At 26.6% G+C, this 144,179-nt stretch overlaps 8 protein-coding genes and 1 pseudogene across 12 annotated transcripts; 6 read left to right on the top strand and 3 right to left on the bottom strand.

Annotated features, from left to right (window-relative positions):
- Nucleotides 1-4,723: 4,723 nt before the first annotated feature.
- Nucleotides 4,724-10,725, bottom strand: LOC145836722 (multicopper oxidase 3-like). Its single transcript, XM_082944502.1, has 12 exons — nt 10,645-10,725; nt 9,805-9,886; nt 9,299-9,440; nt 8,707-8,893; nt 8,387-8,500; nt 7,970-8,100; nt 7,594-7,701; nt 7,106-7,171; nt 6,806-6,954; nt 6,227-6,545; nt 5,548-5,996; nt 4,724-5,002 (listed from the first exon to the last, which is right to left on the bottom strand). The coding sequence occupies exons 1-11, from the start codon at nt 10,706-10,708 to the stop codon at nt 5,847-5,849; spliced, it is 1,512 nt and encodes a 503-aa protein (XP_082800628.1). The 5' UTR covers nt 10,709-10,725; the 3' UTR covers nt 4,724-5,002; nt 5,548-5,846.
- A 4,348-nt stretch (nt 10,726-15,073) lies between these two features.
- LOC145835397 (multicopper oxidase 3-like) lies at nt 15,074-27,207 on the bottom strand. Of its 3 annotated transcripts, none has more exons than XM_082942969.1 (14): nt 26,502-27,207; nt 23,044-23,125; nt 22,543-22,684; nt 21,985-22,171; nt 21,651-21,764; nt 21,258-21,385; nt 20,865-20,972; nt 20,378-20,443; nt 20,047-20,195; nt 19,354-19,672; nt 18,963-19,108; nt 17,366-18,856; nt 15,993-16,298; nt 15,074-15,591 (listed from the first exon to the last, which is right to left on the bottom strand). In XM_082942969.1, exons 2-12 carry the CDS (start codon nt 23,073-23,075, stop codon nt 18,529-18,531), a joined length of 1,719 nt encoding a protein of 572 aa, XP_082799095.1. In that variant the 5' UTR covers nt 23,076-23,125; nt 26,502-27,207; the 3' UTR covers nt 15,074-15,591; nt 15,993-16,298; nt 17,366-18,528. The 3 variants fall into 3 exon arrangements, with proteins under 3 accessions (XP_082799095.1, XP_082799093.1, XP_082799094.1); XM_082942967.1 differs by lacking the exon at nt 26,502-27,207 and adding an exon at nt 24,542-24,641; XM_082942968.1 differs by lacking the exon at nt 26,502-27,207 and adding an exon at nt 24,542-24,641 and having other exon boundaries at nt 16,124-16,298.
- A 23,452-nt stretch (nt 27,208-50,659) lies between these two features.
- Nucleotides 50,660-55,215, top strand: LOC145836721 (cytosolic phospholipase A2-like). The gene is made up of 8 exons (XM_082944500.1): nt 50,660-50,702; nt 52,042-52,196; nt 52,910-53,023; nt 53,228-53,265; nt 53,522-53,794; nt 54,189-54,320; nt 54,599-54,692; nt 55,093-55,215. Exons 1-8 carry the CDS (start codon nt 50,660-50,662, stop codon nt 55,213-55,215), a joined length of 972 nt encoding a protein of 323 aa, XP_082800626.1.
- Nucleotides 55,216-57,713: 2,498 nt separating this feature from the next.
- On the top strand, nt 57,714-59,224 carry LOC145836720 (cytosolic phospholipase A2-like). The gene is made up of 3 exons (XM_082944499.1): nt 57,714-57,856; nt 58,480-58,667; nt 59,021-59,224. Exons 1-3 carry the CDS (start codon nt 57,844-57,846, stop codon nt 59,222-59,224), a joined length of 405 nt encoding a protein of 134 aa, XP_082800625.1. The 5' UTR covers nt 57,714-57,843.
- A 1,373-nt stretch (nt 59,225-60,597) lies between these two features.
- Nucleotides 60,598-61,105, top strand: LOC145837273 (cytosolic phospholipase A2-like). Its single transcript, XM_082945075.1, has 2 exons — nt 60,598-60,736; nt 60,984-61,105. The coding sequence occupies exons 1-2, from the start codon at nt 60,608-60,610 to the stop codon at nt 61,029-61,031; spliced, it is 177 nt and encodes a 58-aa protein (XP_082801201.1). The 5' UTR covers nt 60,598-60,607; the 3' UTR covers nt 61,032-61,105.
- Nucleotides 61,106-69,845: 8,740 nt separating this feature from the next.
- On the bottom strand, nt 69,846-79,370 carry LOC145836719 (cytosolic phospholipase A2-like; annotated as a pseudogene).
- Nucleotides 79,371-97,202: 17,832 nt separating this feature from the next.
- LOC145836717 (neprilysin-3-like) lies at nt 97,203-102,139 on the top strand. The gene is made up of 11 exons (XM_082944498.1): nt 97,203-97,316; nt 97,541-97,657; nt 97,872-98,149; nt 98,418-98,604; nt 99,015-99,346; nt 99,546-99,696; nt 99,892-100,041; nt 100,519-100,584; nt 101,313-101,417; nt 101,729-101,808; nt 102,040-102,139. The coding sequence occupies exons 1-11, from the start codon at nt 97,203-97,205 to the stop codon at nt 102,137-102,139; spliced, it is 1,680 nt and encodes a 559-aa protein (XP_082800624.1).
- Nucleotides 102,140-104,787: 2,648 nt separating this feature from the next.
- Nucleotides 104,788-109,518, top strand: LOC145837090 (uncharacterized). Its single transcript, XM_082944862.1, has 6 exons — nt 104,788-104,919; nt 106,194-106,236; nt 106,462-106,559; nt 106,794-106,916; nt 108,864-109,017; nt 109,233-109,518. Exons 1-6 carry the CDS (start codon nt 104,910-104,912, stop codon nt 109,345-109,347), a joined length of 543 nt encoding a protein of 180 aa, XP_082800988.1. The 5' UTR covers nt 104,788-104,909; the 3' UTR covers nt 109,348-109,518.
- A 4,709-nt stretch (nt 109,519-114,227) lies between these two features.
- On the top strand, nt 114,228-125,823 carry LOC145837249 (transmembrane protease serine 9-like). 3 transcript variants are annotated; one of them, XM_082945042.1, is made up of 28 exons: nt 114,228-114,332; nt 114,516-114,544; nt 114,819-115,090; nt 115,155-115,309; nt 115,434-115,582; nt 115,661-115,805; nt 115,992-116,079; nt 116,122-116,135; nt 116,363-116,391; nt 117,325-117,596; nt 117,661-117,815; nt 117,942-118,090; nt 118,169-118,313; nt 118,500-118,685; nt 118,913-118,941; nt 119,873-120,144; nt 120,209-120,363; nt 120,490-120,638; nt 120,717-120,861; nt 121,046-121,252; nt 121,480-121,508; nt 122,439-122,710; nt 122,775-122,929; nt 123,057-123,205; nt 123,284-123,428; nt 123,608-123,673; nt 124,682-124,856; nt 125,364-125,823. In XM_082945042.1, the coding sequence occupies exons 1-28, from the start codon at nt 114,284-114,286 to the stop codon at nt 125,506-125,508; spliced, it is 3,930 nt and encodes a 1,309-aa protein (XP_082801168.1). In that variant the 5' UTR covers nt 114,228-114,283; the 3' UTR covers nt 125,509-125,823. The 3 variants fall into 3 exon arrangements, with proteins under 3 accessions (XP_082801168.1, XP_082801169.1, XP_082801167.1); XM_082945043.1 differs by having other exon boundaries at nt 115,992-116,135; nt 118,500-118,587; nt 118,672-118,685; XM_082945041.1 differs by having other exon boundaries at nt 115,992-116,135.
- Nucleotides 125,824-144,179: the final 18,356 nt, after the last annotated feature.

Raw genomic sequence — 144,179 nt, 5'->3', positions numbered from 1 at the left:
CTTAACTTTTAAAATACAAGAAAATTACAAAGCACAGCAATAAATAAAATGATTTTAAATTTAATAAAAGCAAAAAAGAAGTATTTTAAGTTTGAGCTTTTGTCAAAAAACTATTTAAGTAAAGTGTTAATTTTTAGTTTATCTAAATCTAAGAATGTAATAACCATAAAAAATATAAATAACTTAAACTTAGTTTTTTTAAGAAAACAAAAACTTTAAAACTAACAAAGATTTTGAAAAGTTTAACAAAAAAATTTTAGAGCACTTAGTTGCGTGCAGTTTTAATAATTCTCAATATCTTCAACGTTAATTACATTGAATCTTCTCATTTCAGTTGGTCCTTTTACATGTGACTCGTAAAATTTTATGACATCTTGTGAGAAAAGCTTGTTCATTCCTTCTACTTTAATAAACTCAGCAACTGAGGCTCCTACCCTGTTGCAAAAGTAAATATTTAATAAAAGAAAAACATTTTGTACAAAAAAAAGTTAAGATATAGACTGTATTGATAATATTTTTTGAAAAAGTGTGCTATAATATATTGTTCTGTATTGTGTAAAATTTATATTTAATATCAGTTTTAATAACTTAATTAAAAGTTTAACTTTTTTTGTGGACAAGAGAAATTTAAAAATTTAAGAAGTTGTTAAACAACCTTTTTATATTATTTTGCATATACTTATTTAATTTACTACCATTGAACTAGAAAGTGGTTATCATTTCTTCCAACTATTCTTTGTACTTGGTGCATTTTTGAGCCAAAGGATGTATAGTTGCTTTCCGAGTTTCCAGCTTCATTTGAGAAACTAACTGCTTCGGAATGAAAAGTTTTCAATTTGATGCAAAATTAGAATGTTTTTTATTAATGAAACATAAAGATTTTATAGATGATAAAAATTAAATCCAACAACACTAAGAATTCAGCTTAAAATAGAACTGTTTAGAACTAAAAAATTCGTACAAATTTAACATTACTTACAAGTTTTTCTGCGTTTAACCTGGGCAAACTTCATGTTTTCAGATAATTTCGGTTTAATGAAACTCCGGAAACTCTTCTTATTCACAAAGTACTCCTGATTAGTATTTTTAGTATCACTCAGATTTCGTGTAGGTTTCAAAACACGTTCATCACTAAAAATATTACTTAAAATTAAAATTTTACAGAGAAAATAACAAGATAAGACATTAACCATGTGCTTCATTATAATTTCAGAAACAAAATTTAACACAAAGTTCTCTTACTCACGGTAGAAATAGAAGGTTGATGTCATCTATTGTAGCAACTTTTTGTGTTTTGTGCGTTTTGGATTCAATTGGTGAACATTTTTTGTTCTTTTTCTCATTTTTAGTCTTATGTAATGAACTTGCTGTCATAAAAACTACTTTTTTATTTTTACTAATGAATAAGATTGCAACAAGAATTAAATGAGAGTACCAGTATAACAAAACTTTTAATCTAGTTTTACACTAATATAGGCTATGTTTAAATAGTACTTACTATAGTTTGGGAATTTTCTTTTCAAACTTTTGTTAGTGGACCTAGATAACTGATAATCTGATTTCTCACATACAAGCCATTTTTCAGCTGGTTTTCCAGAGTTTTTAGTTTCAGATGAATTTGTATGAGACCTTTCGGAGACCCTTCTATTAGCAAAGTACTCTTTAAGTTTTTCTTTGCATCTGTCTAGGTTCGACCTAGGCTCCCAAGTACATTCATCACTTTTTAAAAACATTGATTACTAAACTTATTGAGGTCACACAGTTTTGTTAAGTTTGAACAAATACTATGAGTAGTTATGTACAATAAAATAATTTCACATGTAAATAATTATTATTTGGTGGTTATAGTTCATGATAGATATAAGTGGATTTTAATCTTAATTATATGATACTTTATCTACTAATAATAACTTGAACATCATCTTAAAGTATAATTGTTTTTTTATTACTTTTTTAATGATTGTCATAAGTAATAATGCACATTTTAATGAAAATTTTGATTTTCTATCTAAATTAGTTAGTATACTCTGGATAGTAAATGAATTAGAAGTATTTAAGTCTTTAATCATATCAAACTTTTAAACAGTTTTAATAATATTTATTAATTATTTTAGTTAACAAAAGTAATAACAAAAATGAAGGTGCTTATATAAATGATTGTTGTATAAAAGCATTGTCATATTGGTCAAAAGTTAATAAGAAGTGTAAAACTAGTGAAGCACTTTAATATTGCTTCTTAAAAAAATTACAATCCATTTTTTGATAATTTTAACTCAAAGAACTCTTAAACAACAAAAGTTAAACTTACATTCCATAACCTTTCCATTTGACTTTGAACCACTTTTCGTTATCTACATAACTCATGTCCAGTATTTTTTCCACTGTATAATACTTAGAAGACATTTGTGTACTAGAATATGTAAGTGAAAAACAAAAAAAATAACATTTCTATTAAGTATATGTAATAAAATTTAACTAAGATATACAAATTCAAAATTTTACAGAACGTATTAAATAAGCAATATATTATTTAGAATACTAACTAAATAGTGTATACGTACTAAAAAATACTCAACTTAGTTTAGTCAAATATCAAAATTAAGCTAACTGTACTGAGAACAGCTTTGCATTTCTGTAAACTTGTTTGTATACAAACCTTAATTTAGTAAGTATGTTAGACTAATTTGGACGAAACTAAATCACAGCTTGAGAAAGCTGCATAAACAAAAGTCGTATACTGAAGATACAAGTAGTAGAAAAAAAAGTCTTGTAAAAAGCTAAGTTTAAAAGCTTATAACTTAATATATAACTTGCGTTATATACTATTTTCATAAAGTTTTAAATTAAAAAAACACTCCTCTTTTTTATAGTTTTAGTTGGTAAATCTTGCAGATCTCTTTAAACTTTTGAAACTGAAAGCTAATCGTTGCTTTTATTTTAACTTTGTGATATAAACTATTACTTTTAGTTATGATAAACTTGATTTTTAAAATACATAAAAAACAATATAATATTTTTTATGAGTTACATCCAAAAAGTTACACTTGGAAGTCGATCGCAGAAATGAACGAAGCAGGAAGGCACGCGACCTGAGCCATAATTGAAGAAACTATTGTCGTTTTGGGTGGATGAAAAGACAGTGGAACATTGAACACTGTTGAGGCATATAACCATGTGGCTGATGCGGGGAAACATGACGGTTCAAGTAAGGAGTCATCTCATCTCGGTCGCTATCGAGAAAACACGCTGTTTGCAATCGGAGTTTTGTTCAGGCCGAATTGTGAAATGTATGATTTTCGTTGCAACAAGTTTGTTAGAACTAAATCGTCTCCAGATTGCGTTATGCATTTGTTATACAGGCCATGCATCATAGTTTCAGTAGTTGGAAATGTTACTGTATTTGACAGTAATAATCGGACTTGTTTATTTTATGATATAGAAAATATCTTATGGTCAAAAGGACTATACGTAATTAACAATGACGTTTCATTAAAACAGCTTCCTTTTAAATAAAGAATATTTTGACTTGGGTGGATTTGTTTTGACGCCGAATGCGGTTTAACTTGATTTTTATACCAATAGTTAAAGATTTTATATGGTAAAACAAAAGTATAAATAATAAAGCCTAAATCACTATCTAACTAGACTATTTGTAAAAATCAGTTTTTTTATATAGTTATGTCGATTATATGTATTTAATGTCTATTTTTGAAACTATTGCAATAAGACTCTAGATTTTATTTAATTTTGAATAGTTGTTTATAAAAAAGTATGCTTTGTTTATGCTTGACTACCATATAGTAACTAAAAGAATTACTTTCAAAAGTTTTACCTTAAAGTATTGCATTATTTTATATCTGTTATAAGGCATAACAATAGCTTAAAATCAGTTTATTACTCAAAATTATATTTTGTTACATAGCATTTAGTTGTTGAAGTAGATATACCTAAAACCTTTAAAATAGCTAGTGAAGTACCGGACCCACAATTTCGGGTACGGCCGGACCCGGATCCGGACTTTTTTTCATATCAAGATCCGGCCGGATCCGGACCCGGATAGTGAGTCCGGTACATCACTAGTTTTCACATAAAAAGTAGAGCTTACATTTGTAGTTTCAAAATTTCATTTCTATAAAAGCTAAAAAAAAAACTATGAATAACTTTAAATTAAGTATAAGAAAAATTGATAAAAAGATAAACTACATCACAGAAACAATATCTGGTAGCTAAGATTAAAATCTAACAAATAAGATCAACTTGTAAAAATCAAGGAGGACCCCCCCCCCCTATAGCCTTACCAATCTAAAATCAGTTAAAATCAAGTTCTTGAACAAAATTAACTAGAAAATTACAAAATATTGAAAACTAGATCAGCTTAAACTCATTCGAAATCTAAAAAAAACTAGCCTGAGTGTTTAGGTAGGTATACGTTTTAAATTTAAAGTGTAACCACAAAGAATATAAAACATTTTGTTAAGAAATATCTAAAACATTTTTCTCGAAACTAATACTTTTTTAAAAACGAAAGTAGTATTTTATACTTTATTTAAGTAAACAAATTTTAAGTAATGTTTATTGAAAATGATAAGCCAAGCCTCTTAAGCATGTAAAACGAGAATAATAAACAGTATTCATAAGTTTATTTAAAGATTTCATATATTTCTTGTTTTTTATCATGTTTGTAGCAAAACACATTTTATTAACCCTTATGTTATTTGTTAGTATAAAAGTTGGACTTAGAAATTAACTTTTTTCATGAAAGTAGTCTAGAGAAACACAAAAAACAAGTAAAAAATAGACAATCAACGTTTTTAAATATTAAAAGATTACTTGATTATTGTAAGTACCGAAAAAGTGAATAAATACAGAAAAAAGTCAGCAGTGATCTCATGAGCACTGCTTTCACTGTCATCTGGTTCGTAGCTACCGCATCTTTCAAAATTTTTAGGAACATTTTTTGCCACAACACCAGGTTCTCCTACTTGAATCACAAGAAACATAGCTGAAAAGTTACTTGCGTTTTAAAGTCAGTTTTGTTGCAACTCGTTTTTGTTTTTTACGTTTAAGAACTTCTCATAACTTGATATGTATTTGAGAAACACAATATTGAATTAAATTTGTACTGTAGAACAGAGATCGGAAAAAACCTACGACTCGCGAAGCAACAATCTGCGACTTTCTTTAGAAACGTACTTTTTGAAAACAATGGAAAGAGGTTTATGTGGTTATAACTTACAGTTAGGCTTTTAGTTTAACAGTAAGTAACTTTAAATTTTTATTTTGTTGTTTAAATTATTAAATTTTTAGTTTAAAAAAGCTTTTCAAATGATAAAAATTTATTAAAATAAATGCTGCAAAAAAAACTATTTCTATACAATGCTTCCGCGTGAAGCTTTAAAATAATCATTTTTTAGTAAATATGATAATGTTTTCAATATCAGTGCGGTCAGTAGATTGAGATAAACAAAATTTTAGATTTTGACAAACAATAAATAAATGTGTATGTAAAGGTATACCTGATGTTAAAAAACATAACAACAATCTCACTTAAATCATGGAACAGTATGTGACAGTGAAGAGGCCAAAATCCGGGGTTGTCTGAAAAGAACCTGACAATAGTGTATCCTCTGTTCGGTATAATTACTGTGTCTTTCATTGGGGGATTCACCAGTTGTCTATCAATTTTAGTGTTGTAGTAGATATCCTTCATTTTCTTCATTGGCAGTGGTTCGCTCTCATTTATCCTTTTAACAAACATTTGCTAAACATGTTTATTTGCTAAAGAGTTCATTTTATTTCAAGTAAAAAGATAATAGCTTGAAACAATTTACTGGTAGAAGTGTAATTTACCTTTTCATGGCAACAACGGCATATGGTTGACCGTGTAAATGTATCGGATGACCCGAATCGTTATTAGTTCCGGCGCCCTTGTCGAATATCACCATTTCAATTAACTGGTTACTTTTCACTTTCACTACGTGCACACATTGCTTTGTCTGTAGTGAGTATCAAGGTTAAATTTTAGCCGAAAGTATAAAAATATAAACATTAGCAAATCATATGTGCCGAATTTCAAACGAGTTTTACAATTTAATGTATTTAACTAGTATTTGTGACTAAATATTTTTAAAATATAGTAGTTATTGCTTATAAAAATTTAATTAAGCTTATTAAGGTTTACACATTCTTCGCTTCCACATACCAAAATTTGGACAAATCAACTAACATCATTCGAAACAGTGAAGTTTGGAGCATTACAAATTGTACTCTTATCTATGGTATCGTACTGGTACAGCAAAGGTCGGTCAGCTGGCTCGTACACTATATTATTAATCACCGGTCCGGCATCAAAACTAAGTTCAAAAAACAAAGTTTCGTCAGGAGTGCCTCTGAGTTTCTCAGAAATGTTGCCAACAGATTTCAGCTGATTTACGTAAACTGGGTTTACCACATTCTTTTCTTTCAACATAGGATTTAAATTTCTAAACTCTTTAGTTTTGTTCGTTGAAGGTAGAGTTGTGTTACTAACTGACGGGTCATCGTATCTAAAGAAAAAACAAAGCTATATGTTACAAAGTTAAAAGTATACTAAGTTTATCATTTCTTAAATCAAATAGCTAAAGTAAAATTCAGTGTGTATAAAAAACTCAAGTTATAGATACTTAGCGTAAAATGAAACGTTAAAGTTTAAAAATATAAAAATAAAACTGTAATTTTAAGATTATACTTTTCAGTAGAGCCATAATTTAAAATATTATACAATAACATATATTTTAAGATTTAATACTTCTTTATTCATTTTTACCTAACAATAGCTTTTTGTGAGAGATTCGCACACTCAGTATAACCAATTCCTGTGACTGCTGTGACTCTCATCCAGTAGTTAGAGGGATTTTTATTTGCATTTACTATAAAATCATATCTTTCGCCTGGTTGGATTGTTATTGTCGAAACCTAGTAATGTATTAATCAGTTAAAGAAGCACAATAAAAAAATTGATTTTTTTTTTTTCAATGATTGTAGTTTAAATACTAGTTTGTAGTATTAAACCTAATTTTACAAGGATTTTGTTTTCAAACGTAAAAATACTTGAAAAAAAACATACAATCTCAGGCTGAATGTCGTTTCCATCAGTACTGATTACTGTGAGATCATGATCGTCTATGGTGATCTATAAATTTTAAAATAGTTTTCTTAATTTAAATAGTTTGTCTTTTACCTTTAAAAAGAAATATAAGCATTTATTTTGTGTACCATGTTCTGTTAATTATGAAAATATACAAGCTAACTCACTTAACTTTATGAAGATACAAATAATATAAAAAAATAAGTAGACAATTTCAGAACTCAGTTTATATTTATTAAAGTTGTAAAGAACTTCTAAAACTAGTAATTGATAAAGATATATTAGTTGTTTCATAAAATTTAATCACAAAGATTTGGTTTAGAAACAAATCATGTTGAATCGACTTCATTTAAACACATAAAAAATTAAAATAAAAGACTTTTTATAGTAATTTCATTACTGTGTTCTTTATCAGTTATTAACTAAATATAATAAATATATAAAAATAAGTTATTAATAAAGGTAACCTGTAAGGCGCAGTAAAGGGTTGCATGGCTGATAGCTCTGAATCGAGTTCGTTTATTTGGAGTTAACAAAAATAATTCGTATGGTATTGTTGTTGAGTAAGGCGTCCGCTGAAAAATAATTAGAAATGTTTTTTTTGTATTTTAATAAATTATTACATGAAGCTGAAAAACTTAATTTCAATATTTATGCTTTGAAAAGAGCTTTTATAAATAATTAATACAGTTACTGCGTACAAGAAATTAGTTTGTTAATATCTGTTTTATTGTTTAATAGTTTTGTTTGAGAGATTATATTTAAGAAAACTTTGCTGCAACGTATATGTACCATTTTTACTTAATACAAAACTTTTCCTTTAACTATAATACTTAATATTACCCCTCTTTCGTTGATAACAATGTTCTCTGCTTTTAGTCCGTTTAAGAAGTTTCCCGCTAAAAGAGAAGTATACTTGTCCAATACAGTAGTGTGAAACCAATCGCTTACCATGAAAACGTGCTTGTCGGTATCTGTAAAAGTTCTTACTTGTTTTCTCTTTATAAGTTCAAAGTTTAAGTTTGATTGTATTTTGCAGCTTAAAATAATATTTATTTTAACTTAAAAGGTTTTTGAGGAAAAAGATACATAAGTTTTAAACATTATTTAGATCATTTAACAAAATAACGTGCACATTTGTTTTGTTTTAAACTAAAATTAACTAAATAGTTTTAAATCAAAGCTGTTTTTATTTTAGTTTATATAAGATATTATTTTTGTTTCAGAGACTTAAATACATATTAAATTAGCTAAACTTACCAACATCGTACAAATCTGAATGAACGTTGTCTTGTTTTGGTTGCCTGATAATCAGAGGTCCTACAAGCCCGTCTCCCCTTTGCAATCCGTTGTGTGAATGCCACCAATGAGTACCTTTTAAAAATAAAGTAAAAAGGATAATGGTTATTTGCAGATGATTTGAATTGTTGAACTAAAACTCGTATGCGTCATGACTAAGCTAAAAACTTATATACTGTACAAGTATAAATTTCCTTACGATCTCTTATTTAGGAAACAATAAAGTATTTTAATTAAGCACGTAAAACTTCCATAATTTAAGACACTTTTTATCAACATACCGTGAGGATAAGCTGTGAATCTGTACAGCAAGCTTTCGCCTGATGCAATTGGACACTGGGACACCATTGGAACTCCGTCCATCCACTGAGAATCCCTCATGTCCAGTCCGTGCCAGTGGATTGTCATGACGTCCCAATTCTGAAGATTGTTGCGAACATTCACCACTATTGTGTCGTTTTCGCATACCTGAAAGAAAAACAAGTTTAAATCTTGGATGCAAAATATTAAAAAAAGTTTTTATCAACGGACACAATTGAAATAAATGCGTACAAAAGTAAAATAATTAAAAAAATATTTACAGTAACACCTTTGATTTATTTTTATTGTTATATACTAGCCAGTTTATGTATTCAAATAAAAACAAAATCAAAATGCTCTTTAATTTGTGTTGTTACGTTTTTTCATTATATATAAGTTTTTTCTATATGCACTTTATGCCTTAATAAAGACAAACTTTTGAAAACTTGAACGGTTATTTTACAAATACATATTGGTATTTAGACTCATACATAAGTAAGTATTGCTTTGACGATTTGTAAAAATACATTCATACCGTGCCAATTTTAATCAATTTATACAGCTTACACTGACTGAAATAACAGGCCAAGGTAAATGATCATTAATTTGAATGATTGGTTTGGAAAAACCGTCTGCAGGGAAGCAACCTTTGTTGTAGCAATCTGAAGCTTTAGTTGTGCAGTTACCACAAGGACCATATGCGAGTGTTCTCGTCCTGATAGTTGTACGTCACATGGTACAAAATTGTTGATTGAAACGTAAAATATATATAGAGTATAAGCAATAGTTTGCTTATATTGACTAACTTAATTAAATGTTAAAAAAAAGCTCTTTTGATCATATATAAAATAATTGAACAACAATTTGATAAAGTTGTTAGTAATGAGAACTTTGAGTTTACAAAATAATTTTTACTCATTACATACTTGTTTTTGTAAATGTACAAAGTTAGATTAAATTTAATTTTTCTTTCTAAAATTTCCCTAAAACTTTCTTTTTTTCAACATTTTAGTGTTTAACACGTTATGATATGCTTATACATCAAGGTTATTAGTAATGCAAGGAGTAATAAAACAAACCATTGAATATTCCAGTCGTAATTACAAATCATTGTCTCTCCTGCAACGCATGTTCTATCACATCGGTGTGGTGTTTCATTACCTGCATAAATTATAAGTGAAAGTTAACAAATTCGTTTTTCTACATAAAGATAAAAAAGAATTAATCAAAGTTGTGAAGTAACTAAAAATAATGTTGAGAATAAAAACTGAGAGAATGCTAACTTTTACAACTTAAATTTTAAAACAATTCACATTTGTTAGGAAAACATAGTTAACTCAAAGTTTATCATAAAATATAATCAACTAAATTTCAGTTTCAGTTAAATGTTAAGTAGTTTTTTACGGAATATCAAAGACAACCCATATAAACCCTTGAAACGGGATGGTATAAAATATGCCTTTCAGCTACAAATATACGTAGTATAATTTACTACTTCTACAAACTGCTTTCAAGTTTGAGTGAATCACGCTTTTTATAACGAACAACTTGTAAGTTAATTTCCGGACAATTCAGTGTTTGCATTTTAAACTGTTTTGTTATATTTACTATTTAGTAATAACTATCAGTAAGTAAGAAGTCTTTGTCAAACAAGCTGAATTTTTTTATAGAAAACTTATCTATACACATCTATTTTTAAATTATCACAGGTCAATATCAACTATTTCTACTATTTTAACATTGTTTAGTGAAGATGCGGTTTTAAATTCCAAACTTGATTACTTTTTGCTTTTTAAAATTAAATTTTAGCACATTAAAATATATACTGTAAACTAACCGTTTAATTTTAATCTGCATACAAAATAAAACAATTTTTTTTAAAGTAAGTTTTTTGGTTGTGAAACAAAAATCAAACTTACTTGAATAAAAAGCAAATCCGATCCCAAACAGTTGTATAAAAACAAAAAATGATGATGAAGTCATGATTTTTTTAAAAATAAAAAGCCTGTTATAAAAATATGTTATTTAAATTTAAAAAAGGTTTAAGCTCCGGTTAAAATAAAATAAAAGTTAAATGGTTTATGCAAACAGTTAGTTAAATAAGATTAGTTTTTTTAAAGTATTTTTGTATTTTTAAAGTTTATAATTTTGCACTCAAATATTTTATGAGTCATATTTAGTTTTATGTCTTTCATATATTTTCATGCTTTAAATTTTTAATGTAAGTTAACTAAAACTTAATTGTACAAAATTCATTTTTATTTTTGATTTGTTCAGCAAAGTACAAACGTTTTGATATTTATCATTAAATCAATAGTTACAATTCGGAAATGCTCTGGAGCTCAAAACTAAGCTGTCCAATAAAATATAAAACAAAACTATTATTAAAAGCTTTCATCGCTTACTGATATTTTCAATGAGTAAAACAGCTTCTTTTTAAACTAAGAATATTTTGACTTGGGCGGATTTGTTTTCACAAATGCGGTTTCATTGATTTTTACACCAATCGTTATAAATTTATGGAAAAAGAAAGTTATTAAAACAAAAGTCTAAATAACTATCCACCATACTGTTTTGTAAAATCTGAATTTTATATAGTAACGTCAATTATATCTATTTAATGTTTATAGATTTATCTTTGAAACTATTATAATAAGGCTCTTTTTTTGTTAAGGAGATGTTAATAAAAAGTATGCTTTATTTATGAATGACTAACGTATAACTACTAGAAAAAAAAAGTTTTTGTTTATATTTAAGTTTTATTATTTCGGTATAAAGTATAACAATACCTTTGTATCAGTTTATTAAACAAATTACTTTTTGTTACATAGCATTTGGTTAGTGAAGATATACGTAAAACCTTTAAAACAACAAACTTTTTTTCTTAATTTACAACATGTTTTGAAGCGCCATTTTAAAACAAAAATGCTGTACATACAGATCAGAAAAACATTTACAGCCTTAAATTGTTGTTTTATGGCTGAAATCCTAACAGTTTAGACTAAAAAATTGTAAAGAGTAGCTTGAAAAAACAAAACAGAAATTACCACGTGGTAAATGAAGCTGAAGGACCCAACTTACTGTAACATTTCTAAATTGTATTTTTATCCAGCTGTAGATTTTGTTCACAACATAATACACACTTTTTCACTAGTTAATATCTTATAGAAATTTTACGGTACGATTACAATTGTAAAAAAACTATAACAATTTAAATGCATAAAGTTTTATTAAGTATTATTCAGCCTGATAATTTGTTGAACGTTTTTATAGTAAAAGTTAAGTTTAACATTTTTTTCTTTAAATATATTCTGTCTTTTCATACTTGTTTAGCTTTCTGACAAACAATGAGATACTTAGTCTAACGTTTTTCAAGTCTAGGAACCGACTTCAAACATCTGCATTCAGTTGCTACCCTACTTGTTTGGTCACCCTACTATTTATAACACTTTAAACTTGTGATTTTTCCCCAATTTAGAAAATTTAACTTTATGAATCATACATTTGTACGTAAATTATGACTAAAATTACTAAAAATAGTTTGACAGCTTAATCTAACTATAATGAATCACACGTTTCTTTTTTAAGATTAATATATGTTAAAAATAAAATTTGAGCTTGTTATATCTAAGCTTTTGTGATTCGAAATCATTTTTAGCTGAATGTAAACTAGTGTTAATATTGTTGTATTTTTAATACTACTTTTATTCTTGGCTTATAAAAAGCTTACACACTTTTTTGTCCTTACTGTTTCTGTAATGAATGTTATAAAACAAAAAACTAGTTTATTTATAATTTCAAAAATAATTTATCAGCAATATTTTAAAATAAGTTTTGTCATTCATACAAAGGCATATATTGATGAAGTTTGGCGCATACATAAAACGATAAAAAATGTATAATAATTGAAATGACATAACATCTAAAATTATTTTAATAAAGTGATCTGAGCTTTTTAACTAAATACCAAAACATTGTTAGCATAAAAAATTTAAGAACTTAAACTTTTATCTACCAATTTCAAAATTTACTACTCTGTTTTAAAGTTAAAGTCTACCTACATCATAAAAAAATCTTTTTTTCAGAGCTAAATATTGTTTTTTTTTGTTGAAAAGTTTTATAAATCTTGAAGAGGTAAGTTCGCTAATATTGATTATATGATTTTAAGTTTGATGAATGAAAAATAAAAATTTATCAACATTAAAAAATCGTATAAAATTTAATTTACTAAACAGTTACAAGTCAACTCCTGAATAAATAACCTTAAGAATGAATTTTATTTTTGAGTTTATTTATTTTTTTATCCCGTATTGTACATTTTGGAGCCCAGAACATTTAACTACTTAATAATAACCAGCTAAAAGGGTACATCTAGTGCTCCTTAAAATAATGAAGTTTGAGTATCGTTGTAAAAAAAAATAATCTTCCTAGAGTTAACCAAGTTTGGACTAATGGCATTTGAATATTTATTTTAATTTTTATAAAAGTTAAACTATGCAGGGTCAAAATATTATTTTGTTCAAGTGTTTTTTTAATTTCTGCTTACAATAACTTTTTGATTTTGTTCTTACATTTCCACAAAACTCAACTTGATTGTTATTTAAACTTTTGTCTTCAATAAAAAAATACCTTGTACACAAACATTAATATATTTTTTATAAAAAACTAAAGTATAATAAGCTGACTTAATTGTTTACACACTATTTTATTTTCAAATCTTTGAATTTTTTATAAGTTTTGGCACTTCCTATCTTTTCAATATTTTGTAGATTGTCCTAAAAATGTCTTCATTTCTTGTAGAAGTTTTAAAAAATGCTGCAAAATTTAACGTCTCGTTCGACAACATCGTTGACAGCAATGTTGCCATTTAAAAGTTCTTTTACGACCAAGTAGTCTTTGTCGCTAACCCATTAATCTAGAGCAGGGGCAGTGAATCTGCAGCCCGAGTTATGTTTTGATGGAATGCGGCCCGCAAAAGATGCGACTCGTGAGTATGTATTGCGTACAGCTGAAAATAACTATTGTTTAAGTTGATTTTGTTTTGTAAAAAATAGTTTGATTAATACTTTTAAAGTGCCTGAACAAAATTTGAAACCATCAAAAAGTTTTACAGTATAGGCTTAAAAATGTGTAAAAAGGCAGATTTGTATTCTAGCAGTATTTGTTTAAGTTAGTCTATATTTCCGCCACACTTCAACAACTGGGATAGTGAACAAAATTATAAATTGTTTGGATTGGAATATTTTTGTATCTCAGATTCAGTAAGATGTTAATGTAATAAATAAACCTAATTCAAAAAAAGTGTTTTACCATGTGTACAATGGTTGTGCACACTGCACAGTAATTAACAAAATGTGTTGATTTTAACACTTTTATTTATTAACAATTAACTTTATTACAGTAATGTTATAGTAAAGTTCCAAAGATATTGTACTTAATAATTAAGTCAAAAAAAGTTATGATAATTTATGCAAATTTTTTATAAACTTTTTGAACGACTTTGTGTCGACTAAAACAGGACATCTGGAAGAGTTAGTGACGTAACAAGAATTTTCTAAAACTTATGATATTGTATGAAATATATATTCGATATAATTTTGGGATGGAATCATATGTTTTAATTTTAATAATGTACAGGACTCACTATCCGGGCCGGATCTTGATATAAAAAAAAGTCAGGTTCCGGCCGGATCCTAACAGAGATCCGGCCGATTCTGATCTAGTTAGTAAAAAAGAACATACAGAAAAATATTTTTTCAAAAACAAACCCTTTGTAAATTAAAAAGAGTCATTTTGGTCAGTTAAAATTAAACACCTAACGTGATTGGCTCATTTTGACCACGTGACTAATTTACAATTGTTTACATTTAAACTATGAAATAAACACTTTAGAAATGCAACTCTTTACCGATGTAGTAACATTAAAAACTTACTATCAAATTGTTAGACTAGTTTTAAGATTGTTTTAAATAACGGATTTGAATTTTGATATACAATTTGTAAGTTCACAACATTTTTCTGGTTGTTTTAGTTTTAATTTATCTAAATTTAATACAATACAATAAATAAATAAAAATAATGTTTTTTTATTTCTTGTTATATGTTTTGTACACCAGGTCCTTAGACTAAATTTTTTGAGCGCTTTCTTTTTATTGTTGAATAAACAATATCATTTTATATCAGTTTAAATTAACTCAGTAAATTTTATTTGAATTACTTGTATTATGAAAATTTATATTTAACTTAAAATGATATAAATTAGTATAAACTGGTTTTAAAACTTAGAAAAGCTATTTAAAAAAGTATTTTAGCATTAGAAAGAATTATTTGGGTTGTTACTGTTATTATTTGTGTTAAAAGGTTGTGATTTTTATTAAAGCGTACTTATTTACAGTAAACTGTACGTAAAATTATAATTACAAACAAGTACTTGAAGTAAAAAATAAAATTTATTCTCAATATACATGTTTCATGGTATATAAGTTAAACCAAAAACTTTAATTTCATCGAAAATTTCGCAATTAGTAAGGGTGGTACAGAAAGATAAAGACTAATATAAAAATGTTTATCCGTTTTGTTTGACTATATAAGCAAGTAAACATACTAGAACTATATTCAAAACTTGTAACTTTGAATTAAACACTTTAAACGAAGAAACTAACAACAAAATAAAAATAAAATGTAAAACTTTTTAAAAGGTTGAAACACTCAACTTTTGCCTTTAGTTTATGCAATTCTTTTTCTCGCATTTAACTCTAGTCACTTGTTTTGGACATTCACCGTTGTTGAGATAATGGAAGCATTTGTATAACTTATCGGTGTTGTGATTTTGCTTTCTAAATTCAATGCCTTGCATTTCTGGTGTCCTTGAGTTAAAATTTTCAGTTTTATAAACTAATCTTTTAACTAAGAGAAAGATTAATGTAGTCAGGTATTTTTTTGTTAAACTAGTTATATATTTTTTTATACTTTAAACTAAACGAAGCAGTCTAAATGGTTTAATTTATTTGTTTATTTTTTAGATGATACCTTGTCTAGGTAAAAAAAATTAAAGATCACCGATTGATAATGTTCATTTTTTTAGTATTTTATAAAATTTAAAACTCTTAGGAGGTAATTAAAAAAGTAAGCATAACTAGCTTTTGCTTATTATTTTATTTTAAAATTTTTATGGATTCCTAAAGTTCTTTTTTTTATATTCTTCCTGTTAATACGAGTAAAGTGTAGTACTTTTTACAGTGTAGTTAAAACTAAATAAAAACATTACCTCATAAGTATCTTGAACTGCTTTTTAAAAGGTAAGAACTAGCAGTAATGACGAGCAATTTTTATGAATATAAACTGCTAAGCACTTGATTGCCAACTGAAATAGACAATACAAAACAACATTAAATTCACAATTCTTGTGTCGCAGCATCCCTAACTTCTATTTCAATGCTTTCCCTTTTGCATTTTTTTCTAAAATTTGGGATGTTGATGTTTCCTTTGTTAAGAGCATAGCTGACTGTTACTAGATCGAACTTCTCATTTTTCGTGTACATTACGTCCATAAAATTAGAAACAAGTGTGCAGTCTGTCACAAAATAGTTATTTATAAGTGGCTACATTTTCTAACTAAAGTATCGTAAAAATTGAAGACTTATTCATTAGATGATAAACTTTAACTTTGTATAGTAAAAAAAGTTAAAAAATAACGCTGTGTTTACAAGTTGTGAAATAATGATCAACCGGATCCACTATCCGGATCCGGATTCGACCGGACATTGATTGTCTTCACTGCTATCCGCATCTAGTCGCACCCTAATTTTTGAAGCTGAACCCGGCAGACCACTGGTTTTGGAATATGTTATCCAAAAATAGATCGGTCAATTCAAACGGGTAACAGTGATTTTTTGTTGATAAAGAAACTTCCATTGTATAAAGAAACAACCAAACTAAAATTATAACACAACGTTCCCTAAAAAGACAAAAGGAAACTTTTGAGCGCAAACAAACTCACAGTTACAGTACATTTGAAACTGTAATTATTAGGTTATTTATAACAAAAATATATAAAAGTATAAAATATATATATGGTTATTATGTATATAAAAAGTTATTTGTAACTCTTTATATACATCAGCTACAATTTTAAATGTACTGATGAAAAGTTGATGATTGCTTTGTATTAATATCGGTTGTAATTTTTGAAAGAAATTGACTAAGAAGAAGAAATACGAAGATTTATATATAAGTTAAAAGTCGAAATGGGTTGAAATAAGGTGTAAAAGTTTATATTAAAGTGTTTTCTCACGATCTTTTTGTGTCAGAGGAAATGTTTAAAGATTAAACAGGAACTTTTACTTTGCAGCTTCATGGTAAATAGTCACGTTTTTTTCTCTACTAACTTGTGTTTAGTTATAAAACTACAACGTAATAAGAAAATTTCAAGAACTTTAGACAATATAATCATTAATTTCTTACTTAAAGCCAAAAAAAAAAGAATACTTTTTGTATGTGTTGTTTATAAAAAAAACAAAAGTAAGCATAAAATTTTAGCCATGTTTAAAACTTTATAGTATAGATGAAAATAACTAAATGACATTATTTTCGATATAACAACTGTTTGTTAGAAAATTATAAAAGTAACAGATTTCATACCATCTACTACATCGTCTGTATCTTCACCATATTCGTCAGTTGAACCATCGCTATTTTCTTCACTGATTTCTGAACAAGTTTTTAAATTTCAATACTACCATTTGTAGATAAAGTAATACTTGACTTATCATTTTAGAACAAACTGTTAACAAAAACTTAATTGAAGTAAATCTAGTAAAATTGTTTTAATAAATAATATCAAGAATATCAGTAAAAATAAAGTTCTTTTTTATGACATTATGATTTCATACCACTACTTTCAGCGTCAGTGTCATCAGGTTCGTAGCTTCTGCATCGATCAAAACTTTTAGGAACATTTTTGCCACAACACCAGGTTCTCCTACTTGAATCACAAGAAACATTGTTGGAAAATTACATGCACTTTAAACTCGTTTTTTTCAAATTTGTGTTTTATACATTTAAATACTTCTCAAACTTTAGATATAATTGAAAAACGTTATGTTGAACTTATATTTGTACTGTAAAATGCGGATCGGAAAAAATCTGCGGCTTGCAAAGCAAAAATCTGCCGCTTTAAATGGATTTTTAATTAAAAACGTAATTTACAAAAAAAAGAAAAAGCTTATGTTGTGAAAACTTACAGTTAGGCTCATAGTTGAACACTTATTAACTTTTAATGTTTTTTTGCTTAAATTATCACATTTTTAGTTGAGGATAGTTTTTTGATGGTTACAATTAACTAAAACAAATGCTGCATACGAAACACTATTTTTTCTATACAATGGAAATATGTAAACACATGCGTGAAAACTTTGTAGGAAAATAAGCAGTTACCTATGATAAACTGCCGATTTTTGCTCGAGATCACTTTTAAAAGATTAAATAAGTCAATTAATATGCACTAAAACTTTTTGAAGCACTTTTTAAAATGGACTTTTTTTTTTCTGAACTTCACAAGGTTTTTTCATGTATAGTGTGCATTAAACATTTTGTTTTCATTAATTTTACAACTTATCTGCATTTTTTAAATATATTTTTTAACAGTTTTTAGTGTGCACAGTAGTTATCAAAGTTATTTACTTTGTGCAACGTTTTAAAACTGGGCACACGGTGATCTTAAGTATACTGTATTTTTACACCAGTACGTAGTATTTTATGGAAACAAAAAGTTATGGCAGCTGTATAGTTATTTCGGTTTTAAGTTATTTTAAGTAAATATGATAATTTTTTAATATCAGTCCAGTATAGTACGATATTATAGATTTTGACAAACAATAGATAAATGTGTATGTAAACGTACACCTGATATTTTGAAATATGACAACAATCTCACATAAATCATGGAACAGTATGTGACAGTGGAGAGGCCAAAATCCGGGGTTGTCTGAAAAGAACCTGACAATAGTGTATCCTCTGTTCGGTATAATTACTGTGTCTTTCATTGGGGGATTCACCAGCTGTCTATCAATTTTAGTGTTGTAGTAGATATCCTTCATTTTCTTCATTGGCAGCGGTTCGCTCTCATTTACCCTTTTAACAAACATTTGCTAAACATGTTTATTTGCTAAAGAGTTCATTTTATTTCAAGTAAAAAGTTAATAGGTTGAAAAAATTTGCTGGTAGAAGTGTAATTTACCTTTTCATGGCAACAACGGCATATGGTTGACCGTGTAAATGTATCGGATGACCCGAATCGTTATTAGTTCCAGCTCCCTTGTCGAATATCACCATTTCAATTAACTGGTTGCTTTTAACCTTCACTACGTGCACACATTGCTTTGTCTGTAGTGAGTATCAAGGTTAAATTTTAGCCTAAAACACAAAAAGTTAAGCACTAATAAACCGTATGTGCGGAATTTCAAATTTAAATAAGTTTTACAATCTAATATACTTAGTAATTATTTCTAACTAAGTTATTTGAAAGTGCAGTAATTATTGTTTTTATCAAACTAACTAAGCTTAATAAGGTTTACAATTTCTTAGCAGAAAATTTTACAGTCAAAACTAATTTGTAGAAATCAACTAACATCTTTCGAAACAGTGAAGTTTGGAGCATTACAAATTGTACTCTTATCTATGGTATCGTACTGGTACAGCAAGGGTCGGTCGGCTGGCTCGTACACTATATTATTAATCACCGGTCCGGCATCAAAACTAAGTTCAAAAAACAAAGTTTCGTCAGGAGTGCCTCTGAGTTTCTCAGAAATGTTGCCAACAGATTTCAGCTGATTTACGTAAACTGGGTTTACCACATTCTTTTCTTTCAACATAGGATTTAAATTTCTAAACTCTTTAGTTTTGTTCGTTGAAGGTAGAGTTGTGTTACTAACTGACGGGTCATCGTATCTAAAGAAAAAACAAAGCTATATGTTACAAAACTAAAAGTATACTAAGTTTATCATCTAAGATAAATTAAAAAGCTAAAATAAAAGTCATCTTTTATAAAAAACTCAAGCTTCAGGTAGTTAGCGTAAAATGAAACGTTTAACTTTAAGAATATAAAAATAAAACTACTATTTAAAGATTACACTTTTCAGTAAAATACTTTAGTTTTAAGTTAAATTAAAGTTTTATTTTTAAAACGAAAGTACGACAAAGTAGCTTTGTAGTGTCATAAAGTTTTTTTAAACAAGGCTGTCTGGGAAGCAAAAAATTAGATCATATTTAAAAAAATATTATTATGTAAATTAAAACTTAAAAACTTATTTATTCATTATTACCTAACAATGGCTTTTTGTGAGAGATTCGCACACTCAGTAAAACCTATTCCTGTTACTCCTGTGACTCTCATCCAGTAATTAGAAGGATTTTTATTTCCATTTACTACAAAATCATATCTTTCGCCTGGTTGGATTGTTATTGTCGAAACCTAATAATGTATTAATCAGCTAATAAAAAAAGTTAAAAAACGCAATAAAAAAAGTTAGTTTGTTATTTCACATTAATGAGTTCAGTTTATTTAAGTAGTTTTTAGTATCTTGCGGGTCATAAAAACCTAGTTTTACAAGGATTTTAAGTTGCAAATGTAAAAGACTTAAAAAAAAAACTTACAATTTCAGGCTGAATGTCGTTTCCATCAGTACTAATTACTGTGAGATCATGATCGTCTATGGTGATCTATAAATAAAAAATAGTTTTCTTAATCTTAATAGTTTATCTTCCTACTTAAAAAATAAGTACAAGCATTTTTTAAAGTACCATGTTCTGTTAATTATGAAAGTATTCAAGCTGACTCACTTAACGTTATAAAGATACAAATAATATAAACAATTAACTAAACAGTTTCAGAACTCAGTTTATATTGATGAGAATTGTAATTAACTTCTAAAAATATTAATTAAAAAAAAATATTAAATGTTTCAAAAATTTTGGTCATAAAACTTATTATAGAAACAAATCATGTTGACTCGACTTCATTTAAACACATAAAAAGTTAAAATAAAAGACTTTTTATAGTAGTTTCATAACTTTGTTTTTTATCAGTTAATAACTTATTTAAAAATGTTTCCTTAAAATAAAGGTTATAAACAAAAGTAACCTGTAAGGCGCAGTAAAGGGTTGCATGGCTGATAGCTCTGAACCGAGTTCGTTTATTTGGAGTTAGCAAAAATAATTCGTATGGTATTGTTGTTGAGTAAGGCGTCCGCTAAAAAAAGACAGAGATGAAATATTTGTTTTTTTGTATTTCAATACAGTATTACATGGGTAAATGAGCTTTAAAAAACTTAATTTAAAGATTTGTGCTTTAAAATGAGCTTTTATAAATAATTCACAAAGTTAGTGCGTGCAAGAATTTGGTTAATTGATATCTATTTTATTATTTAATATTTTTGATTAAAAAATTATGTTTAACAACACTTTGCTGCTTAGTTTGTGGACCGTTTTTTACTTGATACAAAACACTCTCTTCTACTATATTAGTTAATGTTACCCCTCTTTCGTTGATAACAATGTTCTCTGCTTTTAGTCCGTTCGGGTTTCCCGCTAAAAGAGAAGTATACTTGTCCAATACAGTAGTGTGAAACCAATCGCTTACCATGAAAACGTGCTTGTCGGTATCTGTAAAAGTTCTTGCTTAATTTCTCCTTATAAAATCAAAATTTTAGTTTGATTGGAGCTTGACAGTTTAACATAATAAATATTTTAACTGTTCTGAGTAAGAAGAAACATGAATTAAGTTTTAAATATTTTTTGATCAGTTTACAAAATAACGTGCGCGTTTGTTCAAAAAACAGTTTTAAATAAAATTGTTTTTTTTTTACTTTAGATAAGTTAATATTTTTGTTCCAGAGACTTAAATACACATTAAATTAGCTAAACTTACCAATATCGTACAAATCTGAATGAACGTTGTCTTGTTTTGGTTGCCTGACAATCAGAGGTCCTACAAGCCCGTCTCCCCTTTGCAATCCGTTGTGTGAATGCCACCAATGAGTACCTTTTAAAAATAACGTAAAAATGAGAATGGTTGTTTGAGGATGATTTCTACAAACTTCAAATTGTTGAATTAAAACTCGTATGCGTCATGTCTAAGCTAGAAGTTAATATAATGTACAAATATAAATTTCCTTACGATCCCTTGTTTAGAAAACAATAATATATTTTTATTAAGCAAGTAAAACTCATATTAATTAAGACATGCATATTTATCAACATACCTTGAGGATAAGCTGTGAATCTGTACAGCAAGCTTTCGCCAGATGCAATTGGACACTGGGACACCATTGGAACTCCGTCCATCCACTGAGAATCCCTCATGTCCAGTCCGTGCCAGTGGATTGTCATGACGTCCCAATTCTGAAGATTGTTGCGAACATTCACCACTATTGTGTCGTTTTCGCATACCTGAGAGAAAACCAAGTTTTAATTTTGCAAAGTATTAAAAAAGTTTTGTAAATGGACTCTATGGAGACTAATAGAAAACATTATTTAAAAAGGTAATTTACAGTAACATCTTTAGTTTTTTTTTATCGTTTTATATCAGCTGTTTTTATGTAATCAATAAAAATAAAACCAAAACGCTGTATATTGGTGTTGTTTCGGTTTTAATCTTTATATATATATTTAAAAATAAATCGTTTCTAAATTAACTAAAACCTCAACAAAAACAAACTTTTTCAAAATTAACTTTTAATATTTAGTATTTTTTTTATGCTGTTAATAACCATTACTGCCTATTGTGTTAACTCTAACTAGCTTGAAAAATTTATACTGACCGAAATAACAGGCCAAGGTAAATGATCATTAATTTGAATGATTGGTTTGGAAAAACCGTCTGCAGGGAAGCAACCTTTGTTGTAGCAGTCTGAGGCTTTAGTTGTGCAATTACCACAAGGTCCATATGCTAGTGTTCTGGTCCTGATGATTGTACGTCACATAATATAAACTTGTTGATTGAAACGTAAAATATATATAAAGTATAAGCAATAGTATGCTTATATTGACTAACTTAATTAAATGTTAAAAAAAGCTTTTTTAATCATTTATAAAATAATTGCACATAAATTAAGAAATCGTTAGTTATGAGAACTTTGAATTTAACAAAACAATTTTTACTCATTACTTGTTTTTGTAAATGTACAAAGTTAGATTAAATTTATTCTATTTGTTTAAAATTTCCCTACAACTAACTTTTTTGCAACTTATTAGTGTTTAACACGTTATTGTGTGGTTATACATACAAGGTTATTAGTAATGCAAGGAGTAAAAAGGCAAACCATTGGATATTCCAGTCGTAATTACAAATCATTGTCTCTCCTGCTATGCAGGTTCTATCACATCGGTGTGGTGTTTCATTACCTGCATAAGTTATCAGTGAAAGTTAACAAATTTTTATGTTTCTTAATAAAGATGAAAAATAATTAATCAAAGCTGTGCAGTAACTGTAAATAGTGTTTATCATAAAAACTGAGAGAATGCTAACTTTTACAATTTAAACTGTTTGATCAAACTTATTTTTTATTTAAACTTTTAGTTTGTAAGCATTAAAATAATCACTTTTAGTGAAACATAATTAGTTCAAAAGTATTCGTAAAATATTTTCAATACAATTTTGGTCTCAGTTAAATATTAAGTATTTGAAAAACAACCCATATAAACCCTTGAAACGGGATAATATAAAACATGGCTTTCAGCTACAAATATACGTAGTACAATTTACGAGTTCGACAAACTGCTTTCAAGTTTGAGTCAATCACGTTTTTTATAATGAACTAATTGTAAGTTAATTTCCGGTCATTTTAGTTTTTGCATTTTAAATTATATTATTGTAACTACATTAGTAAGTAAAACCAGCAGAGGTGTTTTATAGAAAAACTTAAAAATATTTGAACAGCTTTTTTCCGGTGCATAACTTATTAAAAATATATAACAGAATACATTTCATTTTCTTTAAATTAGTTTTAGTACTTTCGTAGTAAGGAAAAAATACTTTTAGGCGATTGAGCAACATTTGTTGGACAATCCTTAGTGTGTTAAAAATTATAAAAAGGACAATTTTTCAGTCTTAGTGAGAGCGGAGAACTCTTTTCAATTGCATATTCTGGAAGCCTTATGTATTTAATCTTTAAAGTCCAGTTTATGCAAGCAGAAAAAGTTCGTTTACCAAACTAGAAATTTTAAATTCTTATATTAGTAATTTTAAAGTAATTAGTTTCTTGTTAAATTTTATTTTTAAGTATAGTTTTAAATTTAAAATTTTTATCGCTTGTTTATTTAGATTGTTTTAATTCTAACGAGTTTTATTAGAATACCAAACTTGTTTAGCATTAGCGCTTATTTAATTTTCAACATTTGATTATTACGTCATTTTATATCTTAAAACTTTAAACTTCAGTATGAACTTCAATTTGTATTCATTCTAATTCAGTAAGAAACTATTTCTGATGAGCCTTACTACGAAAGTACTAAAACAAATTTGAAGAAAATGAAATGTATTCTGTTATATATATTTAATAAGAAAACTTATCTATATACATTTATTATTAAGATTACGGCATGTTAATATTAATGATTTCTACTATTTTAACATTATTTATTAAAGATGCGGTTTTAAATTCAAACCTTGGTTATTTTTTGCTTTTTTAAAATTAAACTTTAAGACTTAAAAATGTATATTGTAAACTATCTATGTTTTAACTCGCATATACTAAAAAATTTTAGAGAAATATTTTTAACAAATAACTTTGTTGGTTGTGTATAAAAAATAAAACTTACTCGAAACTAAAGCAAATCCGAGACCAAACAGTTGTATAAAAACTAAAAATGATGATGAAGTCATGATTATTTGAAAAATCAAAAGCCTGTTCTAAAAATCTGTTATTTAATTTGAAAAAAAAAATAAAGCTACGGTTTTTAAAAAGTTTTTTAAAATGCTTTTTACGAGCAACAAATTAAATAAGATCAGTTTTTTAAAAGTGTATTTTTACTTTTCTAGTATAAAAATATTGCTTTAAAATATTTTATGAGTTTTACTAGTTTTATATCTTTTATAAGTTTTCATTCTTTAAATTTATAACGGAAGTTAATTATAAGTAAAATGTACAAAATTCATGTTTGTTTTTGATTTATTTAACAAAATCCAAACGTTTTGATGTTCATCATAAAATCAATAGTTACAATTCGGAAATGCTCTGGAGCTCAAAACAAAGCTGACAAATTAAATATAAAACAAAACTGTTACTTAAAGCTTTCATCACTTACTGATATTTTCAAAGAGTAAAACAGCTTCTTTTTAAATTAAGAATATTTTGATTTGGGTGAATTTGTTTTGACGCCGGATGCGGTTTAACTTGATTTTTATACCAATTGATACAAATTTTATATGGAAAAAGAAAAGTATAAATACAAAAGCCTAAATCACTATCTAACTAGTTTATTTGTAAGTTCAGTTTTTTTGTATAGTTATGTCAATTATATGTATTTAATGTCTATAAATTAATTTTTGAAACTATTGCAATAAAGCTTTAGTTTTTATTTATTTTTGAATAGTTGTTTATAAAAAAAATATTTTTTTTATGCTTGACTACCATATAGCAACTAAAAAAAACTACTTTCAAAAGTTTTACTTTTTAGTGTTGCATTCTTTTATTTCTGTTATAAGGCATAACAATAGCTTAAAATCAGTTTACTACTCAAAATTATATTTTATTACATAGCATTTAGTTGTTGAATTAGACATACCTGAAACCTTTAAAATAACAAAAATAACAAAATGTTTTAAAGCGCCATTTTAAATTAAAAATATTATATAGTAGATAAATTTTATTATATTTAGACAGTTCATAAAATTATTTTTAGTAGAGGTGAGCAACGTACGGTCCGCAAGTGAAGTGACAGGCCCGTCAAGGTCAGGATTACAACATTTGTATAAAACGTTGTATCAAACTTTTACCAAAAATAAAACGTAAGAGTTAAACTTTAAAGAATTTTAATTCTTTTTTTATATGTAGTAATAAAAACACCAATTCTTCCTAATATTCTGTTTTGTTTATACTTAAATGGAATATTCTTCACTCAAATTACCCTAATCAAAATGTTTTTTAAATCTGATATTTTACATATTTACTTTTGTCAATCTACCATGTCAATGACATTCATAAACAACAAACGAGTCAAAAATTACATTTTACCAAAATAAATGATGAGTTATTAATACCAATACTAAGAATTTTTTATCTACTATGTAGATTTCTAACAAGGACTGGATCTCAGATTTTGCATTCATGGTAAATTTGTGTATACATATGAACAAACTGAATACTAAACAATGGAAAAGGGTACTTTTACTTATGAAATGTTCTATGTATTTAAGGCATACAGGCTAGAGTTTAAACTATCTTCTCTTAAAATCTGTAAGAATAACTTAACGCATTTTGCAACACTTGCAAATACAGAACAGTCAGTGATATCGACGAAAAAGTACATTAATATCATAGTTTCAGCTAACAATTAGTTTAGTGGGACGATGAAGTTAAGTAAAAAAATCCATCATAGAACAATTCAAAACTGAAACAATAAAAAAATAATTATGATACATTTAACAAGTTAAAGTTTGTCTCGATTAAATTTTAGTTATTAAATTGTTGAATTTATAAAACTATTGTTGATTCTACCCAGGGTTATAATAAAAATATAAATTTAAATACATAATAAGTATCAACTTAAAATTTCATACTTGAGTAAGTTTTTGTAAAATGAATGGATAGGTATTACTGATCAATCCGATCCATACAGTTATTATCCGGCCGGATCCAGAGTATAGTTTCTAAATAGAATCCGGTCTGATCCGGATCTAAAAAAAGGGATTATCCAATCAGACCCGTATGCTGGTTCCGGTAGATTATTATTCGAAATGCCTAGGCCCGCCAATGAGTAAATTTTTACTGATTTTGCCCGCAGATTAAAAACCTTGCCCACCTCTAACTTTTAGCCTTAAATTGTTGTTTAATGGCTGAAACTCTAAAAGATTAGCCTAAAAACTCCAAACAAATTGAAAAGAGTAGCTTGAAAAACGAGTCAGTAATCTTCAAATGGTTTATTAATCTGAAGAACACAGCCTTACTATTATATAATTTTATTATTTTCAGCTGTAAATTTTGTTCACAAAATGATACGCAATTTTTTAATAGTTAGAAACTTATAAAAATTTTACGGTTCGATTACATTTGTTTGGAAACTATTAAATTAAAAAAATATATATATAAATTTAATGCAAGAAGTTTTATAAGGTTTTTTTTTCAGATAGTATGTTGAACGTTTTTATAGTAAAAGTTAAGTTTAACATTTTTTTTTTAAATTTATTCTGTCTTTTCATACTTGTTTAGCTTTCTGACAAACAATGAGATACTTAGTCTAACATTTTTCAAATCTAGGAACCGACTTCAAACAACTGCATTCAATTGTTACCCTACTTGTTTAGTCACCCTGCTATTTATAACACTCTAACCTTGTGATGTTTTCACGATTTAGAAAGAACTAACTCGATGAATTATCACACCATTCGTACGTAGATTATGACTAAACTTGGCAGAAATTGTTTAAAAGTTCAACTTAACTATGATGGTTCGCACGTTAAGTTTCTTTCTTTAAGGTAAATCTTAGTTGAAAATAAAATTTAAGTTGTTACTAATAAAAGCGTCACATCACACTTGCGTGACGCGAAACTACTTTTTAGCTGAATTCGAACAAGTGTCAATACTTGTCGATTTTGTTTTATACTACTTAATTTTATAAGTTTTATGATTTATAAACTGTCTACAAGCTTTCTTATCATTATAGTTTCAATAGTGAATGGTAGACAAAATTAACTAACTTGTCTACTAATTACTAAACTCATTTTCAATATTACTTTGAGAAAAGTATTAAAAATCCATTTGAAAAAAATAGATTCAAGAAATATCGCGCATACATAAAACGATAAAAATGTATGGTATTAAAAATGACACAAAACTTGTAACAACTTTTATAAAGTAATAAAACCGGTTTGAATAAATGACTTAAAATAAAAATATAAACATTTTTAAAAAATTTTAAAAAGTGTTACTCTGTTTTAGAGTTGTAGTTTACAATTTTTTAAAGCTTGAAGATATTGGTATAATTACTAATCGTTATGTAACTGTACTGTAAATCACAATCTCATAGCTCCTAGTTCATAAAAACAACTTTTAACAAAACTCACATTGATTTTTCTTTTCTTTTGAAAACTTTTTAAATGTAAAAGAGGTAAATTTGGTAATAATTATCAAACGAATTACAACTAAGTGAACAGAACATATAAATAAACTCTACTTTTATTTTAAAATCAAATAAAGTATTAACTTTTAATTCAACTTTTAAATACGAACCCCTTAACTATGACTTTAGTTTCATAATTTTTACCTTTTTTTTAGAATTTTACTACTTATTATTAACAAGCTAATAAGGTGCATAAAGTCGTTTTTTCACTAGACAAAATCAGATTAGACAAATATAGCTGATAACTTTTCAAGTGATTTTCAGAGGGTCATGGAAGTTTTCGTATGTTATTTAAATAAAATAAAAAAACAAACGTATACTGATTGTACGTTTTATAAAAGATCAGAAAATTGTTAACTTATTTATATAGAATTGTTGGTGTTAGAGTCTTTTGGGTCATGGATTATATGCTTTGAGAATGCTAATATAAGTGTTTTTTTAAGGTGAAATTTAGTCGGTTTTGAGAATTTTAATACATTAGTTAAAACTATTAAAACCAAAAGTGTATTTGATTGTAAATTTAACAACAGGTATGCAAAATTTGAATAAAAAGTGTTTGTGTCAAAGCACTTCATACTTTTTGTCCAGTCTAACTTTTTTCAGTGCAAAAAAAAAACGATAGTAGGCACAAACTTTTATTTTATGCAACTTAATTTTTAGATTTGTGCACACAATACTTTTTAGTACTTATTAGTACATTTCTAAAAATTAAATTAAACAGTTGTAAAGAGTTTTGTCTCTTTTAAAAAAATATATTGGCCAAAGGTACATTGTAGATTTTATTAAAAACAAAAGTGTAACAAATTGATAAAACTGTTTAGTTTTGTTCTAACTCGCTTTTTCTTAAGTTTGGCATTTACTATAAATTCGATAATTTTAAGTTTATTTTCAAATACTTCGTCATTACTCGTAAAATGTAAAAAAGTTTAACACTTTGTTCGGCAACATCCTTAAGAAAAATCATGTCTGTTAACTACTTTTTTTACATCTAAGCAACCTTTGTCGTTAACCCATTGTTTTAAAGGTTTGGTAAAAAAAAAATGACTGCACCTACGATTAACACAGAACATCGAAAGGCTTCAAAGAAAATCTTCTAAAACTTTCTTCCCTCTTTTGTCAATGGCACAAATAGGTAGTTAAGGTAACTCATTTTCTTAAGTAAAAGCTTAAGTTTAAGTGAACAAAGTCATTATTTTTTCGTTATTAAGATTTACTTCTTGTAGTCGATATTTAGCTGAAAAAATTGTAAGCTTAAAATTTATGGTTTTGCAGTATAAGAAACTCGTCTAAAAATTGCTGTACTAAAAGTTATTTCATAAGACGTGTTAATCTTTTGATTCAAATAGTTCGTTAAAGCAAATCATTATTTCAAAAGTTGTTACATGGTTTATGTTATACTTCATTCTAATTAATTCTAATTACTGGGTTCACGACTATTCAAATTCGGACAATTCAAATTCTTAATAAAAATTTGAAACGACTAAAAATAAAAAAGTAATGTATATTTGTCTTAAATAGAAAATGCATATGTTAATTATATTAATATATACAGGCCATTTTTTTCTTTTTGCAATAAAATTAAATATTTTTTGAAATATGGCTTTATTAAAGTAAAAAATATAATCATTTTTAGTAATTTTGAAATATCTTGAAACAAATTATTGATTTTCAAAAAAAATAAAAATGGCTTATATATAACAATAAAATCTACATACACATTTTTTATTTTTTTCAAATTTATATTACTTTTTGAGATATAGTCTTTTAAATATTTAAAAAAAAAAATATCTGAATTGTCGGAATTTGAGTTGTCCGAATTTGAATTGTCATGTAACCCTAATTACTAGTTATAGACGCCCTTGTCGAATATAACCATTTCTATTAGCTTGTTGCGTTTCACTTACACTACGTGCACACAATGCTTTGACTGTAGTGAATACTGAGATTACATTTTAACCGAAAGCACAGTCAAAAAAAAAGGTAATATATATATATATATATAAATATAATGACATAAATCTAAATTTAGAATAAAAATAAGTGTTGTAAACTATCTATTATACTAAATTTGTTTTGTGACTTTTTATAACGGATTTTTTTAAGATATACAAATAATAACTTATCTGAAATTTGATAAAAATTATAGATTAAAAATAATATTAATTTGCAAAAATTTATTTTTGTTAAAATGAATTTGTGCAAAACAACTAACATCTTTCAAAACAATGAAGTTTGGAGCATTACAAATTGTACTCTTATTTTAAATAACTAGTGTAATAATCGCCATACTGTATATGAAAAGTATATATAAAGTATACAAATGTGACCGTTTGATCTAAATACTTTGTCTAAAATTCAAAAGGTTAATATTTTAGTTAAATAAAGTGTACAAGTGTTTAAAACTTTTAAATTCTACTTCTTTTATATCTATTTTTTTCCTCATAGTTTATAATTTACAATATATTTAAAGTTAATTATGTATTTAAATGCAGTGTTGTTTCTTTTCCTACTTATATCAATGTGGTCGAATCAAAGTTTTTTTTTACATAATAAAATAGTCAACAAAACCATTGGCGAAAGTCTACAAAGCTGAAGCCTGGACTTTCGTATGACGCGAAACAAGCTTTAAAAGTCATCATTAAGGATTCATCAATCAGTCACAAGCGAAATACTTGCAGATATTGATCTAGAAACGTGTTATTATGATAAACCATAAAGCGGCCGTTTTCTGTTATTAATCAGTGACGTCAACATTTTCTTTAGCCGTGCAATGTTTAATGTATTGCCCACTAGGCAAAACAGCTAGTACGTACGCTACTATTGATTTATCATGATAAGCCGTTTGTAATTTGATGACTACAAGTCTTTCGGTTGTGACTGATTGATGGATCTTGTTCAAATTATATAAAAGTTAAAAACTTTTTATACAATTACAAATCATCAATTGATTAGTGTACTTTTTTTTGTTATTATTTGTTTTCTCTACAAATCTCACATCACAACTGTCCGCAATATAACTGAGTTTAAAACGTATACATCTAAGCTTTCTGTAACATTATAATGTCTACAACCATCAAGTCAAGGAAGTTTTAAAATTTGAGAAATCGACCTTTAAAGTAATTCTATAAAACATTCACATCACAGTAGTTAAGAGTTTACAACTATCACATCACAGAAGTAAGAATTTACAATTATCACATCACAGTAGTGACGAGTTTACAACTATCACATCACAGTAGTGACGAGTTTACAACTATCATATCACAGTAGTTTGGAGCTACAACTATCACATCACAGTAGTGACGAGTTTACAACTACCACATCACAGTTGTGAGAAGTTTACAACTATCACATCACAGTAGTGAGGAGTTACAACTATCACATCACAGTTGTGAGAAGTTTACAACTATCACATCACAGTAGTGAGGAGCTACAACTATCACATCATAGTAGAGAGGAACTATGACTGCAACATTACAGTTGTTTCGAAATTTAAAAAATGTAAATTTGAAGTAACTCTATAAAAGATCCGTACCTTTTTGAGTTGTCTTACGTTTTCACATGTATCTCCTAAATATGGTCAGTCTCAACTAATTTGAGATTACCATTTGTTAGCTAAGATTCTGAATGAAATTTTTTAATAGTGACGGGAAAAAACAAACTTATATTTTTTTGAACAGTTATTTTTCTGAAAATTTATGAAACACTTAATAGTTCTCCGACAATCTAAAATTAAAATTTAGAAATATATATAGTGCAATAAAAAACAGAGTTTAATTATAATTTGACAAATCGTTTTTTTTTTTGATTTAACATAAAAACTATAATTTAAGTTCAAAATTGTGAAAATTTATTTACTTGTAAGTATCAAAAGTATAACTAATTCCTATATTATCAAAACCTATAATTTGAAAGTTTAAAATTTATGCATAGCCCTAGCATTAGAACAGATTTTAGGCGTAATATTTTGTGTAGTACGTCAATAATACAATCAAAAACGGTATCAAAAAAACAAGTATTAATACTGATAGTAGTTAAGTGAAAAAAAAAATTTTTTAGAACAAGTATCTAAGTTAAAACTACCAAAAAGTAATTCCTCTATTACGATTTCATCGATATCCATCAATTTCAAATTTTTCTGTACTGATTTATATTTTAAACTTAACAATCATAGTAGTTAAAGCATAGGAGCTTTAAACGAAACTAAAAAACTGTAAATGTTCATTTGATGAAATTTTTTAAGTTCAAAATTTAACCTTTGACTTAACTGTATAAAAGACTTAGAACTTTCGTGAGTTGTTTAACGTATACATACATATTTCTTGTGTTTTTTTTTTACTTTTTGCAAAAGTTTGTTAATAGCACAAAGTATATTTTTAAAATAAAAAAATACTTACCTTTAAAAAATGTATCGATTAAAGTGAAAGGGTTATACTATTAAACTATGTTTGTAACTGTCTGTTTTTTTTTTAATAATTACAGTTTTATCAAAAAACAAGATGTTGAACAATTGTAAATTAAATAAATAATTTTATAAATAAAAAAAAGTAAATCAAGTGTGTTAACACTAAACGTAAATTAATTAACTTCAAAGTTATAAACAATGACTTGCAGTAAAAAAATAACAACTGTTTCGTGTATTTTCGCTGCTTACAACTACTTAACTATGGGGCGAAAAGACTAAACTAAATGGTCAAATTTTGGATGCTTCCCCCAACCAAGAAGAAGTTGATGCTTTAAAGTAGATGATCGATCATTATTGTCCGCAACAGTACGGAGTCTACAACTGGTTCGTCATAGTAACTCCTCACTACTGTGGCGTGACAGTTGTAAACTCCTTACTACTGTGATGTGATAGCTGTAGCTCTTCACTACTGAGATATGCTAGTTGTAGCTTCTAACTACTGTGATGTGATAGTTGTAGCTCTTCACTACTGTGAAAAGCAAGTTGTAGCTTCTAACTACTGTGTTGTGATAGTTGAAGCTCCTCTCTACTCTGATGTGATAGTTGTAGCTACTCAATACTAAAATATGATACTTGTCATTCCTCACTACTGTGTTGTTAGAGTTGTAAACTCCTAACAACTGTGATGTAATAGTTGTAACTCCTCTTTACTGTGATGTGATAGTTGTAACGTAAGTAAAAGAGTTAAAAAAAAATATAAAACTGTTATTTCCTGTCACAAGGTGAAAACTGTTGGAAAATGTTACTGAAATTTTTGCTCTCAAACGTTACTCTTAAACTAGCCGTGATTGACCCCACTTAGAGGACATACATGTGAAAACGTAAGACAACTCAAAAAAGTGTTTAGTAATTTTTAAAGTTGCTTCAAAGATTGATATCTTAAATTACTGAAAAATGTGATGTAATAGCAGTTGCTTCATAATGATGCTGAAACTGTGATGTGTGAGTTGTAGACTTTGTAATTTTTGGGACAACTGAAATAAAGAATCTCTATTAAAGTTTTAACGTCATTTTGTTGTTGCCAGTAGCTAGGATATGATTTTTTTTTAATTATTTGTTGCTTAACAGTTCCTCATTAGGACGTTATTCGAAATAATAGTTCGCGAAGCAGTTATTTTTTTGATACAGCAAGTATTGGTTTTAAGTTTTCTGTTGATTTAAACAGGTTAATGAATTACACAATTTTGTGAGCTTTTTCTTGTTCACTAATCTTATTTTATTTATTTACTTTTGTTTTAGAACATACATATGTAAACATAAGACAACACAAAGAAGTACAAGTCTTTTATAAAGTTGCTTATAAATAAAGGTTTTTTTTTCTTAAATTTTAAAACAACTATAAAGTGATAGTTGTAAATTCTTCAATACTGTGATGTGATAGTTGTAAACTCCTCACTACTGTGATGTGACAATTGTAAACTTCTTACTACTGTGATGTGATGGTTGTAAACTTCTTACTACTGTGATGTGACAGTTGTAAACTCCTCACTACTGTGATGTGATAGTTGTAAACTCCTTACTACTGTGATGTGACAGTTGTAACTTCCTTACTACTGTGATGTGACAGTTGTAAACTTTACGCTACCTTGATGTAATAGTTGTACCCAGGGACGTAGCTAGCTCAAAATAGTTACGAATCTACGAAATTTAAACATATGAAATGACGCGTGATAACGCCCTAGCGGGAACACAGCTACCTCTAATGTTATTGAATTTAATATGAAAGTATGCAGTTATGTAAATACTTCAAGATGGAATGTTGAAGTATGAGTGATAACTGTATACAAGGTAATTTATTTTACTCCACATCCCATATGACTCTTTACGTGTTGCCACTTGTGTAAACCCAAAAAAACATTCATTAAAAAAAAGTATAAAAAATCACAATTTAACTTAATTATTAATTAAATCAAACATTTAACGTTGTCAATAGTAAAAACAAGTTATGCAAATTTTTGTAACATGAAATTGTATGATTTTGGTTTTTGAAGCTACAGCTTCCATTAGGATCAATTTTATATGCAGCCTTTTGACAAACTAAAAGCTTTAACGCGCTAAATGTTACAATTTTGATGTTTTTAATTCGTTTAATCTTTACGACACTAAAAACGCTAGAGAATATAAACATGTCGAAATTATCTCTCAAGAGTACATAACTAAATTTAAATGAATACTTAAAGCTAAGAAAGCAGAGTCTTTTTAAGCTGAAATAAAAGCAAGTTTTTTCGCATATAACTATACGTTTCTGTAAATTTACAGAAACGTACCAAGCCACGTACCTGGTTGTAGCTATTACCACTGTTGTTTTTTTCAATATGATTATCAGGTTTTATCATCATTCTTATTTTTATTATTTTAATTATTATAATTATTTTTGTTATAGTTATTATTACTATTGTTATTTTTTAATTATTCATAATGTTTAATTAAATAAACCACATTTATTTTATTTTTATTTCTTAATAATTTTTTTATCGTTAAAAGTATAACAATAGAGTTATTTTCAATGTTAATAGCATAAAAGATACAATATTTCAATTATTTTAATTTTAGTCCCTGGTACTTGTTTATCTCTAATTCTCAAACTGAATTTGAAATGTTTACACTGTTTTTAGTTACGTCTTTCAAAGCTAATGTTTACAAGCTAATGATGTATACAGTGTTACGAATGGAGAACAGCTAGAACAGGGGTCGGCAAACTGCGGCCCGCGAGCATGTAAATGTGGCCCACTGAACATAAATATATTTTAAGTTAAGTAAATTTAATTAATTTAGTTTTAAGTCCCTTAATAACATTTTGAAACAATTTAAAGACTTTACTGCTTCAGCTTAAAAACGTGAAAAGAAGGATTAGCATTCCACCAAGGGTTTTCTCAATTTCGTAATAACTTTCTTCTTACAATAGCAAGTTATTATCTGAAAAAAGAGTGTAATTTGGTAAGTTAATTATATAATACCTAATTAGTAAATAAAATAAATGCAAATATTTTCCGTTTTGTACAAAAGTAATGCAAAGTAATTAACTAAAGTGTCATTTCTTTACAGTTTAGTTTTTTTCTACATGTTTTTTATACCTAAGATTCTTTAACAGATGTTTTATTACTTTAAGTTATATTTTAGTAAGTAAAAAGACATTTAAAATATCATAATAATAAGAAATAATGTTAACGTTATTTTGTTTTTGACACATTTGATTTCTTAGAAGTTTTCTTTGGTTTTTAAATTTATTCCTAAGCACACCAATGTAAACAGATGGTTATATTTTAAACCACTTTTTATTTAAAACCTCAGTTAGATTAAGTTTAGTTTATGCATAGTTTTCTAACATAATTTTTTCTACATGTAATATCTAAGTGTGTGAAGACACATTTAAAACAATATAAATGACATAAGTTAAAATAGTTTTTGTAAGTTAGACTTTTACATTTTTCTAACAATATTTTTTGGCAAATTAAGTTAATTTTTATGCGTTGCATACTAATATACACAGTTGCTGTTTTTTGTGAATATTTATTTAATACAAACTAGATTAAGGGATCGTAAAAATATTAAGTTTGTACATTATTAATCAAAATAGTTCAAACTCAATCAAACAAGCTAACAAAAATTGCTACACACTCAGACTATGACTATTTGAAAACTTCAAATCTCAGGCCAATTTAGTAATTTTTCAATTTTTTGCTTGAATTGATTTTTGTATACTAAAATATCAGGTTAGTTTTTAGTCACTCAGGCAGGCTTATTTGCTTTAACATGAAGAAAATTAAATTAATGGTTTATGTTTTGTTCGGTGCCCAGTGTTGGTTTTAATTATAATATATTTTAAATTCCAATCATTTTTGCAGCTGATACAATTTAAAATATTATTTATAATAATTGTATACATTTAAGTGTGAAAAGATAGTGTTGCCAAAAAACTCGAATCCCAGAAAAGCTTGGAATTTGACAATATATGCTTAAAGAATCTATAAATTTAAACATTTTTTCATGTAAAAGTAATTAAATTTCGGTTTGACACAAAAATCTACCATATAAGTTTTTATTTTAAACACATTAAAATGGCTTACCAGCAATTTTTAATTTTGCTACATTATTTAAGACAGTTATTTAATTTAAAATTGATTTTGTATTAATAATAGAAGCAAAAAATTGAACTTTCAAAAACTTTACATGGGAGCAATTTATCTTGGCTTTTATAATGTCTTTACCTATTGTTATGCTTTGTATTGGAACTAACTCTAGAAATTCTTTTTAAATGTCGAAACTAGTAAAAACATCTCTAATAGAAATTCTTAGATGAGCAATATCTGTTGTATCAGTGCTCTCATCTTAACAGACTGATTAAAGTCCTAATTTGATTTATGCGGTTTTATAATCTTCAGACATTTCATATACAAGACTTCTTGTTACCATTGAAAAAATAAACAAAAATTTTTCTACTTTATGAATGACTTAACATTTTTTTTTACATTTGTTTTTTTTACGTTAATTGTCTTTTCAAGTTGACTTGTAATAATTTTTTTTTAACTATATAATTAAATTCCTGTTAATAAACTTCGATATTTATTTATTTTGTGAACTTTATATTAAACAGGGATACTAAACAAACAGGCTAGTTCAAAAATTTCAAAGAGTAGGTTAAAGCTAAAAAAAAACTCAGGTCTGTGTGAAACTTTTATTTCATAGACTTTAAATAAGTCTTTGATTTCTCAGAATAGTTTTTATGACTGTAGTGTAGTTTACTAATTGCAATTTTTTTTATCTTCCTACATATTGTATTTTTTACAATGATGATATTTTAGTAAGGTATTGAAGCTTTATTAGCAGAAAGTTTTTAACTTTTTTAACTTTTAATAGTTAGTTAGTTAGTTTGATAGAATTTAGACATTTTTGCTTTTAAAGTGGCAACCATGTAAAGACTAGTTAATTACTATTAAGGTATTTTATTAAAGTACTTGAGCATTTTATGCTAAAAAAACTTGATTTACGACTCGGTGTACGACTTGATAAACGAAAGGTTCCTTTGTACACCAGGTCCTTAAACCAAACTTTTCGAGCGCTTCTTTTTTATTGTTTAATAAACACTAATAATAATAATTTAGCTTATCTACAACATAAAGAGGTGTTAATTTTATTTAGTTAACTAATTACTTAATTTTCTAAAGAGTGCAAACTATTTAAGATGCAAAAATTGTTTTCAAAAATTAATGTTTTTGAAAATATAAAAAGGTGTTTCATAATATATGAAATTTATAAAATTGACCAATAAATGTTTTTTAAGCTTGGTTTCTATAGAGAGTTAGGTTATAAGAAAAATAATAAAATAGTAAGTTTAATTTATTAAGTGTTTAATAAAGTAAACACTGTATTGAGACTTAAGTATATTAACCTTTGTAAATTTTATTGCAATAAGTATTTTTACTTTAAAAAGGTATTCTAAGTGTAGCTAAAAGTCATTTAAAGTAATAAAGTGAATAAAAGTAAATTATCTCTGGTGTGACTAAAACTAAAACCAAATGATTATTCGAAAGTCACTAAAACTAAAACTGCGACCCGCGAAGATTTTGGAAAATTGAAATTTGGCCTGCGAGCACCAACTGCCTGCCGACCCCTGAGCTAGAAGAAGTTGATTTCTGTTGAAAAAATTTCTGTTTGAAAGTTTAAAAAAAGTAGTTCGCTCTAGAAAAAACTATCAACATGAACCAGAAGAGCAGTAAAATAAAGAATATGACCTAACACTTGCACACTGACTTTTCTGAAAACTGGAAGGATGGAAGTATGATTTTGTGTTGGTAAGACTAAAAAGAAATTCAATCTTCTTGACAGTTAAATTTTTTTTTAATATTGTTGTGTATAATGCAGTTAGTGTAATTTTGTTTGAAGTTAAATAAGTTTTATATATATTTTTTTTTGAAAAACAGGATTTTAACTTTTTTACCTTTTCTTTCATAAATGTAACATTTTTGAATATTAGGCTTTAGCAGGGATTGACAAACTGCGGCCTCGAAGGAAAAATTTGCGGCCCGCGACCATGTAAATGAGCCCGCCGAACAAAACTTTTCTTAAGTTGATTTTTTTTTCGGTTTTCAGATGTAACTCATTGTTTTTTTATTTAAGTCACTGGAAACATTTAAAACCCATTAGATAAGTTTACTGATTAGGCTTAAAAATGTAAAAAAGACAGATTGGCTTTCTTGCAGTATTTTTTCGAAGTTATGATAATAACTTCCTTTTTTCAATAGCAACTGGTGAACTAAAAAAAAGTTTTTAAATAACTTGGATTAAGTGAGTTATTTATAAAATAAATGTTGAATAAAATAAGTAAATACACTTCTTTTAATTTCATACAAAAGTGATACACAGTAATGAACTAAAATTTGAATTCACCAAAACTTAAGTATTTAGTTTAGCATGTAATTTATACCTAAGATTTTACTATATACATTTTTTTATGTATTATAATTAAATGAACACAGAAACTATTAATACATCATAATAAAAATACATAAGGCTTTTTTTTAAGGTTTTTTGTTTTTGATTTTGAATCGTTTTAATGTTTTTACATAACCTTTCTGTGCATTTTAAGTTAATTGTTATGCACACTAAGGTGTTTATAAATACACTGATTTTTGAGTTTTCAGCTAAATTTTAAGGGAAAATACCAAAATTCATGATGATTTAAAAAAAATTTCATCTTGGCGGAATTAAATTTTCTAAAATCACCCTAATGCAATTTGTATAGGACCCAAAAAATGTGACCTGAAAGTTCTTAGTTGTTTTTTTTCAATGTGGCAATTATAACATAAAAAACTTGTGCCTAATTTAAGATATTTTAAATAAAGTTTTATGGTGGCACTTCTTGATTTCTTGAAAAAAAGAATTTAGTTCTATTCTTTTTTTAATTCTAAAACCTCCGACTTGGTTTTAATCATTAGACTGATTTGTTTGCCTTGAAGATTGACAAAGAAAACTTATGATGTATGTCTTTTTCAGCTTACAATTTCGGTTTTAATTATATGTAAAACTTTGAGTCCTGAAAAGGCTATTAATTAAAATAATGTTTACATTATTTTTATACACATAAGTTTAAAAAACGTATACTGGCTTTAAAGGCAAATGTATTAAAGCCTGGAAACCTTTTATGAAGTATTTTAATAAACCCAGGCTGATTCAAGCTAGATTTTATTCACTAAGACAAATTTTTAAATGTCTTAAAAAGTGTAAGCCCTGATCTTGTATACTTGAAAATCAATTTAAAAGTGACAATGGGTGACAGAACAACGCTGTACTTAACATACCTTGCTTTTTAATAAAGTATACGAGATTATTTTTACTAAGAACAAAAATATATAATTACACAGTATTAATGGTCTGTTTTCAGACTTACATTCTTTCTTATGACTAAAAATAGCACAAAAAAAAAATTCATTATACGCAGTGGTTACCACACAGGAAATACGAACTTTCACAAAATAAACCAGTAAAAAATATGATAGAATATAAAATAAGCTATTTATTACTATGGATGTAACTAATACTAATTTTAAGAGTTATTTTGTTGTTTCTGTATTATTATGTAAAAATTATTTTTGTTTAGTTTAACTGTTCAATAGATTTAGTTTTAAATAATAGTTTTTAGTGTTTCTATACACTTAGAAAATTCCAGACTTGTGTTAAATTTTGTCGAAATCAGGCTAGCTTATACTATTTTAAAGTTTTTTTTAAAGATTAAGGCTGTTTTACTATTTTTAATTAAATCAAATAAAAAAATCAGTTTTCAGTTGATTTTGTTATTAGGAGTTGAAAATAATACATGCTTTTGTCTTTCTTTAGTTAATAAAGCATTAATATTTAGTCATAAGGTTGCCACGTAGTATTAAATACATAAAGTTTTCAAATAAGATTTTTAAGACTTAAGTATATTACTCAAAGTAAGTTTTAGTTCAATAAATATACAAAACTAAAAAAAGCCGTCTGTGTTAACTAAAATTTATTTAAATTGATAAAGGGAACAAAAGAAAGACCTTGAATAAAACTAAAACAATGTTATTTTTTGCGTGACTAAAACAAAAACCTAAAGATTATTTAAATGTTACCAAAACTAAAACTGTGGCCCGCAAAGATTTTAAAATTTAAAATTTAGCCCGCGAGCACCAATTGCCTGCCGACCCCTGTATTAGTATATCAAATATTTTTAAAGACTTAAAAACTGGTAGATGAGTTACACTTTTAAGTTGATGTTTAAGTTAACACTTTTAGGTTAATGTATTTTAAATTTAACTTACTTAAACCAATTACTTAAGGACTAGATAAAATTATTCAAATGTTCGTTTAGTTTTCAACCCAATTAAACTTTAAAATTCACTCATGTTTTAGCTTACGAATACTACCTTAATAAAAAAATAAAATAAAAATAAAATCCGACAAAGAGTAAGTGTTCGAGTAGCAGTGATTAAAATGTGAAAATAACACAAATACCAAATAAATAAATAAATACAAAATAAAACTTTGGAATGGAACCGATCGGGTGGAACTTGATTCGGGTTTGAATTGTGCGGATGGGAATTGATCGGGTGGTGTTTCTTTACCTTTGTAAAATTTCATTGATAGTTAACAAAGTTTTGTACTTTATAGTGAAAAGCAAAAAAAAAAGTAAATAACTTACAACAGTTTCGATCATAAATTTTAAGTTGTTTAATTTATTGTATATTTTTTTAAAACCATAACAGTTTTTAAGTGTTACCAACATTAAAAGTAATGAATACAAAATAATTTTTTAAAGTCAAATAACTTTTTTAGATACACTATAAGTTTTAGTTAATTGTTAAGTAACTTTTTTACTTTTTCTAACAGTATCCCTCTGAATCATTTAGCGGGGCTATATAAATATGCTTTAAGCTAAGAATATACGTAGTAAACAATACTCATTCTACAAACTACAATCAAAGCCAAGTTTATCACGTTTTTAAAATGATTAGTTTGTAATTTCCGGTTATTCAAAATTTTGTATTTTAAGCTCTATTGTTGTAATAATAATAGTATGTTAGGTTTTTTAAGTAGGACTAGGTAGACTGGTTTAAATAAAAACTAACTGTTTATAGTCTTTATCAGAAAACTGAAAGTTCTTGTAAGTAACTCAACTTTATTCACGAAAGATCCTGCTTTAAATATTACTTTTTCATTTGATTTTAGGACTTAAAAGTTTATGCTTTTATTAATCTAGTTTATTATTGTACGTATTCAAAAAAATCTATTAAATAATATCTATTTATTAGATGCAATAATAAACTTTAGAAAAAAAAATCTTTAAAAAAAGATTTCATGTTAAAAAAAAATCAAGCAAAACTAAGAAAACAGGTAAGCCGTAATCCGGGGTCAAAGCCGTAATCCGGGGACTCGTTTGTCATAGCTAATATTTCTTTACATTATATAATGACGAAAGCTTCTAAATTAAACAAATCACTATTTGTAAGACGTTACATTGACGATATACTATTGATATCAGAGAATATTTCAGTATCAAAAGAAATAATAAAAGATCTCAGGAAAACATTTAAAGAGTACGATCTAGATTTGACATCAACAATAATGTCGGGAGAAAATGAGGTAGATAAGTTACCTTTCCTAGATATTGAGCACATTCTTACTAGAGTAAACGAAAAAAGTTTTTTCTACACCAGAAATTTTACGAAAACTACCGCAGTAAATTCTACTTTTTTGAACGGAAAATCTTTCCACCCACTGAACATCTTTAAGGGTATAATTACAGGCGAAGAAAAAAGATTGAAAAGAATAAATGAAAGAAAAGAAGATTATTATGAGAGTCTGAAAAAACTTAAAACTAAATGTTTAGCATCCAATTTCAATCCCAAACTAGTAGAAGACCAATTTAAGAAAATTTATTGCAAAAATGAGAATAAGAACGTTCCAATTGAACAAAAAGACATAACTAAAAACGAAAATGTATATTGGTCTACTCAATTTAAGAAGCTTCTAAGTTTCACTAAAGAGGAATCTAAACTTTTTCCTTCAGGTAAAATATCCTTTACAAAACCAGCAAGCCTGAGAAAACTTTTAAATAGTTTTAGTCAAATTGCAAAACAAAAACAAACAAGTACTAAACTAAGCAAAAAATGTGAAAAATGCGAACTATGTGGTAATCATGGCAAACATAAAAACATGGTATTTGATAAAGAAACTTTAAACATTCAGGGTAAGACAATAAAATTGAAACCGAATCTGAACTGCAAGAGTTATGGAATTTACGCAGCTATATGCACAAAATGTAATAGCAACTATGTAGGACAAACTAAAAACAGCTTCAGTACAAGATGGACAGCACATAGATATAGTTGGAATAAATCAAAGTCAAATTTTAACCCAAACGATATAACAGATGAAAATGCCTTATATAGACACTACTATGTTAAACACAAGAACGATCTACGGAAAGAGTGTTGTTTTGATGACGCGTATGAAGTTGTTTTTTTGGAAGAACCAAATTTTAAGAACCTTGACTATAAAGAATATTTTTGGATAAATAAACTCAAATCAAATATTAATTTAGCTAAAACACAATACAGTGATTTATAGGGGTAGAGTAGTTAAAGTACATATTGTTAGATGCATCTGTTTTGTATATTTTTTTGTATTTCTTTGTGTTATTTAGTAGTTCTTAACATACATTTATATATTAATTGCATATGTAATTTTGTGGAGCAAAACTCTTTTTAATATTATGGGAATAAAGTAAATGTGTTTTTTTTTTAAAGTTTTTTTATATATAAAGTGTTTTGTTTGCTGTTAATAGATGTCATTTTATCAATTAAAAACATTTATATATATATATATATTTTATGTTTTAATTTTTGTTTTTACAGCCGTATTTTTGTATTGAAAATGTCTAATAAAGGACGAAAGCTTCGCAACTAAAGTGTTCTGGTTATTGTTTCATTAGACAGCTATTTAAGGGCTATTAGTTTAGCTTTTTTGTATTATCAAGCAAAACTATAACAGTAAATCACTTATCATATTTAAAACTTTAAGAAACATTATTAAGTTTTACAAATGAGTTTATTACTTGTATGTTTTTTTAAACACTTACCTATATAAAATGCTAACCCGAAACCAAACAATTAAAACTTCAAGCCAAAAGCAAAACAATAACTGGTGCAAACAGCTGCTGTACAAAGTTGATGTTATACACAATGGTTTTCTTGATGCCTTACGCAATATTTGCCTTGTTAGCTTGGTGGTTGACACAAAAAATAGCTTAGTCCTCGAAAATGTATCAAAAAAAAAATCAGACTAGAAAATTAAACAGCGATAAATTTTCTAAACTGCTGAGCTACTAAACAACAATATAAAAGGCGAAGGAGGCGGTGTTTTGTTATTTGTGTAATTTATGTCAACAACTTATGATATCCTTTGAAAGTCGCCACTGTTGATGACAAAAACCTTAAACACATGGGCAAGAGAAGGCAAACTTTCTATGAAAAACAACGGTTGTTTTTTAGATATTAAAACAAATGCTGTCAATAGCTTATCCAATAAATCTATGTGTATATACAACAAATAGATAAGTATAAAAGGGATTTTTTAAAGTTATTTGTTAGACATGTCAATTAAAAACAAACTTTTTGTTTTATAAAATATGTCTTAGTAAAAAAACACAAATCATGATACTATTTATGTAAGATATTTTTTCAATTAGCTTAAAAAAAACACATTGCATACCTAACAAATAAAACTTTTAGTAATTTAATTGTTTCAAATAACTACTGTTCTCTGTGGGAGCGGGTCAGAATGACACAGCGACAAAATGACACGGTCGTCAAATAGACACGGTGCGTCACTTTGGCACAGCGACAAAATGACACGGTGCGTCACCTTGGCACGGTGCGTCAGTTTGGCACGGAGGGTCACTTTGACACACCGACAAAACGACACGGTGCGTCACTTTGGCACAGCGACAAAATGACACGGTGGGTCACTCTGGCACGGTGCGTCACTTTGGCACAGAGGGTCACTTTGACACGGCGACAAAATGACACGGTGCGTCACCTTGGCACGGTGCGTCACTTTGGCACGGAGGGTCACTTTGGCACGGCGACAAAATGACACGGTGCGTCACTTTGGCACAGAGGGTCACTTTGGCACAGCGACAAAACGACACGGTGCGTCACTTTGACACGGAGGGTCACTTTGGCACAGCGACAAAACGACACGGTGCGTCACTTTGGCACGGAGGGTCACTTTAGCACAGCGACAAAACGACACGGTGCGTCACTTTGACACGGAGGGTCACTTTGGCACAGCGACAAAACGACACGGTGCGTCACTTTGGCACGGAGGGTCACTTTAGCACAGCGACAAAATGACACGGTGGTTAATAAGGGAGGGAACGATTTGTTGTGAAACTTCAATCTTCACTGGTATGGACAACGATCTTGTTTTTCTAGGAAACTTTTCGGTTTCCTGTCTTCTAACCGGTTTTGTAGAATCAGCAACAATCACATCGATTAACTTTAAAAACAAAGACCGCAGGAATTTTTGATTGTGACTTCATAAAATATAGTGAAACACGTAATGTCTATACCTTCTATTGTCCATCGTTGTACTTATAAACAACATACTCATTTTTAAGCAGTAGCAAGGTGTAAGGTGTGCTTAAAAGTTGTGCTTAATAAACGACAAATAATTATTTGTATCAAACAAAGTTCACAAAGATGCAAAAGCAGCAACTTTTTTAACAAAATACAACTGCCAAAGTTAAAGGGAATTTATTTCTGATTTTTTTCGAATGGAAAAACTTAAACACAGTTTTGTACTAGAACTTGATACGAGTAATAAAAGTTAAAAAATGACTTGCCATTTTACGACTAAAAAGATAAAAACTCATATAAACCTATTTTTTAAACTTCAGCAACATTCTGATTTAAAAAATACAATCTACATTTTAGATCAATCATTCAGCATATCAAAACAATAAACTAGTAGGTGTTAACACAGAGGATAATTTGTTTTATAAACTAAAACTCAGACGTTATCGAAAACAACTTTTCTGCTATTGTAATTTTCTAAACTCTAATGTGGTTCTTATTTTTCGATTTTATGCTTAAAAAAAGTGATACTTGCGCTATTTTGACGACTTAATAGCTGACAATTTTGAACTAAAATACTGCGTTTCCTGACGATTTACGTTAGTAGCAACGTCTTCAAAAAATCATTGTGCACTTGACTTAAAAGATCGAAATTTTACGCCTCTATGCAACATATATAGTGCACTTAGAAGTAGAAGTATAATGCTTTTTCGCAAATAAAATTGTGAACCTAACACTAGAACTGCATAGATAAAAGTAAAAGTACAAATAACTGCAAATAAATTAGTTTTTTTAGCAAAAAATTTCCCTACATCAAGCATCTCTTTAAATAAAACTCAATAAACCACTATTACACACTTGTAATAGACTATTGTAGACTTGCTTTAACAAAGTACAATTTTTCTTACTATTATAATACTAAAACTAATAGTATAAATGCTATTTAATTCCTTAAATGCAAAAAAAAACTATAATATCTATCATACTCTAAGTTTAATTTTTTATATTTTAGGCTACAACGTTTTGTAAAAATTAAAAAGACTTGAAGTATTAACTTTATTAGAATTAACTAAATTGACGATAAACTTAACATTTAATACACTATTTTTAAGAACAACTAATTTTGATTTATTAGGACTCAAGTTGTATAACCTCTAGTGCTTAATTTTCTTAAAAGTGATAAATTTATAAATGCGCATGAATGGTTGCATCAGACTCTTAATTTTCTCTCAACTGTTCATAATACTATTTTTAACTTTTTCAAAAATTTAGGCTCCAGGACCGTTTATTTTAATTATTTGCTTTTAGACAAGTTTATTATACATTTTCAATACAGAGTTTTAAGTAAACATCCTAAGTTATTAACTTTTGTTGAATATATTTTTTGTATGTTTTTGGAAATTTAGGACTTAACTTTAAAGAAATTATTTTTAATTGCACTAAATAGATTGTTAAAGCATGTGATTTACGACTCGATAACTGAAATGTTCTTTGGTATAACTTTTCGAGCGATAACCTTTTGTCGTTTAAAAACAGTAATAATAAAACTTTTATGTTTTAACAAACTACAAGGTTAAAATATTAAACATATTTAATATAACTGGCTAGATACTACAAAAGCAGCTAAACTCTGTATTTTCAAAAACTAGAGTTAAAACACGCATGACTTATTCTTACAACGAAGTAACACTGTATAAAATTAAATCTTAGTTATTTTTTATAACAATTCCTGATAATAATTAATTAAACGTTTAACAAAAAATACTGAATTTTATTCATTACATAAATATGAAAAGTTGTGAAACGTAAAAAATAAAACTTAAGAATATTTTTGTTTTTATACTTGGACTTAAATTTTAAAGCATTGTATCATATATAGTTTCAAATGTATCAAGCTACTATAGTTTGGAAAAAATATAATAAATCTTTTGTTTAACTAATTACTATCAAAGTTTTACAATTAAAAGTTATATTACTGAAAAAGTTTAGTTTTGCTTATAAGTTTGTTTATCCATGCTATAGTGACGCACCGTGTCATTTTGTCGCTGTGTCAAAGTGACGTATCGTGTCATTTTGTCGCTGTGCCAAAGTGACGCACCGTGTCATTTTGCCGCTGTGCCAAAGTGACCCTCCGTGCCAAAGTGACGCACCGTGTCGTTTTGTCGTTGTGCCAAAGTGACCCTCCGTGCCAAAGTGACGCACCGTGTCGTTTTGTCGGTGTGTCAAAGTGACCCTCTGTGCCAAAGTGACGCACCGTGTAATTTTGTCGCTGTGTCAAAGTGACGCACCGTGTCATTTTGTCGCCGTGCCAAAGTGACCCTCCGTGCCAAAGTGACGCACCGTGCCAAGGTGACGCACCGTGTCATTTTGTCGCTGTGCCAAAGTGACGCACCGTGTCATTTTGTCGCCGTGCCAAAGTGACCCTCCGTTCCAAAGTGACGCACCGTGCCAGAGTGACGCACCGTGTCATTTTGTCGCTGTGCCAAAGTGACGCACCGTGTCATTTTGTCGCCGTGTCAAAGTGACCCTTCGTGTCAAAGTGACGCACCGTGCCAAAGTGACGCACCGTGTCATTTTGTCGCTGTGTCATTCTGACACCCACCCGTTCTCTGTACAGTGAATTAAGTTACTTATCTTTGAGGTAAAACTGTTAAATTTGATAATATGTTTATAATAATTTTCGAATCGTTTTCAAAATAATTCTACATAGTTTTAAACTCTTTTGCATATCTTAATGACCCTGTACCAAAAATCTTGAAGTGTTTCAAAAAACTACATATCATAAAAACACTAACTATATTTATTTAAAGTTTAAACTATTTAAACCTTCTCTATAACTGGCTCTAGTTTGTGTTTACTAGAAATAAAATGAAACAGAGTTTTATTTTTACGTTTGTCTCGTAGTTTATAGGTTGACATAAAAAAATAGTTATGTACTACATAAAATAAACATTTAACAACTTTATATCATGTTTTATAAACCGTTTTTTTATTATGTTTCAAACTTCAATTTATTGTAGAAAAACACGGGAAGACCCTATTTAATTTTTTTTAAATGTTCTTGTTTTACATCAAAATGTTGTTTTTTAATTTAGTTTTTTATTCAATTTCTTAAACTACAAGGTAATGCAAAAATTAAATTTTGCAAAGTAGATTTTAAAATTATAAACTTATCTATAATATTCAATAAATGTTTTAAGTTTTAAATCTATAACTCCCTCTTAAACAAAGAAATAACATAACATCGGCATTACTTGAACTATTTTCTTTATTTATATAATTTAATACCTAAGAACATTCTTTTTTTTTTCAAAATGAAGTAAAAATGTTACAACTATTGTTTGTTTTTTAAGTGTTTCAAATTTATTTAAAGAAGTCGAAAACACTAACCGATAAAAAGTAAACATATAAGGAGTATAGATAATAACTTGACCTCAAGTATGCTCTAAAATTTTTACGCTTCTTTTAAAAGTAAACAACCGGAAATAATGACTAATAACATCTAACCATGCATAATTTTTGTTGTTGCAAGTTCTACTTTTAATATTGTTAAAATGGTGAGCTAAACTAGCATATATGCTTCAACAAAAAAGTTATAAATTTATTGTAGTTTTTCAGTTAGAACATAGAACAAAAGCAAACATGTTGTTTCAGGTAGAGTTTTTTTGACAATTTAAATAGTTTATCTTTTAATTAAGTTTATTTCAACATAAACAAATTGAATATACAACATTTTAACAACTTATTGAGTTTAGAAAAATAATGTAACAGTATAACTTTATTTGCAAAATTTAAGTCAGTCGTTTAACTGTTTATTTAATGAAAATAAGTGATTTAAACTAAAGTTGTTGAGTTAAAATCTAGAAACAAATAAAGTCATTTCTTACGTAAAATTTAGGTAAAGTAATAGCACTCGTATAAGATTAATTTATTTTAACTTTTCAGTGGCTTAGTTTAATAAAACTGGTTTACTAAAGGAAGATAAATGTACTCACGCTTTTTATGAGTCGTATAAAAGTTTTTTTTTTAATTTTTCTTATTAGAAACGTTTATTGATTTTTTTTTACAAAAACATTTACAAAAAGTTTTAGAATAAAAAGCAGCATTTTTTTAATGAAAATATTTTTGCTTCTATTATTTTAAAAACACATAAAAAATAAATTTGAAGTAAAATCAAATTTAGTTAAAAAAAATCAATTTAGCTATTTTGAACTATTTTAATTACAATGTAACAACTGACCACTAGTCAGCATTATGAAACTGATTTTAACAAATACTATTTTTTACTCGTTTTATTCTCCCAACGTGTTTTTTGCTCAAAGGATATGAATAATTAAATCTGGAATTGTTCAGCTATTGTGGCTCTTTCAGCGGTATTTTAGCTTTTGTCGCATTTAAGTTTGAAAGTTGTTTTCGAAGCAAACACGATGTTGACTGTAGATTGATTAATTGAGTTTATGATTCGTAGTGTTTATTGTTTTTTTTTTCGCTCTTTTTATTCATTTAAAATACATTTTTTTATGATCACAAATTCTGATTAAGTTTAACAGTAATACAAGTTAATTGTTAATCACTTAGTACATATTTAGTGCCTTTCAGTTTATTAACAAGCTTAGTATAGTTGAACTAGCTAGGTGATTAGTTCCAATACAAGATAAAGCGTGTTGTAGGCAAATATATTTATAAAAGTAAGCCTTCTTCGAGTGTAGCATAATAAATTATATAGTGTTACACATTATAAATTTTAGAAACATTGTGTAGCAAAAAGATTAGTAAAAATATTGAAAATACTTACCTACTCGAGCAATTTAGACAGTAAAGATATATCCAAGAATCATAAATCTGATTGAAATTTTGTCGAAAAGTACAAAAATCAAACTTGGAAAATTAAAAAATCTCATCAAGTTAAGAAAAGGCAATGAAAAAAAGTCAGTCTTAACTTAATTATATTTTTTATTATAGTAAAACTTTCATATAAATAGTTAATGTAGAAAATGTTTATTTTATGTACTTGATTTAAAATATAAGTTACTTTTTTATTTTTGTATAAATTAATAGTAAAGTGTCTTTTTAATAAGTGTTTTACAAAAATATTAAAGTTGACAAAACTAATATAACAGTTAGAATACTTTAGTTATTACTGATATTTTTAAGCTTTGCTTTGTATTAAGATAACGGTAACCATTTATTATTTGCAGACGATGGACCTTCGTCGATTAAGGTAATGTTTCCCACTAAAACTATGTTAAATATGCTTTTAAATAATTGCTATTGAAGATTTGTTTGCAAATTGTCTTATCGAGCATGAATAATTTTAGTACAAAGAAACAGTTTTTAGTTTAATCAAAAAAAAGTTTGGTATTTAGAGTATTTATAAATATAAACAAGATGTAAATGTTTTTGGGTAGCTTAAAAACACTTGTTATTCGAAAAAAAAATTCAAAGTTCTTTAGTTTCGGTTGATTAACTATTAGTAGAAAAATTTTTTTAAAGAAAACACTACACATTTGTGATCATTTAGAAATAACTATTATGGAAGGAAGAAATATTACCAAAGGAATTTTAGCCGACAAATGTAAGTTAATTTTTTTCGTTCAAAATTTTTTTTAGGTTTAAAGCTCTTTAAATGTTACAAAGAGAAAAAAAATATTTACTGTTTTAATTTAATTATGGTTAAATAGTTACAAAATAAATACTCCTTTTATACATGTTAAAATAAAACTAACTTCTTAAATTTTAATTATTCGAAACAACTTTATACTCTTTTTATAGTTGTATTTTATTTAAAAATATTAAAAAAATTAAAACGATTTTTACATCCATCTAACACAGGGATGGTAATTTTTATAATTACAGGTAAAATCTGATAGAAAAGCGGGTTGATTTAGTTAAGTTTTTGCGAGTTCGAATAAATATTATATACTCGGAATTATATAGAATCATCATTTAAATAATTTAAATATTATTTAAGTTGTGCTACTGTGTACTGAAAATAAAGTTAAAAGAACATTTTAAAATATTTGATATAAAAAACTGTTTGTAATTTATTCCACACTAATTGCTTTGGAGCCAATCAGAAGTCGCAGGTCAACCCTCACTTTAATATGTTACAGCCAGCGTAAGTTTAATGTTTTGTTGCTAGTAAAGATTTTTGTAAATAATTTTTAAACCAAACATTTCTAGAGGTATACAACTGTTAAATGTAATCAAGAAGAAAATAAGTTTTCTAAAGCTGTATAGAATTAAAGACATAAGTTATGTATTATTTGTTATGGTTATCTTAAATACCTTATTCTAGTAAAAAATACTACCGATAGCCGCTTAAAAGTAAATCAAGTTAAATTAAAGATAAATCAAGTAAGTTGCCCCGTTTTTTTTTTTTGATTAAGTAAGTTTAAAATATTTTTTTTATTAACGTAATCATTAATTAAAAAAACTTATACTTTATATTCATAGAGAATTTTGCTTACAAGTAATAAAAATTATTTTAAGTCCATTAACTGTATAAAATTTTTTAAGTGTTTTTAAGTAAAAATTTCTTATCTATTTTATTATTTAACGTATTAACATTTATATTAACAAATGTCCATAAACAGTGACTGATCATTAAACTATTTTGAAAATATTCATTGATTTCGAGAAATCAGTATGACAATTAGTTTAGTTAATATAAACACAGTTATTTATTTAAAATTTACCATCACAGTAATTTTTTCGACTAGTACACGTAAAATTAATGTTTAATACTAGGATTTACTTATTCAATCGTATTTTATAAGAGTTTACTTAAAAAAACACTTTATTTGTTGTTCTAAATAAAAAAATGTGAATAAACTTATCATTAGACGTATTGCTCTATAAAAGTTTATTAGAAATAACTAGTATATTTTATCAAAATATCGTTTTTTTCTCAGTCGATACACCTGATCCTTACGTTGAAATCAAAATACTTGACGTTGCTGATTCTGTAAACAGAACTAAAAGAATTAAGAACAACCCAAATCCTAAGTGGTTTGAAACTTTCAATTACTACATTCGTTCTAATCCTACGAAACCTACTTATTGTGAGGTTGTTAACCTTAAATATTATTATTAATAACTAACTATTCAATACAATTTTTTTAATTTTATTAACAAAACAATGCTTCACTTGCTTAAACTAAATCAAAAGAAGTTTTATTATAGTGTTTTAGTTGCATAATATTTATTGGTTTTTCAAAAACTTTACCAGCCTGCTAATTGTAAGTATGTTATCTGTTAAAGTTTTAACATTTATAAAATTATTAAGTAGCTTACATTTTTTTAACCTTAGCATGAACTAAGCTGGTTTTCATTATAATTTTCCTTAATTGATAGTTTTAAAGTATGAGTTTTATTTTGTTTGTTTTTTACACATAAATCCCAATTTTATTTTAAGTTTAGCCTGATATCTTCTTCCATGTTTGCAGAAAGTATAAACATTTTATTCAACTGATGATCTCGTTTGATTTAGTTCTAACGAGTGAAACATTGTTTTGTTAATAAAATTTAAAAGTCTGAATTGATTATTCTTCTCACATTAAGTTGAGAACTTTTATTGTGTTCTATAAAGTAATGAGTACACTTTAACTAAATATTAGCTAATTATACTCAAAATATAAAACAACCTGTACCTTTTACAGTTATTAAATAAAAAGTATCTTACTGTATGCTTTTTATTGTAGTATGTATTTTTTAACATCCAAACACAAACAAATAATTCAAAGATCTAAAAAAATTATAAAGAAACCAAATTCACTACAGATTGGAATTTTAGACTCGGATTTGTTCATTGACGATAAGTTAGGCAGAGTTAAATTTGACTTGAACAAAATAAAAAACGGCGATGGAATTGTAAAAACCCTAAAATTTCCAAAGGTATTTTTGTTCGGTTTTGAAAATATTTGTCATCTTTTATTTCTAAATAGGTTATTAAAAACCAAACTTTACTATCGAATTTTTGATTTGAGTATCTTTTTAAGTTGTTGTACAATAATATTAAACAAACCAAAACTCATTAAATCTACTTGATTTTTTCGAAAATTGCTGTTTGATTGGTTATTAATTTAATATAATTTTTAGGGATCAGAATTGGATGTTAAAATTAAACGTCAAGTTAAGTTTGTTTGTTTTTTATTATTGAGTTAGCTAAGTTATTTACATTTGTTAAAAATATCTATTTAGTCCTTTTTACAATAGATATTTATTTTTCTGTCGCTAATTGAAATAAAGTGTTATAGGTAAAATAAAAACAGTCAGTACAAATCAGCTAATAGTTTAAAAAATATATTAGTAGCACTTAAATCAAATAATTGTCAAAAGTATTAAACGTTTTAAGCTTAGAAAGAACAATATAACTACTTTTAAATAATGTAGAAAAGAAAATGATGTCAGGATTAGTTCGAGTTTGTGTGAGGAAGAAGATAAATTCAGAAAGCTGCGCTTAAAAATCGCCACTGACAATCTCAGGAAGTTGCTAGGCAGCGAAAAGGGTCCAAGAAATGAACACGAGACCCCGTGCATCGCTGTTTTGGGGTCCGGGGGCGGCTACCGGGCTCTTTGTGGTTTTACTGGTGGCCTGAAAGCTTTGGAAGAGCTGGGAATTTTGGATTCTGTAATGTATATGAATGGAGTGTCTGGAACTACTTGGTAAGTTTACTAAAAAAACTTATAAAGTAAGTTGTAATAATTATTTTTTTATTAATTTTTTTAGTTAAATGTATACTTATGCTAAATTATGTGTATTTGAACTCCATTTTTTAAGAAAAAACTGTTATATTTTGTACTGCAGGATAAAAAACTTATATTGTACAGCCAGCATAAAAATTTTAGTAGAACGTTTTGTAATACCTTACAACGTAAACTTTTAGATTATAAACTTATGAAAGTTTCTCACTACAAATTTGATTGCTTGTAAGAAAAAAAGTTAACTTAAATATACAATAATAAATATATAAAGTTCATTAAATTTAATTCTGTTTTTTTTTTATCGGAATTACAACCAAATATATGCATATACTCTAATTTGAACTATTTATTTAAGGTGTTTATCATCGTTGTATTCTCATTCATCTTTTCCTGAATCCGGTGTTGATTCTGCCATTAAAGAAATGAAAAATAATCTCAGCAAAAATTTCTTCTCTCTAGCGAAACCCTACAACTTGTACACCATAATGTTATTGTTTTTAATATTTTAAAAATACTTGGTGCAAGTAACTTTATACTAAAAATAAATTTTAAACATGTAGCAATTTCGATAAAAGCTACTGTTGTTGTTTTTCAGCCTCTTTGCTTGTAAAAAAATAATAAAATAATCTTAGAACGTTAGTATGTCTACTAATCTTAAATGAAAGGCTCGTAAATCACAAAAGTTGAATACGGTAGTAAAAAAGTTTTAACTTCAAAAACTATTGCTAAAAGGGGTTTGAAATGAAAATACTAACTAATCTATAGAAAAAGAACAATGAAAAAAGCCAAAAAGGGACAGCCGGCATCTTTTACAGATATTTTTGCTTACTTGCTTGGGGAACATTTGCTGGGAGAAAAAGTTAGTTTTGCAGACAATATCGAACTTATTTATGCAAATAAGTGTTCTACTTCTGAGTGATTTCGATTTACAATCTTTGTTCTTTTGTTAAACACTTTTTTTAAGTGTAGGCTGAATAAATACAAACAGTAGACTCAGTATTATATGTCTTGATTGCTTAAATAGGTATCTTAACATCTAAGATTGTTTATCTTCAAATAAAGTTACAAAAAGGGTTTTAAAACTTAAACCCTCTCATATATTTATAGTAAAACAACTTTCAATGCTTTAGACAAATTCTATTTGATAGATTAAGAAAATAGTTTTAAGCTTTATATAGTTTATAAAATAATTTTTGAATAAAACATAGTGAAAAATAAAATAAATGAATCTTGTTAAATTAAACATAACAAAACAAAAGTCAGAAACAGCAAAACTTTCTGACTTTCACAAAAAAGTAGACAAGGGGCAAGCTCCATTACCAATAATGTCTTCTATTTTATTCCGGTTAAATGAAATATCTTCTGTGTACAGCGGTGAGTAAACTAAAAGAAATTTTTGTAAATTAAACAGTATTTTTGGTAAGACAAATTTCAAGTCAACCATCTTGTATTAGAAATTAGGGCTCAATATTGTATCTAGTATGTGAGAAAAAATAGACAATGTTTTTATTTTACGTGTAAAACGTGTTGAATTGTAGATAGTTTAAGGACTTAAAACATAGTACAGTTTATCTGTTTTACTTAATGATTTAAATACATCAAACTTTTCAGACTGGTTTGAATTCACTCCATACGAAGTTGGAATATCAAAACACCAAACGTTTGCTCGCATCAACGATTTTAACAGCAAATTTTTTCTAGGAAATATTATGAAGAAGTATGAAGAAGCACCATTACAATACCTCATGGTTTGTTGTAGCATTTCAACCATAACGATGTCAAATAAATGCATTTTAACTGAAAGTAGTACCATATATTTCTTATCTTACAAAATTTAAACGACTTAAAAGTTAGTTTATGCATTGAAAAAATAAGTTAGAGCAATACTTGGCACGAATTTAAAATAAAAGTTAAATATGGTATTGTATGTAGAGAAAAAAATACTATTGTTTATGTCATGACGCGTTCTAACACAATAGGTAGTAGATGTATTACATACTCTTTTTTATAATGTATAGACAACTTTTTTTTTATTTAGTTTTGTAATAAAAAAAATAAATTGAAACAAATTTTTAGCACTTTAACAGTTAATTTAGAGTTGAAACAATTTTAGGCTGTGTGGGGTAGCGCTTACGCAGTTAATCTGTCCAGGCAACTGTCTACATATTGCCGGTATGAAAATAACGATATCAAAAATTCAGAAGATAAAAATCAAAGAACTGACGAGATAAAAGAAAGCATGAAAAAAGGTTGTATAAACTCAATAAAGCTAAATTCATGATTGATGTTTTTTTTTAATTTTTGTCACGCTTTATGCTTCAAATTTCTGTCGTTAATATAATTATATTCATTTAAGTTGTGGTTACAGCAAAACAGAACTTTATACTATCAAACTTCGTATGCTCTAAAACAAAATTTATATTTTTTGAATAATTGCAACTTTATTAAAGTTCTACACATAATAAATTTACACAGGTAGCGATAACCGAAACAGCTCAGTTAAGGATGTGGTAGGAGACCAGAATGAACTAGAACTAAAGTTATTTTGTAGTTAATTTCAACTATTAAGTTATACGCTAACTTTTTAATGTTTTTAATAAAAAGCTTAAGATATAACGATTTCATTAAACTTAAACTTAAACGGTTTATTTACAATCATCTACACGACATTTTTGTTTTTGTAACAATACATCTAAAGTACTAATCGTGTTTATTACATATATATGTAGTTATTTTAGTTTTTGTTATGTGAGAACATTAAGTAAATTAAAAAAAAATGTTTTATTACCAACAAATTTTTTTTAATTTTTAAATAGTTCAATGTTTTTTGGTTGATAAATATCATCACATATTTGTATAACTTTTCGTCTATAATAAAATTAACAAAAATAATAAAAAGTAAACTAACATCAAACTTTGTAAAAATACAATAAGGACAGTTAAATTCTCTCAATGCATAGTTTTGCTTGATGAAAATGACTTTTTACGAGATATAATTCAAATAAACTTGTTTATACTTTTAGAGAGTCATTTTTGGATTACATGAACCAAGCTGTTGAGCCCGAGCTTGAAAAAACAGAAAACGAAAAAAACCTGACAGTTGAAAATGGGAATGAAAATAAGAATATGAGTTTAACAGACGGAATTATAAATTTTCTGATGAAGATTGATTTTTTCAAAGTAAGTTTCAAAAATATTATTTTCAAAATAAAGTTTTTTGAAGGTTTGCAACAAATGCTTTGCAAATATTGCAACAATTGCTTAGCTTTTGATTTAAAACATATTCTATAAATTTATAAAAAAGATAAAAATAAGTTAAAGTTATTTTCATTTGTAAGACTAATTTCAATACGACTGTTAAAACCTTGGGTTTAGTTATTAAAAATAAATTAGACCAAAAATATCCCCAAGTTTAAAATTATAGGGTATATAAAACTAGTTAAAAGCAAATTATACTTCTTTTATCAAATGTAATTAAACTTTTTACTGGTTTAGCCAATTTATTTGTATTTTTGTTTATTGTGTATACAACACAGTACATTTTGCCATATAAACGTAATTAAATTTTAGAAAACCGTGAAAAACTATCTTAGTAGTCATTGAGAACTTCTGTAAATTTGTTTTAAGATTTTTAATATAAGATACATACAAAAAGTGTTGTTTTTATTTTAGTTTTTGTGTTTTTATTTTTAAAACATTGTTACTATGCCTTTTATGTAAGCAATCTGCTGTATAATTAAGATTCTGTTAGTACATCACTAAAACAAGCAATTTTTTTACTGAAATAAGTAGAAATTTAAGTAAGTTTGAGTAATGTTTTAAATTTACAAAATATCTACGTTTCAAGTTTTAGTAAAATAAAGATCTTAAAACAATATATGGGAACTAAAAAACATCTGAAAACAATTTATTTCCAGTCAAGAAGTCAGAAAAGAGGAGGACTAGTTTTTAATTTTTTCAGAGGTCTGAATTTTTTATGCCGGAAAACCGAAAATTCATTTGACAAAAGTATGAATCTTGAAGGTTAACAATTTACAAAATAAATTTGATTACTATTGGGGGTTGTTCAATTGAGTTACACTGTTTTTCAATAGTATTGTTTTTTTTAATAGCTCAAGTTAATAGAGTAATGGAATTTAGATCTGTAGTTTGTTTTATATTTTAATGTAATTGACAATCAGACAGACTTCATACAGCAAACCTAATGCTTGTGAAAGTTCGAAAAATAGCTTAAGTTACTAAATTTAAACATATTAAGTTTATTTATTAAAGAAATATATTAAATAAGTACTTGCTCACATTAGAATACTGCAACGTTTTAAATTTTAGTATCGATGTAAACTAAATACTTGTTTTTTAATCAAAAATGTAACTTTTTTTTTGAAATTGAAAGCAAATTCTTTCAATTTATTTTTTATTTAAGCCATGAACTTTGTTATATGTTTTATTTCGATTTTCGTTGTGCATCGTTGATAGCCGAAAAGGTTTTTTGTCCTAAGACCAAATTTCTGAGCGCTTTTTTTATTGTTCAATAAGTAGTGTTAATGTTTCTCTAAAATTATTATTTTTTCGATGATACTTAAAACAATCATAATAAAAAGATGTTTAAATCAAGTTTCATATATCAACAAATAATATTAAAGCAGACGTAGGAGTTGAAAAAGAAAAGTTCAACGAAAAAGATTTAAGTGAGAAAGCTGAAATTTATATAGGTGATGCTGCACTTTCAATCAATTCTCCTTACCCAACTATACTTAGACCGGAACGAAAATGTGACGTAATAATATCCTACGACTTTAGCAAGAGAGAAAAAGACGACATGATGCCATTTAGGGTAAGTAAAATGTTTTGAATAAATTAAAGATATATTTTAAGCTTTTGAAGTTGCTATGACAAATTTACTTCACTTTAATTTTTGATACGAATTATTTATGTAAAAACTTGTTTTATTCTTAGAATAAAGGTAAAGTTCTGTGAAACCTTTGTTTATAGATAGAATTTTATAACTTAAACTTTACAATATAGTTTTTTCTCCATAAAACCTTCATTTACTAATTTCTACTAACACTTCAAATAAAATTGACTAAAACCTATAAAATTTATTTAGTATTTTTTGATTACTAAGTTTTTTCTTATAGCTACTTAGATAAGTTGTTTGCTGATAAAGGTTTTAAGTAACAAATTTAGAACCTACTACTTGCGGAAAAGTGGGCACAGTTGAATGACATACCGTTCCCTCGAATTGATGCTTCTGTATACGACAGAGAAGGACTAAAAGAAATGTATGTGTTCAAAGACACTGACCCTAAATGCCCTATTGTTATTCATTTTTGCTTGTGCAATGTCATGTTCAGAAAGTTCAGTAAACCAGGTACATTGAACAAAGTTTAAAGTTTATTTTATACAAGCATTGTATATGCCAGGGCTAAACAAACTGCGGCCGCGAAGGGTAAAAGTGTGGCCTGTAAGCAATAGTTTAAAATAAATGAAATACGACCGACGATCATGCATATATGGCCCAGAAAATAAAAGTTACACTAGTTTTTTTGGGTTTCAAACTTATAGTAAAAAAGGTCTTAGTTATAATCACTTTAGATTAGAAACTTACATTAGATATTTTGTGGTCTATCATTAACGGTGCAAACTACAACTGCGGCCCACATGTATTTTTTTAAAGCTTGGTCCACGACCACAAAATGTTTGTCGATCCCTGGTGTATGCAATATAAGTAACTTACAGAGTTCGTTATTGTTATAAGTTTTTATAACATACTATACAAAATGCTCTAGTTAAATTTTTATGTGTTCTATCTAACAGTATTGTATCCTTAAAAAATAGTAACACTGCTGCTGTGACTTTTACTTGAAGTTCAATTTCGAAATAAATATCTATGTAGATTGCAGATACTTTTTTTGAGTAATTAATACAATTTATTTTTATGTATTTCAAAATTAAACAGTCTGCAATTTATGTTTATTAGTATCTTGGTCAATGCTGTAGTTTTTTGTAACGATGAAATAAAATAAACTAAAGTATAACTTTCATATAAATAATAAACATGATAAACCAGTGGCTGGATCCAGCCGAAATATAAATTGTTAGGTCCGAATCTGACTAATAATTTTAAGTCGAGATGCGGATCCGGTCGGATATTAATTTTGAAAAAAGTTTTGGATCAGGCCGGATTCTAATTTTATGAATACAGTTGATCCTTTTTTGAATTCTTCAAATTCACAAAACTTTCTCAAGTCTGACAACTTAAGATGAGGATTGAGACAAGTCAGATGTTTAAATAATGCCTACAAATTGATATTGACAAATATCGTACTTAAAGAAACACTTTGCATGGGGTAATTTGGCAAAAAGATATTCCAAATAAGTTAGAACAACGGAAAATATTATGACAAAATAGTGTATTTATTAGCACACATTAGTTCATAAAGTAATTTTTTAGCATTTTTTTAAAGACGAATTCTTACAGTTTTGTTTTGTAAAAGTATTATAAAAAGTTTTATGAAAAGTTTGTAATATTGACCCTGTGCGGGCCTGTCACTTTGCTCGCGGGCCGTACGTTGCCCACCCCTATTATATGTCATATCTAGCAGTTTATATTTGTATAAGTAATTGTATTACTGTTATAAAGTTTATTCTATAACATATTTCATATGCTTTATATAGCTTTATAAATGTTTGAACAACAAATAAATGTCACTACTTTTCAAGTTCGTGACTAATGTGTTTAAATTTTTAGGAATTATGAGGGATCCAGAAGACATGGAAGGAGATTTTGATATATTTGCAAAAGATACTCCATACAACAGCACGTTTGACTTGCACTACGAGAAAGAAGAGTTCGAAAGATTGCATGACCTCGTCAAGTTTAACACTGAAATTAACAAACAAGTTTGTTTTTTTATTCGCTTTTGTACTCATTTGTAGTAACGCTTTTTGACTAGTTCAAGTAATTTTTATTGTACTTAAGTTTTAAGGATTATTTCAAAGAAAAAATAAAAAGATTAACAGTTTAACTTTATATTGTTTTATTATATATATTTTACTTAAAACTAACAAAAGAAACTATTTAAATGCGATAAATAAAACCAATATTTCATGTTTTTGCAAAAGTATTAATTTATTAAACTTCACGCAGAAAATACTTCATATTGTTGCGGAATGCGTGGATTCAAAAAGAAGATAAATTTTAAAGAACACCATTTAAAGCTAAATGCAAAAAAATTAAACTTTTTATTTCTAATAATTTTATGTCTTTAAATTATTAACGAAAACATAGACGAAAGTCAACAAAACCTAACCTGGACTTCGTATGCCGTGAGAAACGCTCGACTTAAGATAAAGTTTGTTCATACCATTTCGACCATCAGACTACAAGCCTTCGATAGACTGAGGTCAGATTCGTCCGTAATAGGACTCATCAGGCAGTGATCAATACTAGCAAACGTTTTTATTATGTTCTTGTATGTAGAAACTGTTTGTAGATTGTTGACTTTGGTTGATGATGTTTTTCGGTTGTGGCTGACTGATGAGTCCTAATAAAGACGAAACCGGTCCCAGTCTACCGAAGGCTTGTGGTTTGATGACCGATTTGGTATGATCAAACCTTATACAAATTGCTAGATAATAATACTTGTAATCTTTAGTTTTCTTACAAAGCACTATCTTAATACTAATTTTTAAATGCATTTCAGAATTATTCAGATTTTTTTTGTTTTTCTGACTGTACTTTTTTGTTGATGTCTACCAAAATGATATTTTTTGATTAGTACTTATCGTGTTGATTCGTTTGTTTAATAAAAGCTATTTAAAAACTTTTTTTGTTACTATCTGAAATAATAAATTTTTACCAATGCAAATCCTTAACTAATAAAGTTTTAGTTTTTATTTATCAAGTTTACATTAATTGACAACTAAGCCAGAAAGTCTTAATTTTTAAGCTAAAGTTCGAAGCTGTCTATAACTACGCACTTTCCGTACTATCACGTATTTTCGACCTGAGTACAAAATACTACGCGGGAGACTATTTTATTTAGTTATAATTTTTCAAACAACTAACAAAAAATTTGATATATAACAATGTACAAATTTGTTATATCAATTAATATACTAATATTGAAAGTTATTTAAGTAGAAAGAACGATTTAGGCAATACGGCACAAAAGTCTATAAACTAACTTTAAGCTTTTTTAATAAAAGTTTTAAAACCTATAGTTTTGTATTTATTTATTAAACTTTATATAAAAATTGTAGATTATTATAAAAGTACTTGTCTCAATAGCTATTTGATTAGAAGCGTTTGACTTCATGAATTTGAATAAAGTTTAATTGTACAACACTTTAGGTAAGAGATGATTTACCAAATACATTTACTTCAGATTATTTTGAGGGTCTGTAAAAAAAAGTGACGTCATAACTATTAACTAAAAAGATTTCTAAAACTAAAAAGCCCGCAAAGATTTCTATTTCAATTTGGCGCCCGCGACCACCAAGTGCTTGCTCGCCGCTGGTTTAAGGGTCTAGTGAACCTTCTAAACTGTGCAGTAAAGTTGAAAAATGTCAAAAATTCCAAAGTTAACTTTAAGATTAAGAAGCCAAAAAATATTTCAGTTATGTAGGAGTTATTCGGGTTATATGAACTTACAAGCGGTAAAAATTGAATAACAACTGATTTTTAAATAACGATAAAGTTAGCAACAGTTGGTTCAAACAAAGTATTCGTAAACTTCTATTTTAATTTTCTAGTATATATCTATATAGTTTAAGACTTATTAGTATCAAGTAGTATTGGTGTTTTTCTAACGAGTTTATTCTTCAGAGTTAAAAATTTTAGTTTCAAGCAACTCCGCGACTTGCCTATAAGAGTTATATTACTTTGTAATATATAACGAAGTTTTGATTATTGGAATTTTTAAAATGCTGCATTCATTTGTAAAGTACTTTGTTTAGGTGTCAGTGTAAACGCTAGTCTTGTAATTTATTCATTCATCTACTTGATTCTAGTCTAAATATAGAATACTGTGTACTTTTTACTTTATACATAACAATAAAAGTCCTCCACTTAATTATGAAGAGAATGATCAGTTCAACATTTTAAGTTTTACTAACAAAACAATGTTTCAATCGCTTGAACCAAATCAAACGAGATCATCAGTTGAATGAAACATTATTCAAGTAGAATTTTATACTATTTGAATAAGTTTTTATTCAACTGACGATATCGTTTCATTTTATTCAAGCGAGTGAAACATTGTTTTAGTAAAAATAATAAAATTTGAACTGAATATAGGATACCACTGTTGTTGAGTACAAAAAATGCACTAATAATGAACCTTTTTGTTTAAGCTTTGTATTAACAGAATAAGACAAAACATTAAAAAATTAACTGATCTGATAATAAAACTAAAACTTAGTTTTATCATAAAACTACGACAAGTTAAACTGCTAAACTCTTTGTATTAAATAAGCTTCTTTACAATTTCTTTTTTAATTTGTTTACTTGAATTAGTTAAACCTGCATACAAAACTCACAAAGTAACTTATTTACATTTTTATTGCCTTTTTATTCGCATGCACATTCATAATATCTTCTTGTTTCCGTTCCTTACGCCTGCACCTTTGCGTCGATCCACCGAACGTGCGCGGGGATGCTGGTGAATATTTTCGGTCCCTGCTCGCCTCCGAACCGTTCCAGCGAAAGTTCGCCGAAGTTCGCCGCGAAACTGGCAATTCCCACCAAGTAAACTCTACCGTTGACGTAACAGGTCATGGGCGCTCCCTCCTCTATGCTGGGGTACTGGCCTTCCTCCCGTTCCTTCACACACAGGTGCTCGTCGAAGAACTTCTCCAGCACGTTCGGCTTCAGCATGGGCGAGTTGCACCTCTTCGACTCCAACACCGACACGTGTCGGTACCTGAAAAAAGGTTTGTCGGTTATGTGACTTTTAAACGGTAAACAAGTTATAGATCTACAAAATAGTTAAGTTAACTTAAGTGTGCCAATTAGAAGGATTTTTAATGCTAACTATTTTTATAACTATAACATATGTTATTAAGTCATACAAACTAAACAAAAGTAATTTTTGCCTTACGAGTGTTCAATATCGTGGTGAAAAACAGCTGTATTAAAACAAAGTCGCATTTGAATTAACTAACAATCAACTAAAAACAACTATAAACACAATAATACTCTAGTTTAAGTGAAAGTCCACTTATAACAGAACAAACTCTTACTCTTAGATAAAAGAGTTACCAAGATTATATTTGTCAGACTTTAGTTACAAAACACCTTTTTCGCCCTGTAGGTGGAAAATATTTAATACCAAAAACAAAACAAGAGGCTAAAAGTTCTTAACTTTACACATTAAAACAAACCAAAATTTATTTAAGTTCGTTTTTATGAAGTATTAAAATTTTTATTAAGTGTTGAATATAGTTTAAACTTAAATTAAACTAAATTGCAGTTATTGTTGTCGCATTATTAAGTACTTTAAAAAAGTATAAAACACAAAATTTAAATAAATTTTTATTAATTACAAACAGTAAAATAAAACTACTTTTAACTTTTTTTTAGTTTTATATTATGTTCCAACTATTTGCTTAATTTAGATTGACAGATTAAATCAATCTTAAACTGAAGATCCCTACAGGGCAAAAGTTGTTTTGCAGTTAGAATATGTTAGATAAAATATCTAAAGTTTTTTTTTTTTTGAAAACTATTGTATTTTATTAAAGAAGTAGAAAAAAATGTATCAAATAATAAAAAAACTGGTCTAGTAGATCATTTATAAACTTTAGTTTATCAATTTGACTTCTTAAAAACAAGTGCAATGTTAACAAAAATACATTAAACTTCTTTTATTTAATCTTTAAGCATGGAAAAAGAGTTTAAACAACTTGAAAATTCTCCTAAAAATTTACCAATTTACTAGTTATACAAAAATAATATATCGTACCTGATCATGGGGTAGTAGCTAAGACCTTTTTTTTCCCAACTCGATACGGTGCATCCCTCCAAACCTTCGGTTGTCCTGGCCAAGTTGACTGTTTTGACGTTGTCGTCAAAGGTGAGATCTTTACTCAACTCGATGATGCCGATGTTGTAAAAATCAAAGTCGTCATACTGGTCGTATTTTTCCTGCTGTTGTGGCCTTGATCCACCCTCCAAATCTGTTTCGTCATACTGCCACCAACTGCGAGCGATTATTTCGGTCCCCCCAATTCTTAAGTCCGTCACTCCCACTACGACCGTGACCTGAGTCACACTTTGGCCCTGAAGGTTGTTGTCGAAGCAGCTCGCCGCCGTCAGCACTTTGTTGTGGGAAACGATCGCTCCCTGGCACTGGTGCACATACTTTTGCTCGCTTCCTTGGTGCGTCACCTTCACTATTGCTTGGAAGGCAAACTTCGACGGCTGCCCTTCAACTCCTTGGTACAAATAGAGATCCGGAGTTGATGCCTGCATCTGTTGTCGCAACTCGTAAATATAGGTGGAAACCCTGACAAAGGCATGGTTTACGTCCGTCCACTGCCAGTTCGGATCCCAGTCTCCTACACCCATTAGTATCCAAGGCTTGTCATCTTGGCGCCTGCACATTAGGGGCATACCAACAATTTTCATCTCGGTGCATTCTCCAGCATGGCATCGGTTGTTTTGGAATGACTTCATAATTTTTCTCATGGTAGTTAACGAACGTTTAACTCCTATATACTGGTTCGAGTTCATAAATTCAAGTTCAGTTATCTTAACTTTACCGACATTCTGGACTTCTCCGATTGGTTCCATTGAACCTTTCTTCCATCCCCACACCTGGCACTTGTCAGATTTCGACGGAAAACCGTTCTCCAAAGTATGTGCTCCACTCACGTAGGTCTTTGGCAACTGGACTCTCTGGATGTTTTTACCGTCTATATGAAACTTGCCGTTGACTTTAAGCAACATGAATTTCTTAACTACTTTAATATCGCAAGCCAATAACGTCTGCCTGTATCTGCTCGAAGTATCTTCTACGTTTTCTAAAAAATTTGTATCACCGGCAATGACTGTGGTTTTAGTTAAATTTTTTGCATAATAGTCTCTTAATCTATTAAAGCCCATAGTAGTCAAAACCCATTGCTCGTTTAAAATAACTCCTGTTGCCGCAAAGTCCCATACAAGCTTTCCTTGCTCGTTTATTTTGTCGTTGGCCAACAAAATTACTTGGTAAGGTGCAGGTTCTTTGGTTTCCAAAAGCTGAAGCTCAGTGCTTTCAACCATCCATGTAAAAGACATAAATATGATTAAAAACATTACTATGCACCTCCTTGATAATGTAAACAGTCTCATTTTTTAGTTTTTAGTGTTGACACATTATCATTCAAGTCAAAATTGATTACAGTACTTTATAAAAGATTTAGTTTTACTGAAATATTTTTATTATGACGTAATTATTTATTCTAAATCTCTAAAAAAAACTTTATAACAAATTACAAATAAAACAGCCTAAGAGTGCAAAAATATTAATTGAATTGTACTTCGGTTGTTTCAAGCAAAAGACTTTTGCAACAAACTATAATTTTTACAACTGTAGTACATACAAAACAAAAGTCGTCTTTACAAATGAACTGTACTTTGTAACATGCAACTAAACTGGTAATTTGAAGTTTTAGAGACGTATAAGTTAAAAAAGTATGCAACTAACAATTTTTTTTTAACTGATGTATAAACTGTAAAATATACTTGCAAGATTTATAAGCTTCGTTTTTAAACCATTAACTGTTGATATTAAAAGCATACTAGGGTTGTTGTAAGTCAATTGAATAAATTGTAGCAGATTTAAAATACAATTTTAACATGTAGTATTATTATTTTTTAACTCTGCACTAAGTTATGATTGGTTAAAACTCAAAGATGCTAAATTTTAAACAGAACACGATGTTTTTTATTGCAAAGTACATTTTTATTCTTCCTTTTTTAATACATATGTTTTTAATATCAGAAATATAAATAAAAAACATCTTGCTTACAAAAAAAAAAGCGCGAGTGTATAAAGTACAAAAAAACAATTTTTGCTTAAATTAAACACTTTATAATTTCGATGGTAGATATAAAACTGTAAAATAGTAGTCATTAGTGATATTTTGTAGTTAAATTTCATAAAGAAATAATTAGATTGTATATAAAGTAGGAATTATTGCAAAATACGTTATAAGTAACATTAAAACTAACGGTGTTTCTCTGTTAAAACTAATTTGAATAAGTACGTTTTCTTCATAAAGCACAATAAATAAAATAAAATTTATAAATATGTTTATCTTTGTTATTTTTAAATAACCTTAGTTTAGTTTTACAATTACTATGTTTTCTACACGTTTGTTTTTATATTTATATGTAGTAAGGGGTACACCTATTGTAGTTTTTAGGGGACTGTAGTACCGTACAACAGTTACTTATTAGAGGGGTTTGCTCGTTACAATTGCTACCTATGGGTGTGGTGTTATCAGACCTTCCTGTTTTTCGCTTTGCAGCCGAACGTTAAAGGTAAGGCGTGAAAACCTGTTTAAAACCTGGAACTATCTTACTAGTATTACCTGAATTCCCCTTGCTCATTAGATTTCAATCTACTAAAGGTTACAAAATTGATAACCGTATTAAATAAATAAGTTAAGTATGGAGTTGCAACTCAGCTATACATTGCTAGCAGAACAAATACATAAAGTGATAAGCAAAATAAAATTGCACACATTGCTAATTGTTTTAGAAAGAGATAAGTAATAGTAATAATCTGAAAAATAAGCGTCATAAAACTAACGAGGGTATGTGCTTGGTTACTTATATGTATAACACGGGCCTTGTGGTTAACTGACAATAACGCTCTTATATATAATGCTAAGTTAGTCCTTGAGCTAACTTCGTTATTTAATCTAATAGGTTTGCTAAGGGTTTACTGGACTTAAACTATTATTTAAACTGAAATGAAGTGCGAATAACAATGACGATTAAAAACTGACAAGTATAATACAAAACTAATATCACAAACTTTAACTAAATAAAGTACCACAAATAACATCACGGCTCAAAGGTCTAATATAAAGCATACATCATTGTGCTCAAATAACGATTAGTACTGCAACAAACTGCTAAAACGTGCAGGGATGCTCGTGAACAAGAACAACCACACTTAAGCGAATTAAGTGATTATTAAGTGTTTATAAACATAAAAAAAATTTGAGAGAAGAGATCGAATGAAAAACGCCGACTGCCGTCGGCCATTACAGTCACATTGAATTGAGCCAGTTGTTCAAAATTTAATCACTCTAAATTAAAGAAAGTTTGTAATTTTCTTCTTAACTTAACTAGTTCAAAACATAACTGAACCTTTGTTACTTGTTAGTAGAGCATGTTTTATAAAGCATTTTATTGCTTATTATTGAATTATAACAATTTATGTTGTTTTTATAAACAGGTTGGTTGGTGCTAGAGCTCATAGAAAAAGTGGGACATTATGGCTTTTTTGAGTCTACGTTGCATTTATAAAATATACAATAAATGTTTTCTTATTAATATTCTCAATTTTTTTTTACGTTTAATACTTTATTGGTCAGTTAAATAACATTTTATAGAAACTAACTAATTTTAAGGGATATTGGCAGTTTTTGGATTTTTTAGTTTTTGTAGCATATCTCAAAAAATTAATATAAATTTGAAATAAATTTGTTTAAATATATTTAACAAATTAATATATGTTAGTAAGTAGATTTGGATTTCCTTGAAGCACAAGGATTTTCGAGATATACTTCCTACAAAATATCTTAACTTACTATACCTCTCACATACATTGAAAGTGTACTACTAAAAGACCTTTATTTATTCGTATTTTTGAAACAGTGGTAGTAGGTAGTTATGTTATACTTGTATATAAAATAAATAAAAAGCTTAAACGTTTGGTTATTTTCAAAGTATAGTACGTAAAACATTATAATATTACTAATCTAATTATTTTTTTACTTTTTACTTACTAGTAGCTCTCTAAATTAATATTCTTTAGAAGTATACTTGAAAATACTTTATCTCGTTAAGAATTAAATCATCAATAAAAATTTTACAAATTGTAAATCTGAAAACGTAAAGTAAAGTGACGCGCTTTTTTGCCTTTCGTATCATTATTTATCAAAAAAAATCATTATGTTAGTTTAAAAAGTAAACTTATTGTATAAAACATAATTATAAAATGAATTTTTTCTTGACCAACTAGATAACTTAGTTTTTTTTTTTACCTCTAATAAAATATTTTATATTTTAAAGCGTTTGTGTTTTAATTCCTTGTTATTACATTAATACAGTTGAATAAAATTTATACTAATCTGATGAATTTATATAAAGTTTGTTTTATATCAATCTAGATTGATAAACCGAATTTAGGCTAAATAAACTTGTTCAAAGACAAGATTAAATAAACTTGAAAAATACAAATTGTGACAAGAAACTTTGTATATTTTAATTTATTTTTATACAATACACATACATATTTACAGACTTATGTGTACTTTTATCAACTTTAAATTGATGTTAACTATTGTATTTTTATGATACCGTTATTAAATAAAAAAACTGTAAAAAAGTTTTGTTACAAAAATATATTACAATTGAAGTAGCGTTTTAGGTAAAAAAGTTTAAGCCTTTAGTTTTAAGCAAGAATTGTATAAACAGTTTACATAATTTAATTATATTTTTTTTCGAATTTTCAAAATTAATTTACTTGGAATTTTCCAAGTCTTAAATTAAAAAAAAGTCAACATTAAAACAACTAAAGCAAATTAATTTTCAGATTTCTTTTTTTTTTTTTTGAGGTGTCAATGTAAAAGTTACAAAATAACTATTTTAAGTATAATTTTTTCAAAATTACGACATATTTTAACTTTTCTGAATCTCAGGATAAAATTTCATTAAAGTAAAGCATAATTTTTAGAAAAAAAAATCTTGTTCTGATATATACTCATTTGAAGTGGTTTTTTGCAGAACTTAGCTTCTTCGCGATTTAACGCATTCCGCAAGAATATCAAGTATTTTCTGTATGATATTGAACAAATTATTATTCTTACTAAACATAAGATTTATTTTAAAATTATTTTATTACCTCTCACAAAGTTTTTTTATTGCTAGTTTTATGTTAAGCTTTTTATAAAACAACATAGAGTTAAACTAATAACTTTCATTATATACTTTTTATGCACTTTAAAAATACTTTCCTAGAAAATAAGAATATTTGTAACTATAAACATTGAAAACAATAGAAGTTTTGTTCTAGACTCAAAGTTTAAATTAATGGTTTTTGTGTTGTTAATCTAATTTAAAACTTGTCTTTACATATTAATTATAAGCGATATAAATGATTTAAGTCTAAAGTTATCTATTAAACTGAAAATAATAAAAATTGTCTACTAATAAAGATTTTCTTAATAAATGTGAACATCAAAACAAACAATAGTACATTTAAAATAAAAAGGTCTAACAAAAACTAACTTGTTTGTTAATTTCAGTGTTAAATTTAACAAGTTTATGCAATTTTTCAAATTCTTCTGTTTTATATTGCAAGTCGAATGTAGCGTATGGTGAATTTTTTGGAAATATATCAAAATTTCCTTCCTTATCTTCTGGATCCCTCATTACTCCTGAAAATTAGTACATATTTCTCTAAAAAATTTAAAACTAGTAAAAAACTAAAATACCTTTTAAACACTACATACGGTTTTTACTAGAAAGAACTTAAATCCTGACTTCGAAATACATGTAATATAAGTGGAGTTGTTTTTAAAATTTACCAACTGTTGTAATATACTAGAAAATCAAACTTTTCATAAAGCAAACGCATTAAAAAGTCATTGCAGTGACCAAGTTAGTGCTATAGTTTTTATTTTCTATCCTTAACACTTTTATTTTAGATCACTGTACCTGGTTTACTGAACTTTCTGAACATGACATTGCACAAGCAAAAATGAATGACAACAGGGCATTTGGGGTCAGTGTCTTTGAAAACATACATTTCTTTTAGTCCTTCTCTGTCGTATACAGAAGCATCAATTCGAGGGAACGGTATGCCATTCAACTGTGCCCACTTTTCCGCAAGTAGGAGGTTCTGAAATTTGATTTTTAATCAAAAACTTAATTTTGAATAAAATTTAGGTAGCTCTGAAAACCGAACAATTTCATAAAGAAAAAAAAAGTAAGTAAAAGCTTAATGTATGAGTGAAAAATAAAAACAAAAACTAAAAAACGTTAAGTGCAATTTAAATGAACAAATCTAAATGCATAGTTTTACAACATATTCTTTATTTATTTAACTTTTAACAAACATTCTGTAAACAACTGTATAGTGTAGTTATCCTAAATGCTTTTATAAAAACTACTATAAGACATAAATACACCAGTAAACCTTAAAAGGCATCGTGTCTTCTTCATCTCTCGCGCTAAAGTCGTAAGATATTATTACGTCACAATTTCGTTCCGGTCTCAAAATAACTGGATAAGGTGAGTTAAATGCAAGTGCAGCATCACATAGATAAATTTTTTCTTCATCCTTTAGTACACTTTCACAAAACTTTTCTTTCTCCACATCTACGTCTGTTTTAGTTTTAATTTTTAATCTATAAAGTTTAATTTCAATCTTTTTTTCGGAATATTTGTTTTATTTTTAATTACTTATTTTATTTTTGATTTACTTAATAAAATCAACGGTCAATAGAACGACCTATTTTAAGAATTAAAAAATATGTTTTTAATTTAAAATGATAATGTTTTTATTATTTAATAGTTCTTGTTACAATCAAAAGTGTTGAAGTATCAAGCTTTATATTTCTAACATAAAAAATATATCAAGATTTTGAAAATATATTTAATATACCACTTTTTTTCTTTTAATTTTCATAAGCATTTTAGTTTGCTCAATCTTTCTCATTATAATAACTTTTATTAAAAAACACAAAAACTTTGTATACTTGTACTAAGCCTTTATTTGTTCGAACTATTCTATCCAATAACTAATGCTTATTTTAGTAATATGCAATTAAAAAACCTTCCAAATTTTCTTTTTTATGAAAAGAGCTTTCGTTCATCAAAACATCCAGACCTCTGAAAAAATTAAATACAAATCCTCCAAGTTTTTGGCTCATGTTCTAAAAAAAACTATAGTTAGTTACTTAATTACATACATTTTCTACGGTTGCAACATCTTTTACATTAAAAAAAACTTCAAGTGTTTAATTTTTTTCAATTTACATAAAGTTTATTTTAATTCACAACTAATACATATTTTATTTTTCATTATAAATGTATTAGCAGAATCTTGTAAAATCAGTGGCTGAAGTTGAATTTAAGCGCTAGACGCAGAAAACTATAACACAAAAACAGTATTATAACATAGTTAAAACTTTTGAAACGCAACAGATTGTAATTTTGAAAACTTTTAACTTTTTCATTAATCTTAATTTAAACAGAATATACTTTAAAAACATTTGAAAGAAAATCGATATTTATTTTTTACTAACAAAAACAAACTAGTTAATAGTGTGTAAAAGTTCTCATGTTTTATACAAATGTCATTTAAACTTTGAACGTCGCTATAAACCAGCAAAAATGCTTTAAGAACAATCTTTATACATTACTTGTAAGAAAAATTAATACTAAAGATAAAATATCAGATTATAACTAGCTTTCTTATGTCTTGTAGGTTTTATCTGAGATAATAAATAAAAAGCTTTATAAGTATATATACTATTAATAATTTGTAACAGACTATAAGTAAAATTTGTATTTATTTATAATTAAAAAAATATTTTACTAAACACAGTCATTGTAATCATTTAAAAATATTATTTGGTAAAAGTTAGTAAAATGTTTAACAAACAAAAATAAAAAAATACTTTGAAAAAGTCAATTTTCAGCAGAAAGTTTATCAAATCATCTAATATAGTTGAGTCTTCTTTTCCTTCTTCGTTCTTTTCGTTATCTGTGTTACAGGCTTGGCATATGTACTTCGAAAAAGTTTCTCTGGAAATATTACATTTATTTTTTATTATATTACTTTGAAATCACTATTATCATGCAATAACGTATAAAGAAAGAAATTTACTGTTTTTTTTTTGTAATAAAACTTATGCAGTTTTGTCTTGATCTTCAGTAATCTAGTTTAAAAAGATGTAATTTTGGAAAAAAAAAAAACTAAATTATACTTAAAAAATAATAACAATTTTTTTTTTGTTGTTGGTCATTAAACAAAAAAAAAACTTTTTTGTTCAAATTTAGAGCATGTACAAGAAGTTTTATTGGAGGATAAGAATGAATCGTAATAATAGTTTCATTATGTAAATAAATACTTATTATAAGCTTTTGATTATCAACAAAAGTGCTTATTAATTATTTTATTTAAAACCAGGTTTTAGTAGGAAAAAATTTAGACCAAATCAAAAGTTTTACTTGATGTTAACACAAATAATTATAAAAGTTTGTAATAAAAAAATTGAATATAAAATAAAAAAACGTTATTAGTTAACTTGTGTAGAAATACTTCATGCATTTTAATAAAACTTAAAAAACAAATATACAAGTGTCAAGTATCTATTTTAAACTATAGTTAAAATAAACTATAAAATTACTTTTGTTCTAGCTCATTCTGACCTCCTAGTACATTTTTAGTAGAATCGTTTCGTTTATTGCTACCTGTGTAAATTACTAGTTAGCATAAAAAACATCTCAAGCAGAAACCTTTCTTTTAAACACTAAAACTTGATGGTTGTGAAATTGTGTTCTTAAAACGATAACAAAAATTAGAGTATGTTTATTGATTACAAAGCTTTGTATTTGAAATACTCCGTGACAAAAAATACAAGAAGATCAACTATGACTTTTGCTTTACAAATCAAATGCAAAGTTTTAGCACTTGTGTTATTCTCGCCAGTTGTTGGGTTTTTGACGTCTAAGCATTCGATATCGTTATTTTCATACCCGCAGTATAAGGACAGTTGTCTTTTCAGGTCTATTGCATAAGCGCTACCCCAAACAGCCTAAAATTATTTTATTTACTTCGAAAAACTATTTCTATTTCTAAGTTCTGGTTCAAAAATTTGTTTTTTTAAATGTAGTAAAAGTTAAAGAAACCTTAAGTGTGAATTTTTATATAAGTTTTCTTTTTTAAAGTTTCATCTATTAATAGTTATGGAACTTTGTTTTAACTTAAAAACAACTTATTGTAATTTAATTAAGTATTATAGTGTAAAATTAAAGATCGAAAACATAGTAAGTATATTTTTACGAAATGGGTCTTATTATTTAACAAATTTGCAATATTATTTATCATAGTAGATTGATAATATAACTCAAAGATAAAATAAGGAAAACCTTTATATCAAAAGTATAAGTACATAACTATTTGTTTTTTTATTCTCTACGTTTTAATTAAGCAAATGTAACGCTAAATATGGTTTTTTCATAAATTGTTAAGTATGTTTTTAGCTTACTATTACAAGTCAAAAATTACCATTAAAAATATACTATTTTTAAAACATATGTATACTTCATAGAAAAACTTACAAACGGATATTTACAACAAAAAATAGAAATCTTGTAACACAATTTTATCTTCCTAATATCTTTATAGAAATACAGAACACAGTTAAGTAGTTTTTTTGTCTAATGTTTACTACACATTTGTATAATACCACAAAAATTTCAAAACGGCAGATGACCAAAAACATTATATAATAAGCTTTGAAAATAAAAAAAATAATTGCAAGATATAAAAGTTAAGTAAGTAGATAAGGAGTTATTTTGTAGAACCGATTTAAGATTGTTATGGTTGAAATGTTACAACAAACCATGAGGTATTGTAGTGGTGCTTCTTCATATTTCTTTATAATATTTCCTAGAAAATATAGGCAGTTGAAATCTTTGGTGCGAGCAAACGTTTGGTGTTTTGATATTCCAACTTCGTATGGAGTGAATTCAAACCAGTCTAGATAATTTTATTCTTTTATAAAAGACTCGTAAATTTTAAAACGTTGTTTAAAGATTTTATAACTATTAGACGAACAAATGCAAAAACACATGTTAACCTACTAATAAAGTTTTAGTGGTAAAATGTGTTCCAGTAATTTTATTGATACTTTAGCTTCTACAAAATATATATTTTTTTTATTACCTACCGTTGTACACTGAAGATACTTCATTTAATCTGAGCAAAATAGAAGACATCATGGGTAATGGAGCTTGCCCCTTGTCTACCTTTTCATGAAAGTCGGAAAGTTTTGCTGTTTCTGACTTTTTTTTTGTTAGGTTTTATAAAACAAGATCGAGGCAACTAACTGTTTACAACTCATTTCAGTTTAAGAAATATTTAGTAAACTAATTTTTAGATTTAATATTTTGTTATACGTTTTAGTAAACTAAAACACGGAACAAAACCTTTAACGTTATACAAATATTTTTTAAGTTTTACAAAAATGCTATGTGCTTTAGGCAGAATATTATGTGGCATTAATTAGGTTGATACAGATTAAAAGACTAACTTTTTCTCCAAGCAAATGTTCCCCAAGCATTTAGGCAAAAATATCTGTATAAGAGACTGGTTGTCCCTTTTTGGCTTTTATCATTGTTCTTTTTCTATATAGATAGTATTTCTTTTTGTTTTACATGATATACTAAAGTATTTATACTTTTATTTATTACCGTACTCAAGTTTTTTTTTTTACAAAAAAAAATTAATAAGTATATTGGAGCAACTTTAAAACGATGCACAAAATTTCGGTGTTTTAATAAGAACTATGCTAATGTTTTGTTTATAATTTATCAAAATTATTTGTCAGTTATATCTTATAAGATCAGTTTTAGCGTTTTTTATTTAGAATAAGCTAATTTAACTAATATAAAATTACTAATTTAAAAAAACTGACTACAGTAATAGTGTTTTTTAATTATGAAACTGTTCTTTAATTTAAGTAAAAAATAACATTATTGTGTATAAGTTGTAGGGTGTCGCTAATGAGTAGAAACTTTTGCTGATTCTAGTTTTCATGTCTTCAATGGCAGAATCAACACCAAATTCAGGAAATGATGAATTTGTATACAACGATGATAAACACCTTAAATAAATAATTAAAATTAGAATGTATGTATATTTTAAACTTTCAGCAATTTAAAAAGTTTGCAGCTAAAGTATTTACACCATAAAGTTTGTACAAGATCTCATAAAAGTTTAAATAACTGCTCTTTTGGTGAATTTTTAATCAACTAATAATTTTTTTTTTGTTTTTAATCAAGCAACAAAAGTAATACATTGAGTTTTCTTTTAGAAAATTTAATCAAAATACAAAATTTATTTTGTTCATTTCGCTAAAAAAATGTTCTTAAAGAAAGTAGGGATACCAAGTAGATCCTGACAATCCAGCCAAGTACATGGAACAATCCAAAATTCCAAGCTCTTCCAAAGCTTTCAGGCCACCAGTAAAACCACAAAGAGCCCGGTAGCCGCCCCCGGAGCCCAAAACAGCGATGCACGGGGTCTCGTGTTCATTTCTTGGACCCTTTTCGCTGCCTAGCAACTTCCTGAGATTGTCAGTGGCGATTTTTAAGCGCAGCTTTCTGAATTTATTTTCTTCCTCACACAAACTCGAACCAACCCTGACATCATTTTCTTTTCTATTTGTATTTTAAAATATTAAGAAAAACACTTTTTGGTCTTTACGCATGATTTTTAATCAGCTTTTTTATTAATAGTTGATTGTTTTGCATAAAATATTTAAATGAGTGTTAATTCTTTTTAAGTTCATAAGTATAGTTTGCTTTTTTGTTGTTAAACCAGTGTAAATAAATAAAAGAAACATTGCAGTAAGTTATTAATTAAAAAGAATAATACTTTTTATATTTTCAAATTCATAAATCATTGACTAAACAGTTTTACCAAAAACTAATTAAAATAAACGTTACTAACTTAACTTGACGTTTAAATCTAACGTCCAGTTCTGTACCCTGAAAAAATAATTCAACTTTAAAACTATTAAAACACCATTTATTTTTATTTTTTAATTTATGATTAGGAATGACATTTTTTCAAAATGAATGTACGCACCTTTGGAAACTTAAAAGTTTTTACAGTTTCATCACCGTTTTTTATTTCGTTCAAGTCAAACTTAACTGTGCCTATTTCATCGTCGACAAACCAATCCGAGTCTAAAATCCTAATCTACATCGTTTTTGTCGTTTTAGGAATTTTATTTTAAGTATTTTTTGACAAATTGAAATGTGTATAGTAAATATATAAAAGAAATACATGCTGACAGAAAAAAAAAACTTACAATTGAACTTAATTTTAATAAAAAAATTAAATTGGTTGAAACTATTTTTATGTTTTGCATATAAATAGCTTAAAAAGAGTTTTTATTTGTATCAAGAACCTTGCATATGGTAGGCTTTGTAGGGTTAGGATGAATGTAGTAGTCAAATTTTTCAAACCACTTAGGATTTGGGTCGTTCTTAATTCTTTTAGTTCTTTTTTTAGAATCAGGAACGTCCAATACTTCGATTTTAACGTAAGGATCTGGTGTATCAACTGAAAAATAGTAAAAGTTATAGAAAAAGTTTATGTAAAGTTTTAATACAAAATATTTCTAATATTTATTTTTTAAGCTTTTTTCTCGCAGTTAAATAAAACTAACGTTTGTTCAAACCTTGAAAGCTTTATAAATTTAGTAGAGTAACAACAAACAAAAATGATAAATTAACATTTTTATAAACTTTGTAGTTAATTAAACGAATTAAGTTAAACGAATATGATAATTTTTAAAATTTTAAAATTAAATAGGAAAATTTTTAAAACAGTTTGTTGTAAACTATTGTTGAAGCGTATCACTAAAATACTATGGGTGAAATATATTTTTGACGATTTAAATGTACAGTTTTAAAACAGCACTATAAATAATTAAACTGTAAACTTTATAATTAATTTCAGTAGAGCTCGTACCTTAAATTCATATTTAATATGATATGCTAAAATGTGTAATTATGACAAGTATTTTACGTTTACTTTTTAAACTTCCTTAAAATTACTGTTATTAAGCATAACGTATTTTTCAAACTGAGTAAATGCTTTTTTGACTATATACTTTGAGTAATATTTTAGTGATAGTTATTCATATAAAAGCAATTATATTTACTTGGTTTTTGCTTAAAAATAAGACTTTTAAAAAACAGCTTTTGGTACATACTATTATTTTTTTAAATATAATTAAGTTAGAATAAAAATTTAAATAAACTTTAAGAATATTCTTGGTTCGATAAAGCTTAATAAATATTAAGTTAATCTGGATTTTGTTAAACAATTTTTTGCCCCTAAAATATTTTATTTAACGGGACTTAAGAATAAAACTAAGTACTATTTAAATATCAAATTAGTGCTTGTTTTATTACTTTAAAGTCTGAAACAATATTCCATTTTAATACCTTTAAAAAAAACAAAATCTCTAAAATATTTTTAAAAGATAAAAATGTTACAAAAATGAGTTTGAAAATATTTATAATACTCTACTTGTTAAACCAAATTATTATCAAAATCAACTAACTTTTGTCGCTAAAACATCCATTCGTAATATTTCTCCCCTCAACAACAGTTACTTCTAAATGATCACAAAGGTGTAATGTCTTCAAAATAAAAGGAATAATTAAACTTCCATCACTTAGTATGATAGAAAACACTCTAAATTTACTGAAACTTTTGTAAACTGTAAGTTACTTTTGTTACTCTCAATAAAATTAACACAAAAGTAATGATGACTAATTTAATTAGTTTTAAAAGACATAAATTGTTTAATTTTTATCAAAATATTTTAGTCGGTTTTTCATACAAACAAAACCGTTTTGTTTGTTTGCTAAAAACTTGAAAATTTAGGATAGTTGTTAAACAAACACTAATGATTTAAAAACAAAAAAATTAAGCAACCCGCGCAGATTTACCTTTTTTTAGTCATAGTTTTTAGAGTTGTTCTAAAACCAAGAAAATATCCCAATAAACTAAAATATATGTTATGTTAGTAAATGGTATAAAACTGTATAAATCAACTAAAAACAAAATAATATAACAAATAGTTAAAGCATACGTAACACATACTTTTTAAACAAAAAAAAAATTACCTTAAACGACGAAACTCCATCAGCTGTAAATAATAATAGTAATACGGGGTTATTGCCTCTTTTTACATATTTATTTAATATAAAATTACCGTATAATTACGTAAAAAAGTTAAAAAATTATACTTGTGTTAATATATTTCCTTTACCTTTAAAGCTTGAAAAACTGGTAGATACTTTTTACTTATTTTAATAAACAGTATATTTAACTTTGTTTGTGCAACTGTAACAAAACTTCTTTAATACCATTCTACCATTCTATATGTTATAAAAATATAACTTTATTTAGGTTAGACTTCCTTTTTTTTTTAAATCAATTTTTTTAAATTTATTTTCCTTACTTTTTGAAGAAAGTTGTTTTTCTACGAAATCCATGTTAGGTGATGGCAATTTTAGTTTAAAATACCTGTGGTAGGATATTTGAAAAAAATAAATTGTTTGTTGCATTTATACAGTTTTTTGAGTTTTCATGTGTACACATTATGTTTTAAACAGTGAAAAAAATATGCACTTCAAAGTTAACAAGTTTTATCTAGTACAAAGTTATGAACTATTAAAAGCTTTACAAACTTTATTTTGTTAAAAATGTTCTAATTTTATTATTTGTTCAAAGTTTGTGTAAAAAATAACTTAACAGTTTCTATGTACGAAAATAAATTTACATGAACATTGTTTTAAATATCAAGAGCGTTCAGATCAAAAATTTCACTTTTATATACTGATTTTAACCAAATAACCGAGACTCGAAATAATTTTGTACCGACCGAATTCGATTTTGCATAAAAACAATAGTTTAAAAAAGTTATAGTTCTAAACAACTGTCCTAAAGGTTTATTTAAAAACTTTGAAGTTTAAACAAGCTAATTAGTAGATTAGAAGTTATTTTAATAATAAACATGTCTACGTACAACACTATACTAATCTTTTTTTCTGAGTTTAACAAATTTAATAATCTTAATACTTTGATGTCAGAGCACATGGGCTAGCTTAGCTTACTAATATTCTAATATTGAAAGTAATACCTTTTAAATTACAAAATTACAACGCATGCTTTTATGTACTTTGTCACTATTTCCGGTTATTCATTTTTCTTTTCAAAGTAAGAGCATGCATTATTAAGGCAATCTATTATTTTGTATATGTTTTGATTACTTACTCTTATTCTATGGACATAGTATTAGGCGTATCTCTAAAAAAAAAAATAAAAAAAGCTTTTATAAAATTCATTCATAAAACAACCAGTATTTATTTAACCTAAGTCCTTTAATATTTGTCCCGGACAAGACATTAAAAGTAATCCGTTGTGTGCGACTCGATAACTAAAAGTTCTTTGTGCACCAGGTTCTAGGACTAAGCATATTGAACGTCGTTTTTTTGTCAATCATAAACTATAACGTTAATAAACTAAAGCTGTTTAAAAATAGTGTTATACATTTCACAAATATTTCTACTTAAATTAAGAGTACAATTTTTTATAAACATTTTCATTTCTAAAACATTATTACTGTGATAACATGCTTTTTATTCTATAAAACCTATTGTAATTTTTATTATATTTGGAACTAGTTTTTTGTTTGTGTACACTTGAAGTTTAAGAAGTGAGGTTTCCTGAAAACTTAATATTGACTTTGTACATAATGTTTAGTCGAAAACTATGTGATAATGAATAAACACTCAGTTTTTAAGTTTAATTTATATTGTTTTACCAAAAAATTACATAGAAATACTTTTTTTAGAAATAAGATTTTTTTAATAAAATCTTAACTTTTTCAGTACTTAAAGCCTATAAATCAGCATACTTTAAAGCAGGGGTCGGCAAACTGCGGCCCGCGGGCCAACTTCGGCCCTCGAAGTGTAAATCTACGGCCCACGAGCATGTTTTTTTCTTTTAATGGAATGCGGCCCGTGAAAGAAAAATCTGCGGCCCGCAAATAAAAAATTTGCATGTATATGTAGCCCTCGAACATATAAATTTGGCCTGCTAAACAAAACTATATTTCAAATTGAGTTTTTTGAACAAAAAACAGTATTTTTATTAGTTTTCTTTTTAAGTACCTAGATCTCACTAAAAAACCGTTTATTATCTTCACTGCTTAAGCTTAAGTATGTGAAAAAAGACAGAAGTAGTCCTAGTAGTTTTTATTTAAAGTTTAGACTTTGATTTTCCTTTCAAACAACAACATCTTGGAGTGTATACAAAATCTTACGTACTTGGATTGAAAAATTTATTAGATTCAGCAAGTTGACAATGCAATAAGTAATTTTATTTAGTATAAATGTTTTTACTTTTTATATGTACAAACACTGTGCAAACATTACAGTGTTTTACTAATATATTAATTCTTTATAATTTAGGTCTTTGCTTTGGCTTGTGATTATAAAAATGTCTGTTTTATAACTATTTTATCACTGTATTGAAAATTTCAGAAAAACATTTTGAAGAAATCAAAATCTATTTACTAAAACCAATTTTTTTTTGTAAATTATTTTGTTGAAATTGCAAAATCTTTCAAACTTGATTTTTCTACATTTTTTTAACTTTTAAAAAAACAGACTAGTTTAATGTAATTGATTGTTACTTTTTTGTTTCAAAAAGATTAGTAAAGTATTTAAGGGTTTCAAAAGAAAAACTAACGCTGTTTAAGTGAAACTAATAATATAAGTTTTGTTTGTATATTATTTACCTAAACAAAAATAACTAAAACTTTAAAATGTGATGTGCCATGTATTGAATATATAAAGATTATTTTCAACAACTTAAAATAAAATAATAACTAAATGGTAGAAGTAGATTATATAAAAAGTGTACGAAGTAATTCAGATCTGTTTTTTGAGTTTAGTTTTTTACAGATGTCAGTGAGAGTTGCTTGTAAATGACTTCTTGTAATGGTTATCTACCTACAACATGCAAAAGACTGGAAGAAAGAGAAAAAACACTAAATGAAAACAATACTATATGAAGCCGAACTAGAAGAGGAAATGGATATCAAACTTCATAAATTGTTTTACTGCATCACTGTGTTTGTAGTTGATGTTTTATGGTAGTGTATCGTGTATTTTTTTTCAAACACAAAACGTCTGATAGATTGCTTATTTCATTTCAAACAGTTAGGTGGTAATGAAAAGAACAAAATTGTTATTTTATTTAAATAAATATATAAGTCATGATAAAAATAATATTAGGACATAAGTATTATATTAAGTATTAATTTTATACTCAAAAACAAAAATACATTTTAAAAAGGCCAGGCCAGACCCTTATAAGTAGCTAAATGTGACTAAAACCGGTCAAAAATTTTGAAACTTGAAATTTGGCCCGTGAGAACCAATTGTCTACCGACTTCTAGTGTAGAATAAAGAGTAGTTGCCAATAAGACAAACTTCATATATTTTATTTGTATTTAGTTCTTAATATTATAAACAGGCTGCTTAAAGTTTTAACATTAGTTTTTATTTATATTTATCTTTTACGAATGATTTAATAAACTATTCTAAAACACTTGCCTTACGAGCTGCAAAACAAACAAATCCTGTAAACCTTCCTGTCTGAAAACACATTTTAAATCATTATTTTTAGCAATGAAATTTTGAACTATAAACACAAAAAAAAAGATTATCGTGCAGCTGATCTACAAAACTCAATATATCATTTATTCTTTACAGAATTTACAAACTGGTAAGGCTGCTCACAACACACAAGCGTAATAAATAAGTAGAAAGCTTGTTGTGACTAACTGTTGACTTCATAAAAACTTCCTGCTTATTTGCTGCTTGGTAATGAGCAAGTAGGTAGGCGTAAAGTTATTAAGCATTCTAAACAATAAGTGCGGCTTGATTACTTTGTTTGTTTTAAAAGTAAATAAACTTAGTTTTATGTTGATACTTTAAAAAGCAGCGGATCGCCTAATTTTTAAAAGATATGCACGTTAAAAATGAATTTCTGTACAGTGCAGACCAAAATGTTTACAATAAAAAGTTTAATTAATTTAAAAAATATAATTATACGTAGTATATAATAAAGTATTTAAAAAATTACTGTCTGCTTCTACACTAAACACTTTTTGGTTGTTCTATTTATTTTAACCGTGTTATACTTATTAATTGCTAAAGGAAAACTAAGCCTATAAGTTTTATTTTATTGAAAAATGTTTGTTCAAACAAGACTTGTAAAACTTTTGGTTAGAATAATGTTGCTTAGACAAATATTGAAAATGATTTTATTGATAAACCTTTGAATTGGCTTATTCTAAGTAAAAATAAGACTTTTTACACTTTTAAACACTTAAAAACTTAAAATTTTTAGAATAGTTATATAAGTTTGTTAAGTAAAATACAAATAAACTTTTAATTTTTTAGATAAATTCGCTTATTTCTGCTTACTTTTTTGATACCTCGAAACTTAATTTTTTGTATATAGATCTTAAATTTAAAACTATTCTGATTAATTTTAAACATAAAAACACGGGAGTCAAATCAATACTGCACGGTGCGTCACTTTAGCACGGTAGGTCACTTTAGCACGAAGCCTCATTTTAGGATGCTGCATTACTTATACATATCGTCGCTTTATCACAAAGTGTCCTTTTAGCACGGTGGGTCACCTTTGCACGTCGTCACTTTTGCAAGGAGGGTGACTTTTGCATGGCGTAAGTTTAGCACGGAGGGTCACTTTTGAAAAATTCAAAATTTCTAGTTAAAATACTTTGGATAAATCTTTGAGTATTCTGAATAGTTTTTATGACTTTATTGTAGTTTAATAGTTACAATTTTGTTCTAGTCTAGTTACATATTTTGTACTTTTTTATAATTTTGATGTTCTAGTTAGGTATTTAAGCTCGGTTTGCATTGATTAATTTTATGCATTGTCTTTCACTTGACGTTTTTCTTGATCATCTCTTTGTTGAACTAGACGGCCTGAATTATAAAGCTCAGTTTCGTCGATTCTCTCAGATTTTTATTTCTGAAGCTATGCATATGCTCGTTGTATCTTGTTTTAAAGTTTCTTGCGGTGGATCCAATATAATGGTGTTCTTTGTTATTGTGTGTGACTGTGGCTTTGTATATAACACTTCTGGAAAGGCATTTGCCTTCCACTGGACATAAGGTTTTAACTCTGCAATTGCAAGTTGTTTCATTTTTCTCCTGGGTTTTACTTTCTTCTATGATTTTAAGATTTTATTTATTAATTTTGGATTCTATGTTGGGCATACATGAGTAACTAATTTTGATTGTGTTTCTATTCAGGATTTTATTAAGGGGTCCGTTTTTAGGAAAGTGTTTGTCTACTAAGTTTAGAAATTCTTTTCCTAAGTTGCTTTTTAGAGTTGAGCTAAATGGAGGGTTGTAATATAGTACTTTCTTTTTTCTTCTTCTTTTTGTTTTTTTTACCGGCTATGCCATCTTTTTGGTTTGAGTATTCTAGAACTTTATTAAAGCCACTGGTTTTTAACGCTTCCTCGTACGGTTCTTTCTATTTGTTAAACATATATTTGTTTTTTGACAGAGCAAATAATCTATATATATTGTATCATATAAGGTAGTTCTCTTTTGACGCTTAGTGGATAATTAGAGTTATATTTATGTATTTTTCTTTCGAGTTGGATTTTCTGTGGGGATGGTATATATCATTTTTTAGATCAAGTGAAACATCCAGAAAGTCTATATTGCTGCTATCTAATTCAATCTTAATTCTTAAGTTTTGTTCCGAGAAAACTGCTCTAATATCCTTTCTTGTCTTTTCTATGATTCTTTTTGAACGTTGCTCATTTTAGCAAGCTAATTTAATTAACGAATTTTAATAAAAATATAGTTAGTATTGATTAGTGTTGATTAGTAGTATCTAATAGTAGTATATATTGTTTTGTTTGTCTTACTTTATAGAGTACTAAATAGAGTTTAAATCGTGATCATTGCGTTTGCACGAAACACCGTGTTGAATAAAGACTCTCAATCTGAAATTGTCCAATTAATCAAAAACTATATTACAATACTAGTTGTTTAAAAACATTATTAAAGTAAATACCATATATTTTGTTTAAAACTTTGAGTTTTAAGTATTGAAAAATTGTGTTTTTTTTTGGTTGAAAATAAAATTAGAATGTTTTATGCGGTTTTTAGAAAATTTTTAAACTAATAAATTATTTTCAATGTATCTTTAATTGCTTAGATGTTTTTTTATTTTGTGTGGCATAGTAACATAATAGTTTGTACTAAAGTTTCTTGAAAGAATATCTTAACTTTATTTTTTGAGCCGCGGGTAGAGTGTACAATGAGTTTTTTCAATTAATACTACAATGATGGACAATGAAAAGATGAATATTTTCTATATCAACAAGTGTACTGGATGAAATTTTAAATTTATAGTTTAGCGAAGAACAATAAATTTGAAACAATTTGTTACTGCCCGCACTTAACCACCGTAAATAAAGCAGCAGAAGAAAGAAGCCGGTAAGAAGCAGTCTGAGGACAAGAAGCCGGAAAATAAGAAGGCCGGAGAATGATTAAAGACAACTCAATAACTTGATCATTTATACTTAGTTTTTGTGTTACATTCTATCTTAATTTTCGTAAACGGTGTAATTTTTGATATAATAAGTAATACAGTTTATGTTTTTACTTTTTTTTATCCGGGCTTTTAATTTTAACTTTTGTGTAAAAGTTTAAAGTTAAGTAGGATTTAAAGAGTTTAAACCAGGCTTTATTCACTAATTTGAAAAGTTCAAGTGAATTAGCGTAATGAAATCAACATTTCATTTTATAATTTTAAAGTGTGTGAATAAATACGGAATTTTCAGTAACAATAAAAAAAATCGATAAGCTTTCTTAAAATCAATTTTCTCAATTCCCAAAACAAAATTGTTTATTCGAAGAAGTTAATTTCATTCCAATGCTAATATATCGGCATTGGTCTTTCAAATACGCGTTACTTCTATTTGTGCTGCAAGCGTTCGCATCAACAATCTAACTTCAAGCACATGAAACATAATCTACACTGAAGAAAGTATACGATTTTTAGTCATGAATAAATTACACTTTGTTAAGGTTGTAAGTATTTTGCATAAATTATATTATTGTGTATCATTTATTTATTAAGTATTATAGTTTCTTTCTTGATTGTTGATAACAACTATTTTATAATAAACATAAATTTAAAATGTGTTTTATTCATAACTTAGGAATAAGTGATTTTAAGTAAGACCAATATCTATTAACTTTAGTACTGTAAGCTACTCGTGTGTAAAGCAGTCAGTTCATAAGTACTTAAAGACCACGTATTTAAGAAAAAAATAGAACAAGTATATAAAAAAATCATTCTGGTTAAACTCAAACAAAATGAAAAAAAAAAAACATAAAGTTTTTATTGTTATTTTGTCAGTCGAGTTGGTTAAGAAACATATTTTCTTATTGCTTAGTTTAAAAGTATCCACAATTGTTCTTAAATTTCAACTATCATATTAAAAAAAAATACTCCGATTAATTTTTTGTTTTGATGAAAAAAAAAATAGTAGTTTTTGCTTAATGTAACCGTATGTTACACAAGACATCATATACAATTAAATTTGCTAAACTAGTATTTAATGCCTACTAAAACAAAACAAAACTGCTAGTTTTAAATAATAAGCATCCGTTACTTAATACAATTATTTACTTAAATTATTTTGGTTTTTACGCAACCATTTATTGCTGTTATTGTTTTAGGAATGCAAAGTTAATTTGCTTTAAGTAAATTTTTTTAATTAGTTTTGTCAAACATAAGCGTTCAAAATAAAACATATAATGAAATAATAAATTGCTTTTCAAAAATTTGTTAACCAGTCATTAAGTTTTGAAACTGACTTAATATAAAACAAGAAACCTTATAACGTTGTACTACTGTTATAACTGTGTTAAACAAACTTTTAATTTATAAAGTTTCATAAAAACTTCGAAAAATTTAGAATTTGTTATTATCAAGTATCAAATGAACTTTACTTTGAATTAAATTTTATTTATTAAAAATACACTTTTTAAAGTTTCAAACAGGAAAAAAAGTACGTCAATCGATTAAGCTTACGTCAAGTTAATTAAAAATTACAGGAAATTTAAACTTTCTTGTTGGAGAGAGTTTAGTAAAATAGTTTCTTTATTGACATAATAATTTGAAAACAAACTATTTTATCTGAACCTCACAAACAAATATGAAACAAAATTTAAAACATATTTTTTAAAACATGTTTTCGGTTACTACGTAGTAAAAAACAAACTTGTTTAGAGTTAAGTTTAAAAAGTTATAAGGTAATTACGTTTCAAATAAATATAATTTTATGTTTTTTGGTAAATGGTAATGAAAAATTTGAAAAAGAAAATAAAACTTGTTTTTTTTTTACTACTTTAATTAAATTTATATTTACTAAAGTTTTACTTTTACTGGTGACTTTATATTTTCAAAACAAAAAAATTCTACAAGCTAGAAAAACTTATACATGCATTTCAAATGTTAGTTAACTCTTTCTAACAACACCACATTTACTTATTATTGTTGTTGAAACTAGTTGTGGTAAATACAGCTCAGTTGTTGCTTACTGTTTAAAAGTTTTTAGTTAGCTAACAGCTTACACACCGCAGTAGTCAATCAACATTTAAAGTTTATTTACAAATATTGACAAATATTGTTGTTTTTAACAAAAAGCTATATAAACAATAAGGTTTATGTAAAAATTGTTTAACTCTTAGATTAATTTTGAAGTGTTTTCATTTCAAAATTGTAGTAGTATAAAAATAATTTCAACTTTACTAAAATACTCATAAACTTTAGACCAAGTCTGTTAAATTAAGTTAATTCTATTTGAATAAGATTTTAAACAACTGAAGATCTCGTTTAGTTTTAAACGAGTGAAACATTGTATTGTTAGTAAAATTAAAAATTGTTAATTGAAATTAAGATAATAATAGAAAAAAAATGTATTTTTTAAAAGACTTTTATCATGATAAAAAGTTTAATTAAACTTAAGGTTAAAAGTAAAATTGTTGTTAATATGTTCATTTATAGAAAATTGAAGTTGGAATTAAGTTAATTTAAAGTATATATACACTTTAACTAGAATTTTTCGAACACGCTTTAATTTTTTCTACCTATTTAGAAAATAAGTAACTTTAGTAACTTTAAGCTTTTTAGAAAAAAATTCTTATGGACTTTTTTAAAACTAAAAAGCCTTAAATGTTTAATAATAAAACACTATTTTTTATATGTTAAAAAGACAACATTATAAAAAATATTATTTCATTATTTTTTTTTTTTTAAATAAATCAGCATAAAAAACTTTTATGTTAAATAGGCACATAAGAAATACTTATAGCCGTTTTTGTATCAACTTCATTTATTAAGTGTAATCGGCTTTATATATCAATTTCAAACTCAAAGGTTTAAAGGTATTCAAGAAAAAAATACAGTATTTTGTTTATAGCTTTTGCAGTATTAAATTATTTACAAATTCCATCACGAACGTTTTAGAAACATATTACTAACCGAAGAAATGTTTCAAAAGTTAACACATACTTTATTAACACAAACAGCTTTACACAACTAAGTTATTTAATTTAAGAACAGCTTTAAAGCTGCCAAAATTTGTATATTATAATTCTATTGATAGTGAAATTAAACACCTTTAGGTATACACCGCCAGAAAACATTTGTCGTTGCAAGGGGTAGTGTTTGAGACTTATGTTTTTATATCAAAAAATAATATCAAACCAACTGCTTAAGTATTTAATGTACGTATCAACGTTTTTAATAGTTCATCTAAAGGTTTGTAATACACACGATTATTATTATATTACGAAGTTAGGCGTGAGAAATTTTTACTGAATCTCAAATAAAACGGTATAAATGCTGTGCAAACTTTTCCCTCGGCTATAAGATATTATTTTGTTTTTTGGCAGTGTGGCTTTATTTGTTTAAAAGCAAATAAGTTTGCGTAAAAAAATTGTCTGTATACTAGTCAAACATTTTATGAAGTATTTAATTACTCGACATAACAACTTAAAATATATTAAATATATTATATTAATTGCTTTATACTTAAACCTTACTTAAAATATTTTTTTTTGTGTTTAAGGTTAAGTAAACCTTTGTTACTTTGACTAATTTGTTTTATTTTTTAATTTTATTTATACTTATTTTTTGATCATATTTTGAATTGAAGATTTTTTATCAACAAAAACTCTGAGATTTTTCTGCCTTTAGTTTGTTTATTTTGTTTTTATGTAGCTGGTCTTTGTCGGCCAACTAATATTCTTAATTTTACTCATAATGTGTTAACAGTGTTTTAAGTTTTCTAAATGATTATGCTAGTTTACTTTAAATGATATAAGCTATGTCATTATGGTAAACTGTTGCTGAAATTCTACGCAATAAGTAATACTTTAACTCTAATAATTTTAATTAATTTTTTTCTTATCTAAATAGTATTTCTTTTTATTACTAATATTACATATCAAAGGTATAAAACATTATTAACTTGTTAAAGTATAAGTTTATACATTTTTAAAAAACTTTACAACTATTTGGTAAAGCATATAAGCATCTGTAACAATGAAAAAAAGTGTCTGAGTGTCTGATATAGTTAAAAAAGCTTAGATGTTTTTAGTATACGTAAATATTCTTTTAATTTAAACTTTTTCATTGAGCATTAAAAACCTTACTCATTTTGGATTATACTATAGAAACTTTGCAATTGATTGAAATTTTGAAGTACGAGTATAAAGAAAAAAAGTTTTAACTTTCAATTTATTTTTCAAAATGATCACATTGTTTGCAAACTTTTGTTTTATGAACATAACAAACCTTTTATTTTACAGTTTACATCACCAGCCTTTTCAAATAAAACTAGAGTATCATGATTCGCATTTATATTATTTTACTAACTAAATTAAAATAATTTCTAAAATCTAAACCGATTATTTTAAACTATAAAAGAACTATTCAGTAACATAATAGATATCGTTTATTTAAATAAGAAACTTTAAGTATTTTTGATTTATACTATTTATAATTTTTGAACAAAAAATCTAAGGTATTCTATAATAGAAATGCGATTATTTGAAGTCATTATAACAGAACTATTGTTTAACATTTATTTCAAGCTTTTAAACTTTTTTTTGAAACTAATCGAGCTCTAATTAATTTATATTGAATTAAAATAAATAAAGAATACTTATGATCAACTAACAAATAAGAAGTTAATTTTTTTGAACAAAGCTAGAAACGACAGTATTTAATCAAAATAATGGAGAAAGAAAAATGTAATTATATTTTCTTTTTTGGTTAAAATTTGCATGTAAAAAGTAAAATATCATTTTTTAAACTCGTTACTAGGTTTAGTTGAAACACGTAAGAGAACTAAGTATAAACGATTTTGTGCTGGTACTTTTGTTAGTCTTTAAAGTGCAAGCTTAAAAGAAAATTTTGTTTAAGTATTTTGTGAATTTTATTTATAGATACTTTAAAAAGTAGTAAATTTTCAATAATATTTGATTTTAAAGTCTAATTTTGTAAGTGTCTATAAAAGTATGTAGTTTTTTTCATCAGTTACTGTTAGATAGTAAGGTATTATAATTATTGGAGTTATATTAAAGATGCTTTGAAGATTATTTTAGTACGAACAACCGAAATACTGAGGTTTTTGCATAGAAAATATCTTAGATTCATTAACTGCCTTAAAAATATGTTTTGAGTACAGTAAAAAATTGTAGTATATATAGTTTCTGCAGATGTTTTTGTTTTAATTTTCTATAAGTTTTGTTTTAGTAAAGTGTTTTGTTCGTTTAAGTACTGTTCCGAACGGTTGTTGATTTTTATACAATTGTTTATACTTTGTTCTTACTAGACACTTGTGAAAAGTATTTTATATACCTAAGCGGAAAGCTTAAAGTTAAAAATGCCTAACATTTTTTAGCATACTTAAAATTAAAGAGAATAAAAGACTTATAATAGACAAAATGAATTATTTTAATGCATCATGATGTATTTAAACAACAATATTTAACTACTATAAAGTTACTTTACTTAGTTTTATTTAAATTGTATTAACAAAAATTATAAAAAGTATATACCATAAATGTGCGGTTATCTATATATTTATTAGAGTGTGTTATGTACTTATTTTGTGTTTAAAATATAGCTCTGCTTTAACTAGTCAATGGTCAATGAAGTAATTATCTATAACACCTGACTAGATCACTTCTTTTTTCAAACCATAACACATAATTTAAACCATTTTTAATGGCTTATTTTTAACTTTACTCATTTTTAGTTAACCTACATATAACACTTAAAATACATCTTGTAAAGATAACAATTTTCTCTATGTGTACTACTATTTTTTTTTTGTTATTTGTAAGTATCGTTTCAGTAATTTCATAAATATTTTTATTACTTCTGTAAGTGAATGAAATTTAGTCGTTTAGACGAATAAAATTGATGTGTTTTGATAAGTTTCCAAAAATATAACAAGTGCTAATATTCATAACCTACCAATAAAAATAGTAAGCAAAACTGAGTTATATACTATAAAGATAGTTTTATGAAAGTTTATTGTAATTTTTTGATAGAAAGGTCTATTTAAATGAACGTTAATTTAAATAAATCAATTCACTTTAATTATTTCGTTTTGTAAAAATAAGCTTTTTGCAACGAACATTTCGAGTTTGACTCAGATTCAAAATTTAAAAAAGTTTTTGATTAAATATCAAGACAGTCAAAACTTTTATACTACTCATAAAAGTTTGAATAAAAAAAAATGACTTATGTAATACAAAAAGAAGTGTTAAGTAGTAATACAAGGATAAATTTAATTAGCTTTAATAATGTAGAAATAGGATTAAAAATATTCCATTAAAGTTTAAGAAAAGTAGCAATAGAAAATAATATCTACTCAAATTTTTAACAATCAATAGAAAAAAACAACTTTTGTTAAGCAATTAAATCTTAGTTCTTTAAAGTAAAGATATTGGTTACTTTAGAACTATTTTGACTGTTAGGAGCAATATTAGTAAGGCAGCGATAAAACAAAGGGGCTACTTAGTAAAAAGGCTTTATATAAGATGAGTGGCGACTACGTTAAACTTCTGCCTAATTAGAGATTATGAAAGTTAGGTTAAATGACTTTAAACTAGATTTTAAACAGTAAAAAAATTTAAACTAACTTTCAAAAACAATGTTTTAGTTTTTATTGTATATAAAACCAAAACTTCAAAAGTTATAAACAATTTTTTGATAAAAAAGTACCACGTACATTTACACACGAGTTTAAAATAAAATTGTGTAAGAAAAGAAAAGAATTTAAGTCAGATCTTTTTATTTCTATATTTTTTTTTGTATAAAAATATAAAACTTTTAAAGTAAACTCTTAGTAAAAAGCCACCGATTTGTTTTAAGTACTTATGTTTGAATATTTCGTAACGTTTTGGCATCATAAGAGTCTTGAAAGATATATAGTTTCCAAATAGATAGTTTTTATTAAACCCTGCATAATTTAGTAGAAATTTGGTAAAAGTATAACTTGATAACTTTAAATAAGTTAGCATATTTTTAGTTTTTTCTAATAAATTCAATTTTAGAATTTTAGAATCAGAAGTTTAGATATATGCTTTAACTTTGTTAATATGTCTTTAAAAAAAATAGATAATAATTTATCTATTTTCTACTTAATTATCTCACATAGATAAACGCAAAACTTTATGAAATAAAACACATAAATATCTTAAATACTTTTTGTTTTATTAACTTTTATTTCTTTTGAAATCTTATCTCCAAGTAAACAATTGAAGTACGTTATAGGATGCGAAATATAAGTATTCCGTTTACAGTACATGGTATTATATTCAACACAACTTGAACTTAATAGGTCAGCAATAGTATGTTCTTATTTCAAATCAAACTGTAATTCGTCTTCGAGCAAACATTTCGTATCCGCATCGATACTTTGAAGTGTTATTCGATAAGCTTGTAGTTTCGCTTGAAAGTTTCGCCAATGTACGTGTGTAAAAATTTACTGCGTATAAAAGTGCTGTCACTACCTATTAATCTTAATTTGATAAGCGATGTTACGATTATAACTGTAGATATTAATCTAGTTATCGGAAAAAAAATGTTTTGAGTAATAAATTACAAACCTATTATGTAACTTAGTTTTTTAAAGACTCTGTATACACCTCTATGTTGTGAATACTTTATAATTATTTACGTTGCATAGGTATTATAAACGGTAGAAATCTTATTAAAAAATAGCAGTATTTTCATTTCAACTTTTATTTAGTTTAAGTAGGTCGGTAGTATATTTTATTTTATAAGCTAATGTAATAAAATAAGTATATCTTTGACAAACAAGCTTGCTTAACTGTTTAAAAAAATACGATCAATCTAGTTTTAAACATTACAACAATAGTCAAATGATTTTGTTTGAACATTACAAAATTCATTCAGTTAAATAGTTTATGTTTCAATTAATGTTGAAAAACTGGCACTTTTATCAGGATAAAATATTTAATTTTCATAACATTATAAGATTTAGTCTAGTTTTGAAAATTACAAAACTGTGAAATTTTTTGTCTAAAAGTTATTTACTTTATTAAATATATCATTTTCTTTTCAACTATAAAAACATGTAAACTTATGTTAATTCTTTCTATTTTTGCCATTTGTTTGATGTGAATGATTTCATTTAAGAAGTAAACTTAATAAATATGAAATTACCTTCAGGTATTATGGATTAGGAAAAAAGTATAAATATTTGTTTAATAATGATGCAATTAACTTGATGTGTTATTTTTACGTGTAAAAAACTGTTTTTACAAACAACCTTTAAACTAACTTTACAGTTGTTTATATAATTTAATTAATGCATATCATAAGACTTCGTTGTTTATATGACCGAATAAAACATTTTATTTCTTAAACTGACTAATAATACTTTTAATGACTTTTAAACATAACTATCAAGAGATAATTCAATATAGTAAAAGAATAATAAGACACGTTTCTCAAAAATTTACCGTTATATATAAACTTCTAAAAAAATATACCATTTAGCTAATAGTTTTATAACTATAAAAATTTTACCCTATTTTCAATTAGAAGTATCAAAAAGTGTTTTGAAAAAAAAAACGTTAATTTTGTAAAACTTTTACTTTTTTTCTTATTAGTTTAAATGTTTGTACTTAAGGCAACTGAGGTAAGTATATAAAAAAGTTTTAACTTTTTATTTTTCAGTTTGTTTTTACGTGGATGGTTTATTTACTTTTATATCTTTTTTATCATTTAGCTTAAAAATTATTTAAACTTACAATGTACTAGAAAATCACTTTTGTAATATCTATATCTATAGTTTCATCATTGTTATTTATATAATGTTTCATACGAAAAACTACAAACAGTGTACTTAATTTGCTCAAACTCCTTTCGTTGTTGGTATTTTTTTGTTAAGTCATAAGACTAAGTTCGTTTACTACTTAACAAATTTGTGTAAACCAATGTAAAACTTTTTACTTTTTTGAGTTTATGCTATTCCGTATAAATACTACGTAGTTCCAAATTAGCCTTCACAATATTTTTAGAACAGTTGCTTAACAAAACTTCTATTCTTAGTTTAGTAGTTGCTTTTAAGCTGTGTTTTTTAAATTATATCTTAAAAGTTTTGGTAAATAAAAAAAAAAATTGTCGTGTGTTGTTTAATTTTATTGATTCTGTATTGTTTTAAAATACTGTATTGATTTTATAAATCATATTTCCTTCTTTTAAGTTGTATTATAGCAGATCGAATATTATAAATATGAAAGAGCATTTATGCTTTACATTATTATATGCAATTATACTTATTTATGGTATAAACTACGCTAAAGGTAAGATTTTGTTCTGTATTAAACGTAGTTAACAATTTTGCAAAAAAAAAAATTCAAAGCAAAACACATTTAACTCCTAAGAATAGCATAACTAAGACTACAATATTTTTATTCTATGTAATGTATTAATAATCAAAGGTATATATTTAAACTTTTTCTAGTCTCGTCAAGGCACAAAACTTTACATAATGTTTTTACAGGTACGCACTTCAAGCAAAAAACTTATCATGAAGTTTGCAACTCTCCAGGACATAAGTGCCCAAGATGGGGTAAGTTTAGCTCTTATTATGTAATTTATTTTAATTATTTGTAAAAATAAAGCAACCACATTTCATAAATTTTTCGTATTTTTGTTAACTTTCAACTTTTATTACACTATGTAGTAAACTAAAGGTTTAGAACAAATGTTTTTTCTTACTGTAAAAAGTATCAACGCTTGTTTTATATAACTAAGACTTAATACTTTGATTAGTTTTAAAGCTTCAAACTTAATTAAGATAATAAGTGTTATTTTTTATTAAGTGTGTTGTAAAACTGTACTAATATTCAACACAGCTTACAATATTTTCTGTTTAAAAACATAAGTATTTTTATGTAAAATTTAAACAGTTTGATATACGTTGTTTTTAAAAGTTATAGGTACACTTCAAATACAGATTAGTGTTTTAAAATATAAAAATTAAAATTAATAAACCATATAATTTTTGTTGAGGAAAATTAATTAGCTAAATAATAGCGGTATTTGTTTTATGTAAATTACTATTGTAATATACCATATTACTTTAAAAAGTATTGTAAAAATCTCTGGCACAAAAAAAAATCTCTTTTCGACTGTTAGAGGGCTTTATTCACTTAAAATAAAAACTATAGAACTTTAAGTATGTTTTTAATTTTAAAATGTTTTGTAAAACTATGTATGCTATTAAGTTGTTGCAGCGTCGAAATAACTTACTAGTTTAGTGATATGCTTATAAACCGGAGATTTTCTCAATTTAGTTTTGTATCTGATAAAACTTGGTCAAAACTTTCACACGCTAGTTCAACGTTTTAGACTTCATAATCAATAGAACTTGTTTTAAAGTATAAAGCTCCTACAGGAAAGTTTGAATTGTGTTTCAAGTTTTAAATGAATTATCATTTATTGACAAAACTTCAAACGATAGTAAAAATTTGTAGATATTAAAATAAACACCAGAGGACTGTTTATAACTAGCAAAGACAAAAGCAAAACTTTATAAGTAGAAAATTGTAATATCATAATCTTTCACTTTGCAAACTTACTTGTATTTTCAGTTTCCGCCTCATTGTCAATGCTAGATGAAAGTACAAATCCGTGCAATAACTTCTACCAGTTTGCTTGCGGGGGATACATTTCCAGAAAAAATTCAAGCCAGTCTCTAGAAATGTGGATGGACGAAGGCAAGGAGAAGCAAAGAAAAAAATTTGAAGGTAAAACTCTTTTGAAATTTTTAGTTATTTTTTTAAAGCTGAGCAACGACTTGGGCAAAGTATATTCTTTACGTACTTACAAAATATATAGCTTTAATAAGGATTACGTGGAGTAGCTAGCCAGTTTTTTTTAACACATAGAACTAAAAAATTGCAAAGTTTTTTTTGATAAACGTAGAAAAATATATCTGTGTGTTTTTATTTGTAACGGTCAGTATAGAAAATTTTTAGTACAACAAAAAACTTTTCTTACTTTTTATAATTTCTCTACCTTTAAAATAAAGATACAAAATTGTATTTTTTACATATCGATTACTATTTTTTTCTTAAAGCATAAATTAATTTTTGACTTTAGCACTTAGTACTTAAATGATGATTTTAAAAAATAGTTTATACACCAATAACACTTAAAAATTATACTAGACATACTGAATTCAACAATTCTTGAAAGCGACTCTTCTTCAGTTAAAAAAGCAAAGAAGTTTTACAAGTCTTGCAAAAAGCTAACTGCTGGTAAAATTGTTAAAATGTTTATACGACAAAGCTAAATATAGTTTGCTAACAATTACATAGCTTCTATTTTTGTTATAAATAGAAATAGTTTAGAAAAGTCCAACAACAATTATTGGAACTTAGTTACGTGTAATTTAATTTAATTTTGTAACTAAAATGCATTTTTTTATGAAACTTTAAATAATTTTAACAAAGTTGAAACTGCAAATAGCAAAAGTAAGAACTTCAAATACTTATTGACCAAGTTGTATTTAAGTTTTTAAAAAACAACAAATTACAAATTTAGACACACACGAATTTACTTATTTTCTGAAAAATGCTGGACACCTAATTAATAAAATCGATGTCGTGCGTAATACGTCGGACAAAATGAACCACAGCCTGGAAGAGCGACTTGCCAACTACGAGTTTATTGGATTGAACCAATATATCGCCACTGGGATGACGATCAATCCTCTTGACGCTACCAAGCACATTTTAGCAGTAATATATATTCAATTGAGTTTTCTGATGTTAAAATTATGCTATAATACTTTTTTACGATGTAAAAACAAAAATATCAATCTAAACATTCTTCTCCGAAAATTAAGAACCTCAATGTGTATTTATACGTACTTTTTTTTCTTTTACTACCTGATGTTTTTTTTTTTAAACAGAAGATGTAATTACTAAAGTTAAAACAAATGTAAAGTAACTATTTTGTTAAGCAAAATAAACTGGAAAAGCACAAATTAAATCAGGTCAAGCTGCTTTATGTAAGAGACAAGATGGAACAGGACAAAATGAATCTAACTTCAGATTCAAATGAGGAAAAAACAAAAGGGGTAATTGTTTGTTAGCTGAAACGAAATATTGTAGCTATTTCTAGATTTTACATATTGGTTAAATAACACGATAATAGTTCGAGATGTTTCTTAATTTTCGCTTTTCAAAGCTGTGTTTTTTTTTTGGAAACATATTAGGGTAAAAGTATTAATGTCTAAATTGAACTTTGTTGATATATAAGTCATTTAATATTAAATACAACATGCTTTGCAGGTATTAGGGAAAATTCAGTATAGAGAGCAACTTATTTTAAAAAAATACCCAAAAAAACTGCCTGGAAACACAGCAGAGCGACAGATGACGTTAAGAGAAGCCGACAACATGATGAGAGATTTTAACTTGACAAAATACGTGGAAATAATTCTCAGTAAAATTACCAATGGCAGCGTGACAGTAAAACCTGATGACGAGATAATTTTTACTGACAAATACAACGCATCTGCAACGCTTGCGAGCTTTTTGAGAGACATGAGAAACAATAAAGAAGTTTTGTTAGTTTATAGGGTTTTACCGAACTACAAAAGTTGTAACAGTCTTAAGTTGCATTTATAATATTTTTCTGTTTAATTATTGTCGGAAAAACGGTTGATAGGTATTTTTAAAGTTTTTATTTGTTAAAGACTAATTAGGTTTTTGTATATATGCTCTTAAAAAAAATAACTTTTACTTATAAATATTAAATAAAAGACTACCAAAAAATTGAGTTAAGCTTAAACAAATACTAATAATGTTTCTTTTAAAATCTACCAAATTTTTCAGCTCGGATGTAATTGGTAATACGGAGGCTTGTATTCATATTTGTCAGAACCATAGGGGTAGTTTGTGCAACATCAAGACCGACAGTGACCACTTCTGTTTGGATCAGACAGAAAATCTCATGGGTCTTCCGCTAGCTGCAATGTTAATCAAGAAGCAGCATCATAGAATCAGAAGAGCCGCGAGACGAGTTAGTTGCGCAACTTAGTATTGTGCTTGTACGAGTTTTCCAGTCAAAAAGTGTTGTGCTATTAATTATACCTAATAAAAAACGTTTTTAAGTGTTTAAAAAGATTTGTGTTTGAATACAATGCTCTTTAACCAAAGTCTATTAATTTTTTGTTTCAGTTTGATAACTTACGTAAGAGATAATATACATGTATAAGAACTGATATTTCTGTGAGGTATATCTTAGCACAAAATTTCATAACAGTGTAAAAGCTATTTGTTTTCGTTTAAATCTTAAAGAAAAAGAATTGAATACTGAATGTATAACTTATTTATTATTTTAAAGACTTTATAACTAAGGTGGGTAAACTTATTGATTCGATAAAAAATTTTCAACCAAATTATTCCAACGTTATTAGTTTTCCTTTACAGGTTAGAGAAATGTACACGAACATTCGCAATTCGTTCGTCGAATCAATGGAAGTATCCCATTGGACGAGCCGCGGCACGAGAGAGGTGGCCGTGGAAAAAATCAACAACATAATGGCCCTGATCGGATATCCGAGTTATCTGGACGAAACTCCGCGGAAGCATCAGAACATGACGGAAATTGACCGGTACTTCGAGGAGGTTAGCATCGACCCCGGTAGCTATGACGACGAAGACCAGAGGATGGAGGCTTTCATCAGAAACGTGGAAGGCCTGGCCATGAACGAGAGAAGGAGGGATGTTGAGAAAATTTACAAGCCGGTCGACAGATTGTCGTGAGTTTTGTTTTGAAGCAGCTGTGCGGGCAACTAAACGCTTGAAAATATTCATGCAGTTTAGGTTGAGAGAAAACTTAAAAAAAATAGCGATGAACATGGTGAAATCGGTGAATAAATACCCAATAAACTCTCTGTACAATCGACTAATTAAAAACGCTTACTTTTGCAAACAAAAATTAATGAATACTTTTTACAGCACCTTCCAAATGACTAAGGCAGTTGCGTTTTATGTACCGATCAAAAACGGTTTGTCTGTGCAACTTGGCCATTTCCATCTCCCTTGGTTTTCGGGTAAAAGAGCTGAGTTTATGAACTACGGCGCTATTGGGTTCGTTGTCGGACATGAAGTGAGTTTTTAAAAATTGTTTCTGGTTTATTTTGTTGCTAAGAAAAATAACTTCAAGCTAAAGCTAACAGGGTAAGAATTTTTTTTAAATCAGTTTTGTTTGTAAAGCGCATAGTTTAACACTCATTTTTACCATAATATCAAACTCAAACAAGTGACGTTAAACTACCGCTAATATTGAATCAATTTCGCAAAGATTACCCACAGTGTTGATAACCTGGGTGGCAAATACGACAAAATTGGTAACAAAATAAACTGGTGGAGTGAGCACTCTGCAGAGCATTTTAAGAAAAAGTCTGATGAAATGATAAAAGAATATTCGAAACTGGTCTACCATGGTCGAAATGTTAGAAAACTTTATTTTAATTTGTATTCAATTAAAAATTGTGTTCATATGCTTCTTATGTCTTATAAAAGTCAAGACTTATGTTATTATGAAATATACTTAGTTTTAATGTTTTTTAAAACTAGTTTTTATGACTTAAAGAGTTATCAAAGAGGCATCGAATCATTTTTATTTAAAACCTGTTACACTATTTAATTTATCAAAAAATAGTAAAATCATATTCAGAGCCAAGCGGTATGTTACTTAATGCCTAATATAAAATATTTACTATGATAAAAAATAAAACTAAGTTACATCCGTAGTTTATCAATCCCTACATTAACAGTTCAAAGCAAAATTTTATCTTGTAAGCATAGAATAAAAACGCTTTCTAATTTTAAACTTTTATACACTTTTCTTCCAATTTGTAAATGATTTTATCAATTGCTTGAGTATCCTGAAAACTATGTAAATAAAGGTTTTCTTTTTTATGTTTAGATAGATGGAAAAGCTACCTTAGGCGAAAACATTGCAGATCTTGGAGGTTTGAAATTTGCATACAAAGTAAGTTGATAAGTTTCCAAGTAAAACCAAAACTTTACTTTAAGACATGGCATACCATTTTTAAAATAGTGTTCGCTGTTAGTTAAAGTTAATGACTCGCCTGTTTTATTTGCTTCCGTACAATAGTTTATAATTAGTAATACATACATTACATTTATTTACTACTACAGTTTAAAAAAAGTATAAAAAAAAATTAAAAACTATCAAAATAAAAGTACATCTTACATTAGTATCTACTATTTGCTTATACTTAGCACATAGTCTAGTATACTAGTTTAACAAACGAATTATTTTGAGTGATATTATTCTACAAAGTGAACATATAAAAAGCATAGTATCCTATAAGTTTTCTAAAAACAAAATATTTTAGCCATCTTAATTTTTTTGTTTAGCTAGTACGATACAAATTCTTCTATTTTTAATAAAATCATAAATTTGTTAAACCTTACTAAAATTAAAATAGTAGCTGATGGGTAATGTAAAATTTAAAAAATAGTATATAAATATTTTATAAACATTTTTACTTTGCATTAAAAATAGTAAATTTAAAATTAAATACTTCAATCATATTATGATCACTGATTTTCTTTATTTTATTAGAAAATCTTATGTTACCGACTAACTAAAAATTAATTTATTTTAAATGTTCTTTTTTATAAAAAAGGGCTATACAACAAAAAATGCCTTTTTAATAAAAAAAATAAAAACATTTAAAAACTAATATTTAGGGACTTAAGAAATGGCAAAATTCAATGAAAATGAGACGATCAAAACGTATAGATGGCTTAAACAAATGGAGCGAGGAAAAAATGTTCTTTTTGAGCTTCGCTCAGGTATGATTACGATACTGTTAAATTTCAAACTTGTTCTAAAAATAGTTGTAAGGTTAGTTACAATAAATACAAATGTAGGTTAAATATTTTTTTTACTTTTTAAGTTTATCATGAAAAAGATCATAATGTGAATAGACAATGTTAATATTAAGTATCAAAATTTATTTTACAAAACCTAGATTTGTGTTGTTTAAAATATTCGCAAGGTTTAAAAAACTTTAATTGTTGTGCAGCCAATTAGTGAAATTAAGTTTATTCATGTTTTTTCTTTTGAAAAACACTATAAAAGCAGAAAAAGTCTTTTTTTTCAGGATTGGTGCACCAAAGAAGGATCAGACCCGAATGATTTAGAAGAATTAATGTCAGATGTACATATGCCTCCAAGACTGCGGTAAATTAAAATTAGTATTTTTAATAAAATCGACTCAATTTAGTTAGCACTGATGTGTTATGTAGATTTCTATTAATATTTTTTTCTAACGCGAGCCCTTAATTGTTTAAATAAATAAAATCGTAGCTTTTATAAAAATGTATTGAAAAAACTTTTCAGATAAATCTAATTTAATGCTACAAACACATTAAAAACTTTATCAACTTTAGTTCTTATTAATTTTTTTCTAAGCGTAATGATGACGTTGAAAAACTTTGATGAGTTTGGTAAGGCGTGGGAGTGCAAGAAAGGAGACCCGATGTATCCTGAAAAAACTGTGGGAGTCTGGTGACGGACATAATACGCTTTGAAATATCATTGGACGATTTTACTTGACATCTACTTTTATAATTTTTATCAAAATTTTATGTTAGCAACAGAACTTTTATTTCAAAATTGTATTAACAGTTTATAACTCAGTCTCCTTGTTTTATCTTTATATTTTCAGATGAAAACTAGCTGCTTTTGTGTTTTCATTATATTCTATTTTAATTACTGATATTTCTTTTAACAGAATTTTAGTCTTTACTGAATAGATTACTAAGCAGTTTAGGAGTATATTTTAAGTAAGTTGCTAAATAGAATTAACTCATTAAAAATAAGTTTTTTTTACTGGTAGTTTGTTATTTCTTTTTTTTTTTTAATGAAAAAAGACAAAGAAAAAACTGTGTGCAAATATTAGTTTCTAACTATTAAATAGGTTTTTTTTCAAAGATAAGAAAGCTTTAGTTTTTAACATTCCTTTTTTGGTTCTATAAAATTTTTCTTTAGACACTTTTTCATTTTTATGCTATTTATTTGATTAAAAACAGACAACCATACGAAACAGTAGTTTTCTAAAGCTTTATTCAAATATATTAAACATTAAAGTTTGATTATTTAATGTGTTTAGATTTTTTTAATTAAAATATTTTTATTTGTTCCCTTAAAATTAATGATAAACTAAAGTTACTCACAAATAATTTTAGTAACTTGATAGTTTTATCATTTTTAATACTTAAAGTTTTCTTTATTTCTAACAACTTTTAACTATTTTTTATCTTAGATATAAGATACTGTTGTTTTGATATTTATTATCTAATATTCGTTATAAGTAAGACAAACAGTTAAAAAAATGTTCTTAAAAAAAGCGGTTAAAAATTTAGTTGTATAGTTTTCGGAAAATATCGATTATTATTGTAAATGCTACTTATAGTATGAAACTATGTTATATTCTGTTAGTTTTTAGCGAAAAAATAAAACTTCACACTTAGATTATTTTAAAAATAAAATAAGAAAAAAAAATAAATAAAAAGAAAACTTTTAAAAACAAAAGCAGATAAGTTACAAAAAATTTCTCACAATGTTGTAAAGAAAAGTAGAAGTTTTGTTGTCCGAAACATCAAAGTTTCAAAAGTACAGTTTCTACTTAACCTTTCTAACATTGCAGATAATAAATTTGTTTAACTTTTTATTAAAGTTTAATGTTTTACTGCTGTAAAATATTTTTTTAAATCTTTTTGCAAATAACAAAGTTATATTTGTTTCTACACTTTTCTTATCAAATTAACAATGCATTTATTTTTTTGAAGTATTTAATAAGTAACAAAGATAATTTTAAAACTATTTAAGCAAAATCTTTAGTGAGAAATAAAATAGGATTCTATTTCCTAAACCTTTTTTATTATTTTTAACCTTGAATTTCGTTATTTTAACAAGTTGATGGTTCAATTTAGAATATAGTTAAAAAAGTCAGATGCACTCCGAAGAACCTGAAGCTATCCTACCTATCATTCGTACACCGTAACTAGAATAAACATAAAATGCATAAAACTTTAACTAAAACTTGGTATAATTACAAAACTTCTACAAAATAACTCCAAGCTTAAACTGAAACCATTAGAAAAAAATATTCGAATGACTTTAAATTTGCGAAACAAGTTTGCTTGTATTTAAAATTTACCTAAAGTTATTTTTTAGTTTGTTACAAACTTGAAGGTAAAACATGCATTGTTAGTGTTTTTTTTTACGTTAATTTTTCTTATAAGTTGCTAATGGTGCACAAAATTGAAACGTTTTCACAAAATCTGAACTAAACTCTAAGTTTTCTATTCCTTTTAATATGTTTTATAAAGTATTAAGTCATATTTGTGTTTTTAATAACTAATTTTTTATATAATAAAGATAACTATAATAGTATGAGAATACAAAGACTTGTACATCTTTTCAAAATAAATGTTGCTTTGATTTTTTTAAACTCCTTCATTTTTTCAGTAGAATCTAAATAATCTCATCAACAAATTGTATAAGTACCTCGAACGTCGAAGAAAACATAAAATTATAAACAGTACTAAGTATAACGTGTTTAAAATTTTATTCATGAGCTTTACATATACTTTGTTTAAACTATTCAAAACTTTAGTTTTAAAACTGCGCATTTTAACAAAGAAAAATAGTTGACTACACATAAGAGAAAGAAAAAATAAAAGTTACGTCTTTCCTTTTTTCCATGTAATTTCACTAGCGGCAGAGAAAGCAGAGCACTAAATTGCATTAGGCATAAATTTGTACAAACTTTCTTTGTGATACAAACTAGTTTGAAATAAGTTTTGATTTGTTAGTAATAAAGAAAACGTTGTTATAGCCAAGTCTATTTGATTATGTTGATAGTTATGGCTCTTATTTCATTAAATTAAAAATACAAAAAATTGATTTATTCGTAAAAGAATGCTTGATTTCTATCTGTTTAACTTTTTTTTTTTAATTTTTGACAAAAAAGATGCTTTGTAAGTATTATTAGTTTGATGTTTGCACTTTTCAATCATTGTTTTATTAAATATTTTAAAACTAATAGTTCGCATAAACTGTTTAGAAAATAAAACTAATTACTACTTTGTTTAAAAAAGGTAAACTTGTCTATGTAGTTTTAAACTTTATCATGCGCTTCAAATCTTTACTTGTAGGTTTACTTTAGAGGCACGTAAAAATAAGATTACAATTTAACCTAGCAACGCATGGTGTCAAAAGTTTAAATAAAACAGGGAAAAACAGCTGTCTCGCACAAATAAAACTCGACTTGAACTATGACGAAAGGTTTTATTTTTGTTTTTAGAAATTATCTACTTAGTATTTAAAGCATAATTTAAAACTGTTTTTTCATTTGAACTGTTTTCGTAAGTCATACTAAGTTAGTTTTTTACATATTAGATAATTTCTAGTTTAACTAAATTTAATTAGTGCTAAGGACCAAAATATTATAATATATATGGTTTTCTTTTATAAAGTAAGTCACCAAAAGTTTAAAGCTTACAAAAAGTCACTTGTATTAAAAGTAAATAAGTAAAAAAAACATATGCGCCACACAACTATAGCAAAAGTTATTGTAGTTTGTACACCTAAAAATAAAGAAAGTATATTTTTGTGTTGTATCTGTAAGCAAACCAGTAATTTTTAGATAATTTTCTACACTTACGTTTTAGATTAAAATTAAACTGTAAAAACAAAACAGTTTAAAATATTTACTGCTATTTAAATATAAGGTTGCATGTAGTATAACTTAGTAGTAAACTTTAAAAGGCGATAGAACAGTTATACGATCAAAAAAATGTAAATTAATAAACAAAATTTATGATCACAATACCTGCGATATTTCTAAATATTACAAAGATTTAAATCGCTGAACCAGCGTGTTTTGCAAAGTTGGTATTTTAATTTGTTTAATTGATTAGCAAGCTTTTAAGTCGCGGTGAAACTTGCAGCCGACTTAATTAATAAAGAAAGGTTCTGCTTGTTTGTCATTTCTGCATGAGTTTGATTGACAGTAGATGAACTTCACCTAAAAATAGCACAAATATGACAAAATGTGTATAAATGTTCTAATTTGCGTATTGTTGGTCCAATACGCATATAATCGGTTTGTTTTATATCTGATTCGATGTTAGATGGTATTGCGTATTACACATTCGTATTGCGATTTAAGTCTAACATTTGACAAAATGTTAACATCTAAAATATTTAACATTTGTGTTCATAAGTTCAACTAGAGAGTTCTTTTTTAAAGATGTCAAACTTTTAAATGTAGAACATAACGTTATAGAATTAACAACTAAGAGGTAGTAAAGGTAGTAAGAGGATTTTTAGTAAAGTAGATTTAAGTTGACACACTTTGAAAGTATTGGTCCCTTGACAATAACTTAAAACATTAAACCGACGTTTATACTCTTGAGTCTCTAATGAGCTAATCTTTGTTTTATTTCACTTTAATTTTTATGTTATAACTTAAAAAAACCTCTTTTCAATTTTTAGTAATCATAATTAGAAATATTAACGTTAAGATTGTATGATTAACCACTAGACTATTTTTTCAGTTCTACCTGCACGGAATTGGTTCAAGAATAACAAAAGCGTCAGGTTTTTTTTCATTAAAGCTAAAAGTTTTTCCTACTACTATACTGTAAAAATATTAACAAAAACCTTCAAGTTAGAAAAAGTCTTACTATACTGTTTATACTTATTAAAACCAAACAATTTTACTATTACACTGACGTAAAAGTATTCATCTTTTTAACTTTTAAATTCTTGTTAATGGCATTTTTTATTTGAATAAAACTAAAATATTATCTGTTGTTTTTTTAGCATTGACAACACGCAGAAACTGCACTTAAGCACTGAATCAAAACAATTTTTAACTACATTTTACCAAGACACACAAACCATAGAAAATAATTACATCGGTTAGTTTGGTTTTGATCAAATTTTATTTCTAGGTTTAAAAACGTCATGCTAAAAAAATCTAAAAGTAATCAAACAGATCGTTTTTTTCAGTGAAATTCAAGTTGATTTATTTTTAATTTAACAATAAACTAATTATTGGACTTTAAGTTAACTAAAAAATTCAAGTTTTAATATAATGATTTGTTTTAAAATTAAAAATAAAATTAACACTTATTTTTTTCATCCGTAAACAGAAGAAGACGACGGAGAGGTGACGTCCCTGAGTTGCTGGATCGAATCCGGATCCCAATCTGAATCCGATTTCAGAAAAGGTGCCTCCCCTTTCCACATGTCCCTCATGTCAGATTCTCCTCTAGGTAATTTTGTTGTTACTAGTGCTACTAGAAAGTATGTAAAAAATATGTGAACATAGAATTTCGGAAAAAAAAACTTGACAGTTAATAAGTGTTAATAAAATTAGTTTGCTTTAAAATATTTTTTTACGTATATATGAAATAAAATATTTTCATTAAATTTCAAAATTGAGTTCGGTAAAAAAAAAATCAGTTGTTACACACAATGATTGAAATTGTATTTATTTTGTCAAAAAACTTTAAACGCAAAAAATAATACATGCCCCGTTGGAGTGAACAAAGCTAAAAAGTTGTCGTAATGGATTTTTAAACCCTATCAGAAATAAATAATTCATAGATGAGCCAGTTATGTTTGCTCGCCAGCAGTGTGAAGGCAAAAGCTGACCAACTTTTAATTACTTTAAATAAATCTTACTCAGAAAAAAAGTTTTATTTTGTAAAACTAGATTACACATATGCAAAAAAATTGGATGTATTTTATTATTTGTAACTCATTATGTATTCCTAAAAATTATAGAAATTGAATTTTATTTGTAGTTTTATTGGCTTTTTTAATGAAGTAATGCGTTGTAATTTAAAAACTGGAGTTTTTTATCTTTAAAGTTAAGTTCAAACCATAAACATGCGATGTCATAATTTTATTTTTAGTTCGATAAAACATCTTATGGCATTAACCCAAGTTTTAAATGTGTTTTAACGTAAGGAAAGTACATTATGATTTAAGTTGTTTGAAAACTCATCGGAATAAAAAAACAAATTTAAAGGCTTGTTAGTTAATTTCTTTTAATTAGTAAAACTTTTGGCAAGGTACCTAAGAAGCCTTTGAAATAAGGTACCTAAACCTTTTAGTTAACTAAAGCAATAATAGTTTAAAATACTTTTTTAGTTTTGTTTTGCAATATTACTGTGTATTGGTCTAACTTCAACCTAATTTAGGCTAAAATATACAAAACGTTATGGATATGTTATCAAAAACCATTGCTAGGATTTTTTTTTTATGTTTCTATGGTTTATAACAGTTTTGTTTAAAATTAACAATTTTCCAAAGTTTTTTTTTGTCTGGAACATTCTAAATTCATTAATATTTTGAATTTTGTAAGCTGGAAAGTGTTCAAGTCTTTAACAAGCTTCAATTAAAGGTAAAAGTTAAACTTAAAAACAAATTATTAAATATTTATATATGTTTTTATCTGTAAAATTGTTGCTGGCATCTAGCTACGTTTTAGAACGCGTTGACTTTAATTGGTTTTATCAACATTAATAAACAATGAGTTGTATCTAGTCAATATAAAATTCTTTAATAACTTTTCAAAGATTGTTTCTTGATGTAAGATTGATATTTTCTGTTTAAAGCTTTTAACCTTTACAAAAACTTTGTACAATGTTTTTTTAAAACGTTAAACCTATTAAGAAAAATTTTACTAATACAATTTAAAATGGTGTTTACAAAATTATTTTGTGTGGTGTTAACAAACCACTAAACAAAAGCAATTTTTTTAAGCGTTAACTATACTGAACTTTTTTAATATGCAGCTTTAATCTAGTTATAATAAGAAAACGATATTACTAAAATAACTTTTATAAATTCAACAAACACTTTCAGGATTAAGCAAGTTTATATATTTTCATGATATTTTTTTGTAAGTGCATAAGTAGTTTTATTTGTGTAATCTTAGAGTTTTAGTATTTGGTGTAAAAAATACACAACTGCTTGTATGATTTAGTTAGTTTTTAATTATTCATAGTAGCTAAAAAAAAAATAATATGACGAAAATAAATATTTTGTGGTTTAATCACGCTTTTTAATACAAAAAAACATAAAATTGTTTTGTAAATACACACCTATTTCGACATTAAAAAAATATTCAAATACACAAACAACTTTAATTACATTAATAGTTCAGCGGTGGTGCAACTGTATCATTATATTTTCACAAACCCTATTCACAGCCACGGTTGCCGAGGAACCCAGGAGGCGACCTCCCAAACTCAACAAGAGGTACAGCAGCCTGCCAGACAACTGTCCCCTCCCTGAAACTTGCGCGTTGCACGATTGTGGGAAAACCCCCAGATACGAAACTTCTATGCTTGCCACTGACCTGAAGTTTGTTTGTTGATATTTTAAGTTCTGCACGTTAGCACACTTAGCACTTATAGCAAAGAAGCTGAAAACAAAACTATAATGGTTTTAAAACGTTCCTTTTTTTCACATATAAATTACATTTGGAAGCTATTAATAAACTAATGGAATTGCTTTTTATATCGAATTTTACCTAATATATATGATAACATAGGAAAAAATAAACTTATTAAATTAAGAAAACGAAGAAAACAGTTGGAGCATATTCATAGTATGAGAATTCAGGAACAGTATTTCGACTCGTTGTTCGAGAAATGTGAAGGAGAAAGTTCAACGACAGAAGAAAAAATATAAAATAACTGTAACTAAGTTAACTTGCAATCTTTTAACAGCTTTTTGTTGATCTACAATATTCAAGTTTGTTTGATAACAGTTTTGTTTAATACCAAGTTTTGCTTTTGATTTTTTTTTTTTGTATTAAAAACTATTTTGCCGTAGTAGCATAAATTGAACATGACAAGTAAAAAAAATCAATACATTATAACAAGCTTATTTCCACTTTCTTTGACTGCAGCTGTTTATATTTTACATAAGCTTTTCAAAATATATAAATTTCAACTCTTGACGATTTTTAGCAGCATATAAAAGTTTATTTCAATATTGCATTAACAAAGATTACTCATTATTTTAGTTTTTTATGTTTTTTTATAACTATGCGTAAAACATGTTTGAATAGCTAAACTTTTAATTAATTGTTTAATTTTAAAACACTTTGAACGGTTCTAAATATACAAATTTTTTGTTACCTTTTTAAACGTTTTAAAATACAGTATTTAGCTGAACTTTTATTTTTTTGTTTTGTAATCGTTATTAATTTAATTAAAGTTAGTAACGTAAAAGTTGTCCTAAATCTCAATAAAGTTATAGGTTATAAACTTTAAACACAAAAGTTGAAAATAAACGTTTTAAAGATTTGTAACTGTATTTAGTATCTAACTTTTATTTACATGATTACATAAGAGTTAGTTTCAATTTACCGATGTACTAACTAACTTCAGGTTATGTTTTTCTCTAAAGCTTTCATACTAATCAAAAACTTTACACTTAGGAAAACAATGTTACTGGACTATAAAATCTTGTTTTAAAAGTTTGTATTAAAACATTTATGGCTAATTTTTAAATAATACAAAAACCACAATTTAAACTTAACCAGCTTATATACATAAAACGTCAAAAAAAAGAGCTTCATATACTTTTACATTTTATTTGACAATACTTGGATACTTTCTTAATAATTTCCGAAATCGCTTAAACTTAATTAATTTTGTTACTTTTAAAACTATACCACCTCTCCACACTGTCAGTTCCGTAATAAGTATACTTATAACATTGAACAATTATTTTAAACAAATGAAACTGTAAGTTGATTTTACAACTCAAGTATAATATATATAAACAAAGACTGTATTAGCAGTTTTTTCAATTGAAGTTTTTCAACAAAAACGAAATCTAGTTTATTATTAAAAATAGTTTTTATAAGGAAATACTGTATTGTTTTTTCTGAGAAGCAATATAAAACGGTAAACTTTTTGACTGTTTGCTATGTTTAATAGATAACGTTAAAAAAATAAGGTTACGGCATAACAGTTAATTAATGCAATAGTTTTAAACACACAAACAGTAGACTTTGTTTTGTTAATGTTTATTTAATAAATTAAAAAAAAAATCAGCAATAAGTTAATTTTTTAAGTTTTTTTTTACTTGTTACTTTTTAAAGATCTTTTTGATCATAAAAAAAATGTTGTTAACTTACAATTCAAAGTTCCTTTGTACTTCAGAGCTTTTAGAGCTTAAGTTTAAGCTTCAGTGATTAACGAAACAACTTTCTAAAAAAAACAGTTATAGTTTATAAAATAAAAGCACATACTTAAATTTTTCAAAATAAAATGTTTAAATATATAAACTAAAAATATACCATGTAGTATGTCATATATTGTCTAAAATCATTACATTAATGCACACATAAATTTTTTGGGACAATAAAATTATAACTTTGATAATTTGTCTAAAAAAATATATATCTTTTTGTCCATAATAAGTTGTCCATAAGTTAAAAGATCTGTTTGTTTTATTGTTTTAACTGAGGACTTTTATAATTTCTAACTTATTAATGTATCTTTTTTCTATTTATTTTATTTAGCAAAAACATTTTTGAAACTAGTTTAATTTTTCTAAGCTTTAATTACTAAAGCAAATTTTTATACTAATAAAGATTTTCAAATACTAGTAATTTGCTTTGTTTTCAAATCATTTTTTAGAAACTTAAAAAACTCTCGAATCCTAATTAATAAAAGTTATTCAAGGTTTTTCGATAAAGTTTGCTGAACTATGTAGAAAAGCAAATATTTCAAATAAATGGAAACTTTTAATTTATGCTGTGTACAATTTAAAAAAGTACTTACTATTAAAATGGGTTGCACCTTAATGTAAAAAATCTAAAAAATGGTTGTTTTAGTAAGACTCAAAGTTTAGTTATTTGAAAAAAACTTGTGAATGTTATTTTTCTAAATCTTATATGCAAATGGTTACTATGTCAAAGTTTGTATGTTTTACATACATGTTACTTAACAACTTTTCGTAACAAAAGTAACGTATTGGTACACGTTGAGGAAATGATTTAATCTGTTTACGCTTTTACTGACACGTAAGGATTTGTTACGAAATAAAGCACAGCAAATACATACTTATCAAGTTATAACAAATTTAACAAAAGTTTTGTTTTTTTGTGCTAAAGAATGTAAAAGGCAAAAAAATATATAAAGCTGAGGAATAAACCTGAAAATGTAACAAAAGTATTACCATGTGTTAAGTAAATAACAGCAAAAGTATTATTAAAAAATGCAAAACAATAACTAGAATATCTTAAATGACTTAAATGTCTTTAATACCAACTTTTAAGCTATTAAGTGGCTGTTAAATTAATTAAATTTAAACAGTTTCTAATCAATTTTGTAGAAACGTCTACTGAATATTAGTTTTCGACTATCCTACTCCTTTTTACATTAAAATGGTATTCTAAAAAAACATATTGTTATGTTATGCTACTTTGAAAGTATCTCTTTAATAATGGTTGTTTTAGTAAAACTCAGTTTTGTTTTTAATTACTGTTTTGTATAAAGTTTACAACGTGCTAATAAGCCGTAAGCACCTTCTCTAGTTAGGGTGCAAAATTTACCAGAAAGTTTTTTTGCGTATCGGTTTTACTAAAATAAGTTAAAATCTATTAAAAGCAAACTTTTAAAGGCCAAATCATTACTTACACTGAAGAACAAATTTAAAATGTATTTTATTGAAAACCTAAATTCTTAGACTTGCACGAGTCGTGATGAAATTCAATACACGTTGCTAACCTCTATACTACACAGCTTTTAGGTATCTAAGAAATTAGTAAGATATTTATTTGATTTTGTCAAGAAAAAACCTTAGACTTAATAATTAAAATTTCAATTATGCACTCTATTGTTACCATGTTGTTTCTTCTCTCCTAAAACAAGTTGATTTGAAGATTTTGTAAAAAACTAGCTTATTTTCATATTTTTGTTATTTAAGTAAACTAGCATATTAAATATTTCTAATTTCATTGAAAAACAAAAAAAGCTGTTAATTTTTTGATGTATACAACATGTGTGAACTTATGGTAGAATTAAGCTTGAACTTAGCTACGTTTGTCAATACTAAAAAAAACAATAAATGTTTATATAGATATTAAATCTATGCAAGTGGGAACATAATTTTTATATTCTTTCAAAAGCTCACACACCCATTAAATTTGTTTCTTACGAACTATTAAGTCATTTAAGTATGGTTTTCAACTTCGTTTGGAAAAATAACAACTGTTATGGAAGTTGAAAGTGTATATCAAATTTGATATGAAAAACCCTACATGGTTAGAAAGATCCTTAAAAAACTATAGTGTGAATTATTTATGAGTACTCTGTACATTTTTTGCCAATTTTATAAGCAAAAAAACTACTTATTTGTTGTCATTTTAGATTGAAAATCAACAGTAAGCTTTAACTTGTTAATGTGACGTATGATTAACTGTTTTACAGTCTAACTAAATAATCCAAATCATTTCTTAACAACTGTTATCTTTTGAGTATAAAGTTTTTAAGAAGAGTACAGTTAAAAATCTAAAATAGTTTTTCCCAGTATATCACTCAAGACAGATGTGAAAACTTCTATGCAAAGGACAATAATCTGGTTTAAGAAAAGCTAGAGATTTTACTAACATTTTGTTTCAACATATTTTATGGTTTTTAATTCATTAAAATGTTAACTACAAATTATATATTTATGAAATGTGAAAAAATAATTAAAAGTAAAGAGTATGTACTTTTTGTATGACTTAAGAATAAGTTTGTATACAACAATATGCAGAAAGTTGTTCAACTTCATCTCAATTTTGCTTTTAGTATATGTTTTTTACTATCTTAGTGGTTAATATTCTGATTTTTTTATGTTTGCCTCACGAGCAACAAAAATTTTAGATAAAATGCCTTGAACGGAAACAGTTTGTTTTAATTAAAAGTACTATTTGCTAATCACTTTTTTAATCGTGTTTTTAATTATTATAAAGTAGACAAAGTTAAACTACAGGTTTGGAGCATTCAACTTTAACTTTAACTTTAACGCAACTTTGGTAACTTAATAAAAAGGAAAATAAAGTACAGATGGTTAACTACAAGAAAATGCTTTTTGGTTTATGTAGTTAAGAAGGTTACTTAAGAAAATGCTTTTTGGTTTATACATAACCTTCATAGTTAAGAAGCTCACAAAAACATTGATGTGTTTCTCACAACAAGCTTAACTCAATAATACTTTTAAATTACACCAAAGTTAGTTAAGTTAAATTTTTCATTTTACTTATATTTAAACTAGAATTAATCATTTCGTTATTGTAGTGCAAGCGTGTTTGCACGTAAATGAACATGCTAGAAACGACAAGGATGAATCATATTTTGAAGTATATAAGACTTGAAATTGCTATTGACACTACTAAATTAAAACCGCAATTGCTAAGCAGATTTGAATTTAATCGAATGCAATCAATCGACGAAAGGTTTTAATACTTTAGGTTTTCTCAAGTTAAACATGTTGTTGAATTTAAAACATATAATATTTTACAAAATATTTTGCTTTAACTTGTTGTAAAGTTTAAACATAATTATTACAGAACTTTTTATTAAATAACTGTAGTATTTGACAGACTACTTATATCAAAAATAAAATGAAACTGTTGTTAGTTCTTGCTATCATGTGGATAGCTATTGCTAAAGGTTAGTGCTAAAAAATATTTAATATTTACTTTCTATATGAAAAAGTAAACAGTTCTTTAAACATATAATAAAGTCTTAAACTAGTTTTTTTTGAAAAAATTATTAACATAAAATGATCTAAACCAAATATTTTACTTCAAACTGTTTGTTTTTTTTTCATTATTTAATTTCAATAAACAACAGGAAAACAATGCGGAAAAGCGAAGACAAAGGTTAGATAAGTTACATTACATCATTTTAGAAAATAGTGTTCATTACTTGAAATTTATACAGTTAAAAGTACGAACTTGGATAAGATGTTTTTTAAAACTTTTATTAACAATAATTATTCAGAAAATTCTATTCTGTTTTACTTAGTTATTAATCGTTCAAATTAGAAAGAAATTGTTGAACACAGTTTAGAATGAAAATTAAGAGTATAAACCAAATCCGGTACATGTAGAATTAGGAGAACCATTGATTAGTTAAAAAAAAACTAACTATTAGGTTCACCATAGAATAATCGGAGGTGAAAAAGCAGACGACCATGAATTTCCATTCGCTGCAGCTCTCATTAGGGAATATAGCTCAGGAGACTGGCAATTTTGTGGCGGTTCAGTGATTAGTGATAGATACATTCTTACCGCAGCACATTGTGTAGTTGGTATTACCGGGTTAGAACGATATAAAGTAAGAGTTGGTTCCAATGACAAATATGAAGGAGGAAAGGAAATGTACATCGCAGAAATAATCATTCACGAAAAATACAACTCTAACGAGTAAGTATAGATTAATAGACTAATTGCAATAATTGTTATAACTAACTTTAAACAAATACTTTAGAGTTAGAGAGGGATATGATGTTGCATTACTGAAAACAAAGAAAACAATTTTATTCGACGACAATGTGTACAATGTATGCCTGGCAGAACATGATTTTGATTTATCAAAATATTATACAGGCAACGACTGCGTTGTAGCCGGTTGGGGAGTAACAGGTTAGATTTATTGTAGCTTCAGTACTCACTTGTGTATGATGACATTATAAACGTTTTGGTTTAAAATTCCGAGGAAAAATTACATATCCTGATTAAGATAATAAATTATATTTTGTTAACTCAGACACCGACGACGGAATATTATCTGATGAACTTATGAAGGTTGAAGTTCCAATCATACCTCGGGACAAGTGCTCTCAAGCACTCACAGGATTTAACCTGACTAATCAAATCTGCGCGGGATTAGATGAAGGCGGCAAAGATTCATGCCAAGTAAGATACATAGCTTTATTTACAACAGGATCAAACTATGAGGTGTAAAAAGTTGTTTTACTAACGACAAATTTTCAGGGTGACTCAGGCGGTTTTTTGGTTTGTCCGGTTGGAAGTTCTTATGTTCAAGTCGGTGTTGTCTCATGGGGATACGGATGTGCCGTAGCAGGTTACCCTGGTGTTTACGCAAATGTCATGGAAGTGAATGGATGGATTGAAGAAAGTTAGTCAAATATTTTATCTGTCATATTGCAAAAAAAGTACTAAAATTGTATAATTTTATACTGTATTTCTAATAAAATTGGTTTCTCTAACAGTAATTAATCGTAGCGTATTCAAAAAACATTACTATGTTTCAGATAGAAATTAAAAACAACAAGTTTTTAAATTGATGATAACTGTATTTTAGAAACTGGTTTGGAAATTGGAGGAAACGATAGTGATAGTTCAACTGACGACAGTGGTGACAATACAGACGACAGTGGTGACAATACAGATGACAGTGGTGACAATACAGACGACAGTGGTGACAATACAGAAGACAATGGCAACGGTAAAAATAATGTTTGATAAAAACTTTTTATTCTTAATTTATTACTTTAGGATATTTTCTAAAGTTAGTAGTAATAAACTGAAAACTAAAAAAATTCAGTAGAATATTAAAAAACGAACATTTAAACAAATTATTGGTAAAAGTTTGATAAAATGCTGTTTTATATTTAAGGAGAATAGCTTACGTACCAATTGGTGCTTTTGTTTAAAATTTATATTATTTTACAGAAACAACTTGTGGAAAATCCCGAACTAAGGTAAGTAATGTTATACTCAGTAAAAAAAAAAACTTAGGTTCAAACTTCAAACAACTAAGTATACTTTTTATTCTTAAAATTAGTTTACTTTCACTTTATAATGATAAAATAGCTTTGTAAAAACTATTTAATTGTTTTCGTTTGTTCATATTCTGTCAGTAAATACTATTGATAACTTAGTAGAATCAGCAATAAAGATAGATATTTATAAAAACTAAGTAACCAAGCCATTTTTGTACTTGAAATATGTTTGTTTATAAATTAGAATGATTGAAAGAACAAGCTTACATATATCTTAATTTTTATAATATTTGAACAAAAAAAAAATTAAATGAAACTTGGTAATGTAAAATAAAAATTATAGATATAGTTTCTCAACGTTAGACTAAAATCAAGTTTGTCTTTTTTAAGAGTTTGTCATAGACAAACTTAACTTCAGAATTTATGCTGCTTATTAAAAAATTATTTCTAAATGAACAATTACACATTTATATAATCTACAAATTTTGGACAATGCTTTTTTTATTGAAGTAGAAATAGATTTAATAAAGTAATACAACCAAACACTACGTATCTAGCATAAATAAAGTAAAAAATAGTAATTCTCGACCATAAAGTTGTATTTTGCAATGATATGCTTTAAAATTTCTTTTTGTTGACAGTTAATTTTCAATCTTTCAAAATAACAAAATTTGGTTAAACTATTACCATTTTAATCATCTTGCGCCAACTTTTGTCAAAATAGAGTTTGTAAATTAGATTTTAAGCTTAAAATGCACAAGAATCTCGGCTATATTGACAAAGGTTTTTGAAAAAAAAAAATTTGAACTGCTACGGCTCACAGTGTGCCATAATTAGCAACTCGTAATTACTTTAAAAACTAGTTTGCTATTTAATTTCAACAAGTTAATTTCAACTTTATACTCAATTTAGGTTCACCATAGAATAATCGGAGGTGAAAAAGCTGACGACCATGAATTTCCATTCGCTGCAGCTCTCATTAGGGAATATAGCTCAGGAGACTGGCAATTTTGTGGCGGTTCAGTGATTAGTGATAGATACATTCTTACCGCAGCACATTGTGTAGTTGGTATTACCGGGTTAGCACGATATAAAGTAAGAGTTGGTTCCAATGACAAATATGAAGGAGGAAAGGAAATGTACATCGCAGAAATAATCATTCACGAAAAATACAACTCTAACGAGTAAGTATAGATTTATAGACCATTTAAAATAACTACTGTTACTTATCAAAACATAATACTTTAGGGTTAGAGAGGGGTACGATGTTGCATTACTGAAAACAAAGGAAAAAATTTTATTCGACGACAATGTGTACAATGTATGCCTGGCAGAACATGACTTTGATTTATCAAAATATTATACAGGCAACGACTGCGTTGTAGCCGGTTGGGGAGTAACAGGTTAGATTTATTGTAGCTTTTTAGTACTGATTTGTGTATGATGACATTATATACGTTTTGGTTTAAAATGCCGAGGAAAAATTACATATCCTGATTAAGATAATAAATTATATTTTGTTAACTCAGACACCGACGACGGAATATTATCTGATGAACTTATGAAGGTTGAAGTTCCAATCATACCTCGGGACAAGTGCTCTCAAGCACTCACAGGATTTAACCTGACTAATCAAATCTGCGCGGGATTAGATGAAGGCGGCAAAGATTCATGCCAAGTAAGATACATAGCTTTATTTACAACAGGATCAAACTATGAGGTGTAAAAAGTTGTTTTACTAACGACAAATTTTCAGGGTGACTCAGGCGGTTTTTTGGTTTGTCCGGTTGGAAGTTCTTATGTTCAAGTCGGTGTTGTCTCATGGGGATACGGATGTGCCGTAGCAGGTTACCCTGGAGTTTACGCAAATGTCATGGAAGTGAATGGATGGATTGAAGAAAGTTAGTCAAATATTTTATCTGTCATATTGCAAAAAAAGTACTAAAATTGTATAATTTTATACTGTATTTCTAATAAAATTGGTTTCTCTAACAGTAATTAATCGTAGCGTATTCAAAAAACATTACTAAGTTTCAGATAGAAATTAAAAACAACAAGTTTTTAAATTGATGATAACTGTATTTTAGAAACTGGTTTGGAAATTGGAGGAAACGATAGTGATAGTTCAACTGACGACAGTGGTGACAATACAGACGACAGTGGTGACAATACAGACGACAGTGGTGACAATACAGATGACAGTGGTGACAATACAGACGACAGTGGTGACAATACAGATGACAGTGGTGACAATACAGAAGACAATGGCAACGGTAAAAATAATGTTTGATAAAAACTTTTTGTTTTTAACTTATAACTTTAAGATATTTTCTAAAGCTAGTAGTAACAAACTGAAATCTAAAAAAAATCAATAGAAAATTAAAGAACAAACATCTAAACAAATTATTGGTAAAAATTTGAAAAAAAACTGTTTTATAATTAAGGAGAATAGCTTACGTACCAATTGGTGCTTTTGTTTAAAATTTATATTATTTTACAGAAACAACTTGTGGAAAATCCCGAACTAAGGTAAGTAATGTTATATTCAGTAAAAATAGAAATCTTACATTTAAACTATAAACTACTAAGTATATTATTTAATTTTTAATCTAGTTTACTTTCACTTTATAATGATAAAATAGCTTTATAAAAACTATTGAGTTGTTTTCGTTTGTTCATATTCTGTCAGTAAAATATTATTGTTAACTTAGTATATTCAGCAATAATGATAAATATTTATAAAAACTAAGTAGCCAAGCCTTTTTTGTACTCGACATATGTTTGTTTAAAAATTAGAATGAACAAAAGAACACGTTTACAATAATCTTAATACTTATAATTTTTTAAACAAAAAAAAAATTAAATAAAACTTGGTAGTGTGAAATAAAAATTATAGATATAGTTTCTCAACGTTAGACTAAAATCAAGTTTGTCTTTTTTAATAGTTTGTCATAGACTAACTTAGCTTTAGAATTTATGCTGCTTATTAAAAAAAAATTGCTAAATGAACAGTTACACATTCATATAATCTATAACTGTTGCAAAATGTTTTTTTTTTATTGAAGTAGAAATAGGTTTTCAAAAGTAATACAACCAAACACTACGTATCTAGCATAAATAAAGTAACAAGTAGTAATTCTTGACCATAAAGTTGTATTTTGCAATGATCTATTTTAAATTTCTTTTTGTTGACAGTTAAGTAAAAAAATTTGGTTAAACTATTACCATTTTAATCACCTTGCGCCAACTAATATAACATTTGTCAAAATAGAATTCGTAAATTTGATTTTAAGCTTTAAATGCACAAGAATCTCGGCTATATTGACAAAAGTTTTTGAAAAAAAGTAATTTTGAACTGCTACGGCTCACAGTGTGGCATAATTAGCAACTCGTAATTACTTTAAAAACTAGTTTGCTAATTAATTTCAACAAGTTAATTTAAACTTTATACTCAATTTAGGTTCACCATAGAATAATCGGAGGTGAGAAAGCAGACGACCATGAATTTCCATTTGCTGCAGCTCTCATTAGGGAATATAGCTCAGGAGACTGGCAATTTTGTGGCGGTTCAGTGATTAGTGATAGATACATCCTTACCGCAGCACATTGTGTAGTTGGTATTACCGGGTTAGAACGATATAAAGTAAGAGTTGGTTCCAATGAAAAATATGAAGGAGGAAAGGAAATGTACATCGCAGAAATAATCATTCACGAAAAATACAACTCTAACGAGTAAGTATAAATTAATAGACCATTTAAAATAACTACTGTTACTTATCAAAACATAATAATTTAGGGTTAGAGAGGGATACGATGTTGCATTACTGAAAACAAAGAAAACAATTTTGTTCGACGACAATGTGTACAATGTATGCCTGGCAGAACATGATTTTGATTTATCAAAATATTATGCAGGCAACGACTGCGTTGTAGCTGGTTGGGGAGTAACAGGTTAGATTTATTGTAGCTTTTTAGTACTCACTTGTGTATGATGAAAACTATATACGTTTTGGTTTAAAATGCCGAGGAAAAACTACATCTCCTGACTAAATTTATAAATTAAATTTTTTAACTCAGACACCGACACGGGAATATTATCGAATGAACTTATGAAGGTTGAAGTTCCAATCATACCTCGGGACAAGTGCTCTCAAGCACTCACAGGATTTAACCTGACTAATCAAATCTGCGCGGGATTAGATGAAGGCGGCAAAGATTCATGCCAAGTAAGATACATAGCTTTGTTTACAACAGAATCAAACTTTGAGGTGTAAAAAGTTGTTTTACTAACGAAAAATTTTCAGGGTGACTCAGGCGGTTTTTTGGTTTGTCCTGTTGGAAGTTCTTATGTTCAAGTCGGTGTTGTCTCATGGGGATACGGATGTGCCGTAGCAGGTAACCCTGGAGTTTACGCAAATGTCATGGAAGTCAACGGATGGATTGAAGAAAGTTAGTCAAATATTTTATCTGTCATATTGTAAAAAGTACTAAAATTATAAAGTTTTATTTTGTATTTTTAACAAAATTGGTTTATCCAACAGTAATTAATCGTAGCGTATTCAAAAAACACTACTAAGTTTCAGATAGAAATTAAAAACAACAAGTTTTTAAATTGATGATAACTGTTTTTTAGAAACTGGTTTTGAAATTGGAGGAAACGGTAGTGATAGTTCAACTGACGACAGTGGTGACAATACAGACGACAGTGGTGACAATACAGACGACAGTGGTGACAATACAGACGACAGTGGTGACAATACAGACGACAGTGGTGACAATACAGATGACAGTGGTGACAATACAGATGACAGTGGTGACAATACAGACGACAATGGCAACGGTAAAAATAATGTTTGATAAAAACTTTTTGTTTTTAACTTATAACTTTAAGATATTTTCTAAAGCTAGTAGTAACAAACTGAAATCTAAAAAAAATCAATAGAAAATTAAAGAAGAAACATCTAAACAAATTATTGGTAAAAATTTGAAAAAAAACTGTTTTATAATTAAGGAGAATAGCTTACGTACCAATTGGTGCTTTTGTTTAAAATTTATATTATTTTACAGAAACAACTTGTGGAAAATCCCGAACTAAGGTAAGTAATGTTATACTCAGTAAAAACAGAAATCTTACATTTAAACTATAAACTACTAAGTATATTATTTAATTTTTAATCTAGTTTACTTTCACTTTATAATGATAAAATAGCTTTATAAAAACTATTGAGTTGTTTTCGTTTGTTCATATTCTGTCAGTAAAATATTATTGTTAACTTAGTATATTCAGCAATAATGATAAATATTTATAAAAATTAAGTAGCCAAGCCTTTTTTGTACTCGACATATGTTTGTTTATAAATTAGAATAATTAAAAGAACAGGTTTACATTTATCTTAATACTTATAATATTTGAAGAAAAAAAAAATTAAATAAAACTTGGTAATGCAAAATAAAAATTATAGATAGAGTTTCCTAATATTAGACTAAAATCAAGTTTGTCTTTTTTAAGAGTTTGTCATAGACAAACTTAGCTTTAGAATTTATGCTGCTTATTAAAATAATATTGCTAAATGAACAATTACACATTCATATAATCTACAAATTTTGGACAATGCTTTTTTTATTGAAGTAGAAATAGATTTAATAAAGTAATACAACCAAACACTACGTATCTAGCATAAATTAAGTAACAAGTAGTAATTCTTGACCATAAAGTTGTATTTTGCAATGATATATTTTTTAATTTTCTTTTCGTTGACAGTTAAATATAAAAATTCGGTTAAACTATTACCATTTTAATCACCTTGCGCCAACTAATATTACTTGTGTCAAAATAGAGTTTGTAAATTAGATTTTAAGCTTAAAATGCACAAGAATCTTGGCTATATTGACAAAGGTTTTTGAAAAAAAGTAATTTTGAAATGCTACGGCTCACAGTGTGCCATAATTAGCAACTCGTAATTACTTTAAAAACTAGTTTGCTATTTAATTTCAACAAGTTAAGTTAAACTTTATACTCAATTTAGGTCCACCATAGAATAATCGGAGGTGAGAAAGCTGAAGACCATGAATTTCCATTCGCTGCAGCTCTCATTAGGGAATATAGCTCAGGAGACTGGCAATTTTGTGGCGGTTCAGTGATTAGTGATAGATACATTCTTACCGCAGCACATTGTGTAGTTGGTATTACCGGGTTAGCACGATATAAAGTAAAAGTTGGTTCCAATGACAAATATGAAGGAGGAAAGGAAATGTACATCGCAGAAATAATCATTCACGAAAAATACAACTCTAACGAGTAAATTTAAATTAATAGACCATTTAAAATAACTAATGTTACTTATCAAAACATAAAAATTTAGGGTTAGAGAGGGATACGATGTTGCATTACTGAAAACAAAGAAAACAATTTTGTTCGACGACAATGTGTACAATGTATGCCTGGCAGAACATGACTTTGATTTATCAAAATATTATACAGGCAACGACTGCGTTGTAGCTGGTTGGGGAGTAACAGGTTAGATTTATTGTAGCTTTTTAGTACTCACTTGTGTATGATGAAAACTATATACGTTTTGGTTTAAAATGCCGAGGAGAAACTACATCTCCTGATTAAAGTTATAAATTATGTTTTGTTAACTCAGACACCGACGACGGAATATTATCTGATGAACTTATGAAGGTTGAAGTTCCAATCATACCTCGGGACAAGTGCTCTCAAGCACTCACAGGATTTAACCTGACTAATCAAATCTGCGCGGGATTAGATGAAGGCGGCAAAGATTCATGCCAAGTAAGATACATAGCTTTATTTACAACAGGATCAAACTGTGAGGTGTAAAAAGTTGATTTACTAACGACAAATTTTCAGGGTGACTCAGGCGGTTTTTTGATTTGTCCGGTTGGAAGTTCTTATGTTCAAGTCGGTGTTGTCTCATGGGGATACGGATGTGCTGTAGCAGGTTACCCTGGTGTTTACGCAAATGTCATGGAAGTCAACGAATGGATTAAAAATAGTTAGTCAAATACTTTATGCGTCATAAAAAAGAACTTCATTTGTACTAACATTCTTAAAAAATACTTTTTATTTCTTATAAATATTTTTTATTACATTAACTTCAATTTGTTTAAAAATTATAATTAAATTATTTTTTCTCTGAAACTGGATAAATTTAAAATCTAAACACTCGTTTAGAAATCAGTGAAGAAAATAGCGATGGTTCAACTGACGAAGATGGTGAAGATACAGACGATGTAGATGGTATGAAATCAGTTATTTTTATAATTTTCTAACAAACAGTTAATATATTAAAAATATAGTCATTTATATATTTGTATTTATAACTTTTTCTAAACTATTAAATTTTAAGTATGGCTAAAATTTTGTGCAATTTATTTTTTTTGTTAGTAAACAACACATCCAAATTTTTTTTTGTTTAAAGTAAAAACCAAATGAGCTTTCTGACCGAAGTTTTTTAAAGTTTTTTATCACGTTGTAGATTTTACAACCGAAGACAAGTTAGTAGAGAAAAAAACGTGACTATTTACCACGACGCTGCTAAGTAAAACTTCCTGTTAAAACTTTAAATATTTCCTTTTTCACAAAATGATCGTGAGAAGTTACTTTAATATAAACTTTGACACGTTATTTTATCCCATTTTATTTTTTTATACATATATAACACTTTTTATTTCTTCTTGTAAGTATAGTTATATCAAAAAGCAATCATCAACACTTTTGTTTGTTTTTATCAGTTTTCTTCGGTAGCAACCAAAAAACACATAAGGTACGAAAGTTTATATACATCAACTACAATTTCAAACGCACTGTTACTGTTAGTTTTTTTGCGATCGAAAGTTTACTTGGGTCTTTTCGGGGAACATGTTGTTGTAATTTTTGTTTGGTTGTTTCTTTATATAAAGAAAGTTTCTTCATCAACAAAATAACCACTTCTGCCCGTTTGAATTAATTAAATCCTGACCTATTTTCGGATAACATATTCCAAGTGGTCTACCGGATCCAGCTTCAAAAATTAGTACGCAGCTCGATGCAGATAGTAGTGAAGACAGCCAATATCCGGTCGACTCCGGATCCGGATAGTGGATCCGGTAGATCATTGTTTCTCAACTTGTAAACACAGCGTTATTTTTTAACTTTTTTTACTATACAAAATTAAAGTTTATCATCTAATGAATAAGTCTTCAATTTTTACGATAGTTTAGTTCGAAAATATAGCGATTTTAATTTGAAACAATTGCTTTGTGACAGACTGCACGCTTGTTTCTAATTTTATGGACGTTATGAACACAAACAATTGGAAATTCGATCTAGTAACAGTCGGTTATGCTCTTAACAGAGGAAACATCAACATCCCCAATTTTAGAAAAAAATGCAAAAGGAAAACCATCAAAATAGAAGTTAGGGATGCTGCGACACAAGAATTGTGAGTTTAATGTTGTTTTTATTGTCTATTTAAGTTGGCAATCAAGTGCTTAGCAGTTTATATTCACAAAAATTGCTCATCATTACTGCTGGTTCTTACCTTTTAAAAAGCAGTTCCTTATGATACTTATGAGGTAATGTTTTTATTTTGTTTTAATTACACTATAAAAAGTATTATACTTTACTTGTATTAACAGAAAGAGTATAAAAGCTTTTGGAAGCTTAGATTTTAGTTAAAGTATTAAGCAAAAGCTAGTTATGCTTACTTTTTTAATTACCTCCTAAGAATTTTAAATTTTATGAAACACTAAAAAAATGAACATGATCAATCGGTGATCTTTATTTTTTTTTACAGACATTATCATCTAAAATTAAACGTAAAAAACCAATTTTACTGCTTTGTTTAGTTTTAAAAAAATTAAACTAGTTTAACAAAAATTTAGTACACTTCATTAACTTTTCTTTTAATAAAAAAAATTGTTTATAAAACTGACAATTTTATTTCAAGGACACCAGAAATGCAAGGCATTGAATTTAGAAAGCAAAATCACAACACCGATAAGTTATACAAATGTTTCCACTATCTCAACGACGGTGAATGTCCAAAACAAGTGACTAGAGTTAAGTGCGAGAAAAAGAATTGCATAAATTAAAGGCAAAAGTTGATTGTTTGAATATACTTTTAGTAGTTGTTTCAACCTTTTAAAGAGTTATACATTTTATTTTTCTTTAATTATTGGTTTCTTCGTTTAATGTGTTTAAATACATACAAAATTACAAGTTTTGAATACAGTTCTAGTATATTTACTTGCTTATATAGTCAAACAAAACGCATATACTTTTTTACTTTAGCCATTATCTTTTCTTTAACACCTTTACTAATTGCGTAATTGTTTGTGAAATTATAATTTTTTGTTTAACTTTTATATCATGAAACATTTTGAAAATAAAATTGAAAATAAAATTTATTTCCTACTTCAAAAAACTATTTGCAAAAATAACTTTTACATAAGATTTTCTTTAAACAAGTTGGCTTTAATTGAAATCACACTTATTACACAAAAAATAAAAGTAACAATAACAACTTTTCTCTTTATTGTTAAAATGTTTTCTTAAAATAGCTTTTATAAGTTTTATAACTATTTTATATTACTTAACTACCATATCAAGCTAAGTATAAAGTTTGTATAAAAAAACTTTCCTAGAATAAGTATTTTACAAAAACAATTTACTTAGTTCACTAAAACAGTTTTGATCACTAACAATAAGTCATTATGAAATATATTGCACGCTAAAACAAGTTTATTGCACATCTGCAGAAACGTATACTTATGTGCGAAAAACTTGATTTTATTTATTTAAGCTTAAAAAGATTCTGCTTTCTTAGCTTTTAGTATTCATTTATACTTAGTTATACACTCCTTAAAGATAATTTTGAAATAAATGTACTGTTTAGCACTTTTAGTGTCGTAAAAACTAAATGAGTTAAAAACATCTAAACTGTATACATTTAGCGCATTAAAGATTTAATTTGTCAAAAAGCTGCATTGCAAAATTGATTTTAATGAAATCTGCAGCTTTTTCTTCAAAATTCAAAATCATAAAACTTTATGTTACAAAAATCTAAAAATTGTCTAAAATGTTTATAAATAGTTTACTACCGAAACAAAAGTATAAATTATTATAGTTTTAAATTATTTGATCTTACTCTATTTGTTAATTTTAATACCTTGTAAAATGTGCTCTGTATCAGGGATTGAAAAACTGCAGAGTCTATATGTAAATTTAGTTTTATATCTAAATGCATAGTTGTTTATTTATCCAACTATGTCAATGTAATCAATTTAAAGTTTTTATTATAAAAATTTACTTTATTTTTAATTTAAACACTAACATACTTTCTAAGTTGTTCTTTTTTTTTAATAAGCTTGCTTTTTTGATTTAGAATGAAATTTTATCAGTTTGTGTAAGTTTTGTACTTTGTTCAAGATGTCCAAAAACGTTAAATTTATTTTACTTGACAATTAGTTTACTATAACAAATATCGGTAAAAGTTTTTTTTAAGTAATAGTAAGTCAAACCGCAAACCAAATACAAAACTAATCTAATTACAGGTCAAATATAAAAAGTGTAAAAAATTTTAAACCAGTGAACAACTACTAGTACCACAGGTGACCTTGTCTTTACAGCGTTTAAAGCCTCTATAGTTTGGTAATTTGAACATTTATCGAATGTTACTATTTTGTTTTTGATCACCGCTTAATGTCGTCGGTGAGCTATCATAGATAAAATTGTTTGATAAGTTGTCTACGCATTATCAGCAATTTTATAGTGTAATAATCTATATATTTTATTTACTGTTTATAATAAGTAAGAAAGTAGTTACAAACCTTTAGTTAATAAACACGTCTTGACAAAAAATTTGTATACATCTTATGCTACACTAGATTAATACAAAATCTTATGATCTATGATCACCTTTATAAATAATATAACTTCGGTTGTATTCGTTTTTGTAAAAGCGGTTTATTTTAGGTCTTGTCTAAAAATAAACTAACTAATAGAAATTTACTTTTATTTTTAAGTATTTAAATGCGGTTTGTTTTAACATTAACGGAAACTAGTTTATATACATACAACATGCATAACACCAGGGACAATATGTGGGTAGGAACACTGGATCTGTTTTTCCTCCTAGTCAAAAGTAAAAAGAACAAAAAAAAAGTTTAAGAATAATTTTTGTTTTTACTTTTTTCAATAAATTAAATGATTAATTTGTTAAATTTTGTTACATTCGACCTTTAACTATTCAATAAGTCGGAGCTGCAAGATAAGTTAGTGTTAGTTGCATCTTAACCATATAAAAACTTTCAAAATACTAATTTTTAAACAGCTTAATGATTGAGCTGCACAATATTAATTTCAAATCATGATCTTGCATTGTTGAAAATTTATTACAACGAGAACAATAAGAAGGTAATGACAAGTTGAACTCGAGCAGGAGCAATTCGAGCAGGATCAGCATAGTTTATGCTTGGTCAAAAGTAGTTATAATTATTAAGTAGTTGTTTTAAAGTTTCTTTGATTGTTTTAAACATTTAGTTGCATTAAAGAATGGATGTAATTGGGATGTAAAACGATCTCGTTTTAGCCAAAAAAAGGTTTAAAGTTTAGGGTTATTTTTTTAATTATCCACACCCTTAACAACAACACCACGAGACACCACTGTTTTGTAGGTAACGAGTTATAAAAAACCTTGCCGGACCGTAATACTTAATCAAACTTCCACTTAAAAAATCCTCTCTAATCAACAAGAATTTAAAAGCATGTAAAATAAATAACATCTATTCTGAGTTGTTAAACTAACAGTATTATTATTAAATTGTTTTGATATTATTAACTGTTGGTACTTTAGGTTATTTCGCACAGGTACTCTGAATGATAAAAAATATTTCAATTTTCTCAAAAGGTTTTAAATTATGACTCTTAAATAAATTTTCTCAATAAAGACTTTAAATTTTTCAATCAAGTTTTTATATAAGTTTCAGTTTATAATATTTGTCAGTGGCTTTTTCTTTTTGTAAAAGCTATGTGATTTGGTTTTAGAGCTTTTTACATTTAAAACAAAATGACTGCTCAACTATGAATGAAAAACGTATTTTTTACGTCCGCGCGGTATTTTTGTTAGGGAGTGCAGAGCATTTAAAAAAACCAAAATTTAAAACTTTTATTTAAAAGTGAACTAACTTCTTTTTATATTACATCTACATCAATTCGTTATGTAACATATTATATGTTTGCAAAAAATATAAGTAACAAATAAAAAACAAATTTTTAGCAAAAATTTATAATTTCTAAATAAAACAAATTGTACAGTAATCTTCCTTTATTGTACCAACATATGTTTCTGTGTGTTAACGAATCAACACACTTCAACTGGGTTCTGTAAAAAATAGTTACTGTAATGAAAGAATAGAAGCTTAGAATAAAGTAGGTGTATACATGTTTTCATTAAAATAAATCATTTTCTACAGATAATACTTAATAATAGGTAAAATACTTAATACTAAATCCGACTGTTATAAAACTATATAGTATTTGTGATTATTAAGTCTAAAATAAGTAAAGTAAACTAAAATACACAACAAATTAACAAATCATAATATAAACAAACAACTCACGTTAGTGGAAAGAATAACTGATTCAAATTTTACTATTGTTAATTAATGAACAAAATACATTCATTACATCTAATAATTACGTCATAATATAAATGAGGTTATTTCAACTATTTAGTTTGTATTGCAAAGTTTGTTAATTTAGTTTTTATGTTTGTAATCTATTTTGAACAGTTAATTTCTAAATAGTTATGCATGCCCTACTTGAGTTGCCGCTGTTGATTTGCCCCTACTCGAGCTCAACTTGTCATTACTTCTTATTATTTTCCCGTTTAAGTGAATTTTCAACAACGCAAGATCATGATTTTTTATTCACATTTCTGAAGTTCAATCAATTCAAGGCTCAAGCTATTAAAAATTTTGTATCAAAAATTTCATTAATAATACAAGTGCAAACTAACTATTCTATTTATTACCAAGCTTCATTAGGGGGGAAATCCGACCTTATCAAAGTTTAACAAAATAGTAAAACAACTTTGTTTATGCAACAAGAAATAAAAGCTACTCTATACATGCACTCTAAAATCAGTATAAAATTAAAATAAAACTTGTACTACTTTATACTTATTTTAGTTTTATCTTTTTTTTAATTTTATTAATAAAAGTTTGATCTTTGTGTCTGCACAAGTTCATTAACTTTGTTCTTTTGTTGATGTATTAGTGTTGAATTTATTTTAAAAATTCGGTATGTTTAAGATGAAGCTGACACATATTCAGCTTGATGTTTCAGCATTTAGTGTTATATTCACCAAGTATTAAATGTAATCTTGTATCAGCGAATTCTCCTACAAGGAGTAAAAACAGATTTTCAAAAATAGTATAGGCATCTTCCCCAAGGTTTTTAACAATTTCAATACACTAATTTTCATTTAAACTAGAATAAAAATAAACTAGAAACATATATACAAAATTTTGTAATAGAAGCATTCTAGAAAAATAAGTTTACTAAGGTTATTTAAACTGTTTTAATTGATAGTAATAACTTTTTATAAATTGTTTTGAACACTAGTACAAGTTTAATACACTTACTGTTGTGTTCGTCGAATATAATAACTAGTATTGAACTTTTTACTTTAAGTGAAAAATAAGTTGTAAATATATATATGATATTTATTTTAATGCTCCATTTAGTAGACGGTTTGAACTTAAAGCCAAATAAAGTATATTTAAAAGCTAAAATTGATAAACATTCAAATTATACTCAAATACAACATTGACTTTAACTTACTGTTGTTTGCTCCATGTGCAAGAAACAAAGATAGTTGTAACTAAAATTTATAAAACTTTAGACTAGGTTATTTTTAAAATCTCTGATTTACTTCTGATTTGTTACACTATATGTACTAATAACGTGAATCATTTTTATTAAATATTTCAAGCATAGTAGCTTTTTACTTTAGTCTGAGTTTAAAATATTTATAACATGAAAATACTCAGTCTTGCATTTATTTTTTTTGTAAAAATAGTTATTTAGAACTTTTTACATTAGAAAAATGTTGCACTTATTCCAAAAGTATTCTAAAAAAAATTATTATTTGAATTGTATACTGACACCTACAATTACTGTTGTATGACTATTTATATTTATTAATACTACTATTTATATTAATTAAACAAAAAAAGCACTTTATAGATTTTAGCTTCATTAAAAAATTACTTTTGCTTTTACTTCTTTAGAAGGTTTTTTATTGTTGATAAGGTAACTTAATAACTTTGCTTGATACCTTCGTAATGTTACTTGTTGAAACAGCTTAAATCAGGAAATGGCAAAGCTGTATGAGTAACGAGCCAAATGAAGTCTAGAAACAAAATTCTCACGGGCTGCACTATTTAAAAAAAAAATTCTGCGGGCTACAGTTATATAAATAATTGTAGAGATCAATAAAAAAAACACTTCCTTAAAGCAGAATTCAATAAAAATGAAATAATAAAGTACTAGTATACACTTTTTACATACCATTTATTTTTTTTAAATATGTACAGAAATTGCTTATTTCTTTTTATTTTCAACTATGTTTTCATTTTCACAAACGTTTTCGAAATAAATACTATATTCCTTTATCAAGTGACAAAGTTAATTTAAAACTCCTTACTAAGTAAGCAATCTAAAAAGTAAGTTTAATGTAAAATGACGTTAAATATAAGATTCAATAAACGAGTATAAAACTTAACATGACATAAAAATTGCTACAAAATTCTTCCTTCAGTAGTAAATTAAGATATTTACTAGTAATAATCATATTAAAGTTACTCAAAACGTATTTTTACTAAGCTATTTCATAATTTACTTTTTCTACTGTTTCATATTTTCAAAGTAGTTGAAATAGTAATACCATTTAACAAAAAAAAAACTTTATTATTTTTATTTCAACAAAGTTTGTTTTACTTTTAACAGTTTAAGTTTTATATCTAGTTTTATTTTGATTCTGTAACTATATGACTATGTATGCTTATACTAAATTAAATGTTTGTAATTAATTTTCTAAGATATGGCTGAACTTTATTATAAAATACACAATTTTAGAGTCATTTATTTTTTATAGATAATTTTAAAGGCTGTATCTATCAAACTAATAGAAATTAAGATAAACAATTTTTTGATTGAAAGTAACATTAATACAAAAATATCTTTTTAACAGTTGAACAAATGTTATTACAAGTTTTAAGTAAATCGTTAAAAAGACGAAGTTATTTAAAACGCAAATATCAAATTTCAAAATATAGTTGTATGACTTTTTTTAATACGAAAGAAAAGTTTGAAAACAATGTTTATAGTTGATAAAAATGGAACAAACTTATATTTTTAAGAGTTAATTAAACAGCTAATAAATGCATTAAAACATTTGTCTGTAAAGATAATTATTGTTAGGCTTAAAATATTTAGCTCTTATATTTGAATAAATGTGAAAAAGCAATTCGAAACACAATTTATCGAAGTATAGTAATTTTTATTAAAGCAAAGAATTATTAACCAAAGTGTATAAAAAGTAAGTCTGATGTAAAACTTGCATTTATAAGTCAAACTTTTGAAATTTATACTCATCATTTTAAGGAAACGTGTACTAAAACTGTTATAACTTCTTATTTTAAAAGTATACATCTCAACTTTTGTTTTTAAAAATTTAACATTTTTAATTAAATCAGTGTTTTTATAAAAAAATTAAATTTTAAAATATTTAATAAAAGTAAAACTTATTGGAAAACTTTTTAAAATTAGAAACTTTTACAAACAAACAAAATTTTGCAATTTTATAAAATTTTTCATACAACAACACTAACAAAACTCGAATAATCTTACAATTTTTATTGGTGGGCGAGCAAAGTTTCAAACTTAACTTCCTGAAACATTCATGTTAAAAGATAGCCACGTTAAAATGCTTCACACTATTCTACAGTTTTTAAAACTGCAGCATCATGAAGTTGATGGTAGCGTTTGTTTTATGCATATTTCTATCAACCGGTTTCAGTAGTGGAGGTAAGTTTCGTTTATATATTGTTAACAAGCTGCTTATGGTGCACGTCTTTAAATTAATGTGCTGTTTGTTAAAAGAACAATGTATATTATGATATACTAGTTGTTATAGTATAAAAAACATAGTCTTTTTATTCAGTTTGAGTGTAAATTCATTTTATCTTCTTGCTTCAGTAGAAAAAGTTTGCTAGGTTTGTATCAACGCGTTACCTACTTAAGTAAAATATAAAAAAATATGTACAATCTATATTCAATTAGATTTATTAAAAAACAATATATTTTGAAATATAATTATACTGATGAATAAATTTTACTAACACAATTCTAAACAACGTGTAAAAATTATTCTTTCAAGTATGAATCTAAAACTTATAGGTTAATAAAATAAATTTGTTGAACTTACCTAATATTGTATTTAAACTATAAAATAAAAGTTGCTAAATTATACTCGATAACAGTAAGTAATGTTCTAAATAAGTAACTTAATAGGGCTGAAATAAATTAAAAAATTACACAACAAAATTAATATAAAATTAAATGTCTAAAGTGTAGATAGGATAATTAAATAGTGTTTTTTTAAATATACTTATAGGATTAATTGTCTAATACACGTTTTCTAATGTTAGCTTTACAAACTTCTGTAGAATAGTACTAGTGATAAAGTTAATATTTTATGGAGACAATTAAATAAATTAAGTTTAACAGCTGAAAAAACATATCACTTACCATAGCTAACATTTTTCTGACTACAATAATTTAAAGCAAAAGTATGACCATAAAGTTTAAATAACCATCTTTTCTAAGTGAAAACTTTATGTAAAAATTTTAAATCCTGAAACTTGGCACAGTAGTTTTGTTTGTTACAGACTAAGTTACAAACATAAAGAGTAACTATAGCCTTGCTAGTTTCAGTGCACAACTTTTTGTTTACAAAAAAATAAAATAGGCTATTTTTTACGTTAAAGTATGATTTTAATTTAAGTTACCATTAAGTTGGTCAAACTTTAATGGCTCTAATGATAGTCGTCTTTTAACAAAATGGTTAAATAAAATTACTTAAACTGAGCGCTTATTCTTTTCAAACAAGAAACATAATATAAACTTAGACTTAACTAAAGGATATTAAACATTTTAATATTCTTTAAAAATTGAACAACAACTTTAGTTCAGCACATAAAAAGATGTGTGAGACATTTTTAATAACAAACTTTAAAAACTAACTCTTATTAACTAAAAACGTTAATTATTTTTTAAAAAATGGAACAATTTGTATTGATTTTCTATTTATAACGTAAACAATTAAATATATATTTTGTAATAGAAAGTGCAGAACAAAGACTAAAAAGTTCTTACAGTGCTGATAAATACTACCTACTTGAAAACTGAATGTTTTTATGAACTTATTAAGTCTTTTGTCATTTCAGCTTTAATATCTTAGATTAACAGGAAGATTTTAGCTTTTTAGTGTGTTTAGGATTTATACTAAAAACTAAAACTCTAGAGTCTAGATTATTCAAAAACCTCACAAAAACATCTTACTAAAAATTGAAAGTTTTTATGCACTAACTAATGTCAGTTAACTTAAAATATTTTTAATTTTACTTAAATAATCCGTAAAACTATGTTGATATTTAAACTAATAAATGAAATATTAAGGTTTTGTTTTACTATCGTTCTGTATTAGCTTGTTTACTTATATTTAAGTTTTTAGAATTTTAAAATAAACATTCATTAATAGTTAATTTGAAGTTTATAGGTAAAAATTTATACATTTTATTATTTAAGAAATTTTTTAGTTCTTAAATTTATTATCTGTTTAAAATAACTACGTATTTGTTGAAAACCATGCAGTAAGTGGTTACATGACAATTAAAATTCCGACAATTCAAGTTCCTAAAAAAATATTTAAGAGACTACATCTCTAAATGTAATATATATATACAACATAAAAAAACACGCTTGTAGGTCTTATTAATATGTACAATAGAATTTTGATGTTTATGTATAAATTTATTAACATAAAAACTAATAAAAATTTACTATGCTTTATAATTTATACTAACCATATCTCAGAGAAAATAAAAAAAATTACAAAAAATTAAAAATGGCTTGTATATACGTATAAGACCTACTTATGTATTTTTTATCAAATTTGCATTACTTTTTGAGTTGTGGCCCTTAAGATTTTGTTATAAAAATGTTAACTGTCGGAGTTTGAACTGACTGAATTTAAATAGTCGCGGACCCGCAGCAGGTGAGTTCACTTCTTTTCAATGCTATCGCTGAAATTACTGTATTGAGATACTATTTCTCTTTTCTTTTTATGTTTTCTACAAAACATATACTAAGTTAAAGACTAGTCTTCTTTATTTTAAAGATAACTTATTTTTCAACAGTTTCTTTTGTTAAATGGTATTTTTGTTTGCTTTAATGTTGTAAAAAATCAAACTGTAAATTGTATTTAAGGAAATTTAAATAAATTATATCAATAAGTTTCATACTTTTTAATTTTAAGCCAAAAAACAAAAAGACAATAGCAAATTAATTCGCATGTACTGATAACTTGACAATTTAAAGCGATTTGGTTTATAACATAGATATAAAACTAAAAAAAAATGTTATTTGTAAATCCCAGGGTCGACGAACGGCATTCCGCGGGCCACTTGCACAACAAAGAAAAAAGTTACGTAATAAAAACTATAAATTACACTCTTAATTTATTACAAGTAAATAGTAATGCTATATTGTTCCTAATTTTGTTACATTTTAGTTTCAAATAATAGTATTTTATTTATTATTTAAATTACTTTTATTGAATCTGGTCTGCAGACCGTGTTTTTTTTTTGTATTTTACTTATAAAGGGCAATCGACTCTTTGTTAAACAAATATACTTAGAAATGAAAAACAAAACAGTTGTAAAAAATAAAAAATAAAAACTGTAGTCTATAATGTTAATATACTATCAAACTTCTCAAATCTTGACAAATAATTTTCAATTAAAATTAAGTTTTGTTCAGAAAACTTTATGTTAATTTTAAAATACCGATGTTTAACATTATTGTAATATAAGAACATTAGTAATTAAGTAAAAACAACTGGCATGTGGTTAAATAAAAGGTTAAGTTTTAAATAGGAAAACAAAATTAAATTTTGTTTAATTTAAAAACTTTACAGAATGGTTTAAATGATCCGTTCAAACTTTTTAGAACTGCAGATTTATGTCCTGGATAAGACGTAAAAACGTATCCGAGTGGTGTGCGACTCGATAATCAAAAGTTTCTTCGTGCACCAGGTCATAAGACCAAATATTTTTAGCGTTTTTATTTTTTGTTTATTAAACAATAACAAAATTTTACAAGGATAGTAAAGTTGTTTTCTTAATTCTTAATGTAAACTAACATAATTTTTATAATTAAGAAAATAAAAGAAAAACTTAGTTAAAATAACATAGAGATAGTTCTGTTTTTTTTAATTTATGAAATAAAAAACTTAAGTTTAGCAAAAAAAAAATACAAGTTACAAACGGTTTAAGTTTAACAGAAAATCTTTAATTTACATCAGTTGAATCTTTTTATTAACAAAACACAAAAACGTTTGTAGCTAAGCTAAAATATAAAAATAAACTCTTATATAAAAGTATAAAAATATAAACATTGTTGTATTTGAACAAGATTTATTTAAGCACTGACGAGGTATTTGACCGAAACTTAGTTTATAATATAAAGTCTTGTAGGAGTAAATTCATTATTTCTCCTCTAGTAGTTGAGATCTTTTTATTTGTTTTTTAAAATCAAAACATATAATATAAATATAACTGCTGTAGGACAAGCATAGCTGTTTGTAAAGGAAACGTGAATGCTGAAATGACAAAGATAATTCATAAAATTATGTATATAAGGCTTTTAAGCTGGTATGACACTAGTAAACAAGAAACCACAGAAAAAATTACGCATATTTCAAGTCAAAAGAGAGTAGTAGTTTGATAAAATATGTTGATGGTTTTTAGTTGATAACAAAGTTAATAAACTTGTTTCGATTTATTTTTAGTATCGGACCTAAACTTTGGTAAAACTTATAATAAACTAGTTCAGAATATTTATATCAAATATAGCTTAGTTCAGTAGATCTTTTTGCAAGCTAGTTGATTAAAAAATAAAAATAAAAATTTTGTTGGCTCTCTTTATCTCCTATGTATTGATGTTGCTAAAGGTAAGAAAGTTATGCAGTATATATCTTTTTGTAAAAATTAATAAAAATATTGTGAAACAAGATTGTTCAATTATAAACTAACTGTTTTTTATAAGCACTATAAAAATAAAAGACATTCAAAGCTTGTAACTTAAGTTTAACTTTTTTTTATTAGTCGTTTGTGAGTTTAGTTTAAAAATTAAAACTAATAAAAACAGGACAACAATGGGAAAGGGCGAAAACAATGGTTAGTTAGTTTTTTTACTGCAAAGAAAACGAATTAATATAAATTAAACTGATTGAAAAATAAGAACTTGCATAATATCTAAAAAATCTGAAAATTTCTAATTAGTTAACATCACTTTTTTTAATTAATTGCCTTAATACTGTTTTACATTTTAAAATTTTGTAGCTAAAAGACAATAAGAATAAGACATAAGTTTGATACATTGATTTTAAAGTTAACGAAATATAACCACTATGTAGTTTTAAATTACCCTTGAAAATAGGTTCCCCATAGAATAGTTGGAGGTATAAAAGCTGACGACCATGAATTTCCATTTATTGCAGCTGTCATAGAAAATAGGGCTGTATTTTGTGGCGGTTCAGTGATTAATGAAAGATACATTCTGACTGCAGCACACTGTGTAGAGCAAATAAATTATCAAAAGTTAGAATAACTTAATTTTTACATCAAAGTATCTGATATATTAAACAAACATTTTTTAGTTTTCAATTTAAACAGTTTAACTTACATTATTAAGACTATTTAAAAAGTTGTGCTTGTTTATGTTGTAGTGTAAGGGTGGGCAACGTACGGCCCGTGGGCCGGATCCGGCCCGCAGAGTAAAAATTACCGGACTTTAATTCAATGGAATCTGGCCCGCGGATGAAAACTACCGGCCTGCAAGAGAAAAGACCGGGCCGCCAAGATCAATATAACAAAATTTGTATAAAACTTTGTAATAAATTTTTTAAAAACTAAACGTAAAGTTAGACATTAAAATATTGTTAAATTTGTTTTTTAATATATGTGTAGTAATAAAAACACCATTTCGTCCTAAAATTTGATTTGTTGAAGTTTAAGTATTATTTTGTCAAATAAACGTAAGCAAAAGTAATATTTTAAATGTAATATTTTCACTTATACCTTTGTCAATCTACCATGTCAATGACATTCATTAACAATGGACGAGTCAAAAATGACAGTTAAAACAAAAATTATTTAACAAAAATGAGACAAATAATGAGTTATTTATTACAATATTAAAAAAACAAAATTTTCAAGAAGTATTTGACAACTATTTTCAGTCAAACAGCTTTATTTAACATTTTAACAAAGTTTAAGAAAATATTTAAGATGCAATTGGGCCTAAAGCGCAAATTTGACAACTAAAAAAATAAAAATAAATAGTAAATGTTTTACTCGGTTTTCCAATGAGGATTGGTTCTCAGATTTTGCACTCATGGTAAAATTTTTCAGGTATAAGAACGAACTAAATACCAAAGTAGTAGGAGAGGGTACTTTTACTTATGAAATGTACTCTGTAGCATAAAGGTTAGGGTTGAAACTATTTTCTCCCCACCTCAGTAAGAATAATTGACGCATTTGAAACTTTTGCAAATACAGAACAATCATTGATATCAATGGAAAAGTGTATTAATATCATAGTTTCAGCTGCCAATGAGTTTGGTGTTACGATGTACTTCAGTAAAACCTTACAAAAATATTCAAAACTGCAAAAAAATAGAAAAATAATCACACACTTAATTTTAAATACACTGTCAAGTAGTTTTAGTAAATAAGTTGTAGCACATGTATAATTATTATTAATTCTGCCCAGGGTTAGTAGTATCCGACCGGAAGCAATTCTTTTTTTTTAAATTAATTCCTGGCTGGGTCCTGATAAATATTTCTTATTAGGATCCGGCCACATTCGGATATAAAAAGGGATTATCCGACCGGATCCGTATAATGGATCCGGTAGAATACTAATTCGAAATGCTCCGGCCCGCTAAGGACTAGTTTTCTTTCTAATCCGGCACGCTGATTAAAACGTTACCCACCCCTATTGTAGTGTGAATAAACTTTAATTTAGTACTTTATTATGTAAGTACATTTATATCTAAACTCTAAACTTTAATTTGCAGTATGTACATTTATCGAGTTAGAGTTGGTTCAAACCAAAAATTTTCTGGAGGACAGCTATTAAATTTCGAAAAAGTAATAATTCACCCAAAATACGTCTTTACAAGGTAAATATAGACTCATAGACAAATTACAAAAGCTAAACATAACTAACTTTAAACGAAAACTTTAGCTCATTCGAATACGATGTCGCCTTAATTAAAACAAAAGAAACGATTTCATTCAATGATAATGTGTACAATGTGTGCCTTGCAGAACATGACTTTGATTTGTCAAATTATTATGAAGATAAAAATAATGACTGCGTTGTAGCTGGTTGGGGATTATGTTAGTTTTACTAAATTTTTAGTATTAATTTAAATAAGTAGAATGAAATAAGTGTGAATTTACAAGCTTTGACAAAAGTTTTAATTTTCTTTGTTCAAATGGTAAAGCCCAACATGATTATTTACTCAGATGCCGAATATGATCTTTTGAAGGTTGAAATCCCTATAGTTCCCCGGGATAAGTGCATAGAAAAACTCGAAAGGAGAATAATATGGACCAACCTAACTAATCAAATTTGTGCCGGATTAGATGAAGGCGGTAAAGATTCATGTACAGTAAGAATATATAAATATATAACTATTAAAAATAACATGAAATTTTTAGGTGTAATATCTTTTTGTAACTTCAAATTTGCAGGGTGACTCAGGCGGTTTTTTAATTTGCCCAGTTGGAGGTTTGTCCGGTTCTTATGTACAAGTCGGTATTGTTTCAGGGGGATTCGACTGTGGCGATAGCCGTTATCCTGGAGTTTATGCAAATGTCATGGAGGTGAACGGGTGGATTAAGGAAAACAGTGTTATAGGTAATGTAAATAGTATAAAATCTCTTACATACATATTTCTAACAAAAAAAAACAAAATCAAAATAACTGTTATTTAAAGAATCTTCTAAAATTTTGAAAAGGTTAAACATGAATAAAACTTTTATGTTTAGCTGTTTAGTTTAACTGATGTCGCTTTTAACTTTAATATGTACGAAACTAGTCAATTCAGAAGTTAACAAATAAATATTCCTGAGCTTTTTATGTTACATTTTACGTTGCTATTTTAGAATTTGATAATATTGGTAATTCGAGATAAAAATGTGATTATCAACAGTCTAATTGACAAGCGAAACTTACCCTTATATTCTTTCCTAATTTTTGTTTTAACGAAATGCTTGAAAGAATATAAATTTTGTACATACTAAACTTTGACAAGTTTTTCATAACATGTTTATACTTTATACATGTATAACATCTTTATATATTAAGTGTCAATTATGCAAACTTTGGCACGAAGAGCCACTCTGGCACAGGTTTATTTTTTTATAATTTTTTATGTTTTTTTTTAAATTAAAACTATCATTGTTACCCTAACCCTTACCATTGTTCGGTAATTTCTTTTTTTTTTCTATCAATTTGTTTTGTCTTTTTTTTACTATTTCTGTTACCCTTAACTATAGCCCTTAGTCATTACTTTTATTAGATTTTTATTTTTTGTGTTTATTTTTTTACTCTCGTAGAAAAGAGTCTTTGTGTATATTTGTCCCCCATCTATGTACATTTATTGCGTTTTTAGACTCTATTCATAACAATATCTTTTTTAATTTTGTTGAAAATTCGAGACTAATGTCTTAGAAATTTTAAAGTTAGAATTTAGAAACAATAAACTTTTTATATGAAAAATAAAAGTTGTAGCTAGATTCATTCTTAGCTTTGAAAATTCTAAACACATGTTTGTATATTGTATCTATTTTTACTGTACAATAAAACAGTTTTTTACTGAATCTTAAACTTTCACGATATCTAATGTATGTAAGACGGTGGTTCTAAATTTAAGAAAGTATCACGTGACAGACTGCTGGCATCACTCTGGTTTTTTGGACATAATGCACACTAAACCTAAGAGGTATGACAGCATGTCAGTTAGGCGGGCTAGAAAACGAGGAAAAATCCCCGATGAATTGATAAAACAGTGCAAAGGGAGGCGCATTAGAATGGAGGTCAGAGATGCCGAGACAATGCAAAAGTGAGTTTGTTGTTTTTTATACTGTTTGTTTTGGTTGGCAATCACATGTTTAACAGTATTAATTGAGGAAAGTGTATAATTATTAACCTGTAGTTAAGTTTTAACAATTTAAAAGACTGCATATCTTACGTCTGTTCGGCAGTTTTTCTAACTTCGTTTATTTACTGTAATAAGCACTACGTGTGGCTAATACTAACGGAAAAATTAAAGAACTACAACCTTTAGAAAAGAATAAAATTTTAGAAAAAGTTAGTAAGATAAATTATTTTTGATTGTATTTATAAACAACTTCCTTGCATTGAAGGTTGTGATATGTTTTGAAACACTACAAAATAAATAAAAGATGATCCATATATATTTAAGATTAATTAAGCTTTTCTGTACTTTTCATCATTTAAAATATAATAACAAGCCTAGCTAAAATACTTAAATTGATTCTATGTTCATAATACTTTTTAAATTATCTCATTAAAATATGAGTTGATTTACATAATAAATATATTGGGTTTTAAAATTTTCAATATCTATTTAAGGACACCAGAAGGACAAGGAATTCAGTTTAATCACTGGTGGCAAAACACTGATAGTTTTTACAAGTGTTTTTATAATCGCAATAACGGCGAATGTCCAAAACAACTCATTAGATTTAAATGTCAGAAAAAGGCTTGTATGATAAATAAATGCTAGAGTCTGGTGTTTTAATAAACTTCTAATAGTTTTTTTTACGAATTTCTGTATATATTCTTTATTTACTTTTTCTTTGATTATTGTATAATGTGTTGAAAATTAAAAATGTAAAAAATTTACAATTTTTAAACTCAAATCTAAAATCTTGACTTATGTTGTGTAGCAAAATGTAAAATATTTCTATGTATTGATATTTTTTAGTTGCGATGTAGATTTTTAGAATTGAAGTTTTTCATTTAACTACTGAACCATTAAAAATTTTTATCTAAAATAAACTTTATAACTTTAAAACTGCTTTTTTTTTTGAAAACAATCTTTAAGCAAAACTATATTATAATAAGTTAATTATTACCATAGTTAATTAGTTATTCAACAAAAACAAAAAAAAAATGCTCAAACATTTTTTGGTTCAATTACCCGGTTACGCAAAAAGACCTCTCAGTCATCGAGTTGCATGCCAAAACTTAATCAAAATTATAATGAGCTGGGAATGAAAATAAAGAAAAATTTAAACTCTAAAAACAAAAGCTCCATGAAAAATGAGACTCTTAAATATGAATAATATAAATTCTCATTATAATTAACATGTTTTCTTATAATAGCTTTTTGAGTTTGAAAAAAACTACATTATAATAAAATATAATTTTAAGTGAAGTATTAAGATTTTTAACTACAAACTTTTATCAACTAAGTACTTTGAAAAAGTATACTTACTTAGTTCGTTTAAACTGTTTTAATCGCTATAAAACAATTTTGTAAAACAAAATTTTTGAATATACTTTTTAAAAGTATTTTAAACACAAAAACTATTTTCTTAATAATTACTGTGTAGTTTTGCTCGTTTGGCAAACATAACGACTATTGTTTATTGAACGACAATAGAAAGGCACTAGAAAATGTTTCCAAAGACCTGGAGTGCGAAGGAACCTTTCGATTATCGAGGCACTTAAATGCAGTCTAACGCATTGTCCAGTACTGATCGTGTTTAGTGTAAAAATTTTATAACTTATGAATGGAAAAGATTAAAAAATGTACTGGAAACTTACTAAATACATAATTTATTAAATCGAGTAAGCTTTTTCAATATAAAATTTAATGGCTTAAGTTTTATAAGCACATGAACATAAAACTTGAAAATTACACCGTTTTTTAATACAATAGTCTTTTTATAACTTCCTGTCTTTGCTCTGTGGTTATTTAAAAGTATCTTCTTACTGATAAATATTTGTAAAACTGCTATTCTATCACTTTTTAAAGCAATAATTCAACTTAAACACATTTTAATTTAAATAAAACGAGTTATAGTTTTAAGAATGAAATTTTCATGTTAAATATATTTATCATATGTTTCAAAAAACCGAACAGACTTTTTTATTTTTGTTATGAGATAACACAAAAATAAATAATACAGAAAAGTCCTTTATACGTTGTGCAGTACAAGAATCAAACAAATTTATATTAATCTATCGATTTTTTTATTTTCGAAATAACAAATACTTAGTGTAATGAGATGAATATACCTAACTTTTCTTAAACTTTTATTTAAGTATTGAATATATAAAGTTTAAGAAAACTGTGTACAGTTTGATGTTGAACAACATTCTTTGAAAGCTTCGTATAAGCAGTAAATTAAAAACTCTATTAAACACATAATACTAAAAAGTTACTAAGTAAAAAGTGTTAGATTGTGAGTTGCTTTAGGCAACGTTTTTCATGATAATTGCTAACAGGTACAGTAGTTTAACAATTCAATGCATTTATTAGAAAAAAAAATCAAAATCTAAAATTAAAACACTAAGTCAATGTTTGTAAAAAAACTTAATTTAACATTTATATTTTAACTGAAACTGTGTGTTAGACAAGTGAACAAATAAAAAATATCAATACTAACTTTAACTTTTTATATCTTTAATGAATTTATGGATTTAATGGATTAATTTTATTTAACGCTTACATTCAATATTTTTTAAATCAAAAAAAAAACAGTTTCAATCTTTCGTGTACTATTTACAATACACCAAAAGGTTTTACGACGTAAAGTATTAAATAATTAATATATATTTTTCTGATTCGACACAATTACTATTAACATCACATCAATCAATAACTTTAAAACTAGTGTGGTATTAAGTTTTTTTATTTATTTTGAAATTACTAAGCATCAAATTAAAACATTTTAGTATATTATGTGGAAGCTAATATAACTGATACTTTAAAAGTTCCATTATACAATGATTTTCAACTAAATGGTGTGAAAAGTCTAACTTTGTTTTTTTTTTTGTTGTATCGGTTTGATTTAGGTTTTGTTTCAAAACACTAACCATTAAAAACTTCCTTTTGTTTTTAAGTTTTAGGTATTTTTTTTTGTTTACGAAAATTTTTATATATACACACAACGTACATAGCACTAGGAGCGATGGGTGGAGAAAGTAAAAATAACAAAATTAAAGTTTACGAATAGCTTTAGTTTTCGCATTTTTCATCGAATTTATTTGATTGATTTTTTTAGTTTTATTATTTTTAGCTTCAAATGCTCGATAAGTCGGAGGTGAAAATTGACCTATGCCAGCTGTATCTTAATTATATACAAAC

This window comes from Thalia democratica, chromosome 5 (assembly GCF_965202585.1).
Source record: "Thalia democratica chromosome 5, ktThaDemo2.hap1.1, whole genome shotgun sequence".
Lineage (NCBI taxonomy): Eukaryota > Metazoa > Chordata > Thaliacea > Salpida > Salpidae > Thalia > Thalia democratica.
The sequence above is the reverse complement of the archived record's forward strand: the minus strand, read 5'-3'. Positions and strand labels throughout refer to the sequence as shown.

What these genes read in the sequence shown, in the direction of transcription:
- LOC145836721 (XM_082944500.1), top strand. Translation starts at nt 50,660, where the DNA reads ATGGAAGGAAGAAATATTACCAAAGGAATTTTAGCCGACAAAT. An exon ending in AAACCCTAAAATTTCCAAAG is followed by an intron (nt 53,024 to 53,227) that starts GTATTTTTGTTC and finishes TATAATTTTTAG; the next exon opens with GGATCAGAATTGGATGTTAA. An exon ending in TACAACTTGTACACCATAAT is followed by an intron (nt 54,321 to 54,598) that starts GTTATTGTTTTT and finishes ACTAATCTATAG; the next exon opens with AAAAAGAACAATGAAAAAAG.
- LOC145837249 (XM_082945041.1), top strand. Translation starts at nt 114,284, where the DNA reads ATGAAACTGTTGTTAGTTCTTGCTATCATGTGGATAGCTATTGCTAAA. An exon ending in GCGGCAAAGATTCATGCCAA is followed by an intron (nt 118,091 to 118,168) that starts GTAAGATACATA and finishes ACAAATTTTCAG; the next exon opens with GGTGACTCAGGCGGTTTTTT. An exon ending in AGCTGGTTGGGGAGTAACAG is followed by an intron (nt 122,930 to 123,056) that starts GTTAGATTTATT and finishes TTGTTAACTCAG; the next exon opens with ACACCGACGACGGAATATTA.
- LOC145835397 (XM_082942967.1), bottom strand. Translation starts at nt 24,605, where the DNA reads ATGACTTCATCATCATTTTTAGTTTTTATACAACTGTTTGGTCTCGGA. An exon ending in TACGACTGGAATATCCAATG is followed by an intron (nt 22,685 to 23,043) that starts GTTTGCCTTTTT and finishes TACAATCATCAG; the next exon opens with GACCAGAACACTAGCATATG. An exon ending in CCCTTTACTGCGCCTTACAG is followed by an intron (nt 20,444 to 20,864) that starts GTTACTTTTGTT and finishes TTTTATTTATAG; the next exon opens with ATCACCATAGACGATCATGA.
- LOC145836717 (XM_082944498.1), top strand. Translation starts at nt 97,203, where the DNA reads ATGAACCACAGCCTGGAAGAGCGACTTGCCAACTACGAGTTTATTGGA. An exon ending in CTACCAAGCACATTTTAGCA is followed by an intron (nt 97,317 to 97,540) that starts GTAATATATATT and finishes TATTTTGTTAAG; the next exon opens with CAAAATAAACTGGAAAAGCA. An exon ending in GGTTCGTTGTCGGACATGAA is followed by an intron (nt 99,697 to 99,891) that starts GTGAGTTTTTAA and finishes AATTTCGCAAAG; the next exon opens with ATTACCCACAGTGTTGATAA.
- LOC145836720 (XM_082944499.1), top strand. An exon ending in ACGACATGATGCCATTTAGG is followed by an intron (nt 58,668 to 59,020) that starts GTAAGTAAAATG and finishes TAACAAATTTAG; the next exon opens with AACCTACTACTTGCGGAAAA.
- LOC145837273 (XM_082945075.1), top strand. Translation starts at nt 60,608, where the DNA reads ATGGAAGGAGATTTTGATATATTTGCAAAAGATACTCCATACAACAGC. An exon ending in ACACTGAAATTAACAAACAA is followed by an intron (nt 60,737 to 60,983) that starts GTTTGTTTTTTT and finishes AACTTCACGCAG; the next exon opens with AAAATACTTCATATTGTTGC.
- LOC145836722 (XM_082944502.1), bottom strand. Translation starts at nt 10,708, where the DNA reads ATGACTTCATCATCATTTTTTGTTTTTATACAACTGTTTGGGATCGGA. An exon ending in CGGATTTGCTTTTTATTCAA is followed by an intron (nt 9,887 to 10,644) that starts GTAAGTTTGATT and finishes TAATTTATGCAG; the next exon opens with GTAATGAAACACCACACCGA. An exon ending in ATTCACAGCTTATCCTCACG is followed by an intron (nt 8,501 to 8,706) that starts GTATGTTGATAA and finishes TATTTTTAAAAG; the next exon opens with GTACTCATTGGTGGCATTCA.
- LOC145837090 (XM_082944862.1), top strand. An exon ending in CATAGAAAATAATTACATCG is followed by an intron (nt 106,560 to 106,793) that starts GTTAGTTTGGTT and finishes ATCCGTAAACAG; the next exon opens with AAGAAGACGACGGAGAGGTG. An exon ending in ATGCTTGCCACTGACCTGAA is followed by an intron (nt 109,018 to 109,232) that starts GTTTGTTTGTTG and finishes TATTAAATTAAG; the next exon opens with AAAACGAAGAAAACAGTTGG.